Here is a 144,179-nt window from a genome sequence, read left to right as displayed (position 1 = left end):
TCCTTTTAAAAATTGAGAAGATTGAAAACGTATGATAAGGTATAAAAGGAGAGAAAACACAAACCACAGCTTCGTGAAGCAGCCTTTGTTGTAAATCTTGTTTCAAAACAGAAAGATGAAGGATGACTTGGCGGGAGGCACTGTTTGGGGAAGAAGTCGATTTACCATGACTTTGTTTTCGCTTCCTGCTGCCAAGAAGGCTGGTGTGAATCCTGGGATTCACACGGCAGTGTCTGCAGGAACCTTCGGATCACATGTAACAAAGCCCCATCTGTCTTGCCCTCTCTGAATTAGCACTGAAGCTTGGTTCTCTTGTAAATGTTCTCAGAGCTTCATTCCCGCCTTCTGCCTTTATTATCTGCAAATCACAGCCTGCAAAATCCTCTTGAGCTATTTTCCATCCTTCTTAGTAGTGAGCAGGGAAGAAATAAACAAGATTTAAAATGCACTAATGCAAACATATATGCACAAGGATGTTTACTGTAACTGCGGAGATTGGAAACAAATGTTTACTAACTGAAGATAGCTCAGGCCAGAATGCTAATTTATTAATTTCTAAGAGAAGTGAAATACAGATGTATGTGTGTGTGTGTGTGTGTGTGTGTGTGTGAGCCGGGAGTGGCGGGGGGAGAACATCGAGACAGAGATCTGATATGCAGGGTTGTATATGGAGAAAAAAAGGTTCTAGAACTGAGGGCTCATACCTGTATCCCTGGCACTGGGGAGGCTGAGTTAACAGCATTGCTTTTGGTTGGGGGCTAGCCTGAACTCACAATGAGTTTGGGGCTAGCCTGTGGCCACCCGGTCAAAACCACAGAAGTTAAAGCAGGCAGATCTCTGTGAATTCCAGACCAATCTATTCTACATAATTAGTTTGGGGACAGCCAGGACTACATAATGAGACCCTGTCTCAAACCCAAACCCAACACACACACACATACACACACACACACACACACACACACACACACACACACACACACACCCCAATAAACAACTAACAGCCAGACTAACAGCCAGGCTAGAGGGCAGTTCACTGGGTGAAAGAGTCTGAGTCTGGGGACTTGAGTTTGATTCCTGGGATACACATGGTAGAAGGAGGTTATCGAGTCTCCAAATTGTCTTCTGACCTCCAAGCATGTGCTGTGGCTTCTATTCACCCCAAGCCCCTTACCTGAGCCCTCATATCAGTTAATAAATGTAATAAAACATTAAAACAACAAGCGCACACCAGGAAAAACTAGTGGGGAAAGCAGTGAACAGTCTGATCTCCAGGGAATGACGGCGTATGTTTAAAAGTTTATCTCTGTGCAAGGACAACTGTGGTCACCTAGGCATGCATACGGGGCAGGGGGCAGTGGGCTGGCAAGTCACAACTTTTTCTCTAGTGTTGTGAGTCCACAATGTATTATTTTGTCATTAAAAGTCTACTCTTCCCATAATTTTATGCAGCCTGTGTCAAGATGGCACCACAAAAGACATAAAGCCTGTCCTGGTTAGTGCTTTTGTTACATTAACACAATCTACAGTCATTTGGGACAAGGACCTTTCATTTGAGAAAATGCTTAAAATTTGCCTATACAGGCTGAAGAAACGTCTCAGACATTAAGAAAGAACCTTGCTACTCTTTCTGAGGACCTGGGTTTAGTCCACACTGGGTCTATCAAAACCACCTGTGATTTCTCTTCTAGCTTGTGAGCACTACATAATGTAGTACACGTACACTCTCTCTCTCTCTCTCTCACACACACACATACACAAATACATACATAAATCAATCACACACACATACATTCACTCAGGCACACACACACATACATACACTCAATCACACACACATACACACACTCACACACACACAAATACATACATACGCTCAATCACACACACATACATTCACTCAGGCACACACATACATACACACAAATGCATACATACACTCTCACACACACACAAATACATATACTCAGGCACACACACTCACACACATACATACATATACACACAGACACACAATACACGCACATACATACATACACTCAGGCACACACACATACACACACACAAATACATACACTCAGACACACACACTCACATGCACATACATACATATACTGAGGCATACACATACATATACATGTACATGCATACATATACTGAGGCACACATACATACATACACACACAAATACACTAAGGCGCACACACACTCACATGCACATACATATACACACTCAGGCACACACACAAATACATACACTTAGGCACATACACTCACATATATACATACACTCAGACACACACATACATATGCACATACATACATATACTCAGGCATACACACACACACACACTCAAAATTTACTTGTAGGCAAGGCTATAGTGCATTGTCTTGACCAATGGTTGCTGTGGGAGGGCCCGGCCCACTAGGGTTGGTGCCGATGATGGACTGAGCATCCCAGGTGCTTAATCAAAGCAGACTGAGCACGCCATGAGGAGCAGGCCAGTAAGCAGCCCTCCTCATGGCCTCTCCAGCTTCTGCCCTTCTTCCGTCACTCATGGATGTGATTTTAAGTGAAAATCATCGGTCCTCAGCTCCGGAAAAAAAAAAAAAAAGAAAGAAAATCAACTCCCTCCTCATGCTGTTTTAGCCAATGTTTTTACCAGCAATGGAAACCCTGACTATGACAGATCCTCCAAGGTCAACCTGAGAGTGGAATTTGGACCTTACTTAGCCAGTAGAGGGTAGAATTCTTTAAAAGAGCAATGCAAAAAGTTAATTACATATACACTTATTTATGTGTGATGGTGTGCACGTGCGTGTCCCACAGCACGTGTGATCAGTAGATAAGAGACTAACCTTCAGAAGTTGGTCTCTCCTTTCACCCGGGGAGCCTTCTTACCAGCCCCAAAGGCAGGACTTCTGATTTGCAGGCGTCTTCTCTGGTGGTTACCTAGGGCTGACTTCCTTCCTAGTTTTGAGTTTTTCTTTCCTATTTAAGGACAGGGACGATTTCTCTCAGTTTCTATGGGGAAGGTTAGTGGGAAACCTGGGAATCTTGGGAATGCTGTTTGCATCAAACCCTTCGAAAATGAATGGAACAAAACCACAGCTGTCTCTGAGAGGTGCTGGAAACATCGTTCCCCAGGCGAGGCTTTGTAACTGGCTTCACATTGCTGCCTCTGAGTTGGCTTCCCGTGATATGGCCTTGCTTTCTAAAACACAAAGTGTGCCTGAGAAAGGACCATCTAGAAATGAACTTTTAGTTATTAGTGAATAAAAATCATTTTACCCTCTTTTAAAATGGAAGCAGAAGTCAGGGACAGTGGCCCACATCTTCAATCCCAGTTCCAGAGGAGGTGAGGTAGGCAGGTCTCTTTTTTTTTTTTTTTTCCCTCGGAGCTGGGGACCGAACCCAGGGCCTTGCGCTTCCTAGGCAAGGGCTCTACCACTGAGCTAAATCCCCAACCCCGCAGTAGGCAGGTCTCTCAGCAAGTTCAAGGGCAGACATTGTCTCAAGTAAATAAATATGTCAGGTCCCAAACCAAACAAAAAAAAGATCCTAAATTACCAAACATGGATGATATACACTAGCAAAAGACACAGATGAAGGGTCACAAGCCACTCTTTTAGATGGGATTTGCTGTAACCCAAACTGATTGGAATTGCCGCTGTAGCCTAGGGTGGCCTTGAACTCCTGATCCTCTGTCTTTACCCCAGAATGCTAGGAATACAGAGGGGACAACAGCTTTGTGCAGTGCAGAGGATTAAATGGAGGGCCTCCTGGGTGCTAGACACACAGTCTCCCAAATGATCCACACATCCCTGTCCTGATTTATTATTTTGATATGCGCCTCAGCTGGCTTTGAACTCAAAATAATCCTCCTGCCTCTGTCTCTCCAGTGCAAATATTACAGCATATTTATTCATGTCACTATGTACTATCCTCACAAGGAAACCGAATGTTTTTATTTCTGAGATACTAACCTCAGGCTAGTTGACAGATGTCCAGGTTTTGGTGATGGCCATCCCCACCCCCAAACTACATACAGTACAGAAGAACCCTCTTGTGCCCCTAATTCAGTCCGTCTTGAGTGTATTTTGGACCACTTCAATGTAAAGAATCTCATTCGGAGGCTTTTGTTTGTTTGCTTTTTTCAGGATAGGGTTTCTCCGTTTAGCCCTGGCTGTCCTGGGACGAGGTTTGTAGACCAGGCTGGCCCAGAACTCACAGAAATTCACCTGCCTCCCGAGTGCTGCGACTAAAGGTGTGTGTCAGCACATGTGCCAAGTTTTCATGTGCAGTTCTTCAGAATTAGTTAAATCCTTTGTGTTTGAACTTTAACTCTGTGCTTCTGGCCTCCGTGTTATCCTTGGCCGCTGAGGGAACTGCAGATACGTGGGTGACTGCACCTAGAACAGAGGCTTGGGGATGTGACCAGATAGAAGCTGAGGAAGGCCAGCTCCTCACCTTCTCATGCCTGGCTCTGCAGCTAAATTCCCAGACACACACACCCCAGTCCCCGCAGCGCTCTCTCTCTCTCTCTCTCCCCCCTCCCCCTCCCCCTCCCTCTCTCTCCTTTCTTCCACTTACTTGTTTTTTGAGACAGGTGTCACCCAGGCTTGGCAGTTAACTTCTGATTCTCTTGTCTCGGAGCATAGATGGAAGAGTTCATCCCGGCTTCCTTTTGAGGTATTAAGAGAAAGCGTGCTTGTGCCAAGTTTGCGTGAAGGCTCTACTTTCCCCAGCTACCTGGCAGCCTCTATATCTGTATGACCTGAGATGCCTATAGAGGGCTGATGCGACCTTCACCAACTATAGAAAGGCTTAGGACTACATTTGAGACCCGAAGCTACCCAGTGTCACGGTGCTATAATAGCATTGCTCAGTAGCCCAGTTGGTCTAGAGGCACAGGCACATGCCTGCTAGTCACATCTTAAGAAAAAGCCCAGCGTGTGAGATGGCTCAGTGGCCATCTCAGATGGCACTGTGCTTGCACACTTGGGTTTTGAACCCACAGACAGTTCACAATGCAGTTACCTCTGGATCCAAGTTTTTCTGACATATATATATATATATATATCCTACACAAGCACAAACACACACACACATATACACACCACACACACACACATACACACACACCACACACCCACATACACACACACCACACATATACACACACACACCACACACACATACACACTACACACACACCACACACACACACACATACCACACACACACATACACACACCATACACACATACCACACACACACACCACACACACACACCACACATATACACACATACACACACACACCACATACACACACACACCACATACACACACATACACACATACACACACATACACACACACCACACACCCACACCCACACCCACACACACCACACATACACACACACACCACACACACATACACACTACACACACACCACACACACACATACACCACACACACATACACACTACACACACACCACACACACACACACATACCACACACACATACACACACCACACATACACATACACACTACACACACACCACACACACACACCACACATACACACACCACACACACACACCACACATACACACACATAAACAACCACACACACAAGCACACACACCACATACACACACACACAAACACACACGTACACACATACTTACACACAAATACACAACTTAAACATAAAAATAAATCTTAGGGGTTGGGGATTTAGCTCAGTGGTAGAGCGCTTGCCTAGGAAGCGCAAGGCCCTGGGTTTGGTCCCAAGCTCCGAAAAAAAGAACCAAAAAAAAAAAAAAAAAAAAAAAATCTTAAAGCTGAGCAGTGGTGGAGCACACCTTTAATCCTAGTACACAGGAGAGGCAGGTGAATCTCTGTGAGTTCAAGGCCAGCCTGGTCTACAGAGCGGAGTTCCAGTACACCCAGGGCTACACAGAGAAACCCTGTCTTGTCAAAACAACAAAACAAAACAAAACAAAACAAGATCTTATAAAGAAAGAAGAAAAAATTTACTGGCAAAGTGGTGAGCATTAAGTATCTGCTGCAGCCTTGTCCCGATTGTGTGTATGTAGTAACCGTAGTAACCATATTAAAGTATCAGCTTTGACTACTGTTGTTTGAAATGGGGTCCCATGAAGCCTAGAGTGGCCTCCTAATTTCTGAACCTCCAGTTCCTACTTCCCGAATGCTGGGGCTGCATGCATGATGTGCCATGCCTATCCTCTGTCTGTCAGTGCCACCAGACAGACCTTTCTTCTGGCATTCGTCCACCTAGGGGCCCATCTAAAAGTTTGTTTTCTCCTTGGTCCCAGACTCTCCTCCTGGTGAGTGAGATGAGTAGTTCATTTCCTTCCCTTTTCTGCCTGTGATGCTAGGCATCAAACCTAGGACCTTGCACAGGCCAGGTCTCCCACTCACCTACATCATCAGCCCAACGAGCTTCATTTCTGGGTCACACCTGGTAAGCGCTCAGCAACATGGCCCAGGGCACTGATTTCATCACAGAATCACGTGCCTGGCTGCAGGGGTGGAGTCTGCTATATTCTTGATGAGGAAGGAGCATATGTGCTATTATTATATTTGCTCAGATGCTTAATTAGGCTTTTACTGCTGCGAGCAGACCCCATGACCAAGACAATTCTTGTAAGGACAACTCTTGTAAGGAGAAGTTTAGTATGTGGCCTAGAGACCATTCTTGTGATATTTTGGTGAAGAATGTGGCTGTTTTTTACTCTTCTCTGAAAAGTCTACCTGAGGCTATGGTAAAGAGAGTTATATTAATTGCATTGACAAAGGAAGCCTCCAAAAAGCCCAATAGATTTTGTTTTCTGGTTTTGCCTCATGAAGAGCATTTTGATAAAATATAGCAGGCCTCAAAAGCAAAGGTATAAAATGTATGATTTAAGTAATAAAGGGGCAATAGAAAGGAGCTGAATCTTGTGTTCAAGGAGATGAATAGGTTAAGAGAGTGGTGACCTTGGGGAAAGATCAATATGCATATTGTATATGCTTTTGCAGTTGAACAAGAAATAGTTATGACATGATAGGTATTATTACCTGGTCATTGTTTTCATTTGGATTTTTAATCTGGAATGAGCTAAAATCCATAAATGGAGGATACAGGCTTTTGATCCAGATCTTGAGGAAGAGTGGCCGTGAAAGCTTAGGTCTGGGCATGGTAGTGCATGCCTTTAATTTCAGGAGACAGGCAAACAGATCTCTGGGTTCAAGGTAGTCTACAGACAAGTTCCAGGACAGCCAAGCTTAGGCAGTGAAGGAGTTGGAAACAGAAAGCTGGTGATAATGTCATAGCAGCTTCAGTCATGTGGCTCTGGCTTTAGAATCAAGGCTAGAAGGCACCACTGGGACAATTGATGATCTTAGTTAGCTGGAGCTAAGAAATTAGTGGTGATTAAGAAGAGATCAGCATCACTGAGGCGAAATCTTCTGGTAAGTGTTTTCTGAAAGCACAAAGGAGCTGTGTCCCAAGGTTGTACCTCATGCTGCAGTTGGGCTTGGTAATGTGTAAGAGTCACCTAAGTGGTACTGGTTTTGAAGGCATGAAGGGGTCATGAAGAGCAGCTAGCACTGTGAGAGGCCATGGGGGGCCATTGATGAAGGTGCAGCTTCAGTTGCAGTTGATGGTCCAGGACTGAAGGGCTCATGCAAAGAAGTTGAGTCTGGGCATCATGAAGCGAGCCTGTGAGAGACTATAGGTGAAGCCTAGTTGCAACAAAATTCTCCACTAAATTGGAGATGCCAGTATCACGAGATGACCATCAAGGACAACAGTGGAGTAGAGTCAACCAGAGCCTAGAATACTACAGAGATCAGAGCTGGAGAAGTTATGCCAGCCCTTTGGAGGAGCCCAGAAGATCATGTGTGGATCCTAGACATTGGAACAAGAAGGTGTTAAAGTTGAAGTTGCCTTAGATACCCTACTCCTGGTACCAACTTCTGTCTTAAGGTTTCCAATACTGTGACACCATGACCAAGGCAACTCTTATAAAGGACAACATCTAACTGGGTTGGCTTACAGATTCAGAGGTTTAGTCTATTATCGTCATGGCAGGGAGTATGGCAGTGTCCAGGCAGGCATGGTGCAGGAGGACCTGAGAGTTCTACATCTTGATCTGAAGGTTGCTAGTGGAAGACTGCTCCCAGGCAGCTAGGAGTAGGGTCTCAAAGTCCTCCCCCACAGTGACACACTTTCTCCAACAAGGCCACACCTACTCCAACAAGATCACCCTTCCAAACAGTGCCACTCACTCCCTGGGCCAAGCATATTCAAACCTCTACAGATGCTCAGCTCCAGGTGATTGTGGAAGTGAAAATATCATAAAGGGAGACTCTCAAGCTGCCCAGCGTGTTTGGCCAAAGCTCTGTCAGTTACTGTATTGTGGGATGTGTGATAGCCCCATGGTTGTCCCTGGCCTTGTTTTTTAGCAGAGGGTCATGTTTTGAGGTAGAAGCTGCATTGGAGGGGCTGAGCATGGAGCCCAGTTATGAAAACCCTCACCTAGCATGCATGAGCTCTGTGTTTCCCATCATAAACCAGGAGTGGTGGGGGCACCCCTGTAACTCAGCACTTAGAGGTGTAGGCGTAGGATCAGGTTCAGGCCTGAGGCTATCTTCAGCTGTTTAGTGATTTAAGGGCCAGTCTGGGCTACAAAACAAAAATAAACACCAAAATATACAAAAAGAAAAGTTGCTGGGAGGGGTGGTGCATGCCTTTAATCTCAGAAATTTCCGTTGCTAATTTCTCATCCCGAGTCCCCCAAATGCTGACTGTTTGCTTGCTCCTCCTGCTTTGCCCTCACTTTCCTCTTGAAAATGCCAATTCTTTCTTCACAGCTCCATGTGGAGCACAGCTTACACTTAAATCTGTCTCCCTGGTGGCAGGAATCTGTGTAAAATCTGCTTTGCCTCCTTCAGTGGCAAGCTCTCCATCTCTTTGACATTAACACACACGTAGCTATTAACTCACTCGGGACAGGCAATGTGGTGACGTGCTCTCAAGTCCTGGCACTTAGGACGTGGAAATAGGAGGGTTGGGTCTGCAAGGTCATCCTTGGCTACATAGCCAGTTTGGGGCCATCCTGAGCTATACGAGATCTGGTCTCTAGGAACTGAAGCCAAGGCTGGAGATAAAGAGTTTTGAGCCCGTCATTTACAAAGCCCTGGATTGAATTCCAATATCACAGAAAACAAAGCAAAGCAAAAAATCTAAACAAAACCAAATGACAAGAAAACCCCCACTGTTTCAGACATTGGGAAGTCCAGGGCACACTTGGCTGGACTTGCAGTTCCATGGCTCTCAGCATAAAGCCTGGGGCTGCAGTGCCTGAACTTGACGGGGATGGCAGTCAGCTACCCAGTGGCTCACCTGCCGTGCGAGGGGCAGGACGTGTCTGGCATGGGTCTCACCGTGGAGTCAGAGTGGAGGCAAAATGAGGAGAGAGACACAGTTTCCAGGGCCACTGCTGTGGGCCTCGCATGGCAGGAGTGGGACACCGTGGGACACTGAGGGAGGTGTCACTGGGACCCATGTGGAAGGGCTGGCTGCAAAGCCTTTGGTGGTAATTTGTGAGAAGCCCTCTGGCGGGCGAGAAGCTCCCAGGGTTGGAAGGATAGGTCAGCCTGCACTCACGGGCTGAGGCCAGTAAGAGAGTTAATTGGCTCACAAAAGCACTGCCACAGGATAACTCATCTGCCAGGCTCTGGCCCAAGTCCTAGAATGGGGCGGCTTTCTTTCTGTGGGGGGGTGTTTACCACAGCTGTCTGGGCCTCCCATCATTTCTCCTCTCACTTCACAGGAGGTCTAGGATGGGAGAGGACGTGGACAGGTGGCTCCCATAGAGGCCGGCTGGGACCAGTTCTCATACAAAGGAACCAAGGACTTGGAAAGGAAGATGTGAGTGAGGGAGCTGGCAGGAGGCCCTCCCTGAGGGGGAGCCCTGCACCTGATTAACAATTCTGCTCAAGATGGAGTAAGCTGCTGGAGCCTCTCTCCATTTAGCAGTGCCAGCTCTCTCCTGCTCTTCGTACCCTGCTCCAGTTCACCTACCCTCACCCCCAGATTGCTCTTGGGGCAACTTTGAGTCCACGATACATTGGGCTTCCCCCTGGAAGGGCAGAAGAGGCTGACTCCCTTCAAGATCAGAGCTGGGAGAGACAAGGGCCATGATTATGAGAGAAACTCAATTTTAGAAGCCTCCCTGGGGAGCTGGGAATACAGCTCAGCCCTGAGCTAGAGTGCTGGGCTAGCATTCCAAGACCCTAAGTTCAATCCCCAACACGGCATAAACCAGACATGGTGTCAGACAGCTTATTCTCAGCACTTGGGAGCTGGAGGGAAAGGAACAGAAGTTCGAAGCCATCCTCAGCTACGTATTGAGTTTGAGGCCAGCTTGGGCTACATGAAATCTTGTCTCAACAAAACGAAACAAATGAATAAACCAACAGAAGCCTTATGGGCCCTTGACTCTTGAGCGTCTCTTGTCTTCCTCAGTAAATTTCATTCTGAGCAAATTTTCTTTCAGGAGACAATCCTCATTTCTGTTTAACCTTCACCAGAAGAAGAGACTAGTCAATGCGCCAACAAACCAGAGGTAGCCCAAGGCTGCTGCTGTTAAGACACAATTGCCAAAGCCCAGAGCCTGCCAACCCCTGGGAAAGGTTGCTTCCTCTCTTGAGTTCTGCCCTCCTTTTCTTACTCTGGCTTTTCCAATGCCAGCAAACCCTTGGATCAACTCTAGTTATCGCTGTTGCTTAGATAGAACCCAAGTTTCTTTTCTATTTCTTGCCTTCTGGTAAGAGCAAGGCTTTAAATTCACATTTATTATTATTTTTTAAAGATTTGTTTTTATTTTATGTGTATGTGTGTTCTGTCTTTATGAGTATAGGTACACTTGTGTCTGTACCGTGCCCACTGAAGCCAGAAGACGCCACATCCCCTACAATGGAGTTAAGGGCAGTTGTAGGCTGACATGTAGCTACTGGGAAGTGAGCCAAAGTTTTCTTCTGCAAGAGCAGCAAGTGCTCTGAGCTACTGGACCACCTCTCCAGCCACACTTACTGTTATTTTAGTGTGTGTGTGTGTGTGTGTGTGTGTGTGTGTGTTTGTGTGTGTGTGTCTGCATTGTGGAGGGCATGAGCCACAACGTGCACATGGAGGTCAGAAGACAGCTCTGTGGAGTTAAGGTCTCTCCTTCAACCTAACTAAGGTTTCAGGAACTGGGCTTGGTCTTGCAAGTTTTCACAGAGAACGGCCTTACTCGCTGAGCCACTGCCATGGCGCCAGAACAGACTTAAAACCATTGGTTGGTTATCCGAAAAACTGCTTTCTTGTTTGGCAGCTGTCCAAATGAGCCTTCAGCCAAACTGGTTCATTCCAGTACTGGAGGCGCAATGGTCGATGCGAGTCCTGTTCACCTGTCCTTCCGATACTGCCCCACCACTTCCGCCCACTCTGCTCTTGGCTCAGCCTGTGCTTCCTGTCCCTCAAGCCTCCCGCTTTCCTCTGCCTGCTTCCAAGTTGTTCTCTATTCAGCTGAGATCCAAGGATCTCCCTCAGAGAACACAGATCACGGTGGGCTTCTCTGACTTAGCTGCCAAGGCCTCCGCGGCAGCCTAGGCCCCAGCACAATGGGCCTTTATGCCTCTCTCTGGCACTCCCTCCTGGCCCCAGCTGCCCCCATGCGCTGGTTTTCCTTGGTTTTCAGGATTTTTTTCCCCAGTTGACTTAGCCATTACAGTACAGGGAATAGGAGGAAGGGCTCTGGAGATGAGGAGCAAAGACTTTGCTGCCTGGCCCCGGTATGACATCACCAGGGGTCACCAGTCACAAAGGGCAGAGACTTTGCCTTCCTGATCAGGGACAGAGATAGTCTGTCTGTCTGTCTGTCTGTCCGTCTGTCCGTCTGTCTGTCATCTCCCAGTCCCTTCACATCCACCTTCCGCCCTTGCAACCTCACATGTAAGTGTTCACTGTGAGTCGCTGGTCGGGTTCGAGGCCTCTGGCTTCTGCTTCAATCCTGGATCCTCACCAGGACTCCTCTTATCCTGCTGTTGCTCTGTGTTTGGATTTGCAGGTCCGGCCCCTTCGCGCCTCCAGCAGTTCACAGAGGTAGATATTGGGGGTGTCAAAGCTTTGGATCGCGGCCTGGGTATTCTAGCTGTGTTGGTCAGCCCACAAGGTGTCCATGCTCTTCTGCGCCCATGCCACCAGGGCGAACTCTCCAGCACTGCCCTGGCTGCTCGAGGGTTTCAGCAGGTAAGGGGCGGGGCCAGCTCTCCTACCCGCTCTTGGATCTCTCAGGGAAGTGGGAGTGGAGTGGAGTGGAGTGGAGGGAAAGGGGGACTTGTAGGGCAGCTCTCCCATGCTCATGCCCTCAGGGCAGGTTCATCCATGTCCCCTACCACCAGGGCCAGTTCTACTGTGCTGCCCAGGTGAGGTGTGGAGGCTGCAACTCTTGATACCTAATCAGCCTAGAACAGGTTTTTATTTTCCTCTTCTCCTCCCTTCTTCTCCCCTCCCCTCTCCTTTCCTCTCCCTTCCTCCCCCCTCCCTTCTTTCGCTATGTAGCACAGGCTGGCCTCCAACTAATGCCTCAGCCTTCTGAGTCTTGGGGTTACAGGGAAGAGCTACTAAACCCACTTCCCACCAGCTTAGGACATTTCTAAAATTCCCGGAAGTGGGGAGTGGACAAGGTCACAGGTCAACTCCAGCTTAGGCCTGAAGCAGAAGTGGACATCACTCACTCCGGAGAACAACTGCACCCCTGTCGGGGTAGCAAGGGTTTCTGAGAGCTGCTAGGAGATACATGCTATGAGATGCATCCGTGTGACTGGACTTCATGCTGAGGCCTCCTATCTCCTGGAGAAGATGCAGAAGTCAGCAGGAACAAGGGCTCGCTGCCACCTGGTTCCCCTCCACGCACTCACCTGTTTGAAGGTGCATGGCTCTGCATGGCTGCAGGTGGTGGAGGCCGTGTGGGGATGGGTGCAGGAGGCTTGGATCCACTGCTGCTGACAGCCTGTGGAGCAAGGCAGAGGGAATCCATGTTCAGGTTCAAGGGATGCTGATCATGAACATGGAGAATATGGATATGACTAAAAACTATCACCACCCCCACACGTGGGTTCTTTGCCTCTTTTTTTTTTTTAAGATTTATTCATTTATTATATATAAGTACACTGTAGCTGTCTTCAGATACACCAGAAGAGAGCATCTGATCTCTTTACAGATGGTTGTGAGCCACCATGTGGTTGCTGGGAATCGAACTCAGGACCTCCGGAAGAGTAGTCGGGTTCTTTGCCTCTTTTTTAAAAGTTAGTTTTTACTTTAGTTTTTAATTTGATGTGCTTTGGTGTTTTGTATCTGTGTGAGGGTGTCATGTCTGGAACTGGAGTTGTGAGCAGCCACGTGGGTGCTGGGAATTGAGCCAGGGTCCTTTGGAAGAGTAGCCAGTGCTCTTAGCTACTGAGCTGTCTCTTAGGCCCCACCCATGGGTTCTAATCCAGGTCTGGGAGCCGGCATTGCTGGGCCCCGGACTGCTGTAGGGCATCATGCTGTACACGCGGCACTGGGAAGGTTTAGGATGAAAGGATCACCTCAGATTCCGGGTCAGCCCTGGCCCTGCCACAAACAAGCGAACAGCCAAGAGAGTCAGGAGTTCAAAGCCATCTTCATTTACATGGTGAATCGGGGACAAGCCTGGGCTGAGGCCCTGCCTTTTAAAAAGCAAAAATGTATGCTGGGACACAAGCCTTTAAGCCCAGAACCCAGGAGTCAGAGGCAGGTGGGTTTCTGTGAGTTCAATGCCAACCTGGTCTAGACAGTAAGTTCTCGGGCAGCTGGGGATACACAGTGAGACTCTGTAAAGGAGAGAGAGAGAGAGAGAGAGAGAGAGAGAGAGAGAGAGAGAGAGAGAACTCCTCATCGTGGTAACCCCAGGAAGCTGAGGCAGGAGGATCGCTGTGAGTGTGAGACCAGCCTAATTACAGTGAGCTCCAGTGTACTCACTGTACAGAGGACCACTTGTCCTTCTGACATTTGGGTTTCTGGGGATAAACTTTGTCAGACTTGATGGCAAGTCTGTCTTTTGGTTCTTCTTTTTTTTTTTCCCCCGGAGCTGGGGACCGAACCCAGGGCCTTGCGCTTCCTAGGCAAGCGCTCTACCACTGAGCTAAATCCCCAGCCCCTTTAAATGAGGGGAAAGTTTTTTTTTTGTTTTTTTTTTTTGTTTTTTTCCAGAGCTGAGGACAGAACCCAGGGCCTTGTGTTTGCTAGGCAAGCGCTCTACCACTGAGCTAAATCCCCAACGGCAAGTCTGTCTTGAAGCGCACGTTTAAACACAGCCGTCCTAGCACTGACCAGAAGCTTCTGGACCTCCCTTAATCGTCCAGATATGTGAGTTTGCTTCCTCCCTGGTGTCACTTGTTACCCGTTGCAGTTGGGGTCACAACCCGTTCCTCTGCTCACTTGTGTCTGCCGTCACCTTTTAAAGCATGATCCCAGGTAGGCCGGTGGCCACACTGTGTGGTGGCAGACATGTTTGCACGGAGCACTGTGTAACAGCGGCTAACAGTCTGATTCGAAGGCCGAGAGTGAGCGCTGGTCAGGCTCCTAGACTGACTAATTGAACTAATTAACCACCACGGGCTGTCCTGCTGGGAAAGTTCTCGAAACTGAAGTCACACGGAACTTCCCCAGTTCCCACTAGTGCCACACACATGCCTTCCTTTCGGAAAGCAGCAAATTCACTTCAAAATAATTCAGAAAAGATTGATGGGGTTTTGGAATTGTACTGAAAAATATGACCTCATTAGTGAGTCATGAGTCGGGGCTGTTAGACGTGTAATTAGAAGTCAGGGCAGGGAGAGCTAATAACGGCAGGGATTAAAAAATTAAAATACTTTCCCTTTATACTTTCTGGGCTTCGCTGACAATCTCCTTTTGCAAAAAATCCAGAAACAGATCTCTTTCAGAAAGGCCTTATCAACAGACGGAGTAAGGGGCACAGAACAGGCGCCCACGAGCTGCTCCTGCTTTGTTTTGTATGAGAGTGGAGCAAACACTTGTCAGATTTACAGTGCACAGGGGATGTGCATAGTGGGCCATTTTTTTTTTAAGGCATTTACCACCTTGTAGTAGTGCACAGAAAAAAGAATGTGCACATGTATTTTAATCCATTCAGTTTCACAATGATTGTTACAATTATTGTTATTTGAGACAGCACACAGTAGCCCAGGCTGGCCTCAAACCTGTGGCAGTCCTGAACAAAGGAACCTAGCAACATCTGGGTCGGGGGACCTGGCTCACTGGGCGACAGTGCTTCTGCTGGAAGCTGGACAGCCCAGGTTTGATCCTTTAAGCCCATGTCGCCTGTTGCTCACACTGCAACCCAGAAGTCCTCCAGCAAGGAGGGAGATGGAGACAGGACTTACCGGAAGCTCATGGGCCAAGCAGCCTAGGGCAGTAGAACAGCAGAAACAATGAGAAAGACTCCACCTCGAAACAAGTTGGAGGATCTGGAGCGGGGGCTCAGCCGTTAAGAGCAATTGTTCTTTTGGAAAAGAAGGTTCAGTTGTCAGTACCCACACAGCAGCCCCCGACCACTCCTAACTCCCAGGACAGGACTCATCTGCTGTACATTCACACACATAAAATAAATCTATGCCCCCCAGCCCCATGTGTCCTGAAAGTCTAACTGCACAGGTTTTTAAAGATTTATTTATTTTATGTATGTGAGTATATCTCTCTCTCTCTCTCTCTCTCTCTCTCTCTGTTACCTGAGACAGGGTCCTCCTATGTGGCCTAGGCTGTCCTCAGACTCCCATCCTGCCTTTTCGTGAGTGCTGTGATCACAACCATGTCCTCCAGGCCTTGCTTAGTCTTTTTCAAATAACTTAATTGTTGGCTTTATTCACTTTCTCGATTTCATTTTTCTTTCTGTTTGAGTGGCTCACGATTTCCTTCTGCTCCACTCTGAGTTTCCGATCCTCCTGTTGTACTTTGAGGCAGATGCTCGAGCCGTGAGCTTCACCCTCTAACGCAGTACCTACAGTTGGGTAACCCCAAATGCTGCAGCTGCATCTCACCCTTTATATGGGATAAAGGGAACCTTCGCATCCCGTTTTTGGGGTCCTGTGGGAACACACCCACACATGCGCACGCACACATGCACACATGGATACGACATTGGTTAATTGTACTTTGAACTCGCGCTGTGCACAGCAACTCTTTACTTTCTGGGTAAGCACATGAAATGTGCTAAGTTTCAGCAAAAGAGAGAGAAGGGTCAGAAGGCGTTCTTACATGCTGCAGCAGGAGAGGCGGGCATGGCGCTGGCGAAACAGCCGCCTGCCTAGTTTAGCCTTCCATTTTTCCTTCCTTCTTCCCCACACCTTCCTCTCCCCTCCCTGCCTTGAGCTGGTGTCTCATGATGTCCAGATTATGTTCAAGGATGACCTTGAACTTACAATCCTCCTGCCTCCACATCCCTAGGGCTTGTGTGTCCTTGATCGCATGTGTGGTCGGGCCACGGCTGCACCAGTGACAGTTGTGAAGACAGAAGAGACCGACATCCATCCCCGGAGCATGGCCCAGCACTGAGCCCAGTCGCCTGTGGAAAGCCCTTGGAATCAATGCACATCGTCACAGGACCGTGCCTCTCTTCTTTCTTGTTTTCTTTCCTCACTCCTCTTCAACCTCCTTCCCTCCCTGCATCCTAAATTTTTATTTAACTCATATAGTTTAAGACAGGGTCTCACTGTCCAGCCCTGGTTGGCTCAGAAATTGGTACGTAGACCAGGATGGTCTTGAATTCCCAGAGATCTGCCTGCCTCTGCCTCCCAAGTGCTGGGATTAAAAGTGTGCACTACCAAGCCTAGTTGGCCTGATTCCCTTTTTTGATACAAGGTCTTGTCTAGTTTAAGTTGGTCTGGAAGTCACTGTGCAGTTCAAGGTAGCTTCTGCTTCAATATCCTCTGGCTTCTGCTTCCCCAGAGCATGTGCTTCCACACCTAGGGCTGGGAACCACAAGGGGATTCTGGGTGAGCCATCGCACTGCTGGCACTGGTGGGGCCTTTCCTGTGTGGAGGTGGGAACCTTCGTCGCTTTTCTTCTTGTGACACATGGGGTGGAAGGAACCTGTGTGTTCGGGCTGAACACTCTGTAATTGCCCAAATGGCTCGTTAAGCCTTTGGCATTCCTTGCTGCATTTGTAATCTGCCTGACATTTTTTTGGAGACAGTCTATTGATTGAGTTTTGGGGATTCAGAAACAAAGGCAACCAGGTATTTGCTTTATTAGTGCACTGGGTACTTCGTAGAACCATCCCCAGTGTTTCTGCATCTAAAAAATGACAGTTAGGGAGTTGAAATTTTATCTTCCACAGCTTTAAGCTTGCTTTTCCCTTCCTCCCGTTTTCTTCCGGTCTGGGTCTGTGTGGTGTGAATGGAACCTGGCACTAGGTGTCTCCTCCCACCCCTCTCCACTGTACTGAGGCAGAGTCTCTCCAGAAGCCCAGAGCTCTCAACAGCCAGTTTGCCTTTGGATCTTATCTTTGCCCCCTGAGGGTTGCTGGGATTAAAGGTGGCTGTCCTGCCTGCCTAGCTTTTATGTGGGTTCTGCAAATCTGAACTTTAGTCTTTATACCTGCACGGTAAGTAATTTGCCCACTGAGCCCGAATTTTAGCAGGCAGGGGAGATGTGTCACTGCACACTCAGAGGCTAGCACATCAAGAGCTCAAGGCTAGCCTCAGCTACACGTGAACTTGAGATTAGCCTGGGGTAGGTGAGTCTTGCCCCAAAATAAGTAAACGAATTCCTCCCACTCCAAAAGCCCCTACTTTTAGACTGTGCTACTGTCTAACCTGGAAGGCGTGGCTAATTATTATCTGGATTATTTATCTCTGAGGGCTCTCTCAGCAGGGAACTGCCTGTAACTCCTGCACTAAGGAGTCAGAGACAGGGGTGGGGGGTGAAGGGGTGGGGGTGGGGAGGCAGGATTGACTGCAAGTTTGATGCCTGGTTTGTCTCTATACCAAGAAACTTGGCCATTAACAAAAAAAAAAAAAAAAAAAAAAAAAAAAAAGGAAAAGGAAACTCTCTTTACAGAATTTAACAATAGGTGGGGGAAGTCTTTCTGAACACCAAGATGGGGGAGCGTGGGAGTGGGGTGCAGGAGTGCTGTGGGTCTTAAGCCATGTCACGTGACCTCCTTTATTTGGAGGAGGCTATGAGGTAAGTAAAGGTAGGGCATCTCTGGCCTTTTGAAGACCACAACCGCACTCCAGCAATCACACCAGAGAGCATGCTGGGTTTACTAGAAAAAAGCTGGATTTTGTCAAGGCAGCAAAAAACGATCTCTCGCCCTCCCTGGGGGGTAGTCAATTGTGGAAGGTAGGAGACCAGGGGCAGAGAGCTTTCTCTGGGAGGGCCCCTCCCTAAAGGCTTCCAGGAAACTGGGAGAGGAAAATCCCTGGATACTCGAATTGTTAGTGGTTACACACAAGTTAAAAATTTCTCAGACATTTGACCTTTTTTGTTTGCTGAGCTAACAATATAAAACTTATATTTGTAATGGAATTGTTACTGTTTGTTTAATTTTGGTGTGTGTGTGTGTGTGTGTGTGTGTGTGTGTGCGCGTGTGTGTCCCACAGCATGGCATGTGTGTAGAAGCCAGAGGACAACATGTGACTATTGGTTCTCTCCTTGTACTCTGTGGGTACAGGAGCCTGGACATAAGTCATGGGGCTTGACAGCAAGTGCCTTTAACAGCTGAGCCATCTCACTAGACTTTATCTTGCCTTCACTCCACACGGGCCTGGAATCAGTCTCGGACTGGCCCCAAAGTCGTGGCAACCCTGCCTCAGCCTCCCGAGTGCGGGATCATTTTACCCCTACAGTCTCAGAGTTAGCATTGCCTCTGGTAGCTGCTCTGTCAGCACCACAGCCGCAGGCACAGCCCGGTAGGTGAGTGTGAAGAACAGGTGGGGACGTCCTTTAGGACTTTAGGTGGCGGCCTGAGCTGAGCACCCTCTTCTCTGTGGTACTTCTGTGACTTTCTTCTAGGGCTGAGACCTGCCTCAGGAGAGGGCTTGCATAGATGAGGGAGCCCCAGGTCCAATCCCATTATCCCAAGGTATCGGCTTGATTGGAAAGTAAAGCGGGCTGGCTCTGGTGCACACACCCTTAACCCTGGCTCCCAGCTGGTCCAGGCAGCAGATCTCTAAGAGTTCAGTCTTGGGGTTGGGGATTTAGCTCAGTGGTAGAGCACTTGCCTAGAAAGCGCAAGGCCCTGGGTTCGGTCCCCAGCTCCGAAAAAAAAAAAGAGTTCAGTCTTATCTACACAGTAAAGCTCTGGGCCAGCCAGAGCTACACAGTGAGAATTTGCCACCCTGCCCCTAAGAAAAAACAAAGTCAGAAATAATAAAGTAAGTATAACATTCCTTATCTCAACTTATTTAGAGGGTAAGGAGTAGCTGGGCGGTGGTGGCAGAGGTAGGTAGATCTATGAGTCTGAGGCCAGCCCAGGCTACAGAGTGAGTTCCAGGAGGGCCAGCCTAGGCAAGGGTGTAGCTCAAGGCTAGTCTTTGCTACAGGACACAGTTGGCCTCCATGACACCCTGTCTCTAAAAACTAAAACCAATTTCTCTAGTGTGAATTTCTAGAACATAAAGTAGCCTTTATTAAAAGGTTCTTCCTTCAGGGGCTGGGGAGGTGGCTCATTCAAGGACACTTTTGGGGCACAGTCCCCCTTGCACAAAGACCTAGAAGAGGATGTCTACTCCAAACTACGTTTCCTAAGCCATCACCGCACAGCTCATCTTCTGACTACCTCCAGCCTGTGGAAGCCACTCACCCACAGGACAGATGCTCGTGGGGTACCTTCTAGGATTTGCCACATGCCTTAACAAAGGGCTCACCCCACCGCGAGGGGCGCGGCGGTACAGAGCAGAGACTTGTGGGTGGGGTGGGAGTTGGAGCACGGAGCTGTCTCTCTGTGTGCCACACAGAGCTCAGGCTCCACCCGCTTGTCCCATCTCCAAGACCTGGACTCAGAGGGCAAGAGATAACAAGTTTTTTTGTTTTTTTGTTTTCCTTTTGGCATTTTCTCCAGGCAGGCTCTCACTGTACAGCCAGGTTGACCTCAAGCCTGAGGTGCCCTCCTGTCTCGGCCTCCCTAACGCTGGGCCGTACCTGATGCAGGTGGGAGATACCACAGTCAGCTCAGCACCATCCCGAGAATGCTCTCAGTCAGTAGACACTCCGATGCGTGCCTTCAGCACCTGGAAGGTGGAGGCAGCGGCCCCTGCACTCATGTTCATCCTCAGCTAAATTCTCAGCCAGCACGGGCCGTATACAAACAAAGAAACAAAGTTTGAGGACTCTCTCAGTGGTGAGCCTTTTAGGCTAGATTTAGAAAAGTCAGTGGACACAGTTAACTCTTGGGTCTCTAGCTTTAGTTATACATGTTATTTCCAAGCGACTACGATCCTTGTCCCCAATCTGCTGGAAGAAAATGGCCAACACACACTAACGGGATGAAGTGGGAATCTGGGGATTGGAAAGGGAGGGACCCTGAAATCATGGCACAGTGCAAACTGAAGGCTGAGAGCCCTTGGCTTGTGGGCTGGGAGACGCGGCAGGGCCACGCCATTGTGGGCCTCTGTTAACTGCTTACCTTTAGAGAATGTTTCTGATTAGTTGGGAAAGGTTTCTGGGTTTGCATGCTCTAGTTTACCAGTGGGAGACCTGCCCCAGAGGGCCTGGGGCTGGGCCATACTGATGAATGTGGTTAGTACAATTTTCATTTTATGCCACTCCCTAGAGGACAGGTCTAGGAAGGAGGGCTGTTTGTTTTCTTCCCTGATGACATTTTTATGTTAGATTCTTAGATCAAAATGAAGAAGACATAACTTGTAATCCCAGTATTTAAGAGACTGCAGGAAGATTTTGTGTCTGAGTCAGCCTGTGCTACATAGTGAAACTCTGCTAAAAACAACAAGGAAAGAATAAGGAAGGGGTGGGGGATACGGGAGAGTAGGGGACACACTTGGTGTCAGTGTGTGAGGAAGGGCATTGAGTTGAGCTTTGTAATACCAGAGGGATTACAGGTATTGCTCTGCGCAAAGTGCTTCCTGGGGCTGGGGTTGGGGCTGGGGCTGGGGTGAGCCTCAGTGTAGCACGTGAATTCTCCAGGTCTGACTTTGGGCACCACCTCCTTGAGGAGGGCCCATTGTGTGAGTGTGACCACATGACCACCATTGAACCCTGACAATCACGGCCAGCCCTGAATCCAGGCTGGGTTACCCTGTAACGTAACCCCACTGAGAAGTCACAATGGAGAGGTTCAGCTGGGATTTCATATCTTGACTTAGTTATCTGGATCTGTGCCTTAACCATGGATTGCACTGTTAACCACCTACGTTCACACAAAATGAGATTACTTTCAACTAATTAATTTTTTACTATTTCTGCAAATAAATCACCTGGCTTGCTAATCTATGGCCTTTTAAAATTATTTTTCAGGCTGATAGAAAATCATTTTATTTCAACAGTGGCAGCCAGAGAGATCTTTGAAATCACAAGGAAACCCGCTGTGCCCAGAGGAGAGTCCAGGGTCAGGGTGACTCCAAGTCACATCAGTGTTCTTCTTCTTGGACACCCCAACAGTTCCCAGGGAGCAGGCTAGGCTTGCAGAAGAACGGAGGGCTGGCAGTTGGCCAGGCAGCCAGAGAGCTGGGAATATTCCCATATACTCAATCTGGAGGATGGAAGGAAGCCTTCCGTCCTGGTGTCCTGCTTCTGTAGCAGCAGCCATTCCCCAGCCTCCACGCCCAGTCCCACCCCCACCCCTACCACCCAGCTTAACCAGGCCTCTTATATTAGGATAGGATCATCTGTAACTGTCATACTTTGTAATAAAACTACAGTCTGTTCTCCTCCTCAGAGAGTCCATACTCCCTATATATAGTCAGTCCTGAGGAAGACCGGCCCCTCCCCCTCCCCTAAGGTGATCCATTCTACTTGAGGCACTGCTTCTCAGCAAAGCCTTTGTGTGACACTAACCTCAAAGTGACAGTGATAAAGTTTGGATAAAACAGCACCGCTCAAGTTCTTCCTTAGTCTTTGTCTGAATTTTTGAATAGCGTCTCTTGTGGCCTAGGCTGGCCCTAGACTCACTCTGTAGCTCAGGCCAGCCCTGGCCTCACCAAGCAGCTATGGCACTCTGACTCCCAGGTGCTGGGATCACAGCCATGTACCGCCAAGCCCAACTTCTTCCAGTCTTGTCAGACTTGACAAACCAAGATTGACTTAGCCAGGTCTCATATTGGATGTATGTAATCGAAGACCCCAGGGAGACTGACCCAGAAGGATTTGTGATTTCAAGACCTGCCTGCACCACAGAGTGAGTTCAAGACCAGCCTAGGCAACTTCATGACACTGTCTCAAAATACACTTTAAAAGGGGGGGCTGAACCAAATGCCTGGGGTGGGGCGTTGAGATGCCTTGGAGGTCAAGGCTTGATAAGCAAAAGTAACCACCTGAGTTTGACCCGACTCCAGGCAGAAGAACTTACCAGACCCTGAACTAGTGACCACACGCAAACATTCAAAACCACAGAAATCAAACATTTAAGAGGGCTCACAACCAGCTCAGTAGTTGAGAACTTGCCTGTGTGTGCAGAGCTCTGGTTCATTCGAAGAATTAGGGGAGGAAAGGAAAAAAGAACAACATTTTGCTGTTTGTTTAAGATAAGATCTTGGAGCTATCTAGATAGCTTGGTAGGTAAAGGCATTTGCCATGGAGCCCGCTGGCCCAGCCTGAGGGATTCCTGGAACTGGAACAGGGAGGAGATAACCAGTTCCTGAGCACTGACCTCTGACCTTTGCACGGGACCTGTAATGTGTGCCTCCTACCAAAATAACCTTAAAAAAGAAGAAAACGGGCTTTACTCAGGCCAGCCTAGGAAACGCCCTCTGAGGCCGAGGGAGGCCTTCAGTCTCTGATCCTTCTGTCTCTACTTCCCAAGGGCAGGGACTGTGCTGTGCAGCACCGAGCCTGGTTCGGACCATGCTGGGATTGAACCCCCGGCCTTGAGCATAGTAGCCAGGCAGAGAGCAAACGAGCTACATCTCCAGCCCACTACTCTGGAGCTTTGAGAGCGAGACGGGGACGTGATTTTATACACGCAAAGGTCACTTTGACAATATAGGCTGCCTTGTAACTAGTGGCTGTCTCCTTGTGGTGGGGAAATGAGAGTTTTAAATTTTTCTTTTAGTCTACTTATGTTTCTCTCTAAATCCAACATAAGAATTTAGTGACAGGAGAATGTCATTTGTAAACAGAAATGTGTAAGCAGAACACTTTGGGATGAAGAACCTACTGGGACTAAGAGGAAAAACAGTCCTGGTCTCTTGGTACCTTAAGGTCCACAGGGGTGGGCAGGGCTTGGGAACGCTGTGATTATAGCTTACACTTATCGTTACAGCAGAATTCCCAACATGCTGCAATGTTTTCTGTGAGGAAGGCTGTTGCTGAGGGAATTGTAAGGAGAAATGGCTTTTTGTTTTTTCTTAAGTTTGTGCTTGAAAGTCTGAGACCCAAGTGTGGACTGTCTGGAAAGGAATTGGGGTACACTGTGATTTTGCTTGTGCCCAGTCTATCGAAAGGGCCAAGAAGTTTGAAGCTTAACAACCTCCATGTCTACTCCCTCTATGGGGACAGACGGGTCCTCAGGCAAATTGTACTTTGTAAGGAGATGTGGTTGGCCTGGGCTGCCAGACAAAGGGGTCTGGTGCACTGGTAGCTCAGCTTAGACACCAGGAGAGGGCTGATGGCAGTTCTCTGGAACAGCCTGAGGCAGAAGAACACACACACACACACACACACACACACACACACACACACACACACACACACTGTGCTATTCTAAAGATCTCCCAGTGCACTGGCTGGCCTGAGTGTGAGAGACTTGCTTAACTCTTCTCTTGGCCCAAGGCTCCTCTTTTACCCAGTCTGGGTCTCTGGACCGTGGCATTGAGATTGTGCCTGTACACTAGCATTAATCCCAGCAGTCAGAAAAAAACTGTCTTGAAAAACCAAAAACAGAGAAAAGAGTGTGTGTGTGTGTGTGTGTGTGTGTGTGTGTGTGTGTGTGTGTGTGTACATGTGAAAGTCCAAATATAATAACTTCTTTTTGAGACATGGTCTCCTAGAGCACAGTCTGGTGTAGAACTTGATATGCAGCAAAGGCTTCAGCCACTTAAGTACAGTAACCTGGTGTTATTGTGTGGTACATCTTTGATCTTAGCACTTGGGAGGCAGAGGCAAGTGGATCTCTGTGAGTGGGATGTGTGAGTGAATTCTAGGCTGGCAGAGTTACACAGTGAGACTCTCTCTCTCTCTCTTACACACACACACACACACACACACACACACACACACCGGAAGGAGAAGAAGGTGGGGAGAGATTAACCAGGGCTGGAGAGGTGGCCCAGCAGTTGAGAACACTTGTTGCTTTTCCAGAGGATCCAAATTTGGTTCTTAGCACCCTTGGCAGGAGGGCTCACAACCAACCATCTATCCATCTATAACCTGGTTCCAGGGGGATCTGACACCTCTGACTTCTAAGGGCAACCACACTAGTACACACACACACACACACACACACACACACACACACACACACACACACAAATCTTAAGTCAGCTAACTGATCAAGCTTTCAAAGGACTAATTATCCCTTCCATCTCTTTATCGTGGTCTAAGGTGAACTCCCTTCCTGTGGGTGGTCCCACTTTCCTGACAGCTCAGCTGGAATGTTCCATCTCCATTCAGAGGTTCCGTTCTCTTGATCAGAAGGATCTGCTCAATGGGCCTTGCTGGATGCTCTCACACTAGCAATGCTCTGGCACAAGAGTCAGATGTCTTAGCAGATGATCCTACTGACAGCTGTTTCCCACTAGGACTGACCACCCGCTGGCCAGGAGACCAGCATCTCTGGCTTGAGCTTCTGCATCAACAGTGGTCTCTTCCCCACTCTGGCATCTTCCCTCTACTCTTCTCCCTCTCTGTCACTTCCTGAGCCCCTGTCCACTCCATTCACATTTATTTTAACTACCTGTACAAATGCCAGATTTAAGGCCGAGCAGAAGATGAAGGCACTTCATCACCTGAGCAGGCGAGAGGCTGCCTCTCGTCAGACAGATAAAAGAGTTCTGGGGTGCGCGTTCCACAGTTCCGTCACAGGGACTAAGGAGCCCACCATGGGATGTATGTCTGAGGAAGTGAAAACCTAACTGGGGACCAGCAGCAACAGGTGAATTCTGACGGCATTGTTCACAGAGTTTGTTAATGGGGACTGAAGCCAGTTCATGCATGAGAAACATGTTCCTTGCCACTGGTCCCAAGGGCATCGTATCCAATGACCAGGCTGGGAAGACTGAACAGGTGGATGTTTGCCGCAGAAGCCTGATGACCCAAGTTCGGATCCCTCACACCATGGAAATGCTCCGTGTAGTAGTGTACATTTTACTCCCAGGATCCTACTGGAAAGTGGGAGGTAGAGTCAGGAGAATTACATGGGTGCTCTGAGGCCAGCAAGTTTGTATACAGCACAGTGACAAACAAGAGAAACTCTTCTTCAGATGAAGCTGAAAGAGAGGCAGGGCACCTGAGGTCAGATCCCCAGAACTGGAGTTACAGACGAGTGAGTCATGATGTGGGTGCTGGGGGCTGAACCCAGATCCTATGTGAGAGCAACTGGTACTCTTAATCATAGAAATTATCACGCCTTTAATTCCAGCGCTCGGGAGGCAGAGGCAGGCAGAACTCTGTGAGAGTTTGGTCTACGTAGAGAGTTGCAGGACAGCCAGGGCTACATAGAGAAAACCTGTCTCAAAACAAACAAACAACCCCCGCCCCCCGCAACATACAAATGAGAAATGCATTGGAGAAAATTAATACTAGATAGAGATTATGCTGTAGATGTTAAAGATATAAGATTCCTTGTGTGATACACACCTGCCTGCGTTATTTATTGGTTCTGTTAGATGTCTCTGCCAGGAGCCTGCTGGAGGCTGCTGCCCATCAGCCCCGTCAGCCACCCCTGAATCTACAGCCTTAAGCATTGCGGGTGCCAAGGCTCCTGGCTGGAGAGCCTTCCGTGAGCTCCCACCCCACGCCGTTTTCGTAGACGGAGGTCTGACGCTGTCCATGTCTTCTTGCTCAGTTCTCAGTGCTGCTGTTCTGGGGTGATGTGGTCTTTGGTAAAATGGTTCAGGTGATGTGCATCTGTGAGGATTAATACACCGTTTAAGGAGGGACACAATGATTTCAGGCTAAGTGAAATGAAAATATAGATACAAATATCAGCCTAGGCTTCAACGTGTGAGACAGTATTCTAAAAAGCAAGCGCCCCCACAGGTGAAAGGTCCATCGGAAGGGGAGGTCTGGATTTCCTGGAGGGCAGCGTGAGCGCCAGTGGCTGTAAGTTTTAAGTATTTACCTTGTGCACACAAGCGTCTGATACTCGGAGCTGGAATTATAGATGGTAACAAGCCTCTGGGTGTGGATGCTGGGACCCAAACTCTGGCCCTCTGCAGGACCAGCGAGTCCTCTCAACCACTGAGCCTCCTTTGCAGCTCCAACTCTCTCCCATGTACCACTTTAGACACTGATTTATGAGACAAGGTCCACGTCACCATGTCTGGTCTCCAGCTCACTGTGTAGCCTCCACCTCCTGGGTGTGGTGAGGATTTCTAAGTCAGGTGCAGTGATGAACACTTGCAATCTCAGCACTGGAGAAGGTGAGGCAGGGTTCCCATGGTTTAGTCTTAGCTAGCGTTTAGGCTCTATCTTTAAACATCAACGACGTGAATGTCTTAGGACTGGGAACCTCAGTGTGATGTGCTCTTGCAGCCGTCAATCAATAGAGACAGGGAGTGTATCTGTCACGTAGGACTGGGTGGCTGAGACTTGGGGAGTACTGTGAGTTTGTGAATGTGAGGCCTTACAGCCAAGCAGGGTGGACCAAGTTCAGTTCCCATCACCCCTCGTCCAGTGGCTCACTCGGCCTGTAACTCTCTGGCCTCTCCTCTAAGGGCACCTGCATTCAAGTGCACAGGCACTGTTTTAGTCATTGTTCTGCTGCTGTGAATATTTGGTGTGGCCAAGACAACTCTTATAAAGGAACACATTTCATTAGGGCTGGCTTACAGGTTCAGAGATTCAGTCCATCATCATCATGGTGGGAACATGGCAGTGTGCACAGCCAGCAGACATGGTGCAGGAGGAGGAGCTGAGAAGGATCTATACCCTGATCTGGAGAGAGAGAGAGAGAGAGAGAGAGAGAGAGAGAGAGAGAGAGAGAGAGAGTGATTGAAGCCCCAGTGGGGGTGAAGCCTCAAAGCCCAACCACAGTGACAGTGACAGTCTTCTACCAACAAGACTGCATATCCTCCAACAAGGTCACACCTCCTGATCCTCCTAATCCTTTTAAACGGTTCCACTTCCTGATGATTAAACATCCATGAGCCTGTGGGGACCATTCTTATTCAAAGTACCACAGGCACAGACATATACCTACATATACATACATGAACTAGTTAGTTAGCTAGTTCATGTATTTATTTTTTATTCCCTCAGAATCTTCAATTTCCTATATAGCTGAAGCTGGCCTTGAACTCTTGATCTTGCCACATCTCCTATCTGAAACTATCAATGTGTCGGGGAGTTGTATGTGTATGCATGTGTGGAGGCCAGCAGTTGACCTCTGGATCACGCCCTAGGCACTGCCCACCTTGTTGTTTTGAGATAGGGGCTCTCACTGGCCTGCGACTCAAGGATTGATTAGATTGGCTGAGCAGCAAATGCCAGCATCTGCCTGCCTCTGCTTCCTGGGCCAGAATTACACCCCATGCCGCCTGCCTGGCTTTTGCACACAGTTCTGGGGTTAAACCCGGGACCCTATACTTACACAGCAAGCAGCTTTTTTATTTTTATCTTATTTCTTTTGGCCAGTAGCTCACAGTGTAGCTGGACTGCCTGTGACTTTAAAACCATGTCCCTGCCTTAGCTTCCCCACTGGTGAGATTAAAAGAGCGAACAGTCATGTTTGGCTTTCGACTTTTTACAGAGAAAATTAATTTTATTCTTCTTATTAGTGGGTGTGTGTGCATGTGTGTCACTCACACACCAAGGCACTTGTGTGGAGGTGGGGCGCGACTGCAACTGTTACTGGTCACACAGGCCCCTTCCTCCACCGTGGTCACTGTGGTTCATGGCAAGCACCTTCACCAGTCGCCAGCCCGTGCCTGGGCTTTTGAGATTTGGATTTTATTCCTTGTTGGTCTGTATGGCGGTTTGAATATGGCTGCTCAGGGAGTGTGTGGCCTTGTAGGGCAGTAGGTGTACCACTGTGGGGTGGGCTTGGAGAGCTGCCTCCTAGCAGCCTGAGGATGGAGATGTGGACTCCCAGCTCCTCCTGAGCCAGGCCTGCCCGGTCACTATTATTCTCCTGCCTCGATGATGATGGACTGAACCTCTGAACCTGTAAGCCAGCCCCAATTATAAGAGTTGCCTTGGTCATGGTGTCTGTTCACAGCAGTAAAACCCTAACTAAGACAGTCTGGAAGATATTGGACTAGATTAAAAGATACTATACAAATTTCAGCTTGTGTTGCGTATCATAGTTTGAATAAAAATGTCCTCCGCAGACTCCTGTATTGGAGGGCAGGACGCCATCTGCTGGGCTGTTCAGATGTGTTGGATTGCGCTGGCTCTGATTTCATGAAGGGGTTAATCCACTGATGGACTCATGGCCTTATTGATTGGAGGAAGCAGGGGTCACTGGAGTGTGCCTTGTCCCATGTCACACAATCCCCACCATAGTGTCCTTCCTTCCCTCCACCTAGGAGCCCAACTCTGTTCTTCCTTTAAGTTGTTTTGTCACAGGAATGAAAAGTCTGACATGGTGGAAAAGAGAATTCTGAAGACAGTGACCTTAAAGGAGCTTTGCAGAATACAGGGCAAAGGCCGTGAGGGAGGCCAGACTGAAGCACGAGTCCTGCTGAGACCTGGGATGTGAACTCTGGTTACTTCTACCCTTTGACCTAACGCCCCTGGAGAGACTGACAAAGATATTGTGTCCAGAGGCTCAGGACACACATCACAAGGTCTCCGAGTCCTCTGGTTAATGGACCTCTCTGCTCTGTTTGTCATGTAGTCACATCTTGTGAACCCTGTTCCTCCTCAGCTTCCAGCCCACATCAGCTCCTGCTTCCCTGCCTGCCTCAGAGCCATGGGACCCTCTCTCCACACGGCAACTCCCAAGACCGTGTAAGGTCCTCTTACGGTTTGCAGGCTCTGACTCAGGACTGGTCAGCAGCACTTAGAAGGATTTCTGGCTGCTGTGTGGTAAGGAGTGAGGACTCAGGAACCATCATGACAGCCTTTACAAGGGCTGGGAGGCTGGAGGGAGATGGGGAAAGGCAGATTGACCTGGAATAAAGAAGTCTTAAGAACTGTTCTGATTGGACCTAAAGATGGTCTGAAATCAGAGAGGAGTGGAGAATCATGGGTAACTCTGGTAAGAACAGGTTGTCAGGGAGGTGGGCAATCAAGAGTTCTGCTCGGCATCTGGGAGGGAGATCAAGACGAAATGGCAAATCTGGAGCATCAGGGAGGGACCAGACAGAGATGTGGCCCTCAGGCCTCCCGTGGGGCTGTACGGAGGATGCAGGGGCTCTCTGGTGGTAAAGGCAGACTGAGGGATGGGACTTCCTGGGGGAGTGGGCTTCTGTAGGAAGGTATGTCACATCTGAAAGGAAGGAAGGAGAGCTGGGCATTTGGTGCACACTGGGAGGGGAAGGCAGGAGACTCAGGTTCAAGACCATTTTTAGCAACATAGTGAGTGCCTGGTGCCTTAGGGTTCCATTGCTGTGAGGAGACACATGACCAAGGCAACTCTTATAAAGGAAAATGTTTAGTTGGGGCTGGCTTACAGCTTCAGGGGTTTAGTCCATTATCATCATGGTGGGAGCATGGCAGTGTGCAGACAGACATGGTGCTGGATACGTTCTACACCTTGATCCATAGGCAGCAAGCTAAAGCCACACTGGGTATAGCTTTAGCATAGGAGATCTCAAAGTTCCACCTCCACAGTGACACATTTCCTCCAGCAAGGCCACACCTAATAGTGCGACTCCCTACAGACCGTGAGTCAGTGGGGGCCAAAACTATTCAAACCATTACACCTGGTTAGCATTTTGTCATTTGACACAAGTTAGAGTCACTGGAGAAAAGGGAACTCCACTTGAGAAAAATGTCTTTACCAGATAGACCTACAGGCGAGCCTCTAGAAAATTTGTAAATTCTTAATTAGTGATTGATGTGGGAAGGCCCAGCACATTGTGGGCAGTGTCACCCTTGGGTAGGTGGTCCCAGGTGGGATAAGATAGCAGACAGAGCAAGCTAGTAAGCAGTGTTCCTCCATGGCCTCTGCCTCACTCAGTTCCTGCCTCCAGGTTCCTGCTTGAACTCTTACCCTGACTTCCTGCAGAAGTCAGCAATGTGTAAGATAAAATAAACCCTTTCCTCCTCAGCTTGACTTGGTCATGGTGTTTGATCACAGCAACAGGAACCCTGACGGCAGTGGGCTTGAGCCCCGTCTGAGCTACATGATATTCTATTTCAAAAGAAAACTGAAGTCGGGGGTGGGGTGCTGGAGAAGCTGGTCAGTGGTCAGGATCACTGCTCTCGGTGTGGTGGTGAGCACCTTTAATCTCAGTACTTGGGAGGTAGAGGCAGGTGGATTTCTGTGAGTTCATGACCAGCCTGTAAGGCATAGGGAATTCCAAGACAGCTGGAGGTACACAGAGACCTTGTCTCCAAAGTAAACAAACAACAAAAAAAACAACAGCCCCAAACAGCACTGGTTGCTCTTGGGGTTTGGGTCCAGCACCCACTTGGTGGCTCACAAACTGTTGCTCCAGTTCCAGAGGATCTGACGCCCTCTTCTGCCTCCTCAGGTACCAGGCACTCATGTGTTGCACTTACATACATGCAGGAAAACTTATTCATAGGAATAAAATAAAAATAAGTGGAAAAAAATTTAAGGAAAGAAAAGGAAGAGAGAAAAAGAAAAGGAAGGAAGGAAGGAGGAATTAAGGAGGGAGGGAAGGAAGGAAGGAGGAAGGAAGGAAGGAAGGAGGGAAGGAAGGAAGAGGGGGTCAGAGGGAAGATAGCTTAGTCATCAAAGTGCTTACTGTGCAGGGAAGAGGCCTACGTCCAATCCCCAGCAGTTTGTTTCTGAAAGGCTAGGAATGGCAGTGTGTAACTATAATTCCAGTGCTGGGGAGGTAGAGGCAGGGGGGGTCCCTGGAGCTTGGTGGTCAAATAAAAGAACTCAAGGCTGAGTGGGAGACCCTGTCTCAGAAAATAGGTGCATGGTTTGGTGAGATGACTCAGCAGGTCCAGGCTCCACCACCGAGCCTGCTCTAGGTTCGCCTTGGGACGCCTGTGGGGGTGAGGAGAGAACTGACTCCCGCAGCGTTCCTCACAAAGCACTCCTTTGCTACACCACACACAAAATAAGTAAATACGTTTAATAAAATTGTAATTTTTATTCAATAATCATTAATATAGTTTTGTGTCAGAACACAGTCCAAGAATGGAGTCATGGTAGGGGAGACTCTGAGAGCTTGTGAGAAAACCAAAAAGCCAAGAGTTCTTGGACCCCAGTTTCTTGAAGAACACAGGACTGTTCTTGGAATGTCCTCTTGTGCCCGTCAGGTGTAGTGGGGCGGGAGTTCCTTTACTCATTACAACTGGCTATTGCTATCTGTTATGTTTCTATGGAAAACGGGTTTTTGCCACCTGCAGCTCGTCCCTGTGATTGTACGCTTTACTCGGGGGACTCTTCTTGACCTCTGAGTATAAACTGTCCAATGCTCTGAATAAAGCTGGCTGTTGCGTGAGGCTTTATTTAGACTGCCTCACTGTTAGGCCTGGCCCTTCCAGGCTGGCCCTTCCAGGCCCATGCCACCAGCTAGAGCAGTAAACACTTGCTACTTTAAAATAAAGTGTAGAACAATGAGGTGGAGAAGCGATAAAGAGGGCGGCACTGACTCTGGCTTCCACATGCACGTGGACAGACGTGTACATGAATAAATAAATAGAGAAAAGTTTTAGAAAACAAAGAGGTTTCTGTGGTGCTTTGTTTAATATTTTGAGGCAGGGTCTCATTTTGTGCCCTGGGCTGGCCTGGAATTTACAGAGATCTGACAAGCTATAGGTTTTGAAGAGAGTACAGATATGGCTGACCGAGAAGGAGAAGGGAAACATGGTCCTCCTTCACCAACAAGACACACGACTCGTCTACCCCTGTGTCTTCTGGTCCTCTGCCTCTGCCCAAAGTGCCAGTCCCAACAACCTGGGTGGGGGGCATTATTATGCCTTTCTATCTCACAGGACTGTCAATATTTAACTTTTTTTTTTTTTTTTTTTTTTTGGTTCTATTTTTCGGAGCTGGGGACCGAACCCAGGGCCTTGCGCTTCCTAGGCAAGCGCTCTACCACTGAGCTAAATCCCCAACCCCAATATTTAACTTTTAACTTTTTATTGTCTTAGTTGTTAAAATTGTTCTAAACTTTATTTTTATTGTCTGTGTTGGTAAAATGCTCTGACAAGAGCAACGTAAGGGAAGAAGATCCACTCAGCTCTCAGTTGCTGGCTGCCCTTCCCCATGGCAGAGGAGTCATGGCAGCAGGGGCCTGAGGCAGTTGGTCCTGTCACGACTACAGTCAGAAGAGCACAAATGAGATAAGCAGCCTCCTGTTCTACTCACTGTCCTCACGCTCACACACGCTCACACACGCACGCACAGCCCAGGATCCCACCCAGGGACGGAGCCACCTAGCACGAGGGGCTTCTCACTCCAGTGTGATAACAATACCTCAGAGACTCCAGAGGCCCTTCTCAAGGGGTTACACAGTGGACACACACACACACAGTGGACACACACACACACAGTGGACACACACACAGTGGACACACACACACAGTGGACACACACACAGTAGACACACACACACAGTGGACACACACACAGTGGACACACACACACACAGAGTGGACACACACACAGTGGACACACACACACAGTGGACACACACACACAGTGGACACACACACAGTGGACACACACACAGTGGACACACACACAGTGGACACACACACAGAGTGGACACACACAGTGGACACACACAGTGGACACGCACACACACAGTGGACACACACACAGTGGACACACACACAGTGGACACACACACAGTGGACACACACACACAGTGGACACACACACACAGTAGACACACACACAGTGGACACACACACACAGTGGACACACACAGTGGACACACACACACAGTGGACACACACACAGTGGACACACACAGTGGACACGCACACACACAGTGGACACACACACAGTGGACACACACACACAGTGGACACACACACAGTGGACACACACACACAGTGGACACACACACAGTGGACACACACACAGTGGACACACACACACACAGTGGACACACACACACAGTGGACACACACACACAGTGGACACACACACACAGTAGACACACACACACAGTGGACACACACACACAGTAGACACACACACACAGTGGACACACACACACAGTGGACACACACAGTGGACACGCACACACACAGTGGACACACACACAGTGGACACACACACAGTGGACACACACACAGTGGACACACACACACAGTAGACACACACACAGTGGACACACACACAGTGGACACACACACGCAGTGGACACACACACAGTGGACACACACACAGTGGACACACACACGCAGTGGACACACACACAGTGGACACACACAGTGGACACACACACAGTGGACACACACACAGTGGACACACACAGTGGACACACACACAGTGGACACACACAGTGGACACACACACAGTGGACACACACACAGTGGACACACACACAGTGGACACACACACAGTGGACACACACACACAGTGGACACACACACACACACACACACACACACACAGTGGACATACACCCATCCTCAAGAGCTTATGGTACCTAGAGAAGCAAAAAGAGGCACAAACAAACAAAAAACCCCCATCATTCCACACGTGGACAGCTAAGAAGGGGAATCTTGCCAGAGACAAGCATGCAGATTACATCCAAAAGAATGAAGACCAGAGGGACTTACCAATGGGTGGCCTATGAGAAGACCGTGTGTGTGTGTGTGTGTGTGGGGGGGGGGGTGCAGGTAGATCTCACTATGTAGCTCTGGCTGGCTTAGAACCCACTATGTGGAGCAGATTGGCCTTCAGTGCACACAGACTCGCCTACCTCTGCCTCCCATTTGCGGGGACTGACGGTGTGTGCCACCATGCCGGGTTTGAAAATATTCTCGACGTGAGGTGCTTTTGGTTTCCCTCTTCCACTCATTGCTGGGAGTAAATGGCAGAAGTCCTTGGCTCTCCCGCGGCTAAGAGACTTGGCGATTTACAGCTCCCGTCGGCAAGAATGAATTCAAGGCATTCTCCAATGAGAGAAAGAAGCCGATCTTGGAAGATTAATTGTTCCAGAGAATGAATGTGTGCTAAGAAATTAGCAAGAGTGTTTTCCCCCCAGATAACTCCTGCTTGTGAATTGTTTTGAAACTGGCCGCTGGTTGGGCGTGCTGATTTGTGCCCATAGTCCTTGCACTTGGAGACTGAGGCAGGAGGTGACAGAGTTGACTGCCTGGGTTACAGAGAAGCAAACACACACCTCACTGGGGTCAGGGATGGCTCGGAGGGTAAAGATGCTTTGCTGCCAAGCCTCAGACCCTGAATTCAAACCCTAGAACCACACGACAGAGAAAATGAGCCCCCCAATCTGTCCTCTGACCTGCCACACACACATACACACAAAATAATAATAAAAAACAAAAGTAAAAACCTATGTTTAAAAAGTCCCCAACTGCCACCAATATGATAACAGCAGCAAACTCCAAACGATGTCAAGGTGCAACCTGCGAGCCCAGGAGAACCAAAGCACAACACACATCCCCTTACTCAACACAGCTTTGGCCCTTGCTCTGTGGACCTGGTCCCCAGCTGCAGCCCGGGCCCCCAATACAAGTCTTTCCTAACTGCTCACTGCACAGTGGGCAAATGTGCCAGCGCACAGCCTTCCAGAATGCCAGCTTTTCCACAGAGCCACACTTGCTTGCTCTGAGAGGCCACTCGGGCTGTGGTGGCCCTGGCTGGGTTAGGGGCAGCCAGGAGAGTTCTATTCCCTGCCAATTCTAGAGGCAAATTTGGCTTATGCTCCTTCCCAGGGCTTCTGGGAAATGTGCCTCTCTGTCTGGCAACTCTGCCCTTTGTCTGAGGTCAAGAACTCTCTGAACAAAGTGTGTGCTGCTCACACAGAGCGAGGAGGAGGACAGCCTCCTGTCTGGGGAGCACTTCCTGTCTGTTTCTTGCCAGGTGTGACTTTCTTTCTGCTTCTTCCAGATCAGGTCCAGAGATTTAACAAAGCAAGCAGTCCACCCACTTCTTAAGCCTGGAGGAGTCACAGGTCATAAGGGGACAGAATGCCCTTGCTTTGCCTGGATGACACTAGAAGCCTAAACCTTCAGTGAACAATAGGAGGTGGAGGTGGTGACTACAACGCCATGCCTTGTGTTTCAAAGCTTGGGGCAAACAAGAAGCCATCAAAGCAGGAAGCCATGCCTATCTTTCTACTGCTGGGGCTGGAGCAAGGCCCACCTCCTGTCTCCTTAAAGACAGCATGATGAGAGAGAGAGAGAGAGAGAGAGAGAGAGAGAGAGAGAGAGAGAGAGAGAGAGAGAGAGAGAGAGATCAAATCTGCCTACTGATTTCTAAGATAACAAGCTGGGATACACTGAAGACCACCCCGGCTGGGCTAGCTACATGCTCACGGTTGGCACAAATGACCAGGCCGCCTTCCCCTGCAGAAAGAAAGGAGTCTAGTCTGGTAGTACCACTGCAATCTCATCTTTAAGGTTCATCTACTAATGTTTGTTTTAGGAGATGGGTCTCGTAGTCCGGGCTGATCTTGAGTTCCAGGTCCCCTGCCTCTACACCCCAGGGGCTGGGATCACAGGGGTGTGGTACTGTGGGGCTGGGATCACAGGGGTGTGCTACTGTGGCTGGTTTATGTGATGCTGGCTGTGATCCCATGACTCTGGATGCTGGGCATGTGCTTGACCAGCTGGCGACAGCTCAGTTACAAAGCTGTGCTTCGGCTGTGATGGGTTTCCCATCCCCACTCCCACTCCTGTACTCAGGCTCACTGTTCACACACTTGGTTTATACATGCTGCTGAGGTCAAGCCACGGACCCTCTTAATTCCTAAGGCCACCAACTGATCAGCAGATATTGCTCCGGGGCCACTGTGTGCCAAACAGAGATGGACAATGAACAAAGCGGAGGTGGTCACAGCCCCCCACCCCCAGGTACTCAAACCGTGTAAGGGGGAGACAGGCATAAGCACTCAAACAGGGCAGGAGTAGAAGAACTCCAGGTGTGGACACAGCTGGGAGACGTCCAAGAGACAAGAACATCCACCTTGAAGGTTCAAGCTAAGAACAATTTATGACGGGAGAAACAGCAATCCACAGGTCCTGCGGCTTGGCAGTGCCCACCATGACTGAGGGATGGAAAGATTACCATGGCTGGAGCTTGGTGTGTGTTAGGGTAAACCAAGTCTGGAAGGCTGTGAGGACAGGGCACACGGCTCTTTGGACTGTTTTTCTCAGTACTTTTATCTACACCCAATTGGATTGGGTGGGGAGTGGTGGGGAGCATGGGGGGTTCTCCCATTCACTCCTTTGCTTCCTTTTAGGAGCCCATGCAAAACTTCTTCAAGGTCATGCTTGGACCCCTGTGCCCTCTCCCTGTAACTCTCCATGCAGGAATGAAGAAAGTCAAAGGAGACATTTGTGCCCCTCCGTTAGCTACTGGACTACTGAAACAATGGAACCCAAAGAGCTGGAATTTCCTCAGGAACCTTATGTTGTGGGAAGAAAAGACACAGAGCCTAGTGTCAGCTAGAGGGGACCGTGTTTCCTAAGAGGAGTTCACATAGTTCTCATAGTGGCAGACTCAAGCTGAGGCATTTACGAGTCACTGATGGGCAGGTCCACACCACCTGGACAGCTCAGTTATACAAACCTTTCACCCTCTATTGAGATCTAAATCTTTTTTTTTCTTTTCTTTCCTTCTGTCTTTCTTCTTGTTTTGTTTATGTTTTTTGTTTGTTTTTGAGACAAAGTTTCTCTGTGTAACCCTGGCTGTCCCAGAACTTGCTCTGTATGTTGGGGTTTAAATCTTGGCTCCTCTCCAGACAGACCACACCAAACCAACATGGTTCCACTTGGAAAGGTTTAATGAGAGAAAAAAGGAAGAAGAGGAGAGTAAAGGCCGGCCATGAGCATGTGGAGGGAAGGGGGGAGGGGAATGGGGAGAGAAGGGACAAAGGGGAAGAGGGGAAGAGTGAGAGCAAGAGAAGAAAGAGAAGAGCATGAGGAGGGGGCAAGCAGCCCCCTTTATAGGCACAGCTGGCTGTGGCCAGGTAACTGTGGGGGTGCAGCTTAGAATAGCAACACTGTAGACCAAGCAGGCCTCGAACTCACAGAGGTCTGCTTGCTTCTGCCTCCTGAGTGCTGGGATTAAAGGCTTGCCTACCACCATCCAGCTGAAAGCTAAATTTTACATCCTTATGTCAAGATGCAGACAATGGGCTTGGGGCTTGCTTGTTACTAGGCCCCTTTGTCTGCTCCTCATCCCAGTGGGACCACAGGAACGGACACTGTGCTTTCCACTTTTCCTCATCTCCTGAATCGGCTTTGGGAGGCCAGGTGGCTATGCCTCGCTTGTTAGAGCTGTCAGGTCGCAGACTCTGGCCCTAACTCCAACACCCTAACTGGTCTCCTGGCTGTGTGTCTGGTTCATAGATGTGGCAGAGCTTCTTAGGTTGTCTGCGCCACAGCACCCCCTTGTCTCTGCCCTGCCAAGAGTCAATGGCTGTCACCAACCACTGAGTTCAATAGTCTTGGTGGTAGTGGTAGTGTGCTTGTAATCCTAGCCCTTGGAAGGCAGAGGGGAGTGGAATCTCTGTAACTCAACCACCCACACCCAGGGCAGAGACAGAGAGAGACAAAGGAGACAGCAGAGGGGGAAAGAGAGGGGTGGGAGGAGGAGGAGGAGGAGGAGGAGGAGGAAGAAGAGGAGGAGGAGGAGGAGGAAGAGGAGGAGGAGGAAGAAGAAGAGGAAGAAGAAGAAGAAGAAGAAGAAGAAGAAGAAGAAGAAGAAGAAGAAGAAGAAGAAGAAGAAGAAGAAGGAGAAGAAGAAGAAGAAGAAGGGGGCTGGGGATTTAGCTCAGTGGTAGAGCGCTTACCTAGGAAGCGCAAGGCCCTGGGTTCGGTCCCCAGCTCCGAAAAAAAGAACCAAAAAAAAAAAAAAAAAAAAAAAAAAGAAAGAAGAAGAAGAAGAAGAAGAAGAGAGGAAGAGAGGAAGATGGGGAGAGGGATAGGGGAAGAGGGAGACAGAGAGCAGAGAGGGAGAGGGACTGAGAAAAAAGAGAAAGGAGAGAGAGAGGGGGGGGGGGATGTTTTACCAAAGGTATACTGGCAAATGCCTTTAATCTCAGCACTTGAAGGCTATGAATTCAAAGCCAGTTTGAGATACAGAATGTCTCTGCCTCAAAAACAAAACAAAACGGGCTGGAGAGATGGCTCAGCGGTTAAGAGCACCCGACTGCTCTTCCAGAGGTCATGAGTTCAATTCCCAGCAACCACATGGTGGCTCACAACCATCTGTAAAGAGATCTGATGCCCCCTTCTGGTGTATCTGGAGACAGCTACAGTGTACTTATATATAATAAATAAAATAAATCTTTAAAAAAACAAACAAACAAAACAAAACAAAAACAAAAAACAAAAAAAGGAACGTAAGAAGGCAACTTATTGGGGTTAGAGCCAGATGTGTAACCCTGATGACCTGGGCTCAATCCTGGGAACCATGTGGGAAGATGGCACATGACTGTGACCTCAGCAGTGATGGGAGGCAGAGACGGGAGCCCTGGCAGGGAGCCTCCTGGGTGAGGTAGCTGGAGTATAGTCCACAGAGACTGAATGCAAGAGCTGCTGTTGCCTTGCCTGGCCTCAGCAAGGCAGACTGTGAGAACTGACTCCCGAGAGTGTCTTCTGACCTCCGCATTTGTTCCATGCTCAACTACTGTCATGCTCGTCTACAGGCAAGGAGTCACCCACCCAGACCCCGGGGTCAGGGCTTCTCCACTCTCCTGCCTGAGGTGCAGACTAGTTTAAGTCGGTTGAACACAGCTAGAGTCTTCAAAGAAGAGAATTAAGGAAAAGTCTCCATAAGACTAAGACTGGACTGTAGGCAAGCCTAGCAGGCATTTTCCTAATTAGTAATCAAAGAGGCAGGGCCCAGCCCATTGTGGGTGGTGCTACCCCCTGGGCCAGAGAGTCTGGGTTCTATAAGAAAGCAGAATCCTACCTCCAGGTTCCTGCCCTGTTTAAGTTTCTGCCCCAGCTCCCTTCAGTGAAGATCTAATGATGTGGAAGTGTAAGCCAAATAAACCCTTCCGCCCAGAATCTCCTTGGTCATGTTGTCTCATTATAGCAATAGTAATCCTAACTAGGACACCAGCCATGTAACTCTAGGCCTGTCCATCTCTGGCCTATATTTCTTCCACTTGTTTAAAAGGGAGGTTTAAAAAGGCATGAGCTCATGCCGCCAATCCTACCTCTCCAGAGGCTGAAGCAGGAGGATGGCTATGAATTTGAAACCTGCTGGGCTATATAGTGAGCTATGCAGCCTGGGCTGCATGACCAGATCTAACTCAAACAACACAAAGACCTCAGGAGAGCCATCGTGGGTTGGAGGACGGCCTGCCCTAGAGCGAGGCCTATCTCACTGAGTAAACGAAGAAATGAAGGAGTAGAAGCTGCGAGCGGCCCCTGAAAGATTAAAATCATGTAAGAGTTGGTGAGTCACAGTCGCCCAAGGATGAATGACACCCAGCCTCCTCGCCCCTGATTGTCCCCACACATTTGCCCTCACGGATTTCAGAGCAGGCTTTTTTTTTGGCACCAGGGTCTCACCTGATGAATGCCAGGGTGTCTTGAGACAACTGGGCAAACTTATCTCTCCTCCTTAGACAAGCCCCCTTCGCAACCTCAGACAGCCCAACAATGCTCAATTTTGACAGCAGCAGTCTCAAACAGGCTTCCCAGCAGCTCCAGCGCCATTCCCACTCTGACAAGAAAGAAGCAGAGAAAAAAAGACACGGACTTATGCTTGGCTGGCACTTACTCGGCAGAGTGATTAATCAATTAATTATTCCATCGCCGTGCCAGTCAAGAGCACTTGCGTGGTTACCATATGCCTCCTTTTATTGTTGGGCGGCTGAGAAGCAAGGGTAGGAGTCATGTAAGGAAACAGGATCCGGGGAGCCGACAGAGATGCATTCCCAAGTGGGCCAGGTGCCAGCCTTGGGCCCGAGGACCCAGCTGGGCATCCCACCTTTCACCCTCGAACAGTGCTGCAGGACCCTGGCCTGACCTGGAATATGAAGTTTGTTTGCCATGGGAACCACTGTCCTCATTTCCCCAAGCTGTTCCTGGGTGCAGTTCCTTCGTCGGCAGCCTTCTCTCCTGGGACGAAGTTTCCGTGGTTCCCACTGTTGTGACATACCCACCAGAGAAGACCACCTGGGTGCAGGGCCAAGGCAATGGAAGGTCTTTATTCTCCCGCCAGTGACAACATTGGATGTCTGGGACCCAAGTACAGTCCTGAGCGTTTCCCAGGGAGAGCTTTTTTTTTTTTTTAAATAAATAAAAATAAAGATTTATTTAATTAACATGAGTGCTCTATCTGCATGTACACCTGCGTTCCCCAGAAGAGGGCATCAGATCCCATTACAGATGGTTGTGGTTGCTGGGAATTGAACTCAGGGCTTTTGGAAGAGCAGCCAGTGCTCTTAACCACTGAGCCATCTCTCTAGTCCTCGTATCCTGGATTGACACACCTTGTTTAGCAAGAATGGTTAGCCAGAAGCAGAACTACCAAAGCCAAGAAAGCAAGGTTAGTACACTCAGGAGCTTCCCCAGAACTGTGGGCTTTGATGGATTGGGTCTTTGTTCTTGGTTTGGCAGGTGGTGCTGTCTGCATACTTGGTCCCAAGGCCTGAATGGCACCTCCACCATGGGGTTGGTTACTCGAAGGTCTGGGATCCGTTACACCATAGGTCGTTTTTGCAAATGAAGAGAGAAGTGCCTCCTTCACAGCTCAATTCCATTCTCTGGTCCCCATGTCCCGAACCCAAGTACAATGTCTTCTCTTTCCACCTATACTCCATGTTGGATATTAAGAGCTGACTCTCCCTATGTACTCATAGCAATCCTCCTGCCCCATGAAAGCTGGCATTACAGGCATACTCCATCAGGCTTTGATATCCTCCAACTTCTTTGAAACCAGCCTGGGAACTGGTGAGATAGGCCAGTGGGAGAGGCCTTGACACCAAGCCTAATGAGTTTAGTTCAATCCCTAGGACCTACACGGTGTGGGAGAGAACAGACTGCATGCATCTCACACAGTTCTCCCCCAACCCCAAGTAAATAAATAAAAACACAAAAATTTAAACTCCAACTTCACGTCTGGATTTCTGTTGTGTCTGTTACGTTAAATATCACAAATGGCTGTTCTTTGCCTGGCTGGGGTCAGGGAGGGCGGTAATTCTACTGTGCGGACAGATCAGTGTATTTTCACACGACCCTGCCCTTGGCATTAGCGGGGCAATGGTTACAACACACAGGGTAGAAAGCAAGTTCTAAAACAATCAATCGGTCTGAGAGGCTTGTGCTAGAGAAAGCAGGAGATTACTAGTATTAAGTGTTAATTTTATGTGGAAGACACTCCAGTCAAAAAAACAAGATAAGGACTTGTGCTGTAGCTTAGTGGAGTGTTTGCCTAGTATGCGTGAAGTCCTGGGTTCGATGCCCAGCACTGCTGGGACCACAAGCCTGTAGCCTCAGTACGTGGGAGGTAAGAAGGAGACGTCCCAGGTTGTTAGAGGGCAGCCTGGGACACTTGAGACCCTGTTTCAAAAACAAAGCAAAACAACACAAACAAGATTCAGTCGGCCCACTTCTCCCTGGCTAATGTAAACCATCAGCTACTTCCCAGCTTGGCAGCCAAACGGTCCCCTGAGCTCGGCCCCTGGGCCTCATCCTGCATCTCTGTCAGCCACAAGCCTCCGACAATCAATCCCCTGAGACAGTTCTAACTGTGGCCTCCAAGAACTTGTTCAAACAAAGTTGTGCAGACTCTTGACCCCCATCCTCTGTTTTAGGGACGATGGTGCTCTGTGGGTTCGTGGGGCTCAGCACTTGCTGCTCTTGCAGAGGAACAAAGCTTGGTTCTTGACAACTGTCATGGTTGCATATGCTCCACCCAGGGAGGCAGGATTAGAGGCTGTGGCCTGCTGGAGTAGGTGTTTCACTGTGGGTGTGGGTTATAAGTCTCTCATCCTCGCTGCCTGGAAGTCAGTCTTCTCCTGTTTGCCTTTGGATCAAGACCTCTCAGCTCCTCCTGCACGATGCCTGCCTGGATGCTGCCATGCTCCCGCCTTGATGATACTGGACTGAACCTCTGAACTTGTGAGCCAGCCCCAATTCAATGTCCTTGTAAGAGTTGCCTTGGTGATGGTGTCTGTTCACTGCAGTAAACCCTAACGACGACAGTACCGATGTCAAGTAGCTCACAGCTACTTGTAACTCTAGCTCCAGGGCTGCCCTTTTCCAGTCTCCAGAGGCACCCGCACACGCCCTCTCACACATGTATAAATGAAAAAGGTTTCAAAAGAAATTAACTCATTTACTCCCTAAGTTCCTTCATGACTTTTTTCCTGTTTATTTTTTATTTTTAAAATTATATTTACATATTTCTGTGTAGTAACAATTTTAGAGTTTTGGTTTCTTTGAAAAATACAGAAATATTATGAGAATGTTTTTGTTTTAATCCCAGGTGTAGGGAAATGGGGGCAGCTTCAGACTGTCCACAGCAGCTGACTATACTTGCCTCGTGCTCTAGCGGGGTGTGATTTGTCACTGTAATTGTGTGACATTTGGGATCCTGGGGACTTTCAGAGGGGTCTACAGACGCTAGGGCCCGAGAGGTGTGGGCTGCTGGTCACAGTTTGTTAAGTAATCGTGTGCAAAGAAGAAATTAGATATCCTGACAGCAAAGATCCTCTGAGGAACTTGATGGCCCCAATCAGAAGGAGTAGTCTAACCATAACGTTGTCTCCTTTCCCCTCTATCCCTCCTCTTCTCCTGTCTAGGTGTTATGGGGCAAAAAGGGTTGAGAAGGTGGAAGAAAGAAAAACCCAAATGACAGCTGTGTGTGTGTGTGTGTGTGTGTGTGTGTGTGTGTGTGCCATAGTGTCTTAGTTTGGGTTTTATTGCTGTGGAGAGACACCATGACCACAGCAACTCTCATAAGTGGAACGATTTCACTGGGGCTGGCCTGCTGTTTCAGAGGTTCAGTTCATTATGTTTGTGTCCAGAAGCATGGGGCATGCAGGCAGGAAGGATACTGCAGGAGCTGAGAGTCCTACATCTTGATCCTCAGGCAGGAGTTCCTCCAATGAGGCCACACCTTCTAATAGTGCCACTTCTTATGGGCCAAGCACTCAAACGCATGAGTCTAGGGGCCATTCTTATTCAAACCACCCCACATGTATACATGAGGAGCTCAGGGGACATCGTGCAAGAGTCTCTTCTTCTGCCATGTGGGTTCTGGGGTTCTTGGGAGCCTCTACCCACTGAGCCACCTCAGCAGCCTGTGGGTTCCTATTCTACCTCCTTTGCTTTGATGAGGCAACTCTGTTTCACTGCACATCTACTGAGGCGAGGCTATACCCCAGTGTCTTGGGTTCAACCTCCCTAAATGCACTGAATTTCCATGCAGATTTTGTTTGAGAGGGGTTGTGCTTATCTAACGATGGACAAGCATATGTGTCTCTGTTTGACTAATTGTCCCCCCCCCCCCCCACTCCCATCTCCACAGAATGTGATGGGCTTGCGGCCTGCATCCTGGGCTGTAGTCAGCACACCTACGATTTCCCATGTTGTAGTGTTACTTAACTTGACTTTTTAAGTTCCCGATTCCAAATCAATATACCATACATCCTGCTAACATCCAGTCGCCCTTACTGCCTTTCCACAGAAACCACCTTGTCTTATCTGCACGGAGTTTTCCCTTTTCCTGGACCTCTCCTACCCCCCATTTGCCCTGCAGGCTCTATTGTCCGGCTGGAACGTGTCCTGCTCTGTTGCACAGCAGCACTGATAGCACTTGTGCTTGCTTTGATCCTGCTCTTGGGGAAGGAATTCCTGAGGTACGTCTGATGTTAACTTGTGCACAGCACATGTTTAAGATGGTTTGTGTACCCCAGGCTGGCCCTGGGTTCATGATCCTCCTGCATCTGTGTCTTAGGGGGTGTGCTCCAACACCCCACTTCTATGGCTCACTGCCTATGGCTCACACAAAGCAAAAATAACAAAATGCAGCTCCTTGGGTTGGAGAGATGGCTCAGTGGTTAAGAGCACTGACCGTTCTGTCAAAGGTCCTGAGTTCAATTCCCAGCAACCACACGGTGGCTCACAACCATCTGTAATGGAATCTGATGCACTAAGTGTGTGTCTAAAGACAGCTGTAGTGTACTTATAAATAAAAATAAATTAAAAAAAAAAGATACTGCTCCTCTCTTCTCTGTGAAATTCTGTGTCATTTTCTGGTAAAAGTGAATAGACTGGAGGGTTGAGTTTGACAAAGAGAGAGTCATCATCTGAAGATTACCAGCTTGAAGTGAGAATGTGCTCTATGCCGGGACTGTGAAGTGGACAAAGTGTCTTTGGCTTGCTCTCAAAGGCAGAGACAGGTGAGTGGACCATTGTCATATTGCCCTGTGCTACTTGGAGAGGGTTTTAGAGTCACAGGGAGGCTGGAGACACAGTGCTGTTGGCAGAGGACAGTGGCTCCCTCATTCAGGAGACAGAGATGGAGTGTACAGCTGAAGTCATTTTGGCTGCACAGGGAGTTTGGGGTCAGCCTGAGCTAGAGAACCTGTTTCCACAAAGCCTGAGGCTCACGTTCCCGGAAGTCATGCTGTCCCAGGCCAGGTGGGGCACAGTCCTCCACCTGCACTCTTACACCATCTGGGCTCTCACGGCGTCTCACGCAGGTCCACACTCCAGGTTCCCTCAGTTTCTGGGAGTGGGGCTGGCTCTCTGCTGGCTGAAGGGTTGTCATGAGTGCATTCTGTGGTATGGCAAGTGACTGTTCAGTGGACAAACGGGGATGTGTGGGTACAGGGCTATAGAATCACCTTTTTCTACTGAAATCAAAGACTGGATTTACGTTACAGTCTGGTTTTTTTTGTTTTTTTTTTTTTTTTAATCATATTGAGTTGTGTGGGGAGGGAACATGTGCCTTAGAGCATGTGGGGAGGTTGGGGGACAATCTGCAGGAATCCATCCTCTACTTCTCCATGTGCTCCAGGAACTGAACTCAGATGGCCAGGCTTGGCAGCAAGTGCCCTTTCCTGCTGAGCCCTCTTGCCAGCCCACAGTCTGTTCTATTAATGGCTGAGATCACATATACATTCTATTAATCTTCATGGCTACTTCTTCAGATTTAAAGGTAGTATATTCTCTTTTAATCCAGTGTTTAAGAAATACTGCATTATGGAAGAAGGTTATTGGTATATGATGCATTTCATATTGTCTATGAATCAGTCAACCGATGCAGCCATCCGTGTGTATACATTTTCTGTGTGGGATAAACTAAGCAAGCTACTGAAATGATGTCTAAGATACATGCATGTCCCTAAGGGTGCGATGCTGTTACTTTTGCTAGGGTAGGGTGTGTTGAGGGAAAACACTTTGAATAGTCTTTGTTAGCCATTGCTGGAGGAACTGCTAATCAATTAATTAATTAATTAGCAATGAGCAAATGGCAACCAGTGGGGAAGTGTGGTTTAGCTTCCAAATGCTAATTATTGGTCCCTTTATGGAGCCGAGACATGTAGGGTAGACTGTGGCAGGATCCCAGATGAGCTGGCACCCAGACGCGGAGAGAAGGCTGTGGCCCTCATTTGTACCAGCGTGAATGCCAGCTTTTATCTAGTGAGATTAATTAGAACTTTGAGAAGTACAAGTTCAAGCCATAAAATATTAACATTCATGTCACTGGTAGTGCGTAAGCGGCCTGAAATAGCTCGGGGCCATTTTAGGGTATGGCTGCCTTGACTGGTAGGGAAAGGTTTGTTTTTCTGCTCTTTCAAGGGAATGCTCTCCTGTGGCCTGCTCGGTGGCTCTGCAGATGCACCAGTTGCTGCTGCCTTATCCCTTACCAGTGGCTGATGCACTTCAGTGATGGGTGTGCAACCACAGCCACAGCTCTGCTGAGGCCTCTGCCGAGATGCTGCTGGTTGGTCCTCCTTTCAGGTCACTGGACTTCTGCTGTACTCTCCATTCACCGAAGCTGCAAGCTGAGTGCTTCCTGGGCTGGCCCACTGCCTCATGATTCTGCACGTGCTTTTCCCAGCATTCCTATCAAGTAACTGCTGGTGCTCCTGGACCACAAGCTCCAAAAGGGAGCCATGGGCTCATTGGTTAGGAGTGTTTGCTAGGACAAACAGTTATGAGGACCAGGGTTTGGATCCCAGTATCGATGCCAACCATCTAGCCAATGGCGTTAAAGGCTGCTGGGGATGTGGCTGTCTAGCTTAGCTTGAGGAAACCCAAGTCCTCAAAGGACAGGTAGAGAGTGATGGAAGAGGACACCTCATGTCTGCTTCTAGGCTCCACACATGCACACACACATACGCACACATTGAAAAAATGGGGCTGGTGAGATGGCCCAGTCTCTAAGAGTTCTTATCCAGCCACATTATCTGAGCTAAACCTCTGCATTCCACACAGCAGAGGACTGACCTCTGTAAGTGGTCCACTGACTTCCACATAGACACTGTGCCATGCAGGTTACACACACACACACACACACACACACACACACACACACACACACATGCACACTCACACACATGCATACAAGCACATACACACATGCACACACACGCACACTCACACACATGCACACAAGCACACACAAACACACATGCACACAAGCACACACACACTCACACACACACATGCACACAAGCACATACACACACATGCACACAGACACGCACACTCACACACATGCACACAAGCACACACAAACACACATGCACACAAGCACACACACACTCACACACACACATGCACACAAGCACATACACACATGCACACAAGCACACACACACACTCACATGCACACAAGCACATACACACACATGCACACAAGCACACACACACATACACACACAGAAACCCAGACCCAGTGAAGGATACACGGAAGAGCTATACCCATAGGATAGAACAGGAATAAGAAGCTCAGACTCACTTTTAAACACATGGGCGGGGCAGGGAAGTCACAGAATTTTTAAGGCACCAGGGAGTTTGGGGGTTTTGTTTGTTTTTGTCTGCTTGTTTTTTGTTTTTTGCAGAGGGGAGAAGGGGAGTTGTTTTCAGACAGGGTTTCTCTGTGTAGCCCTGGCTGTCCTGAAACTAACTCTGTAGACCAGGTTGAACTCGGAGATCTGTCTGTCTCTGTCTCTGTCTGTCTCTCTGCCTCTCTCTGTCTCTGTCTCTCTCTCTTGAGGCAGGGTTTACTGTAACATGAACATTCTGTATAGTCAAGGCCAGTTTTGAAATCGTGATCTTCTAGCCTCTACCTCCAATGTTCTGGATTGCAGGTGTGGGTCATCATAGCCTGTACTGCCTACTCTAGGTGTGACTACGAGTCCAGCTCACAGTTGCGGGTCTCTGCAGCTTTGACTCCTGGCCAAGCACTGCCTTAGGACTGTGATATGGAGACAAGAATCTTGTGACCTGGAATGAGGCCACATGGGGAGATCTGAATGGCTTGAGGATTGCTGAATTCCTCCAACCTTCTGAACACCCCGACCAGTGGGGGCCCCATGTTCTCTGCCTGACACACCTTGAAAACCCTGTAACAGATTCACAAGAGTTGGCCACATGCAGAAGGAAGCTCACTGTCCTTAGGTTGAGGGGCAGCCCTCTTCTGGCTTCTCTGATGATGCGGCCCTGGCACACAGACCTTGCGGCATCATCTCCCCTTTCCGTTACGTTCCTGTTTTGGATTAGTGGCTTAGAAGAACCCACTGTGACAAGAAGTAAATCACTCAAAGGGACAGAAATGGCTGCGAGGCTCTTGGTATAGTTTGTGCCCGAATACCACTGTGGACATTCACGTCTGTCTATTATCCCTTCCATCCTTAGCTAGACGTGAGAGCTCTCTTAAAGAAAGAATTTGGTGTGTATGTAGTGGGGTGTATATGTCATGGCCCATATACAGAGATCAGAGGACAAGTTGTGGGAGTCTGTTCCCTTTTTCTGTCACGTGATTCTGGGAATTGAACTCAGGCCATCAGCTTGGCAGTGAGGGCTGTCACCCACCGAGCTGCCTCAATGGCCCAGCAAGTTGTTTATTTGTGTGGTGTATATGGCTCTGTGTGTATGTGTCTGTGTGGTATGTGCACATGTGTGTTGTATGCCTGCATGCATATACACCTGTGATGGTGTATGTGGAAACCAGAGGCTCACACTGAACATCATGCTCAACCATGTGTTTGAGACAGGGCCTTTCACTGGCTCTGAAGCACGACGTTTCGGTTGTGCTGCCTGGCCAACTATTTTCTTGTCTCTGACCACTAGGTACTGAGTTTACAAGCCTAGGAGTCATGTACTGGTTGGGATTTGAACTTAGCCATCTTCCCAGACCATGAATAATAATTTAATAATTTTGCTGTTGAGACAGAGTCCTACTCTGAAGTCCAGGTTATCTTAGAATTCCCCGTGTAATCCAGGCTAGCTTTAAATTTGTAGCAATTCTCCTGCTTCAGCTTTCCACACACTGAGATTATAGGTGTGAATATCTTGCCTTGCACCCCCCCCAAAATGGCACTTCCTATCAATTTAATTTGCATTTCTGGATCTTCAATTTGGCTGAGAGATTCTTTAAAAAAGTGTGGGTGTGTGTGCGCACCAGTGTATGGTGATTGTGTGTGTGTGTGTGCACACACCAGTGTATGGTGATTGTGTGTGTGTGTGCACACCAGTGTATGGTGATTGCAGGTGTATGTAGGTGCATGTGTCTGCACGCTTGCACAGAGGCAAGAAGAGAATGTTGAGTGTCCTCCTCTACCATTCTCTGCTAACTCGAGGTAGGGCCTCCCCCCGAGCCTGGGGCTAGCCTTTCCTTGGGCAGTCTGGGAGCGGGAAAGACCTAGCTCTACTCAGAGCTGGGATCTGAATCTCTGGTCTTTATGGTTGCACAGTAAGTACTCTGAACCACTATTTTAAAAAGATTGCTTAAGCCATCCGTATACTTCCTGGTAATTTCCCTTTTACGTTTTTATTTCTCATTCCTTACTAAGTGTGTGATATGAACACAGGAGGAGGCGTGCATGAGCCAGTCTGTGGTTCTCGCCCCGCCATGGGCTCTTGGGGCTGCACTGTTACCTGCTGAGCCCTTTCACAGTTCCTTGGTTCCTGGATTTTTTTTTTTTTTTTTTTCCTGTTGACTCCTGGCTGTCCTGGAACTTGCTATGTAGACCAGGCTGGCCTTGAACTCACAGACATCTGCCTCTGCATCCCAAGTCCTGGGACTAAAGGTGTGTGCTACCATGCCCGCTTCCCCACTATCCCTCCGTCCCTCCCTCCCTACTTCCTTCCTTTCTTTTTTTCATTGTATAGTCCTGGCTGTTCTGGAAACTCACTCTGTAGAACATTGTACCCTCAAACTCAGAGGTCTGCCTGCTTTGATCTCCTCAGTGCTGGAATAAAGGGCATGCATGACCATACCTGGCTTTCTCCTGTGTGTGAACATGTGTGCAGGTGCCCTTGGAAGTCTAAAGAGGGATCAGATCTGCTGGAGTTACAGGTATGAATGCCGGGAAGTGAACTTGGGCTCCCGGCCAGACCAGCAACTGCTCTTAACTGCTGCTGTTGGGCCATCGCTTTAGCACACCCCCCCCACCCCCACGTTCTGTCAATCCTCCTGTCTCAGCCTCCTGAGTGGTGTGAGCCACTACATCTGGCTGTGCTTTCCTTGGGTACTTGCGTGACTTCCTCTTCCGGGCACTGCGCTTTATACGGTCCCCAGAGTCGCCTGCCCCACTGCCGCGGCTCCACCCTCGCCTCCCACCTCCTCCTGGCATTTGCTAGTCTCATGTTATATAACTATTTAATTACGTATCTCACCTGTGCGCACTGCCTCCATGTCCACTTGCTGAGGGCTCCTGTGACTGAACACAGTACCTGGCCTTATTAACTTGGCCCCAAGGTCAGTACTAGCTGAGTGACTGGAGAGTTTCGAGGCTACTTTTATGCCATCGTTGTGTAAATGCCTATCCCTTGCTAAGATGGAGAAGATGCTCTCCTGTGAACTCCAAACGTGGGCCGCTGTGCAGTGACCCGGAGGAGGGAGGAGGCGGCAGACCTTCCAGGAGCAGAGATGGGCGAGGCCAGGGTGGGAATGAGCAACATCGTGGACTGAGCCTTTAAGCGCTCATCAGGATGACGCTGGAGAAATGCACTTAGCCTCTAGAAATGCACTGGCTGGAGAAATGCACTTAGCCTCTAGAAATGCACTGGAGAAATGCACTTAGCCTCTAGAAATGCACTGGCTCCCACCTTGGTCTCCTCATATTTAACTGATGTCTTTTAGTGCAATTCCAAAAATCAAACCCGAATCAATGCAGTTGGTAGAAAGACAGAACGAAGGGAACTGTCAGACTGGAGGGTACAGAAATGAAGAAATGACCTCAGGACAGTGAAGGACAGGGGCAAAGGTGAAGATGCCAGAAGCCGGACCAGCTCCTGCTGTAAGGGTCCAGATTCGAGGAAGAACCACACCCACCAGACTCACACAGTATGTAAACACAGAGTGTTTTATTCTGCAGAAGTCCAGCACGTTGGGGGTCTCCTGCTACCAAGAGATAGAGACCCTAAAGTGAGCTTGCAGCCCCAATTTAAAGCACCTTGGGGGAATCCTGGGGTAGGTGGGTTTTGTCTTACTCTATCTCTAAGAACATTCTATTACTGGGCGTGGGGGCTAGCTAGAAACCGCTGACCCCCTGTCCTTGTTTCAAGCCAGGAGGTGGGGCAGGCAGTGTCCGACTAGCTGCCTAAAGCCTGGATCTTTAGGCCTAGTCTCCTTAACTGTTCATTTGAAGCCTGCCATGGAATCAGTCTAGCCTTCTCGCCTGTTTGCTGCAGATGCAGGGGCAGCCCAGTCCTGGGTCAGGTTAGCAGACCTTTCTGGAGAGGCAGAAGCTCACAGCTGCTGGGAATGAGGTCAAATGACCTCACAAGCATGTGCCAAATGTTTATGCTAAATAGTTTTTATTTGTTTATTTCAGATGGGGTGTCACACAGCTCAGGATGGCTCCGAATTTGCTACTTATCCCCAGACTAGCAGCCTGAACCCCCTCTTCTATCTCCTGAGTTCTGGGCAGAGGAAGATTAACATCTTACATAGATTATCTTCCAGCAGTTGATTATCAACTAGGGTGCTTGGAATGACTCCATTAGCCCAAAAGGGCTGCTATTAGTTCTGAGCAGTAAGTGGGCTGCTCAACACTGGGGTCCCTGGGTCCAGCCCTTCCCGTGAGCCAACCCAGCTAACAGGAGTCTGTGTGGGGTCTGAAACTGGAACTTCCTTTAGGACTAAGAATGTCTGAGGACTCGAATATCAAGTTTCGGCCCATGTTTCTGAGCATGTGCAGAGACCCTACATGGAAAAAAACAAAAGCAAACTTGTGCTATAGTCTCGGAGGTAAGCAGGTGGGAACAGCAGTAAGGAAAAGTGCCCAAGCTTTGCTCAGTCCCTGAGTGGAGCTCAGCGTGGTCAGAGCTTTCTCAGCAAATGGGTTCCCTTTCTTCCTATACTAATCTGGATGGGCTCTTAACTCTGAGGGTCCTGCTGATGGTCAGAGAACATGCTTAGCAAGCCGACTCACTCACGAAGAATGAGAGGATGACTCAATGCAGTATCACAGACAAAGCCTGGGCTGGGAGCTCAGTGCGGCCAGTCAGTCTGCAGTCCCACTGCTAAGACAGCCAGGGTCCACAACAGCCTGGCTGTGCAGGATGCCACATTCCTTCCAGCTCTTCCTGGAGATCAGATACCAGAGAAGGAGCAGCCCAGCGGAGGGAGGGCTTATTTTGTCTCATGGTCACGGGATACAGCCCCCTGTGGTGGACAGGACAAAGGGAATAGTGGCCTCCAGCTGCTGCCCCAGAGTGAGGCAGCAGGTCACATGGCTTCGGTAGGCAGGAGGGGCAAAAACTTCTGCTTTTTTGTGTTTAGCCTGAGACCCCAGCCCAGCAGCACACACACTTTGGAGGTGGGTCTTCTTTATTAACCCTCTCTGGAAACACTCACTCTCCCAGAATTGTGCCTCCTACAGGACTCCAAACCCACTCAAGGCTGACAGCGAAGGTGAGCCACTGTCTTTCCTGGTTCTCATCTAAGGAATTCCTTAGGCACGTTGTTTAAAAAGATGGGAAGTATGGGGCTGGGGACTTAGCTCAGTGGTAGAGCGCTTACCTAGGAAGCGCAAGGCCCTGGGTTCGGTCCCCAGCTCCGAAAAAAAAGAACCAAAAAAAAAAAAAAAAAAAAAAAAAGATGGGAAGTAAATGGACCGCTGCCCCGGAAACGTGAGGGACTCGGGGGAAACACTTCCCTAGTTGCTTGGCTGCCCAAAAGCTCCACATGGGTGGGTGTGGGGCCCTTGCGGGTGCATCTAAGAGGTCTGGACCGTTAGCTGGCTCCCTCGGCCCCCCCCTCCCCCCAGTGCTATAATGAAGTGGCCTGGCCCTAGAGGCACAGGTAGAACAGTCAATTACTGGCCTTTATTTCATTCTGTCGTTACAGATTAGCTGTGGGATAATGCATCTCTGGGGTGGGATCGAGAGTCCCACGCGAGGAGACTGATGGGGAACAGAAAACACTAGTCAACACCTAGGTCTGGCGCAGATGGAAACTTGAAGACTTACTGTGTGCTCGGCGTCTTGGAGGATTCAGGTGCATGCTTCTTTCTAATCCCACGATTTGGGCTGTGGAGGCAAGAAGATCAAGGGCACCCTTCCCTACACAATGGACTTGAGACCAGCCTGGGCTACAGGAAAACTTGTCACAAAGGTAAACAAACACGAGGCCAAGGTGTGGCTCAGTGGTTAAGAGCACTTGTTGCTCTTGCAGAGGAGACTCAGGCACCACGTGCATGTGGAAAACATTCAGACTCCATACACGAGATAGATAATATAAACTAGGTATGATGACACACGTGTAAGCCCAGCTCTTGAAAAACAGGATGTGAGGCTGGAGAGATGGCTCAGTGGTTAAGAGCACTGGGTGTTCTTCTAGAGCACTGGATTCCAACTCCCAGCAGCCACAGAGCAGCTCAGAATTGTCTCTAACGTTAGCACCCGGAGTTCTAACACCCTCTCACACACAGACATACACATAAAACACCAATGCATATAAAATAAATAAATCATTTTTAAAAAAGTTCAAGGTTAATGTTGACTATATAACGACCTGCTGGCTACCCTGGGCTACTTGAGACCTTGCTTTAAAAACTAACTAACTAACTAACTAACTAACTAACTAACTAACTAACTAAAAGTGTTCTTTCTTCTCCCATAATATTTTCATAGGAGTCTCAGAGGTAAGGCAGGAGCAGGGAAGCAATGGGGGCCATTGGCAGAAGTGAGTGGAGAAAGCTCATTTCAGAGACAAAGACAGCCTTGTGCCCTTGAGACGGGAAGCTCACCAAAGAGGGTCTGTGTCTGCAGGCAACTACTATACCCACAAACCCCAGCCTTGGATCCTAAATGCTCAGAGAATGAGCTCAGCCTGTAATTCAGCTACGAGGAAGGCAGAGGCAGGAGGATCCATGCTGAGGTTGTCTGATCTGCATAGTGAGTTCCAGACCAGCTAGCCAGGAGCAAACGCCAACCAAGCAAAAAAAAAAAAAAAGTCAACCCAGAACAAGAAACCTGTGCTTTTATGTATAGACTGCCCTCTTCTTATTTTCCCTAAACAAGGCAGCATAGCAACTACTTATGTGTTTTCCACATAAAGTTGAGCATTGTCCTTTCATAGTTTGTAAAGAATTGTGTTCTTTGAATCTGTAGACTGCCTTTGATAGGATGGCAATTTTTACTGTGCTAATCCTACTGATACATGAGCATTGGAGGTCTTTCCATCTTCTGAGATCTTCAACTTCTTTTTTCAGAGACTTGAAGTTTTTATTGTACAAGTTCTTCAGTTGCTTGGTTAAAGTTAGTTACCCCAAAATATTTGAGGCTATTGTGAGAGGTGCTTTTTTCCTGATAATCCTTTTCTGCCATTTGTCATTTGTGTCTAGGAGGGCTACTGATTTTCTTGTATCCAAACCCTTCACTAAAGGTGTTTATCAGCTGTAGGAGTCCTCAGGAGGTATTTTTGGGATCACTTATGTGATCATCTCATATCACATCATCTGCAAATAATGCTACATTGCCTTCTTCCTTTCCAATCTGTAGTCCATGCTCTCCTTTGGTTGTATTATTGCTGTAGCTAGGACCTCAAGTATTGACTAGACACAGAGAGCGTGGGCAGCCTGTCTGTTCCTGATTTTAGCGGGATCACTTTGAGTTTCTTTCCATTTAATCTGATGTTGGCTATAGCTTGCTGCAATTTGCCTCCTACTGTGAATCACCATGTCCAGCCTTGCAGGCTGTGGGGGTCAGTGCCAGTCGTAATGAATCTTGTAATAATATGGATGGAATGAGTGGTTATCTCTGGGAAGCCTGCTCTTCCTGTTTGCTTGTTTTTGAAGGGTAGAGGAGTTGATCTTAGGGAAGAGGAGAGGGGCTGGGAGGAGCAGAAGGAGTGGAAACTGAAGTTAGGATGTGATATATAAGAGAAGAATAAAAGTTAAAAAATTTACTTAGCTGGGTGGTGGCGGCACGTGTGTTTAAGCCCAGCACTCAGGAGGCAGAGGCAGGCAAACAAACAAAATTATTTATGTAGTGTTTATATTCTGTTAATCATTTTATGTATTCTAGAGATGATTTAAAATATCCAGGAGCAGGGCTGTAAGGTGGGAGGTGCTTGCCTCTAAGCCTGGCGTCCCAAGTTCAATCCCCAGTCCCACATGGCGGAAGGTGAGAAGTAACCCCTAAAAGCTGTCCACGTGTACTGCGTGTTTTGTGCCCCTCCTCTCACATAAATAAAGGAACATAATACATTAAGTATACAGGAAGACATACATGAGTGATTGCTGTAATGAGGGACTTGAGATCCCAGGGCGGGGGTGTCCTAGAAGAACAAGAGTCACAGTCTCTTTAAGCTACCGTGGGGTTGAGAATGTGCTGTAACACCAAGGAACTGCAGTCACCCTAGCAGGGCCAAGTGACCAAGGCTCTTTGTAAAACTATCACCCAGGCTCCAGACCTTCAAAGATCACTAGGGTGGGTAACAAGGGAAAGTGGCAGGGAGGAGAGGTCCACACTGAAGGTGCAGGACCTCTCCAGCCCCGACCATTCAGCTTCAGAGAAGCAGCTCTTTGGAGCCACTCATTCCAGACACATCTCACAGGGCTTGGTGTGGGGCTGTGGACACTTGTTTAGTTAGTTAGTTAGTTAGTTAGTTAGTTAGTTTGGTTTGGTTTCTATTAAACAGGGTCTTACTATGTATGTGGCCCAGGCTGTCCTAAAATTCACTTGGTACATCAGGCTGGCCTAAAACTCAGAGCTCCACCTACTTCTGCCTCCTGAGTGCTGGGATTAAAAGTGTGCAGCTCCTGGCTTGCTTGTTTGTTTGTTTGTTTGTTTGTTTGTTTTTGGAGCTGGGGACCGAACCCAGGGCCTTGCGCTTCCTAGGTAAGCGCTCTACCACTGAGCTAAATCCCCAGCCCCTGTTTGTTTGTTTTTTGAGACAGGGTCCCACTGTATAGCTGAGGCTGGCCCACAGTGCTTTAAGGCCTCAAACCTGGGATCCTCCTGTCTCAGTTTCCTGAGTGCGGGGATTGCCTGTACCATGCCCAGTAATCATGGTTATGTTCAGAGGTTCTTAGGGAATTGCTCCATTGATCTAATAGAACAGAAAGGGGGGGCATTTATTTTGCCTTTCCAAACACGAAGTGTAGATAATTATTTACAGGAGAATCATGGCCAATGAACCAGAACCAGATACCACAGCTCCAAGCAAAGCAAGCACTCTCGCCATGACTATTGTTAGCTGCTCAAACCACGTGGGGAAATGCCAGAGGGGACAGAGCAGACACACCAGGATCAGTGCTAACATCACGAAGTCGGGCCCTGAGACATTTTGTGCCTCCAAAGAGGTCAAAGCAGCTCGCAGCACAGGAGCAATGGCTCCCAGAACAGAGCCTCAGCAGGTTCTGGAGAGGAGCTTCAGACTGTCCCCTGCTGTGGCTGCTTTGTTTACTGCCTCCAAGACTGGTGGTGGAAGCCACTGAAGGCCACTGGGAAGATAGGCTCAAGGGTGGTGGCTGGATTAAAGTTATCAGTGAGAGACTTCCATGAATGAATCCCAGTGGCTTTATAGAAACCAGAGAGTACACATACATACAAAATACACATACACACAAATACATGTGCATATACAACATATACACACTCACACACACAACCTCGAATGCCCCAGGTCTGTCCTGCTGGGGTTGAGTCTTAGGACTGACTACTTCTGTCTGCTTTACTTTTCTCTCTGCGTCAAGAATGCCTGTCCTATCTCAGTCCCACTGCACTGTGGAGGAAGAGAACTTGGTTTCAGTTTTGTGGGGAGTTCAGGTGGGAAGAATCTATTTTGGTGCTCAGAGGACACTTTGAACTTGGGATTTGAGTGATGTGGAATGAGTTGGAACTTGGTGACCACCGAATGCTGGTTGTTCGATGAGTTGAGTGTGAGCCTTAGGGGAGGAAGGGGCTGTGATTTCATTTTGTCTCCGAAGAGTTCAAGTTTGGGGAACTTGGTCCTCAGCGTGGGGAATTGGGAGAGGGTGGGACCTTTTAAGAGGTGGGGCCCAGTGGGATGCTTTCAGGGTGTTGGGAGGTTGTCCCTGGAATGATTAAGTAGGTCCCTTGCAATCTGTAACGTAAGAGCAGATTAATAGTTCTTATGAGAGTTGTCCTAGGAAGAGCAAGACTGGCCCGGCCCTTCTTCACAGTAGCTTTCTGTCTGGCCGTAGGATCACTTCCTTTTGTATGTGCTTTCCTGTAATGCCATCTCCATGAAGTGACACAGCTAGGGGTCTTTGTCAAAGTCAGTGTTTTTTAACAAGTCGCCCAGAGTCAGGCCCTTCTGTGTGGTGACAGTTCGTTTTACACAGAATGGGGATGGAGAAAGACACAAAGGAAGACCATGAGGCCAGACTTCCACAGAACGACCACCTTGTCACACAGACTAAAACCAGCAGGAGCTTGGTTAGATCCTGATTCAAACCAACAAAAACGAGTGTAATGTAGGCACTGTGGTTACACTTTCAAAACCATTGAACCATATGCACTGAAAAGGTCTAGTAAAATAGTACTGTCTGGGATTTACTTGAACATTTTCAAGGCAGAGGTGTGTGAGATGGGTCTGAGGTAGGAGAGGTTGTTTTCTGATCTCCATCTCACCACACACACCACACATGTGCTGTGGCATGTACAGCCCTCACACATGCCAAATAAATAAAAACATATATGCTGGAGATCTGTAAGGCTCATCAGGCAAGTACTTGCCAAGTCTGTGTGACCACTGGTGTTCAATTCCCCAGAACCCACATAAATGCCAGGTTGGCACGGCAGCCTGCCTGTGCCTCCATCACTCAGAAGATGGAAATGGGGTCCTAGGAGCGAGCCGGCTGGTAGAGTAGGTATGCCATTGAGTTCAGGGTTCAAGCGAGACGCTGCCCCCACCAGTTACATGAAGAGAAACTGAGGGAAACTGGATGTTAGCTTGAGGCCTTCACATGTGTTCCCACACACTCACAAACACACACACTACACGGGAGACGTAAAAATGTTTCACTAAAACAACAAAACCACAAAACTACAACAGATATGTTGGAGTGGTGGTCCAGTATTTACAAGGTCCTGGGTTCACTCTTCGGCTCTGGGTGGGGGAGACAGGGCTGAGTAAACAGCTCAGTACCTAAGATTGAGGACCTGAGTTCAGATCCCCAACATTCATATAAAGCCAGGCATGGGGCTGGGTTTGGTGGTGAACTCTTTTAACCCAGTGCTGTGGAGGCAGAGGCAGGGGGATCTCTGTGAGTTCAAGGCCTACATAGTTCCAGGCCAGCCAGGGACACAGTGAGAGACCTTGTCACAAACAAACAAACAAACCAACCAACAAACAAAACAACAAACCAAAACCTAGCCAGGCAGTGGTAGCACACACCTATAATCCCAGCACTTGGGAGGCAGAGGCAGGGGGATCTCTGTGAGTTCACAGGACAGTCTGGTCTACAGAGTGAGTTCCAGGACAGCCAGAGTTACACAGAGAAACCCTGTCTCAAAAATCAAAAATAAAACAAAACCTGAACAACGAGGCCTAGAAGTAAGTGCTGTAACCCTAGCACACAGGCAGAAACAGGCATGGCAGGGACTCACTGGCCAGCCTGCTTCAGGCTCATTAGGAGACCCTGTCTCAAAAAAGAAAAAAAGAAGATGGAGAGGGTCGGACAAAAGACATGGCTTGTACCTGCACAGCACCCATACAAACACACATGCCTCCCCCCTCACACACACACATGCCTCCTCTCTCTCTCACTCACACACACACATGCCTCCTCTCTCTCTCTGTCTCTCTATCTCTCTCTCTCTCACACACACACCTCCTCTATCTCTCTCTCTCACACACACACCTCCTCTCTCTCTCTCACTTACACACACATTCCTCCTCTCTCTGTCTCTGTCTCTGTCTGTCTCTCTGTCTCTGTCTCTCTCTCTCACACACACACACACCTCCTCTCTCTCTGTCTCTGTCTGTCTGTCTGTCTGTCTGTCTGTCTGTCTGTCTCTCTCTCTCTCTCTCTCTCACACACACACACACACACACACACACAGGATTAAGAAAAGACAGGAGATGGGAGGAACAGAACATAGAGAATGAGATAACTCATTGTAACTATTGTAGTTATTTGAAGTTTTAAGAATCTCGGTCTGTTGTGTAACTTTCTCTAATCCTGCTTTGGTTTTCTGTGAAGCGTTCCCTACCTTGTAGGAATTCTGTTAGGTCAAGTCTAGGTGGAACCCGGGAGGCTGGGGGTTAACATCCTATCCCTGGTGGCAGCCTTCCCGCAGCTGCCAGCAATTAGGCTAGCTGGCAGCCCCCTAGGAAAATCCTGCTGCCTGATTAGGACTAATTGCTAGCCAGCATCTAAGTCCCCAATCGATAGAAATGGAAACCCATTAGGGAAAGCCTGGGCAGGCAGAGAGGCTGCCTCCTGAGAGTGTGTGTGGAGGATTCATGCACCAGTTAACTAGGCTCTGATACAGGGCCCGATTCCAACTGCACCCACTCTGCCAGCCTCGCAGGAAACCAAACTGTGAAGCACTCTCAAGGCTCCCCTTTCATCACTGGACTATGGTTTCAATAAAGAAGCTAGCCACAGTGAACTTTCTCACCTAGCCCCTTCATTTAACATTTTATGTGTATATTTTATGTGTGTATTTGGTGTTGTGTCTCCAGATGTATCTGTGCAGAGGCCAAAAGAGAGCATCGGATACCCTGGGACTGGAGTGACAGACAGTTGTGAGCTGCACATGGGTCTGGAAATGACCTGGGTCTTCTGCAAGAGCAGTCAGTGCTCTTAACTGCTGAGCCATCTCTCCTGTTCCTTTATACAGAGTCTTGCTATAGCTCAGCTCGACCCTGAATGTGCAGTAATCCTTTTACCTCATCTCCTCAGTGCTGGAGTGTGGCCTGGAGAAGGATGGCCCCATAGTACCATACCCATCCCCCTTCTGAGACAGGGGCTTGTGGAGCTGAGGCTGGCCTTTAACTCTTGACCTTCCTGTCCCAGCCTATATTCTAGAAGCACAGGTGTGCATTTTTGTTAAAATGTTCTAATGTGCATTTTCCCCAAGTTAGTACTGTCCAATTTGGACTTGTAGTGCCTTAAAAGTGTTGCAGGGGCCTCCGGGACTCCCTGGCTGTGTCTGGAAAGTGCTTGAGAGGAGTTCCTACCACAGTTCTTCCTTCTGGCTCAGCTGGACTAAGGATGTGCAAAAGAGTGGAAACATCAAGACCCAAGAATTAGCGACCGATCTCAGGAAGCCTTCAGGAGAAAAACTTGCCAGTGACTCAATCTCTTCCTTCCTCCCTCCCTCCCTCCCTCTCTTCCTTCCTTCCTTCTAGCTGTGGTTTGAATATGAAAGGTCCCCCGTGGACCAGTGTGTTTGAAATGCCTGCTTCCAGCCTGTGGCACTACTGTACTACTGTGTGTGCATGTGTGCGTGTGTGTGCGTGTGTGTGCGTGTGTGTGCGTGTGTGTGCGTGTGTGTGTGTGTGTGTGTGTGTGTGTGTGTGTGTGTGCGCGCGTGCGCGCGCTCTAGACCTTTTAGAAGGTAGAGCCTCACTGAGTGGATGACTAAGTGCTGGCCAGGAGGTTTATGGGCTCCTGCACCATGCCTTCCTCATTGTGGTGGATTGGGTACCCTTTAACCATGAGCCACAGTAAGCTTTCCTCTTGTCAGTTGCTTCTTCAAGCCACCGGCCAAGTCTAGAAACCAGCACTGTTCTTTTCACCCTGCCACTTTCTCTTCGAATTTGTTTCCAACGTTGTTAATTTCCTACAAATCGGGTGTAACTTCTTTCATTTGCCCTGCTGGTACCCAAGGTCTGGTGGAACAGCGACAGTGGTGCCCAGTACCTGAAAGGTAAATGTTCCAGCTTTTGTGCTGTGGCGATAAACAGTGACTCAAAGCAACGTGGGGAGGAAAGGGTTTAGGGGGCAGACAGTTTATACTCCACAGAGGCCCTAGAGGAAGACTGCTTCCTTTCCATGGCTTGCTCGGCCTGCTTTCATACACAAACCAAGACCACCAGCCCAGGGGTGGGCCCACACACACTGGGGACCCTCCACAGAAATCGTGAAAATGCCACACACACTTGCTCACGGGCCAATGTGATGGAGGCACTCTCTCCACTGAGGTTCCCTTTTCCCAGGTGACCCCAACGTGTGTCAAGCTGACAGACAACTATCCAGGAGAGCTAGAGGCGGAGACCAAGGAGGCGGAGACCACGGAGGCGGAGGCCACGGAGGCGGAGACCACGAAGGGACTCTGCTTACTGGCTTGCTCTCCAGCTTGCTCTGCTACTTTTCTTTACAGAGTGGGCCCACCAACCCAGGGATGCCCTTGCCCCACAGACACACCCTCGGGCTTGATGGAGGTGAGGCCTTGCCAGGCTCTCCCTTCCCAGGAGTGCCCGGGCTTGTAGTTGAGGAATGCAGCGCCGGCAATTTCCTTAGTAACGAGTCCTGGCCAGCCAGTAGAACTGTTAGACTTGATATGTCTGCTCTTAGGCTTCGGTTTTACGCAGTTAATGTGGATGAATTCTAACACCCAGAACCTCGGAGTTCAGAAACAAAGTACTTCACTTTATAAGAAATCCCAGCCAGCATCTCAGAGCTCCGGCAGTGAGGCAGGGTAACTCAGGGGACTCTGAAGGGACAGCCGATTCCTAAATGGCTCCCAGCCTTTCACTGTCCTTGGTGGAGCACAGCTCCCGGACTGTGTTTTGCTCAGTACTGATTCCAGTGATGTCTCAAGTCTTGTAGTTTTATCTAATGAACCCAGAGTCTTCTTAAAAAGCCATGGTTTCTGGCTAGACTGATGGTTTGGTGGTTAAGAACACTTGCTGCGGCAGAGGGCCAAAGTTTTATTGTGAGCATCCACATGGCGGCTCACAACCATCCTTAACTCCAGTTCCAGGGGATCTGACCACCTCTTCTCTCACCAGGCCAAGATGGCACATATATGCATAGACACACATGCAGGCAAAACACTCATGCACATACAAAAAGAATTAAAGCAATGACCAAAAAGCCATGTTTTCTTTGCAGTGAATGGGGTTTTAGGTTTTAAAATGTTCAACCTAGGGGCTGGGGATTTAGCTCAGTGGTAGAGCGCTTACCTAGGAAGCGCAAGGCCCTGGGTTTGGTCCCCAGCTCCGAAAAAAAAAAAAAAAACCCAAAAAAAAAAAAAAATGTTCAACCTACCCTATGAGGACAAGTTACCCCAGACTGAAGAACTGACGAAAACAATATTACAAGAGGGATCAGCAGGGGATAGTTCAGTGAATAAAAACACTTGCTGTGCAAGTGTGGGGACCTGAGTTCTAGCCTCCAGAGCCCACATCAAAGATGGTGGCAAGAGCATCTGCAATCCCAGTGCTGCGGTGGGGAGATGGGAGGCTGGAGAAGGAGAGTCCTCTAAAGATCCAAGACCAGCCAGAAAACAACCTGTCTTAAACAAGATGGGAAGTTGTCCTTGGATCTGCACACAAGTGCTATGGCATATATATCACCACATTCACACAGGAATGAACACACACACACACACACACACACACACACACACCATGTACACATGCTCCTCTCTCACCATGTATGCACACATACACACACCATTTACATACATATACGCACATACACACAATGTACACACATGCACAGATTCTTGAGAGGCTGAGGCAGGATGGTTGCCACAAATTTAAGGCAAGACTGGGCCATGAAGTAAGTTTCAGGCCAGCCTGGACTACAGTGTGATACCTTGTAGAAAAAATTGGTTGGAGCCAAAGATGTAGAGGACCTGAATTCAGATCCTAGAACGCATATTAAAAGCTGGCACGGGAGTGTGTGATTATGATTCCAGCACCGAGGCAGAGATAGGAGGACGGACCTCTGGCCAGGCAGCCAGACAAAATAGTGAACCCAAATGAGAGACCCTGCTTTTCAATTAGGGAAAACACACACACACACACACACACACACACACACACACACACACACAGAGAGTGACAGATAGAGAGACAGGACAGTTAGAGAGAGGCAGAGAGACGGAGAGAGGGAGAGGTGAGAGGTCCTGGATATGCCTAGAGGACTCCATTCTTCCTGGAGGGCAACTTCAAAATTCAAAAATTTAAATCCTGGTACAGGATTCCTCTATGTTTTACTGAAGCCAAGTGTTACAAAAATGCCTTCCCAGGTCCCCCCACCCAGTGAGTAAACTGGGCTTCCTAATGAAGCATAGGTGAAGGGTTACTTCCGGGTGTCTGTATGTGACATCACACACTGCACACGCCCCACAGGCGTAGACAGAGGCCCCTGTGCTGGTCTTCCCTGCCCTTCCTGGGGTCAATCTGTGTTTTCTTTATTGAGACAGGGTCTTGCCATGTAGTGCATATTGGCTTGGAACTAACTCTTGGAGCAGGCTTGCCTCAGGCTCAGAGATCTGCCCGCCTCTGTCTCTGGAATGCCTCGCCTTGTACTGTGGGTTTTCGGTACCTGAGAGAACACCGTCTACTCCTCGTGGCCACATGCTCTGCGTGACATCGTGCACTCAGGTTTAGCTTTCACACGTAGGATCTGAATTACCCTCACGTCTGCAAACTTAAGACAGGAGAGTGTTTCTTGCTGTAGAAATGCAGTGAGGTCTTCTGTAGCTCCTGGGGATCCTTGCCTGTGAAGTGATGTTCAACTAGTTGCTCTTTTCTTTTTCTTTTTTTTTTTTTGGTTCTTTTTTTCGGAGCTGGGGACCGAACCCAGGGCCTTGCGCTTCCTAGGCAAGCGCTCTACCACTGAGCTAAATCCCCAACCCCTTTATTTTTAATTATGGATGTGCATGTGTGCATGTGTGCATGTGTGCGGGTGCTGGTGGAGGCCAGAAGAGGGCACTGGGGCTCCTGGAACTGGAGTTACAGGTGGTCATGAGCCTTCCATGAGTACGAGGAGCCAACCTTGGGTCCTCTGCAAGAGCAGTGTTGCTTTGACTCTTCAGCAGAGTCTACCGCCACTAGTTTGACTCATTTCAAATGAGGTGAATTTGTTTCTGCAGAGAATCCAAGAATCCCTTTCCTAATAGTTATCTGCTTATCCATCACAAATACTTGATTATTCTAAGGGTCAGTGGCTGAGTCCTATTTTGTAGTAAAATAACAGGGCTCCACAGGCCGGAGAAGGCACAGCAGCCCTGTGGGCTAACATAGAAAGAAACAGAGGCATCGCTAGCATAGATCACAGAGCAGCCTCAGAGTCTGGGGCCATCAGACTAATTCCAGAGCACCATGCAGAAGCCTGGCAGGAAGGCAGAGTCCCGGGTCCTGGGTGTGAACCTAAGTCATGTACATGTGAGCAGGGACTCCTGCTCATCTGTGAGAGCTCAGTGGTACTGCTGCAGAGTCTCAAGAGCTGTCTCCCAAGGGCCCGAGAGTCCTTTGTCCTAAGGAGTACTGGGACCAGGATTCATGGTAGGACAAAGCAGTCCCTTGCAGCCCATGTTAGCTCACAGCCGACTCTAACAACTCAGTCAAGGGCCATTTACAACACACGTGCTATGCATACAGAGATGTGTGTTTCACCCTTACTCTCTGTGACTGGGAGACGAGCTGCTCTGCAGGGAGGAAATGGTCCCAGATACTGTGTTGGACTTGTTCCTCAGTGCTGAAGTTACGTGATGTGTTGCCATGCCCACCATGCCAGCTTCCCCTGAGTGCGAGGATGGAACCCAGGCCCCCAGCACACCAGGCAAGGGCTCCAGCACTGAGTCACAGCCCTGGCCCCTAATACTTTAATTTAATAGACCTTATTAGATTTTAGCATGAAGAATAGGACATGTTGCTTTAATAAGCCTCTCACTCACCCAAATGTAAAATGCATGTTCTCATTCGAACCCAGGTTTGCTCTCCCTCCGCACACCCTGCTCTTCATTAGAGGCGTCCAATTTAAATAGCACATTGAGCATTTAGGAATAGTTCCAGAAGCGCTCTGCTAAACGAATCCAGCTACAAAGTTGAACATAATGTCAAGCATCAGGAGAACAATAATAATGGGTGTGGACAGATGAAACCGCGGCTTGGAGGACCCACTCGGAGGACAAGCGAATGGTATCACTGGCCAGGAAATTCAACCATTCCCACCCACACTATAGTTGTTTTTTTCTACCTTCACTGGCCAGGAACAACCTGCCTCCGGTTCTCCAACCAACAGCCATTGATTACTGGGTACCTCCTATGCAGTAAAGCAGCAAACTCAGTGGAAGCCATAGAAGAATAGGATTGGAACCCAGTCCTATGGGGACTAATGGGAGGTTAGCCAAGAGAGCACACGAGTCTCAAATGGAGTCACGAGTCTGCAGCACTTAGCTCTGGCCACAGAGGACCGGAGAGGCCTCGAAGGACATGCAGGATTTGACCAGGACATTTATAAACTCGGATTACTGAGTAGGGTCTCAAGTGGCGGAGGCTGGCCTTAAACTGGCTATGTGCCTGAGCACGGCCCCGAGTACCAGGTCCTCATGTTTCCATCTCTCAAGTGCGGGGCGGGACTCAGCACCAAGTTAAATAAAATCACAGAATCAATGTCGGTCCTGAGGGAGATCCTCTCCCTCAAGGTAGCGCTCATGGGAGTTCCCTTAAAGAAATGTTTTCTTCTGAAGCTTCGGGTGTCTGGGATTTGGGTCTGAGGTCGAGGTCTGTCACTGTTCTACTCAGGTATGAGCCCCCATGTAGAGAAAGCCATCATGTTGGATGCTAGGATGATGACAGCATAGGAGCTCTCTCTGCTTACCTGGCGAGATGCTAGTGGATTAGCTTCATTCCCTCACCCTTGGGATCTTCCCTTGCTGCTCTGGCCAGGAAGAATGCTAGTTGAAAATGACCATTCCCCATGGAGTCCTGGTTCACTGTGCTCGCTGGGGAATGCTCTTCCCACAGAGGGAGGGCCTAGGAAACGGTGCTGGCAGACAGGTTATCTACAACTATCAAGCTTAGTTCTCTGCCCCATACTTGTCTAGGCTGCCAACAGAAGAAATGGTCACTAGTGAAAGAGGAAAAATACAGAAGTAGAGATTTGGGGACAGCTAGCTTAGGCACAGTTGTAATAGTAGCAATGTCATGTGCCTCTTAACAGCACACTGACTGGGAAGCAAAAGTCCAAATGAGGGTAAAGGAATAATTTTGTAGGTTTTTTCCTATTTGTTTGAGACAGGGCCTCATTATGAAGCCTTGGCTGTCTTGGAACGCCCTATATAGACCATGGCTGCCCTCAAACTCATAGGGATCTGGCTTCCTCGGCCTCCTGAGTGTTGGGATTAAAAGCATGTGTCACCATGCCCAGCTAATTATTTGTTTTCAATTTTATGTGTATGAGTGTTTTGCCTGCATGTGTGTCTGTCATCATATGAATGCAGTGCCCAGAGGCCACAGAGAGTTTTGGATCCCTAGAACTAGAGTTACAGGCTACAGACCATCTGTGGTTTTAGGAATTGAATCCAGGTCCTTTGCAAGAGCAAGGACTAGTAAACACTAAGCCAACTCTCCCTCTCCAACCTGTGAACATATTTAAAGATTTTTTTTATATTATACATTTAGTGTGTGTGTGTGTGTGTGTGAGACCACCATATATGTATGGTGGTCAGAGGGCACCCTGAGGGAGTTGGATGAGGATCAGACTCGGGGAATCAGAGTTGGCTGTTCAACCACCTTGCAGGCCTGACATTTAATACAAGAAAACATGCATGCAAAGCCAACAGTTCACATGGGGACACAGGAAAGATGACTGGCTCAGGTTTGGGTTAGGGAAGCCAGCAGCAGCTCTTGGGAGAGAGGGACATGCCAGTGGAGTCTAAGGTCTGTGTATAGGCTTGACTAGAAAATGCCCGTAAGAGAAGGACTGCAAGGGCTGGGGATTTAGCTCAGTGGTAGAGCGCTTGCCTAGGAAGCGCAAGGCCCTGGGTTCGGTCCCCAGCTCCGAAAAAAAGAACCAAAAAAAAAAAAAAAAAAAAAAAGAGAGAAGGACTGCGAATAGATGAAGGACTGACGTCAGATATTTTTATCAAAATGATTCCATTTAGGTAGAAAAATGTATTCTAAATTATACGATGTAGCAGACTGAGGTGCTTCATTTGTTTGTTTGTTTTTTATTTTTTTACTTAAGGCAGGGACTCACATACCTCAGATTGGCCTGATTTTTACTCCTCTTGCTTCCACCTCCGAGTGGAGGGCTGCAGGTGTGTACTGTTGTGCTTGCTTCATGCTGTGTTGGAGATCGAACGCAAGGCCTGGGGCAAGCGAGGTATGAATTCTACCAACTCGGCCACATCACCAGCCTTGACTTAGTCAGGGTTTTATTGCTGTGAAGAGACACCATGACCAAGGTAACTCTTATAGAGGACAACACTTAATTGTGGCTGGCTTACAGTTTCAGAGGTTCAGTCCAGTATCATCGTGGTGAGAAGCATGGCAGCGTCTAGGCAGCATGGTGCTGGAGATGGAGCTGAGAGCTCTATATCCTGATCTGCAAATATCAGGAAGGGAGGAACTAGACACTGGGACTGGCTTGAGATCTGAGACCTCAAAGTTCACCTCAAAGGACACACTTCCTCCATAAGGCCACACCCACTTCAACAAGGTCATACCTCCTAATAATGCCACTCACTACAAGTTTATAGGGGCCATTTTCTTTCAAGCCATATAATATTTTGGAAATTACTTATTATCATATGTGGTGTGTGTGTGTGTGTGTGTGTGTGTGTGTCCCCGTGTGTATTTTCAGTCTGTCTCCATATTTAATACTGACATTAATTCCAGGCTAGTACAAAGTTCCCTGCAACATTAAGTAAATTAGCACAGAAGTGAGCATTCCTACACCAAACAGCTAATGTCCTGATAGAATATGACACAAATGGACTTGACCCATTGTTTTGTCCTCTTATGGGAAATTCTGGAAACAGCTAGTGAAATAATTGTTTTTAATGAGTCTAAAAGAGTTATTTTTAATTATGAGGCTGTGTGTGGGTTGGTGTGCATGTGTGGGGGTGCCTGTGGAGGGCAGAGGCATCAAAACCCCTAGGGCTGGAGCACCAGGCAGTTGTGGGCTATCTGTGTGGGTGCTGAGGACTTGGGTGTCTGAGAGCACAGTGCCCTGTCTCCAACACTCCCCAAACGTTTACCTTTATAATGCTTAAGAAAACCTGAAAGAAGAGGTAAGGATAGAGTTAAATCATTTACATTTTTCTTTGCTTTGTAAAATGGATGCAGTTAACATACATTGTCGGAATATAGTATATGCTTATTTACAAGTTGGAAAAACATGGTCTTTGTTCATTTAAGCCAGGGTCTTGCGTGTAGCCCAGTCAAGACTGGGATTTGTGTCACCTTCTTACCTGTCCCAAGTGTTGTGATCACAGGCATGTGACACTGTGCCTGGCTAATATGAGCTTAAGCAGCAGCGACAGTTCTGGGAATTTAATCTAAGGAGTTAAACATAGTTGTATGAAAAAATGTCTACATAGGAATTGTCCTGACCTGTGTCATCTGGGAAAACAACACAAGACACTTCCATGAGCAATGTGTGGAATGGGAAGTAGAGGTACAAGAGAGAAGTTGGACAGCTCCCATGAGCACGCTCATCTAGGTGCAACCACTTCAGCAGGAGAAGGCACAGCAGCCCCAGCATATCTGGCCGAGCCTCGAAGGCTTTCTAGAAGTTTGGTACAAGCCTCCATGCCTCCATTAACCCGCAAAACCAGCACTGTGGGGACGAGGCTACCGGGTCTTGTTGCCAGCTTCAGATGTGTTCTAACTCCCATCCACCATGGTTAGAAAGGCCTTTGTGTGCTTTGGTGGCTGAACCTGGGGACACATCCAGAAGTAGATGCCTTCAAGCAGGGAACTCCTGCAGCGGTATTTGTAGCTGGATCTCCCCCTCCCTCCCTGTTTGGATGAAGGTGAATTTTTATAAGTGGGGTCATGGGGCCATGGGGTCATAGTTTGGGGACTCTCCTATGGTTCCAGTGCTGGCTTGCCTCTGCCTCTGCCACTCTCCTTTTCTGCCGTACTGCACTGCAGGCTTCCCCTGTCTTCCTTCCACCTGCTGCTCTTTGTAGACCCGGAAGGTAAAGCAGGAGCACTACAGCTTCCTTACCTTGCTGTCTTGGGATTCCTGCACCAAACACATTGATCCCTTCCTTCTGAATGTGGCCTTACCCCAGTACGCATGGCAACACCTACGGTCTGTAGTCCAGTTCCTAGTGGGGCTTACATTCTCCTCCGCTGCCTCCCGAGCAGGGAATTCACTGTCTTCGTTCCTCTAGGCATCCTCAGCAGAACAGCCTGTTAAGCTACACAGATAGGACTCTATTTCCCAGCCCGTGGTAAGAATCTTTCAAAATGGCCCTGAAAACCAGCTCTAGAGACCACATTCAGGCAGTCACACCACACCAGTGCCCTCATTTCTCTGCCCAATGTGTAGGCCTTACTTTCTCACCTCTGTGACCAAATTACCCCCCACCCCCAAAACAGCACAGGAAGAGAGTTTTATTTGGACTTACGGATTGAGTCAGTCAGGGGCTGGGAAGAAATGGATGCTTCTGTACCCAGGCCTCTTCCTGTTTTTGGTTTTGCCACCAAGCTATTTCTCCCCTCAACCCCTTTTATTGCATTTTTAAAAATTTATATTTCAAATGTTATCCCCTTTCCCCAACCTATCCATCCACCCCTTCTGGCCTCCCTGCCCTTGCATTCCCCTACACTGGGGGCGTCAAGCCTTGGCAGGACCAAAGACTTCTCCCATTGATGCCTAACAAGGCCATCCTCTGCTACATACGCAGCTAGAGCCATAGGTCTGTCCATGTGTACTCTCTGGATGGTGGTTTAGTCCCTGGGAGCTCTGGTTGGTTGGTATTGTTATTCCTATGGGGTTGCAAACCCCTTCAGCTCCTTCAATCCTTTCTCTAACTCCTCCAGTGTGAACCCCATTCTCAGTTCAATGGTTGGCTGTGAGCATTCGCCTCTATCAAAGCCTCTCAAGAGACAACTATATCAGGCTCCTGTCAGCATACACTTCTTGGCATCTGCAATATTGTCTGGGTTTGGTGGCTGTATATATATATGGGCTGGATCCCTAGTTGGGTTAGTCTCTGGGTAGCCTTTTCTTCAGTCTCTGCTCCAAACTTTGTCTCCATATCTACTCCTATGACTATTTTTGTTCCCCCTTCTAAGAAGGACTGAAGCATCTGCATTTTGGTCACCCGTCTTCTTGAGCTTCATGTGTTCTGTGGATTGTATTTTGGATATTCCGAGTTTTTGGGCTAATATCCACTTATCAGTGAGTGCATACAATGTGTGTTCCTTTATGATTGGATTACCTCACGATGATATTTTCTAGTTCCATCCATTTGCCTATGGATGTCATTTATAAGATGATTTCAGGAAGTCATTTGTAGGATGACATCATTATACAGATGTAGACAAGTACAAGATAGAATGAGGCCCGTCATTGGACGAGAAGGAAGAATGGGTGGGAGAAGTTTTAGAGAGGAGGAAGAGACTGGAGAGGAGAGGAGAAGCAGCCGAGAGAACATGGAGGCGGATGTTAAGGTTCCTCTCAGCACATTTACAGGTTGTTATGAGTATTCTTAAGGGATGGATGTGTACAGGGCTTTCTATGTCTAGGTGGGCAATTTTATGTTATCAATTAGATCAGAGGTTATTGTGTTGTGTGTTCTTGTTTTTGTTTTTGTTTTTGTTTTTTCTTTTTTCATTTTTTCGGAGCTGGGGACCGAACCCAGGGCCTTACCCTTGCTAGGCAAGCACTCTACCACTGAGCTAAATCCCCAACCCCTTGTGTGTTCTTTCATGTGGTGATTTAATTGAATTCAAGAGAGTATGTAGTGGCTGGAGATACCAGGCTGTCATGGAATTGGAATGTATATGTCTGGCATGGTGGCAACCTGCCTTGGGGATTGGATGGGTAGAGAGATTGTTGCCAGGCTCAGAGACTAGCCATTGGCAGTGTGATATGGGATGGAGCAAAGCAGGTAAGATGCTTTGCTGACTGAGATGAAGATTATCTACCAGATACCTTGGGGCACTGTGGTGCCGGATCTAGTGTGGGATAAAAGAAAGTCATTTATTTTAATTCTACAGCAACAGCCATTGTTTTTAATAGCTGAGAAGTACTCCATTGTGTAGATGTACCACATTTTCTGTATTCATTACTCTGTTGAGGGGCATCTGGGTTCTTTCCAGCTTCTGGCTATTATAAATAAGGCTGTTATGAACATAGTGGAGCATGTGTCTTTTTTATATGTTGGGGCATCTTTTGGGTATATGCCCAAGAGAGGTATAGCTGGGTCCTCAGGTAGTGCAATGCCCAATTTTCTGAGGAACCTCCAGACTGATTTCCAGAGTGGTTATAGCAGCTTGCAATTCCACCAACAATAGAGGAGTGTTGCTCTTTCTCCATATCCATGACAGCATCTGCTGTACCCTGAGTTTTTGATCTTAGTTGTTCTGACTGGTGTGAGGTGGAATCTCAGGGTTCTTTTGATTTGCATTTCCCTGATGACTAAGAATGCTGAACATTTCTTTAGGTGCTTTAGGACTGGTAAAGATTTTTTCCTAATCTGTTGCTTGACATTTTGTCCTATTGATAGTGTCCCTTGCCTTACAGAAACTTTGCAATTTTATGAGGTCCCTTTTGTTAATTCTTAATCTTACAGCATAAGCCATTGGTGTTCTGTATAGGAAATTTTCTCCAGTGCCCATGTGTTTGAGATTCTTCCCCACTATTTCTTCTATAGTTTGAGTGTGTCTGGTTTTATGTGGAGGTCCTTGATTCACTTGGACTTGAGCTTTGTACAGGGAGATGATAAGAATAGACCGATTTGCATTCTTCTACATGTTGACCTCCAGTTGAACCAGCACCATTTGTTGAAAATGCTATCTTTTTTTTCACTGGATGGTTTTAGCTCATTTGTCAAACAAAATCAAGTGACCATAGGTGTGTGGGTTCATTTATGGGTCTTCAATTCTATTCCATTCATTGACCTGTCTGCCTCTGTACCAATACCATACAGGTTTTATCACTATTGCTCTGTAATAAAGTTTGAGGCCAGGGATGGTGATTCCCCCCAGAAGTTCTTTTCTTATTGAGATAGTTTTCAATATCCTGGGTTCTTTGTTATTCCAAATGGATTTGCAAATTGCTCTAACTCTATGAAGAATTGAGTCGGAATTTTGATGGGGATTGAATTGAATCTGTGGATTGCTTTTGGCAAGATGGCCATTTTTACAATATTAATCCTGCCAATCCATGAGAATGGGAGGTCTTCCCATCTCTGAGATCCTCTTCAATTTCTTTCTTCAGAGACTTGAAGTTCTTGTCATACAGATCTTTCACTTGCTTGGTTAAAGTCACACCAAGATATTTTATATTATTTGGGACGATTGAAAAGGATGTCATTTCCCTAATTCCTTTCTCAGCCTGTTTATCCTTTGAGTAGAGGAAGGCTACTGATTTGTTTGAGTTAATTTTATACCCAACCACTTTGCTGAAGTTGTTTATTAGGTTTAGGGGTTCTCTGGTGGAACTTTTGGGGTCACTTAAATATATAGCATCTGCAAATAGTGATATTTTGACTTCTTCCTTTCCAATCTGTATCCCTTTGACCTCCTTTTGTTGTCTGATTGTTCTAGCTAGGACTTCGAGTACTATATTGAATAAGTAGGGAGTGAGTGGGCAGCCTTGTCTAGTCCCTGATTTTAGTGGGATTGCTTCAAATTTTTCTCCATTTAGTTTGATGTTGGCTACTGATTCGCTGTGTATTGCTTTTACCATGTTGATATATGGGCCTTGAGTTCCTGACCTTTCCAAGACTTTTAACTTGAATGGGTGTTGAATTTTGTCAAATTCTTTCTCAGCATCTAATGAGATGATCATGTGGTCCTTTTTTCTTTGCATTTGTTTATATAGTGGATTACATTGATGGATTTATGTATATTTAACCATCCCTGCATTCCTGGGATGAAGCCTACTTGATCATGATGGATAACTACTTTGATGTGTTCTTGGATTCGGTTTGTGAGAATTTTTGGGTATTTTTGCATTGATATTCATAAGAGAAATTGGTCTGAAGTTCTCTTTCTTTGTTGGATCTTCGTGTGGTTTAGGTATAAGCATAAGTGTGTTCTTTATGTTTCTATTTTGTGGAATAGTTTGGACAGTATTAGTATTAGGCCTTCTATGAAAGTCTGAAAGAATTCTGCACTAAACCCATTTGGTCCTGGGTGTTTTTGGTTGGGAGACTTTTAATGACTGCTTCTATTTCTTTAGGAGTTATGGGACTGTTTAGATGGTTTATCTGATCCTGATTTTCCAGTTTTGTTGCGCTTCTGTAGTAGGATTTGATGATTTGTTGAATTTCCTCATTTTCTGTTATGTCTCCCTTTTCATTTCTGATTTTGTTAATTTGGATACACTCTCTGTGCCCTCTGGTTAGTCTGGCTTATCTATCTTGTTGATTTTCTCAAAGAACCAACTTTTGGTTCTGTTGATTCTTTCTATGGTCCTTTTTGTTTCTACTTGGTTGATTTCAGCTCTGAATTTGATTATTTCCTGCCTTCTACTCCTCCTGGGTGTATTTGCTTCTTTTTGCTCTAGAGCTTTTATTTGTGCTGTCAAGCTGCTGACATGTGCTCTTTCCTGTTTCTGTTTGGATGCACTCAGAGCTATGAGTTTTCCTCTTAGCACAGCTTTCATTGTGTCCTTTAAGTTTGGGTATGTTGTGCCTTCATTTTCAGTAAATTCTAAATGTCTTTAATTTCTTTCTAAATTTCTTCCTTGACCAGGTTAACAATGAGTAAAGCGTTGTTCAACTTCCATGTATATGTGGGCTTTCTATTGTTTTTGTTGTTATTGAAGACAAGCCTTAGTCTGTGGTGATCTGATAGGATGCATGGGATTATTTCAGTCTTGTTTTGGTTGAGGCCTGTTTTGTGACCAATTATATGGTCAGTTTTGGAGACAATACCATGAGGTGCTGAGAAGAAGGTATATATTCTTTTGTTTCAGGATGAAATGTTCTATAGATATCGGTTAAATCCATTAGGTTCCTAACTTCTGTTTCTTTCACTGTGTCTCTGTTTAATTTCTGTTTCCATGATCTGTCCATTGATGAGAGTGGGGTGTTGAAGTCTCCACTATTATTGTGTGAGGTGCACTGTGTGCTTTGAGCTTTAGTAAGGTTTTGTTTATGAATGTAGCTGCCCTTGCATTTGGAGCATAGATATTAAGGATTGAGAGTTCATCTTCGTGGATTTTTTTTTTTTTGATGAATATGAAGTGTCCTTCCTTATCTTTTTTGATGACTTTTGGTTGAAAGTCAACTTTATTCGATATTAGAATGGCTACTCCAGCTTGTTTCTTGGGACCATTTGCTTGGAAAATTGTTTTCCAGTATTTTACTCTGAGGTAGTTTCTGGCTTTGTCACTGAGTTGTGTCTCCTGTATGCAGCAAAATGCTGGGTCCTCTTTACCTATCCAGTCTGTTAGTCTATGTCTATTCATTTATTAGGGAATAGAGCCCATTGATGTCGAGAGATATTAGGGACCAACGATTGTTGTTTTCTGTTATTTTTGTTGTTAGAGGAGGAATTATGTTTGTGTAGCTCTCTTATTTTGGTTCTGCTGCAAGGAGATTACTTTCTTGCTTTTTCTAGGGTGTACTTTCTCTCCTTGTGTTGGAGTTTTCCATGTATTATCCTTTATAGGGCTGCATTTCTAAAAAGATATTGTGTAAATTGGTTTTGTCATGGAATATCTTGGTTTCTCCATGTATGTTAATTGAGAGTTTTGCTGGATATAGAAGACTGGGCTGGCGTTTGTGTTCTTAGTGTCAGTATGACACCTACCCAGGATCGTCTAGCTTTCATAGTCTCTGTTGAGAAGTCTGGTGTAATTCTAATAGGTCTGCCTTTATATGTTACTTGACCTTTTTCCTGCTTTTAATATTCTTTGTTTTGTGCATTTTCTGTTTTGACTATTATGTTGTGGAAGGAATTTCTTTTCTGGTCCAATCTATTTGGAGTTCTGTAGACTTCTTGTATGTTTATGGGCATCTCTTTCTTTAGGTTTGGGAAGTTTTCTTCTATAATTTTGTCGAAGATATTTACTGGCCCTTTAGGTTGGGAATCTTCGCTTTCCTCTATACCTATTATCCTTAGGTCTGATCTTCTCATTGTGTCCTGAATTTCCTGGATGTTTTGTGTTAGAAGCTTTTTGCATTTTGTATTTTCTTTAATGGTTGTGTCAATATTTTCTATGGTATCTTCTGCCCCTTCTATTTCTTGTATTCTGTTGGTAACGCTTGTGTCTATTACTCCTGATCTCTTTCCTAGGTTTCCTATCTCCAGGGTTGTCTCCCTTTGTGATTTCTTTATTGTTTCTATTCCATTTTTAGATGCTGGATGGTCTTGTTTAATTCCTGCACCTGTTTGGTTGTGTTTTCCTGTAATTCTTTAAGGAATTTTTGTTTTTCCTTTTTAGGAACTTCTACCTGTTTACCTGTGTTGTATTTCTTTAAGGGAGTTATTTATGTCTGTCTTAAAGTCCTCTAACTTCACCATGAAATGTGATTTTTAAATCAGAATCTTGTTTTTCTGGTGTGTTGGGGTATCCTGGGCTTGATGTGGTGGGGGAATTGGGATCTGATGATGCCAAGTGGCCTTCGTTTCTGTTGCTTAGATTCTTGCCCTTGCCTCTCACCATCTGCTTCTCTCCAGTGTTAGCTGGTCTTGCTGTCTCTGACAGTGGCTTGACCCTCCTGTAAGCCTGTGTGTCAGCACTCCTGGAGACCTGCTTTCTCCCAGCATTATCTGGGTACAGAGAGCTGTGTAACAGAGTCAGCTCTGGGTGCAGGCAAAAACTGGAAGGAACTGTCTCAGACTGCTCCTCGGTTCCTGTGTCTAGAGGGCTCCAGGAAGGTTCCTCTTGGGTCAGGAATGTGAGCAGAAGTGATGATCTCACCTGTTCTCACCAGCATCGTCTACACTTCTGAGAATCCAGCTCTCTCCCCACAGGATCTGTGCTCTCAGGTGTGTCAGCGCTTCTGAAGACCACCCCCCCTTCTAAATAAATACAGTATGGCATATCAGTCCATGTGCTACCCATATGGGGCGGGGGAGTTCACCCCTCTCTCTGGAAACATCCTGATAGATATATCCAAGGTATAGCTCTGAGGTGATTCTAAACTCTTCCAAATTCTAGGATTCCAAATCATACCAAGTTAGCAATCAAACCAACCAGCATATTTGGTTCATCAAGAACTTAAATATTTTGGTTGCTCTCAACAGTAGCGATGTAAGCCTAACATTTCTTGTATTTGAGACAGGGTTTCATGGAACCTACGTTGGACCTAAACTTGTTATGGAGCCAGGATGACACTGAACTCCTTATGTCCCTGTGACCTACCTCCAGTTTCCTGGGATTACACGAGTGTGACATAAGCTTCTGTAAGACTAGAACCCAAGGCTTCATGCATGCTAGACAGACACTCTACCAACAACCCCACCCCCACCCCCACTGAACCGCAGAGCTTTTTACATTAATTATTAAATACCTGTTTCAGACTTAAACTTATATGCACACATTTGTTACAAATATGTAATTTGACAAAAGCTAATAAAATATGATCAAAGAAGTAGTATAATAGATTAGATTAAAATTTCATGGGTAAGAATAGAAATGAAAACTAGAACTAATATAAAATTCTGACTGGTTAAACACAAGTTACACTTTTAAAATTTACTTTGAAAAAATTTTTTTTTCCTTTCTTTTTTTCGGAGCTGGGGACCGAACCCAGGGCCTTGCGCTTGCTAAGCAAGCGCTCTACCACTGAGCTAAATCCCCAACCCCTACTTTGAAATTTTTAATGTGGCAATATACACATATGTTTATTGTGTTAATCTTACTAAATGTGGTAAGTACATACATCATTGTGCAGACAACTGAAGAGTCATTTTATCTTGTGAGGCTGGAATGTACACCCATCAGACAGTTCCTCATTTGTTCCTCCTCCTGACTGGCCATCACCTTTTCCACTTCTGAAAGGTAGGCTTGCAGGGCATATTTCATTCTAAAATGTTAGTATGGGGGGGTGGAGGGATGGCTCTGTGGTGCTTGCTTCGTAACCATACGCCTGCAGTGTGGGTCCTAGCAACCACATCGCAAGCCTGGTCTCCCCACAGCTATAACTGCAGCTCCGAAGAGGAGAGCCAGGAGGGCCGCTGGGGCCGCTGACTCCCTGCCTGGCACAGAAAGATTCTGGGAGACCGTGCTCAAAACGCAGGTGGGGAGTGGTAGAGAAGGACAATGGTGCCTCCTGGCTTCCAGGTGCACAGGGGCACAGACACACACGCACGCACACACGCACGCACACACACACATGCCTTATTAAACTCCAGTGACTAGTGTGGCCTTATCAATACTCTTAGCTCTGGGCCTCTCGCCTGCCCTAATTTTAGTTGCTCAGTTACCTCAGCTCTTGCTAAACACCCCTGACCACCTGCTTGTAGAAGCAGCCTACATTGTCACTCCATTTCAAGATCTCACACAGCTGGTCAATTTTTCTCCATCAGAAGCATGAGGAGCTCCCCACTCCTTTCCTTGCCATCTGTCCCCTTGTCTCCAGAGACCTAGAAGTCTCGCCTATTCCTTCTGCCCAGCCATTGGGCCATGGCTTCTTTACTGACAGGTCAAGAATCAATTGGGCACCAGAACCACCCCTACAGTTGGAATATGCTTGGCCTGGAAAGTGGCACTATGAGGAGGTGTGGCCTTGTTGGAGGAAGTGTATCACTATGGAGGCGGGCTTTGAGAGAGCTTCTTTCTACCTCGCTGCCTGGAAGACAGTCTTCTCCTGTTTGCCTTTGGAACAAGATGCAGAACTCTCAGCTCCTCTAGCGCCACGCCTGCCTGAACAGTACTTCCTGCCACGATGCTAATGGATTGCTCTGAACCTATAAGCCAGCCCCAATTAAATGTTGTGCTTTATAAGAGTTGCCTTGGTGATGGTGTCTCTTCACAACAATGGAAACCCTAACTAAGACAGGGAGAAGTAAGAAATCACAATCTTAACTCAGTTTCTGTTTTACACATGGGATTTTATGATACTCATTGTATTGCATCAGCAAGAATCAAAGGGTCTTGATACCAGACCTGGTTGGCTGGTACTCTGTAATTCAGGCTGGCCCCCAACTCAAGGAAATCCTCCTGCCTTAGCCTCCCACATGCTGGGATCACAGGCAGCCATCACAGTGTCCAACTCAAGAAGTGCAGACTACTGATACCCAAGTGTTCATTCCAACCGTACCCTCCACTGCTCACAAATTCACACATGCACCTTAGTCAGTCTTCTGTTGCTGTGAAGAAACGCCGCGACCACAGCAACTCACAAAGGACAACATTTACTGAGGCTGGCTTACAGTCTTAGAGGTTAAGTTTGTGTAAGCCACAGGTAACTCTGAGTATCTTCCTACATTACTTTCCCCTTTATTTTAATCAATATTCCATCAATCAATCAATTAAATGTATGTGTACAAATGTTTTGCCTGTGTGTCACATGAATGCAGTGTCCATGGAGAGCAGAAGAGGGTTCTGGATCCCTGGAACTGGGGTTAGAGATGGTCGTGAGCTGCCATGTGAATGCTAGGAGATGAACTCTGTTCCTCTGCAGGGACAACTACTGAGCCCTCTCTCTAGCCCCTCCACTTTACTTTTGAGACAAAGTCTCTCACTAAACCTGAGCTCACCATTTTGGCTAAACAGGCTGGCCAGCAAGCCCACAGGACCTACCTGTCTCCCTTACTTCCACAGCTGGGGATACAGAAGTACACCAGCTTCTAAGTGGGTCCTGGGCACCAAACTCAGGTCCTTTGCTTGCAGGGCAAGCGCTTTACCCACTGAGCCTCCTGTTGCCCGACCCTACTTATTTGGATTTTCAATACTGCATCACAACCTTAGCAGGCATACTGTGTATACTGTAATTTATCTGTGGTATGTTAGATTTTTGTACAATGGATTCAAATAGAGCCTCACTTGATAATAACCGCTGTTCTAAGTAAGATAAGTTCTACCATCCATACGTGACACTAATAAGAACTTATAGAAGACAGGAGACTTCGGCGGTCATCTAGTCAGAAGAATGGAGAAAAATAAATCAGGGCACAGTCATGAGGGATTAGGAATTGTACTGCAGATGTTACAGACACAGACTACATAGCCATCCACCAACATTCCTTCCTCTTTCACAGTGGTCCCTTAAGAATTTCTGAAATAAATGAATGGGACCCAGCAATTTAAAACTCAAGTACTGTTATTTCTACATCATCCTGGATTACGTGTTCATTTGTTCCTCAGAAGAAAAATCACATTTTTATTTCTTATATTTTATTTATATTAGAGTGGGCACTTTGATATTAATTCAAATATCTACCCACTAAGTGCGAAAAATGTTAATGCAATATTAAAATTGAAATTTAAATGAAAGCAAGGGAATATTACATTAAGGTTTCCATGGAAACACTTATTACACTTGCCAGCTTCTGAACTGCAGTAAGGTGGTTTATTATCAAGCTCATATCAAGTATAATTTTGAAAAGGTTTGAAGATGTATAGGTTAATATGTGTCAATTTGAGACGTCAGATGAAATATGGTATAAAGCATCAGACTGGAGATCTGCAGAACATTAGCCTGTATCCTTAATTTAGATAATCCTACTCAGGTCAGAGCCCAAATGCTAAATGGTTTGCTGGCTCCACAAAACGCACAGCAGTCCCCACCACAGCTGAACCAGTCCTGTCATCTTGAAACAGTCACAGAGGTGTGGGCAAGCGGCTCGCTCGCTTCAGGGAGAATTTCAATCACAAATAACAAGTTTTGTTACAGTAGGCAAAAATATAAATTTGCCGGTTCATACAAATGAAATGTCCACAAATTGAACCCTTCAGATTCATGGATGCTTCCCAAAGTCTACCTTTATGGTGGGCCTGTTTGTCTTACAACCTTTAATTGTAGAGATTAGTGTTGAAAACGCAAAGCTGCCAACATCCTTTAGCTAAGTAAGAGCCCCAGTTTTAAATTTAAAAGATATAATTGGATTATCACGAAGCCATAAGTAGAGACTTTGGGAAAATATAAACAAATTAAGAGTCCATTAGTAGGAATCGGGTAGGCAAAACAATGAGCCTAAATGATTAGATTGATACTGGAAAAAGGGGTGTGTGGTAGTGTACACTTGTGATTCCTGCACACAGGAAGTGAGGCAGGAGGATCAGAAGTTCCAGGTCATCCTAGTGACTCAAGGATAACCTAGACTACAAGACAAAAGACAAGACAAGACAAGACAAGACACGACACCAGGGCTCAGGAGATGACTCAGGTTGCACAGAGCAGACAGTAGGATTAGTGAGTGGGTACCTGGAGCTGGGGAAAGAAGGGCTTGGGGTGGCAGCTAGCAGGTGGAGGGTTTCTTTAGGAGCGGGGTGGCTCAGTGGTTACGAGCACCCTGCTGCTCTTGCAGAGGACCTAAGCTTCACACTGCAGCTTCAGTTCTAGAGAGCACCTGACTGCCCCCCTTCTGGCCTCAGGGAGCACTGCATACATGCAAATACACACACACACACACACACACACACACACACACACACACACACACACTTTCTAAAAGAAAATACTCTAAAATGAACGCTGTATAACTTAGAACACTAAAGCCATCATAGAGTATCCTTACTTTGTTGGCAACAGCGACTGAGCCCAGGGACATGTGCACGTTAAGTGTGCCCTACCACTGTGCTACACCATGATTAGTGTACTTCGGATGCATGAACTTTATGTGGGGAAATATGTCTCAAAAAGCATTATTTTCACCAGGCATGGCAGCAGCTCCACCCCCTTGTTCTCTTATGGTTTGTTATCATTGGTTTTGGTGTCAAATAAAGATAGCTTTCATGTTTGAAAACACCTTTCTAGAAGGTAAAACTTTTGTGGAAAACTTGCCAAGTTTTGTTCAAATATCAATTTATATTAACAAATTCCAAGTTACATTTTTTCTAGTATTTTCTTTTTTAAAATTAAAAATTCTTTTTGTTGTTTTTCGAGACAAGGTTTCTCCTCTGTGTAGCCCTGGCTATCCGGGAACGTGCTCTGTAGACCAGGCTGGCCTTGGGCTCAGAGATCCACCAGCCCCTGCGTTCTGAGTGCTGGGATTAAAGGCACATGCCCCTACTGCCCAACTGTATTTCCTTCTTTAAAAAGGAAACTATTTTTTTCAGATTATAATTACATCTTTTCCCCATTTCCCCTTTGCCCTTCCAACCCTCCGTATACTCCCCCTTGCTCTTTCAAATTCATGACCTCTTTTTCCATCAATTGTTGTTCCACACACGTATGTACATACATACATACTCCTAATAAATAAAGCCTGCTCGGTATGTACAATGTATGTATGTTTTGGGAATGAGCATTTGGTATTGGGTAAACCAATGGTGAACCACATGGTTCTCCATGCCACCAGCCACCAATCGGGGTCCTTATTCCTGTCATCAGTGTATGTGATGACATCTTACTGAGATCTTGATAGATCTTAGCTTTTTATTTATCTTGTATGGGAAGGGGGCAGTGAGCACACCACAGTGAATGTGTGGAAGTCAAGGATAACTTGCTAAAACTGGTTTTCTCCTTCCTCCCTGTGGGTCCTGGAGATGGAACAGGTTGATGGTTAGTGCTTTCTAACTGCTGGGCTGTATTCTGAACTCGTAATTTTTAATTACTGATGACATTGATCCTTATTTTCCTATTTTTTAAAAATATTTTTATTTTGTGTATGAGTATTTGCCTGCATGTACATGTGTGTACATACATGTCTGGTGCCCACAGAGGCCAGAGGAGGCCTGGGAATTGGAGTTACAGATGGTTGTGTGCTGCCATGTGGGAGCTGGGGTCAAACCTGGCAAGAGCGGCTGAAGCTCTTAATCACGAGCTATGTCGCTAGCCTCACCAATTACAAACATTCAATGTCACTCTTTTAGCTAGCAAGTTTGTTAAATTCCAATTCTATTCGTCTCTGGACAGGTAATTTTGGGTTTCCATGTACATAATCATACAATCTTTAAGTAACGACTTATTTCTTCAGAGATGAGGTTGAACACACATTACATACACTAGACCAACTGTTCTTTGAGCTAAACCTCTCAGCCCAATAATGACCATTTGTCCCTACCTTGTGCCTTGTAAAATGCATTTTTAGCATATATATTAATTATAATTATTTTTTATAAATCTTTTAGTGATTATTTTTATTTTATGTGCTTTGTTTTGCTTGCATGACTGTTTGTGTGAGGGAGTTGGATTCCCCTGGAACTAGAGCTGCAGACAGCTGAGAGCTGCTGTGTGGGTGCTGGGAATTGAATCTGGGTCCTCTGGAAGAGCAGCTAGAGCTCTTAACCACTGAGCCATCTCTCCAGTCCAATTACACATAATTAATGACATTTGCTGCAGGGAGTAAAGTCCTTAGTGAATGTGCACTGTTGACATGAGAATGGTCATGTTGAGCAGAAATGACAGCGCTTTCCTCGGGAATGACCTCCTTCCAAGACAACTAGCCCCTCCCTCCCAAGATACAGCCGCTTGTGCTGCATCTAGTAAGAACGATGCTGAGTTTGCTTTGTTCACAATAGCTGTCCTTTCTTCATTCCCGGGCCATCCACAGTCAGGGTTCCAGGATTCAAGCTGCATACACATATGGTGGCAATTTCCAATCACGTATGCAATGTGATTTGACCACATCCACCACCATCACCTTCCCTTAGCCCCTCCCACATCTCATACTGTTCTTCCCTACTGTTTCCCCAAACCACCTTTACTCGTTTTCAAGATTAACTGAACAACCCGTCTCTTCTCTTAGCTGTGCCCGGTGACGATCTGACAGCGAGTTCTGGACACAGTGGGATGTTGGAGGCATTATTTCCAAATGGTTTAGTCCATACCATATCAACCCAGATGTCAGAATCTGTTTTTGTGGTCTTGCCCTCTGAATTTGTTCCAACAGGACTGATATTTGGGCTGTGCATGTAGACCCAAGTTATTGTGGCTGACCTTGACAAGCTGGAAACTCAAGTCAGCACACACTGTGCACAGCACAAGGTGAATTTCACATTATTAAACAGGCACCAATTTCCAAGTAACCCACAGCTGATGGGGAGTATCTGCCATGTTAAAAGTCTACTTTTCAGTGGGTATGGTACCACACACCTGTAATCCCAGTCCTCAGGAGACTGATGCAGGGAAACTATAAATTCTAAGCAAGCATGGGCCAGTCTCAGCCACATAATGAGGCTCTGTTTTAAAATAACAAAATCAGGGTAGGTACTCTTGTCAAGGACTGGAGTTCAGTTCCCAGCTTCCACATCAGGCAGGTCCCAGCTACATGCAACCTCAGTTGCAGGGGATCCGACAACTTCTTCTGGACCCTGCAGGCACCCACACTCACATGGGCACCACCACCACCACCACCACCACACACACACACACACACACACAATTTAAAATAAAAATGTTTTTAAAAAGCAACAAAACTTATGTTTCCTACTCAGGAGATTAATTTGGACTTCAGGGACAGTATTAAATTGGGCCAATTTTATTTGCTTTTGGTTTTTGAAACAGGCTCTCTCTACGTAGCCCTGGTTGTCCTGGAATTTACTATGTAGACCAGGCTTGCCTAAAAATCAGAGATCCACCTGCTCCTGCCTCTCAAGTGCTGGATTTAAGGTGTGCACCAATATGCCTGGCATCAAACTGAGGCAATTTTAAAAGGGACATGTCCAACAACATTTCACTCTTAATGTTTTTATTGTAGGTTTTTTTTGTATATATGTTTGATCAGTTCTAGAAATTGTCTTCAATTTCATGGCAAGTTATCATTTCCTGTCAGTGAGCTAAGAACTACAACTAAACCACCTGAGATGTCAGATTTCCTGTCGGTGAGCTAAGAACTACAACTAAACCACCTGAGATGTCAGCAGTGCTTTGTCACTCCTGTTTCATCTGCCTGTCCCAAACTTTAAAAAGAAAAGAAATAATAATCCTCAAGATTTGTGACTCTCCCAGCCAGCAGATGCCAGCTAGAACAGTGTCAGTTTATCCTTGACCTCTAGGGGCCCCACAATTCAGGGTTTGAAGACTGTAGGTTATAGCACTTTCCCAAATTGGAGTGACCACACTCATCAGAGGGACATCAGACACTGCCCTCTCCCAGAATGCAGTGAGCCACTAGCTTCACAGCTCTCTGACACTTTGTGTCCCAATTTTACCCCCTCTCTGTTTTAGTGAGGTTATCAAAAATTATGTAGTTTGTCAAAGCTGGACACGGTGGCACATCCTGTCCTCGAGTATTTGCATAGCATGCACAAGGCCCTCTGTTCCATTAAAAAACCCTACATATTCTCTGGGCATGGGCATGGTGGCCCACACCTTTAATCCTAACACTTGAAGGTAGAGGCAGGTGGATCTTTATGAGTTTAAGGCCAGCCTGATCTACAAGGCCAGGACTCTGTCTCAAAAAAGACAAAACCAACCAATCAACCAAATAAATCCATAGTACATATTCAGCTATTACTGGAAATGCATTTCTCCCTAAACACACATGGGCAAGAGTTTAAATATGCAACATAAGCCTTAATAGCATTAATGGCTGTCAGTGAGTATTCTGGGATAACAGTAGCTGTTTTATCATTAATTTCTTAGTAACAACATGCTTTTCATCAGCTTTACTCATTCAACACCTCAGGGTTTCTCCAGTATTTACGTGCACATCTGTGCAGGGAGGGACATGAGCATGTGATTAGAGGTCAGAGGTCAACCTCAGATCATCCCTCGGCTGCTGTCACTTGTGTTTTGAGACAGGTCTTTCTCATGGGTCCCAGGCTCAGCCTGTCTCCACCTTCCCAGTGCTGGGGTTGCAAGTGTGTACCACCATGCCTGTCTTTTACGTGGGTTCTAGGGAAAGTACTCAGGCCCTCAGGGCCACACAGTACCCAGCACACCAAGGCACCAACCCTTCCTTGCCTTCTGGAATAATTTTTCTCCCTCCACCAAAGCTTGCCTAGCAATCGATGTGTGTGAGCGAGGGCTGAAACCAAGATATACAGAAGGAAGAGAAAGAGTAAAGTCGCTACTGTGAGAGCCAGCCTGGGCTACATGTCACCTGCCTCCACAAACAGGTGACATGCTATCTCAGCTCTGTATCTTCCAAAAGGAATGTCTGGACCAAACATGCATGTTTATAACTAGATTCTGACCATGGCCCTAAGGACTCCCCAGCCCCTAATAAATAAGATCAATTTTTTTTCCTTTTTTTTTTTTTTTTTTTCCCGGAGCTGGGGACCGAACCCAGGGCCTGTGCTTCCTAGGCAAGCGCTCTACCACTGAGCTAAATCCCCAACCCCAGATCAATATTTTAAGGTCTGTAACCACTCACCTTTTCTTTTGGTCCTATCTATCACCCTGCATCTGCTACCTATATAATTTATAACACACTTCTTCCTTCTTTTAAGTCCCCTTTCCCCCACAGGCACTGGAATTTCCACGGTGCTCATGGAGTCCCATTAGCATAACTTTTAGTTTAATAGAAAAAAAAATTTCATCAACCAGTATTGTTAATTTCATCCATTAGGCCAGACAGCATCTTTTTAAGTTATCTAAGTCTTTGATCTGGCACATTAATATACAGTTGATAATTTAGGTTATGACAGAAGCTTGTTATTTTTCCAATCATGTTCCTGAATAATCCAGTTCATTAAAGGAAAAGGAAATCCAATCCCATCAAGGGTAGAGCTCTGCTAAGCCTTGTCACACACTTTACGAGATTGCAGGTCTGAGAGAGAAGAGACTGGGCTTGCTTGTCCTCTATGAGCCAACAGCACTGTAAAAGTGATAGATTCTACAGGTCATGTGACCTGACCACAGGGAAGTTACGAATATTAATAACATGTAGAGGTGCACATGTGCAGTGCTGACAGGCTGAGTTTGACCCCTGCACCCCACAAGATGGCAGAGAGAACCAATCCCGAGAGCCGTCCTCTGAACTCCACACACTTGCTGGCACACACAAGAACTTTTTTTATTAAAAAAAAATTGGAAATATGAAATACAGAAATGTTTAAAATTGTATTAATAAACCACTTTATTAAAGCAGCATAATTCCTCTGTGCATTGTAAATATACAAAGTATAGTTCTCATCCCTCAACAAAGAAACATCTCTTTGCAACAGAAGCCATTACAGAAAACTACAGGAGTCAAGATGAAGAGAACAAGTGGGCATGCGATGTCCTGCCCGTCATCCATCTACAACACCCCCTGCACCAAGGCTCGCGGGGCATCTCAGAAGAAGGGGACAGGCTGTAAGCATCAGAGAACGGGATGTATGCTGCCAGATTGTGCCAGAAGAAAGCTCAACAACATGGCTGCCTAAAGGACCTGAACCAACAGACATGCTGACGTGGAAGGGGAGATCTCATGGGGCCCCAGTCCGAGACAAAAATCTATGGGCAACTAAGGACTGCTAAGAGCAGGGGCAACAGTCTTCCCCAGGGAAAGTTCTCCAACTGGTTATTCAATAGCAGTCAGCCCTAAGAACATACATACAAGTAACATTATAAGGACTGAGAAGACTGTATGTTTAGGAATTGTCTGTGTATTTATATACAATTAAAATATCTGTATATTTATATACAATTAGAAAAACAAGCCCAGAAACATGAGTGAATTTGAGAGGAAGGTGGGTGATGCACATGGTAGTGATTAGGGGTAGGAAAGGGAATATGGAAATTATATAATTGCATTTTAGTTTCAAACTATTTTTAAATCATATTAATGAGGCAGGCACACCAGTACACATCTTTAATACCTGCAATCAGGAGGGCAGCTAGAGCTATACAGTGAGCCTGGGTTTAAAAAAAGCCTTCTCGCTCATGAGGACACAGCCGTAGTCTATGAGAAGAATTAACTGAGGAGCATGATACACTGAGGAAAGCATTACTCAAATAAGTGCTATCCACCTTGCAGTGGCTGAGAAGTCAGCTCCTACCCTCTCTGCTTCAGGACTGTCCAGCCCAGCAGGCTCAAGACACAGAAGACAGCCTCAGAAGGCCAGGGTGAGTGCGGGCAGGCTCAGGGACACAGGCAGGGCAGGGTAGACAGCAAGTTATATGGCTATGTCCAAGGAATTTATTCTCAGCTTCTCTACAGGATGCTTTTTAACTCATAAACCTCTGGTAATATGAATGAACAAAGCCACAAGAACAAAGGTGAACAAGATATTTTGTGACATAAGGCATTAACAGGTTTGAGAATAGCAGTTATTCTGAACATCATACGTGGGCCTTCCCCTGGATCAGAACACGTAAAGGGATTTTCTAAAGCCTTCTTCCTACACATACTCCATGCTGGCTAGTTTTATGTCAAGTTGATACAAGCTACAGTCACCAGAGAGGAGGGAGCTTCAGTTGAGAAAATGTCACCAAAAGATCAGGCTGTAGGCAAGCCTGCAGGGCATTTTCTTAGTGATTAATGGGGGAGGGCCCAGCCCATCCCGGGCGGGGCCACCCCAGGCTGATGGTCCTAGGTTATACAACAAAGCAGACTGAGCAAACTAGGAGGCAGCACCCTCCATGAACTTTGCATTGGCTCCTGCCTCAAAGTTTCTGCCCTTCGTAAGTTCCTATCCTGACCTCCTTCAAATAGAGAAGTATAAACCAATAAACCCTTTCAAGGCTCTTCCACATTCTTTTGGTCACAGTGTTTCATCGTGGCACTAGCAATCTTGACTAGGACACCTCTTAGCAGTGCAAACTCTTTCTGAGTCTCCCTCCCTCAGCGCACAGCTGGAAAGGAAAGCCTGGTCCAAGGAGTCTCTGGCTGTTCTAGACAAGGAAGAGAACACTACTGATATATACTGCAACAGTTTCAGAATCGCTCAATTAATGACATGAGCATTCCAAAATAAACTCAGACCTCTAAAATGAATACATCATTTCCCTGTGTTTGAAAAATTACACAGAACCCCGAAACAATGGAAACTCATCTTGAATTCAAGTGTAACTCCTCAAAATGTGCTGGCTACAAGGAGCAACAACTGTTTACCGGAGGCAGAGGCAGAAACGTCATGAAGTCCAGCTTGAACTACATGACATCCTTGGGGGAAGCAGGAGAGGAGAGGAAATGGGGGAGAGGAAGGAGGAAGACGCGAACACTCCAGTCTCACCTTGCTAGCTAGCTCTCTGTTTATCGAGTGGATTTTGGAGACAGGATCTCATTATGCAGCTCTGGTTATCCTGGAATTCACTATATAGACCAGGCAAACTTTGAACTCACAGAGATCCACCTGCCTCCTCCAGACCAGCTCATTCCAGTTTCTTGAGGGAGGCAGATGGGCAGGTTTTCCTGTGCTGCTTCCTTCAGCTGGAATATCAGCGCTGCACACTCCAGTCACAGCCCCGGGGGCCAGGGGCCAGCAGTGAACTCTTCCTAAAGTGCTCTGAGAGTGACCCGGTCTGACACGTGTATCATGCACTGAGCCTCAAAACAAGCTCAGTGGAGTTCAGCTCTGATTGACCTTCTCCACCCTGGAGGGGGCAGAACAGCTTCGAGTTTTCCTGTACTGTTTATATTAATTTCCCCAGAATCAAACCACTTTAGCCTATAAAAGACTTTAAAGACTTGCCTTAGTGCACCAAAAGCCTTTCTGATGATACAGATCAACAAAACTCCACCCCACTTTCTCTAATCATAAAAACGTGTTTTTTTAAACTGTTACTTTTTAAATGTCGTGAAACTAGTGCGAACCGGCTGCTCTTGGCCTCATCCTCTCTGGAGAAGACGACTCTGTGCTTCACAACCCTCTGCCAGGCCTTGCAGAGATAGGCTCTGTAGTCCATGTCTCCATCGCACGGGTGCTTGGAGGAGGAAGGCCCTTCTGCTGAGTCTGAGCCTTTCTGCAACAGACTCTGTGTTGTTGCGAACAGCAGCAAGCGGTACTCGGTGACGAGCCTCTCCAGGAGCTGAGAGCACTTCTGCAGTGTTGACTCCTGCAGGCTCACACTCTCTCCTCCACTGACCCGGTCTATCCAGTAGAAAGATGACATGCTATCCACAATGAGCAGGCAGAGAGAGGGGTGACTGCACAGCAGGGCTTCCAGCGAGTACAGCGTGAGCAGCAGCTGCATGCTGCTACTGCAGTACGCCAGGAACAGCCTGCCCAGGCACAGCTTGATGGCTTCCTCCGAGCTCTGCGAGAGTCTGTGCTCAAGAACTGTCACAAGCCGTAGCATGTCAAAGTGGTAATCTGTATCAATAAATAAGACTTCTATTTGCAGTCCACCCTCTGATTTTGGAAGTATACATCGGGCTGTTAAATGATAAAGCATTTCTGTTTTCCCCGTTCCTTCTGGACCATGAAATTCAAGAATATCACCTGTGTAAAATTCAAAAATGTCAGTCAAGATCCAGCAATGCAACAGTGGGCCACAGAACAGCCTCAGAGAGCTTTACAGAGAGGTTTGTTGAATACAATCTAAAAATCTAAATCCATTTGTTAAAGAGGATCTATATAGGCAAATGCAAATGAATAAGAAATTCATACGGCATCTTTGGGAAAGGACCAAGTTTTCTGTTGTTGTTTGTTTTGGTCGGTGCTGAGAATGAAATCCAGGTCCTCAGCTGCGGTAGGAAACAGCTCTACCATTGACTCCACCCCCACCCAGTAGAAAAAGGTTGAAGTGGTTCAAGGGAGACTCCCTGAGATGGGCCCACATGCCTCTGGGGCATCAGAACTGTGTTGTTAGTGACTGAACCTGAGTTCAGATCCCAGATTCCACATAATGCTGATGCAGTAGCACTGTGGTGAAATAGGGGTGCAGACAGGAAAACCCCACTAGCCTGTTATACATCCACGATTGTCCTGACTGTGTGTGCTGTGGTGTTAGTGCACACATACACAGATTAATATAAAACTGCTTTAAGGACATAGTTAATCACACAGAAGCCTAAGATGAACCTGTCAGCAGGCTTCTTTAGTCTCTCAGGCATCTAACACTGGTAGGAAAAGCCACTTTAGCAGCTATGTAGCTGATGGCTCATCTTGAACATCAGTGACTGGATTACAAAGTGCTTGGACAGCCATGTCTGGGAGATCTGCTGTGGTGACGGGTTAACCCCCTGATGACCTCACTAGCTGGAGGAAGCAAGTCACTGGAGTTGGGCCTCTGGAGTGTATCTTGCTCTGGCTGCTTCCTGACCTGAAGTGAAGAACAGTCTTTCCGAATGTTCGTACCATAATGGCAGTGCTGAAGCCAAGAGTCCAGGGATAGAACCCTCAGAAACCATGAACCAAAGTGAATACTTCTCTTTAGGTTGTTGTGTCCTAGTGATGTGAAAGTCACTAATACATGACATTTCCTTTTGCCTTCTTGAAGATTGGTACCGAGTAATCTAACCCCAGGACTTCGAGACTTCCTAACACACTTCAGCAGATTGCCACGTGTCTCCCTGCAGATAACAGATCATAGTCATCCTTCAGCATGACTCACAGTCAGCACCGGAAAGTACTTCTATAAAAGTGGTTCACAAGGTTCCCCGAGACCACACATTACAAATGCCCAGGGCGGGGGATGGAGTGAGGCTCAGTAGTTAAGAGCACTTGCTGTACTGGAAGAGGACTCAGGTTTGATTCCCAGCACCCACATGGACACTCATAACTGTAATTCCAGTCCTAGGGGATCCAACATGTGCTTCTGACCTCCAGGAGTATCGAGCATACATAAAACAGACATTCATGAGGCAAAATACCATACACATAAAAAAATGGGGAAAAAAAGGTAACAGAAAAGAGAACTGCAGCTGGGTGTGATAGTGCATGCCTTTATTTCCAGTATTCCATAGGCAGAGGCAAGCAGATCTCTGTGAGTTCAAGGCCACCCTAGTTTCTAGTCCAAGGCAGGCAGGGCTATACAACCCTGTGTCAAAAGACTAGTAACACATAATAAGTATAAAGAAAGGCTCTTGCTTTGGCATGAGTTAAACTGAATTTTTTTTAAAGCTTAAAGTCAAATCCTTAATTGAGAGATCAAGTTCATGGTTAATATCACTTCTCTGTTACAGACTGACAGTGAAGTAGGTAGGCACAGAGCAGCCGTTCCTAACAAAAATCACATCTGAGTGCTGTCACTAAGGTCTTCTAACTAAAGTCCCTGCTGATATGTTTCAAGATGAATTCAGATCAGTTTTACTGATCTTATAAACATGTACTATTTGTTCCTTAATATAAAAAAAAATGTTCAAATAGTATCCTTTTAAGTGGGATAGTTCTTATAAGTTTATATGAAGTTATGATCTCATGTTTGTGAGCTGTTACCCAAAAAGCTAGCACCCTTGTCCAGCCAAAGTGCTGACATGGCAATTTGGAGTTTAAAAAAGAGAGGAGAAGAGAGGAGAGAAGAGAAGAGGAAAAAGAAGAGAGAAAAAAAATTCTAGAGTTTGGCATTGAAAAGCTTAGACTGACTTGGCTGGGGAAATCTGGATGGTTTGGCCCTGACAGCTCCTCCCAGATGCTGGGAGGTGTTGGAGCTCAGAGACTGAGGCAGGAGCCTTTAGAATACATAAGAAAAAAAAGCCAAAGCAATCACCTTGGTACCAGCCTAACTGTGTAGCAAATGCATTGAATTTGCAGATCACAATTTCTAGTTCTAAGGACTTAGAAACTGGGCACTGCAGTAAGCAGCCTCCATCTGCAAATGCATTAAAAATGCTTCCAAAGCCCAGAGCCCAAGGATCTTACTGCAACTTAAACTTTCTATAATAGATGCTGGAAGGGTTACTATCATAGAAACCCCAGTCTTGGGTCTGCCAACCGAGTTCTTGTTTCATTTTACAGTAAATGTAAATAAATATAAGCACATGTTTTGGGCATTTTACAGTAAATGTAAATAAATATAAGCACATGTTTTGGGTAGTGACTAAACATGATGGTGTTTCTCAAAGTTTCTATAATATTTGAACACACACACACACACACACACAAACTACTATACACCGTTCCTTAATATACAGTCAGTTTCCTAAGGCCCAGCTCATCAACACAAACACAAATAAAATGACACGCTTTCTTGTAAAGTTCAGGGAAGCTGACCTGCTGTACCAGCAAGCCCAGAGGACGCCAGGCTGAGGGAGACGACAGGAGTTGACGACAAAGGCACACGACCGAAGCTGCACAGGAAATGTCAGTACGCGGGCAGCAGGAAGGGTAGCAGCATGTCCCTCTGGTAACTGCCGAGCAGCTGTGCCCACTGGAGCTGCTCAGCATCGGCCGATGCAGCTCGCATGAGGACACTAGGGGCCACGGAGACAATCGAACAACAAATTAGCTGTCTCCTTGCCTCAGCCATCAAACTATTTTTCCCATTCGCCAGCACAGTTTTGGACACTGAGACTCCTGACATAAAGTCCCCTTTCAGAGCAGGCAGTGGTGCACGCCTTTAGCCCCAGCACTCCGGAGGCAGGGGCAGGAGGATCTCTAAGTTTGAGGCCAGCCTAGTATACAGAGTAAGTTCAGGAACAGCTAGGACTACATAGAGAAACTTCCCCCGCCTCCCCCAAAAATAATAGTCAAGTCCCCTTTAGAAATAAATATCCACTCAAAAATGAAGGCAACAAACACCCTCAAGCTGGGTGTGGTGACAGACACTTGTCATCGCAGCACTCCTGAGGGTCAGCCTCAGCTACACAGGGAATGGGAGGCCCTCACTCAGACAGATTCACACTCACACAGACAGATTCACACTCACACAGCCCTAACACCCGTATCACTATTTCCAATCAGTTATCAATAAGCGGAGTTTCAGTGAGCACACAGTGCATAGCTGTAATGGGAAAGGTACAAGGGCGAAGATCAACTGGACCGCAGCAGCAGTGAGGGCTTAGCAAACCACTGAAGCAAAGTGACGTCAGTCAGAACTAGACAGCTATAATTAAGATATTCATTAATGACAAGAAAGAATAGTCTAAAAAATATAAAGAGAATGGGAAGAGAATTAAAATGGTATAGCAGAGGGGCTGGAGAGATGGCTCACCACTTAAGAGCACTGCCTACCCTTGCAGAGGACCCAGGACCCAGATGGTGGCTCACAACCACCTGAAACTACAGCCCAGGGGAGTCAATGCTCACTTCTGGCCTTCATGGGCAGTCAAAACATATTCATACATATAAAATAAATCTTAGGGGAAAAAGTTTGCCAGGGCATAATCTATTTGAAACAACAACCAGAAAAGCAGAACCAGAGAAACAGAAGGTAAAAGTCACAAAACAGGGTGAAAATGGTCAAAACTCAGGATCTAACTGAGGCAGCCTACCACAGACACGCTTTATAAACCAAGGGAAAACACTGAGTATAGAGCAGCCAAGCAGTTTCTATTTGTGTTTTTTTTTCCTTCATCATCATTCATCATCGTCATCATCATCGTTGTTATTAATATTATTGGCTTCTTGAGACAGCATCAGCTAGCCAGGGTGGTTTTGAACATTCTATGAAGCTAAGGCTAGCCTTGAACTCCTGATCTTCCAGCTTCAGTCTTCCAAGAGTTGCGATTAGGGATGTGTATCACAAGAAGATTATAATAGTATCACATACAATGAACTTTTAAAATAAAAGTTATTATTTTAGATAGTATGTATATATGTGTAGGCTAAAAAATGTATGAAATAAACTTGATGTGTTGGCTACTTATAATCTCAGAATGCTGACTGCCAAGGCAGGAGGACTGCCACAAATCAAGGTCTGCCCCTGGGCTGCACAGTGAATCCCAGACCTTGCACAGCTGCTGCTGCTCTTCCCCACTTAAATGCCTTAAACAACCCAGGTAAGGAGAGCCATATGGTTTGGCTTAGGCCACCTAACATACCATTCTCAAGGTCTTTTCAAAAATATTTTATGTGCCGGAGAAATGGCTTAGCAGTTAAGGGCACTGAATGCTCTTCCACAGGACCTGGGTTCAAATCCCAGCAACCAAACAGCAGCTCACGACTGTCTGTAACTCCAGTTCCAGGGCATCTGACACCCTCACACAGACATACATGCAGGCAAAACACGAATTTACATAAAATAAAAATAAAAATTGTTAAAATACCCCTTATTTCTAATCAATATGTACGAGTAGAAATGTACATTTGAGGCAAATGCCTGAAAAGTTGGAAGTGTAAAGCTCCACTAGAGCTGAGGTGGTGATGAACTGTCTGCTATGGGTTCTGGGAACCACACTCTGCCCCCCCCCCCCCAGCAGTCCAAACTCTTGACGGCTGAGCTATCTCCCCAGTCAAGTTTTATCCACATTGACAGGATTCCTTTCTTTATAAGGTAGAAAAATATTTCATTGTGTTATATACCGTGTGTGTGTGTGTGTGTGTGTGTGTGAGAGACTTTGTAGCCAGGCTAGTCTCATACCTTGGGTGACCTTCTCAACTCTCAATGTTGAGATTACAGGTAACAGCCATTGCACTTTGCTTACCCCTCCAGTCATTGATGGACATTTGTTCGCTTCCACCTCACAGCTGTTCACATTGTATGGTAAGTTCTAGTTCCACTAACCTGTGGAAGCTCTCAACAATGACTGCACCATTTTCTTTGTCTTATCAGAGGTACGTGATAGTTTTGGTTTCTTTACAGCTTTGTCAACACTTAGGATATCGCTTTTGTTTTAAATAGTGACATCCTGATGAGTATGAGGGAAAAGAACATGTTATAATGATAAATGGTCAGCCAGCAAGAAGACATAACAATAATAAACTTTTATATGCATAATGTTCAAAGCCCTAAACACAGGAAGCCAGATAGACAGAACTGAAGGGAGAAATAGAAACATCCAGAAACATCAGTAGCTTACTCACTCTAGAAAATGGGATAACAGCTAGAACAGTCAGGTACCCATGAGTGCAGCAAGGAAGCAGAAGTTACACCAACTGTCAGCCAGAAGCAAGAGTCATCAAGAGAGTACTTGGCCCAAGTACAGGAGAATATAGTCTTCTACAGTGCAAATGGTGTACTCTGGCTTAATAAACCACCTCTCAGGCCACAGCACAAGTCTTAGTAAATTTAAAAGACCTGAAATCAAAGCAACATGCATTTCTAAGCAAAAAGAACAGGGGAAAAACGACAATCTATACATCTTTTGTTTATTTTTGAGACAGGATCTTGCTACATACAACAAGCTGGCCTTAAAATTTGACCTTCCTGCTTCAGTCTCCTGAATGCTGGGCTACCAGGATGTACCAGCATGTGTGGCTGTAACTTTTCCTGACCTTCAGTTAGGGAATATGAGTTTCGTATATGATAGTAATTATGAGTAAAGAACAGACATTAGGACCTCAACAAAGTTAACAACCCTTTGATTCAGAGGGATCAACACAGCCCTGACAACAGTGTGGACAGGCACACTGCAGCTTCATCTACTGGGAAAACATCGTTTATCAAAAGCACGTAAAGCCACTGTGACGCAATAAAGGGAAGTTGGTTAAAGTTAGCGAATCTGACATTTCTTCTAAATATACAAACTGTGGGTGAGCTCAGGTAGAGTACGACCATCATCAGCCACCAGGGAAAGACAAAACAGAGCCACAAACGGGTGTCACTCCAAACAGAGCAGGATGCCACTAGCACAAAGACACACTGATAACTAGTCCTGGGGTGTGGACTGATACTTCACTGATGGCCAAGAGTAAAACGTGAAGCACCTTTAGAAGTCACTTTGGCTGTCTCCAATGAAGAGCACAGAGCTGCATATAACCTACAATCTCCCTTGTGGGTGTCACCCAAGGAACCCAAACCCCATCTATCCACAGAAGGACTTGTACTAAAACCATGGCAACACTGCTCACAGCTCCTGAGTCATGGTGACCTCACACAGTGAGACTATTCCCCACCACAGAATCAGTTCCTGGGCTGGAGCGACGACTCAGTACTTAAGAGTACCTGCTGCTCTTTCAAAGGATCTGGGTTCTATTCCTAGCACCCACATCACAGCTCACAGCCACTTATAACTCTAGTTCCAAGAGTGTCAATGCCTTTTTCTGGCCATGGCAGGCACCAGGCACCCACATGATTCATAGACATAGACACTGGCAAACAATCATATGCATAAATACGTAAATCTTAAGGGAGAGGTGTGATCCTGACACATCTACAAAGACTGATATAAAAGCCGTCCTTAGTCACCTAAGACCTCTAGAAAGGGTAAGTCTACAGAGAAAGCTGGCTATGGCTGCCTAGGGCTGACTACTAGTACAGAAGGGCTTCTTCTTGAGGTGACAGTTACACATCTGTGTGACTATTCTAAAACTCAATTATAGACCTTAAGTTCTATATATTACACTGAAACTAAGCTTCAATAGTCAACCTTCCCTGTAAGTTTACCTAGTATAACACAAGTTAATACCTATTTTCCTGCCGGAGAAATATTAACAGAACAATTGGGAACCTGAGGACTTTCTTGCAGCTCTGCAAGCTTCTAAGGAAAAAGAATGAAAAATAATCCAAGCAGAATTCCCACAAACACTGTGCCCTGGGACAGAGGCCAGCATATGTGTGAAGATGATGTCACCTGGCAGACTAGGAAGGCTTGGAGTTCCCTGTGCTAGTGTGTCTCACACTTAGCCTATACGGCCTCCTCCTAGGAGTGGACATGGCTATGCAGAAGCACAAGTGCCTGCTCAAGGAGACGGTCTCACAGAACTCTTCTCAGGGGCTCCTGGGTTAAGCACTGTGTTTTACCGTGCACTGGTGAATCTTCATCAGCAAACAGGCTGGGCTCTAGTTCTTTCAAGGAGCTTCTGCCTTCAAGTCGGGCAAGGAGCTTACAAAAGAGAGAGAGGGAAAATATTATGTAAATAAATACAACGTTCTAAAATTATTTATGTAAATTTCAAAAATCTTTAAGACCATAATTTTGAAGATTTAGAGATAAATATTGAAAAAGGAAATACAACTTAGGAGAAATATTATGCTTATGTTTAAAAGGTTTTATTATTTATGTGTATCGGTGTTTACGTCATGTGTACAGAGGTGCCCGAGGCCAGCGGAGGGTGTTGGATATCCTAGATCTGGAGTTACAGTGATGTGAGCACCAGTGCGGGTGCTGGGGGCCTAGAGGGTCCCCTGCAGGAGCAGTACACACTTTAACTGCTGAGCCACCTCTCCAGCCCTTGTGCCTCCTCTCCCGCCTCTCCTTTTTAAAGACAGGACTTCTACTGTTACACAGAGTAATATCCTGTCTTGAAAAACAAACAACAAACAACAAACAACAAAGATAGGGTCTTCCTATGTAGTCTTGGCTGGCCTGGGGCTCACTATATACATCAGGCTGACCTCAAAAAACTTACAGAACCTACCTGCCCTCTGCTTCCCAGGTGCTGGCATTAAAGGCACCTGACGCCATGCCCATCCCTGTTTGTTTTCACAATATTTAACTTTTAATTTATATATCAGACCTACTGAAGTGAGTTGGAACCTTTAAAGGTTGGGGATTTAGCTCAGCGGTAGAGCACTTGCCTAGCAAGCACAAGGCCCTGGGTTCGGTCCCCAGCTCCGAAAAAAAAAAAAAATAAAAATAAAAATAAAGGAATGGATAGCAACTGTAGGGTATACAGACATATTTCTAATGGCAAACTACCGTTGCTGTATTTTACAATAATATTTTTTGTACTTAGGCCAGTTACACAATGGTCTGATTTAATTTGCCCCATTTTCTTTAGCTGGGAAAGTGTCCCAGGGCAAAGGAGAGAAAAGGCTCCCTGAGGAACTCCAGGCCTAGTTGTATTTTTAAAGTAGGAGTCCAAGTATGGGGGCCACAGGCAGGTGCAGCAGGCATAGGAGATGGGCGCAGTCGACCACACGGAGAGCGGTGTGCAGGCAAAGCATAAGCTGGTTCGAGCAGCAAGAGCTTGTTACATGAAACAGGCAGGGGACCTGACTGGGATCATAACCACTAAGGTTACACCCCTCGGGGGGTGCGTCTGAGTGCTCACAGAGGTTTAACTGAAGAGGAAAGGACCTCCATCAATGTGTGAGATGCCAAACCGGGGCCAGGGTACCACACTGAACAGGAGAGCAAGCTCAGCTAGCCTAGTTTCCTTTCTGTGGCTAGGACTCAACACTCTGACTAAAAGCAACTTAGAGGAGAGGGTTTAACTGGCTTACGCTTCCAGGCCACAGTTCACCACTGACAGAAATCAGGGCTGGAAAGGCAGAAGCCAGGGAGGAACATGCTTGTTGGCTTGCTCTGCCTCATGTTTAGCTAGCTTTCCTAAAACAGCCCATGACCAGAACCTAGGAATGGTGCCATCTTAGTGGGCTGGGCCGCCCTACAGGATCAATTAATAAACAAGACAGTCCTTCACGGATATGCCCCCAGGTCAGTCTGACTCAGGCAATTCCTCAAAAGAAGGTCAGGTGATTCTAGGGTGTGTCACATGACAATTAAAGCCCACTAAAGCAAATTCCTTAAGTCTTCATTTCCTAACTGAGGATGCAGTGTGACCAATCATCCCAAATTCTGCTGTCCTGAGTACCCTGCTGCTATGGACTTAAGACAAAATAAACTCTCCCTTAAGTTCCCTTGTCTAGCATCTGCTCACAGAAGTGAGAAAAGTAATACGGAAGACGGAGTCTCAGGTCTCTGGAACTGATGGCGGGAGGAAGGTGGAGGAATTTAGAGCTGTGGCAGAAGAGCTCTAGAAAGCTGTATGCAGAACTAATGGGTCATCCTGCTGGGGGTTGGGAAGGCAAGAATGCCGAGAGAAATGGAGACCTTGAAGGCCCAGTTCCTATTGACCGTTCAGGTTAGAGTCTAGCAAAGAATCTGGCTGCGTTCTGAACTTGGGTAAGGCTGAATTAGAAAGTAATGAATTTATCCGTTTGGTGGCAGAAATCTCAAGACAGGACCACATCAGGCCAGGAGTGGGAGGGTCATGGAGTTTATGCCATAGTTCCAGAAAACCGCTGAGACCATAATGTGTGGCAGGTTTGGAGGAGAGCTCAGAAGAGGCCAGGGCCATCAGACATCCTGTGGGGAAATCTGTAGCAGGGAGTAGCTCCAGAGAGAAGCTATGTGTGCTGCAGGCCAGAGCTAAAATGGAGGGTAATCCCTACGTCCTTTGGAGCTGTGGGGACATGACAACCAGCCCTAACCCGATGGCACTCTGTTTTTGCCTGTCCAGAAATGATTTCACTCATTTGAGTGCTCAGACCTGAGTAATAACTCACAGAGATTCCTTGTGATGACTAAAGAAACTCGCTACGGAGCCAGGCGTTCCTTCAGGGCTGCTGAGCTTTTACTCTGCAATGCCTTGGAGCTCCTAGAGGCCTGTAGGTGAGGTAAGAATAGGATAACCGCTGGACTCGGTGATGCACATCTTTAATCCCAGCACTCAGGAGGGAGAGGCAGGTGGATCTCTGAGTTAGAGGCCAGCCTGATCTACAGAGCCAGTATAACCAGGGCTACACAGAGAAACCCTGAGACAAGAACAGGATAACAGGCTGTGAGGTATTAACAGCTGCCCTTGCTCCTGTAAAACCTGCTTTTGCTATGGGTAAAGATGAAGCAGTCTTTTTTATTCTAGCCTCCATACATCTAGGCCTAGAATGTTTTCAGCTTTTGAGACTTACTGCAGGATAAGCTAGCTCACTGCTTCTTTTTCTTTCTGATCTCAGGCTGGCTGGTTCAATTCAGCTATCCTGGCTCAGATTCCTCTCCAAGCTGACTGATTCAGTCTGGCTTCTCTCTGCTGCTCCAGAATTGCTCTGCTTGACCTCAAACTAACTCTAGTAATCTGCTCTAATCTTCTGACTCCTTCTCATTCTTCATCTATGTATAGCTTGTTTTCTCTCCATTACCTGTCTGTGTAACTGTCCTGGTAAAACTGCCTCCTTTCTCCTTTCTCCTCTCTCTGCACTGTCCCTTAAGTAGATTTCCTTTCCCCTCTCTTCTCTTGAGAGTTGGGCATATCCTATTCTGTCAAATCTTTCTCTGATTCATCACTTTGTCACTCAATTAGACTTCTAAACATGGGTGTGTCTTTCTACAAACTAACTTTACCATCAATGTTTGGGATTAAATGTGTGTGCTAAGGCTGAGCCACACAATTAGAAACAGTTTTTTTTCCTCAGTAAGTAGCACACTCTTGGGGTTCACAAGTGTGACCAAATATCATGCAACTGAAGGCAGGCAGCTGGAGTAGACAGTGGGTAAGAGTAAGAATCAGTTGCCCTGATGTGGATATGGTCAATGTGGAAGTTTGGCTTTATCCACAAATATTTGCTAAGATCAGAGGATGTGCTGGCTAGTTTTCATGTCACTTTGACACAGGCTAGAATCATCTGGGAAAGGGAACCTTGATTAAGAAAATGTTGCCACCAGACTGGCCTGGAAACAAGCCTGTGGGGACATTTTCTTAATTAGTAGTTGATATGGGAGAGCCCAGGCTTTTGTAGGGGGTGCCATTCCTGGGCCGGTGGTCCTGGGTGGTATAAGGAAGGAGACTGAACAAGCCGTGGGAAGGTAGCAATCCAGTAAGCAGCTCCCTCTGTGATCTCTGCTTGTCTGGCCCTGACTTCCCTGTATGATGGGCTATGCGATGAAATAGGAGCTAGATGAGGTATGAGATGGAACAAAGCTTCCTCCCTAAGCTGCTTTTGGTCAGAGCGTTTTATCACAGTACAGACTAGAGCTAGCTAGGCTTGGTGGCCCACGTCTTCAGTTTCTGGTGCTTGGGAGGTTTAGGTTGGGATTTTACATTCCCAGTGTTGCTTGGACAATACAGTGAAATTCCATCTCAAAAATTTAAAATAATACTGTAATAAAACCAGAAGACTAATTCTTTCCACATGTGAAATTAGACTCCTCAGCCACTTCCAAAATTCAACTGCCCTTCAGGGCATAGACCCAGGCTTGGATCTTGAACAAAAAAATTGTTTATATAACACAGAAAGACAACTGTCACTCCAATATGATACAACTAAATCCCAGAGTTCTAAATTTATTCCCAGAACTGCTGCTTTATAATTACCTTTTTAAAAGCAACTATTCATAAGGCTAAAAGATAAACACATAAAAGTCAAGTGAAACTATAAGATACACCTATTTCAACTTCAGTTACTCTTTCATTGGGTATATGATAAAGTTTTAATTGGGAAGAGTGCTTCAGCGATGGCTCAGTAGGTAAAGTCCTTGCTGTGCAAGCATGAAGCCTTCAATTCAGACCCCCAGACCTATGCAAAGCCAGGCAGGTACAGTGTTAGCAATCAGGTGTCTCTACCACCTGCCCCAGGCACCAGCAACAGTGAACACTCAGTTCTATGAGACACAGACCACCATGTCAGAAAAGGGAGGCTGATCGCATGGCATCCTCAGTCAGAAAGCAGAGAGAGCACTGCACACTTGTGCTCAATTCACTTTCTCCTTTTATTCTGTATAGGAGGATCCCAGCCCATGGGATGGGCAGAGCCTGTATTTAGGATGAGTCTTCCCACCTCAATTAACCCAACCTAGAAAATCCTTTACACCCACAACCAGGGATTTGTTTGCATGGTGATTTTTAAGTCCCATCAAACTGACAACTAAGCTAACCCATCATGATCTTCCAACTTTCCATAAAGAAGAAAGCCATTTGTGTATGCTCCCCACTCATACGGTTTCTCCTAAGACACGGTTACTATAAGCCCAAGGTGTCCTGGAGCGCACTCTGTAGCATAGGTTGGCCTCCCATGCTGGGATTTCAGACATGTAGCCTAGCCTGGATCGACAAATTCTAATGGGCATTTTAAGAGCAGAAATTCTCTTCTGTGCTCAGCAGTTATGGTGGATTCCATGACTGGAGCTAAGGAAGCAGGGGCAAAGGTCACACACCACTCTAACAAGCAAAGAAATGGAGAGAGAGGGTGGGGTGCCACAGGGTAACATCTTGGTTTTGCTTTTATCTTGTTTTAAGTTGTGATTCTGGTGGAAAAGACTAGTAGAAATAAATGCAGAAACCAACCATGGTGGTTTTTCCTCCCTAGTACTGAGGAGGCAGAGGCATCATGAGTTCAAGGCCAGCCTAGACTATATGAGACTCTGCCTCAATGAAACAAAAACAACAAAAAAGTGCAAAAAGAAATGACCATAGGAGTAATATAGCAAAATCCTTTCCTCTTCATTTAAGAAAAGTGTTTTCAGGGGTTGGGGATTTAGCTCAGTGGTAGAGCGCTTGCCTAGGAAGTGCAAGGCCCTGGGTTCAGTCCCCAGCTCCGAAAAAAAGAAAAAAAAAAAAAAAAAGAAAAGTGTTTTCAGCCAGGCAGTGGTGGTGCACACCTTTACTCCCAGTACTTATGAAGCAGAGGCAGAGGATCTCTGAGGTCAGCCTGGTCTACAGAATGAGTTCCAAGACAGCCGGGGTATTTAAAAAAAAAATCTTGAAGGGAAAAACAACAACAACAACAATGTATTTCAGGGGCTGGAGCAATGGCTCTTGCAGAGGGCCAAAGGTCAAATCTTCCTACTAACATGGCAACTGGCAACTGTAACTTGTTTCCAGGGAATCTGATGATCATCTGGATTCTATGGACCCAGGCGTGTATTAGGTACACACATATGCATGAGGCAAAATTTATATAAGTAAAAAAGCATGTAAGTCTGTGATTACACAAAACTAGTTATTTATTTATTTATTTATTTATTTATTTATTTATTTTTGGTTCTTTTTTTCGGAGCTGGGGACTGAACCCAGGGCCTTGCGCTTCCTAGGTAAGCGCTCTACCACTGAGCTAAATCCCCAGCCCCAAAACTAGTTATTTTTAAGTAAATGCTATTTTGTCTTACTTAATAAATATTTGTCTCTGACAAAGGGGCAACTCTGTAGCTTTTTTCCATTGTTATTGAAAACCAGACACTGTTATCAATATTTATAGTGTGTTATGAGGTTGCCATGTTCAGTGCACTTAGAGAAAAGCCTGGTGGGGGATCTGGGAGGGAAGTGAAAAACAGTGTTGTGGTGTGTGTGTACCCATGTGAGTGCATCTGTCCATCCATCCTCTTTTACACTGAGAGATGTGTGATCCACCTATTTCTTAAAACTCACTTCCCAATATTCTCTTTGTTCCAACTTTCCAGAACTACCGGCTGTTCTCCTAAATCACTGGCTCTCTACCTTCTTAATGCTTCAACCCTTTAGCTTTAGGACAGCTCCTCATGTTGCAGTGACTCCCAACCATAAAATTATTTTCATTGCTACTCCATAACTGTTAATTCTGCAAATGTTATGAATCCTAATGTAAATATTTTTTTGAGATAGAGGTTTGAAAAAGGGTCGGTGACCCACAGTTTGAGAACTGCTATCCTACATGTTGCCCTTGCTAAACGCAGACCCTACCTGAGCTGCTCCTTCCTCCTCAACAAACCACTGCAGAGATAGTCCTTAAAATGCCAGTTCAGGGGCTGGGAATTGTGGTGCAGGTGGCTAAGCCTGTGCTTAGTAATCATGAGACCCTGGAGTTCACGCTTGGCAGTGGATAGCAGGGCATGGTAGCACACACGTGTAAGCCTAGCATTCAGGGAGGCAGGTTAGTCAGAAGTTGAAGGTGGGAGCTAAAGATGTGGATCTCAGTTAAGAATTGGTATTGTTCTTACAGAGAACATGAGTCTGGTCCAGGTGACTCTCGATTGCTAGTAACTCCAGCTCCTGATCATCTGACACCTTTTCCTCTGGCCTCCAAATTCATCTGCACACATGGGTATATACCAATCCACAAACACATATTCATTTACATAACTTACATAATTAAATTGGTCAAGGTTATCCTCAGCTGCACAGCAAGTTCAAGGCCAGCCTGAGCTACCTAGATCCCCTCTGAAGAACATGTAAGTCATCTCCTCCTACAGTCTGTTTTACCCTCTTTTGGAGAGGCATGCTTTTACCATACACTGTACATTTTACGCCAGCTTCAATGATTACATTTTGTCTGTTTGGGAGAGGGCCTCACTATGCAGTCCTGACTGGCCTAGAACTCCCCATATAAACCAGGCTAACTTCACCTCCCTATATAAACCAGGTGCCTCCACCTCTTTAGTGCTAGGATTAAAGGCGTGCACCACCAAGTCTGTTGAGTTTTCTGTTGTTTCTTACTCCCAACTCTTGGCTGACATAGTACTAGAACCAGTAACACACGTTAACGGCTAACGGTTCCTGAATGAAATGGCTAGCGTGGCTCTGGAGACAGACCATAGAGTCATTCTGGGATACAGGGGGATGGGTGCCACAAGCAGGTTAGTTACAGAGGTGAAGCAAGCTACCCAAATTCAGGAAACGTCTACAGATGCCTCAACTGGTGGGCCTCCCTTCCCCAGCTCCGGTCGCACAGCTCGCCATTGCTGACAGGTTCACTGGCGGCTGCCCGGCAGCCTCACGGTGGCCCTGGGCGCCACACCGCGACCTCCCACTGTGGTGCGCGCCCTCCCGCTGCTCCATGGGTCTCACCTCGGTCCCGGATTCTGCCCTGCGAAAGTCGCTGCACATCGCCCCGCCAACTCCTCGGGTTCAACCTACCCGCCAGCAACGCCATTTAGCAAGAGCGTGAGACGCACAGCCAGTCAGCGCACCGGCCCCATGTGCGCGTGCGCACTGTGCGGGCTCCGGGCCAGAGAGGCCTGGAGCATGCGCAGTAACGCTGCGGCGCCCTCCGGTGACGCCAGTCTCCTGCGCCTCCTTTAGTCCGTTCGTTCTCTTCTGTTACTCATCTCAACTTGTCTTTATCAGGCAAAATTAACTTGATTTTGAATTTTATTTTATTTTTTTAGAGATGATTTCCTATTTTGTCCTGGCTGTTCTGGAACTCACTATGTAGAGATGGATTTCCTATATTGTCCTGGCTGTTGTGGAACTCACTATGTAGAGATGGATTTCCTATATTGTCCTGGCTGTTCTGGAACTCACTATGTAGACCAGACTGGCTTCGAACTTTGCCTGCCCCTGCTTCCTGATGCTAGGATCAAAGGCGATCACCACCTCTCCCAGTGCTCAGTTGTTCTAAAGAAACAAAGTAAATCTTCCTGCCAAGGTTGTGTATGCCTGTGATTCTAGCACTCAGGAGGCTGAGGCAGGGGAAATCACCAAGAGTCAGATCAGGCAATAGCCTGCGCTATGGCGTGAGATGGTGTCTTAAAAATGCTAGGACAAAAGTTTACAGATTTGGGCTTTTGATGTGTCAGTTGGTCCTAACAACTCCTGAGGCTGAAGCCAGATGATTGATTGAGTCCAGGAGACTACCCTGGGCAGAACAGCGGAACCGGAATAAAAGGAAACGAGCAAGCACGTTCTTTTGTCCTTCTTGAAGCAAAAGCTCTGATTGGCTGTGTTATTTATCGATAACTGGAGTGGGAAGGGAGAAGTGTATATTGAATTGAAAAGAACTGTGGAAATACACTGAGCTTGTGAAATTTTCAAACTCTTAGTTTGTTTAGGTTGTTTGTTTGCCTTTGTGTGTGTGTGTGTGTGTGTGTGTGTGTGTGTGTTATTTGTATTTCATAAGTTCTAGAAATACAGGCCAGCAGCAGTCCTCTATGTAATTCTAGGCATCAACACTTCAGTGCATGCTAGTTAAGCACTCTTGCAGATGAACTATATTCCCTGACCCTTTTTGTTTAGATCTTGGGTGAAGGAAGAAGTAGAGAGTAGAATAATTTTATTACTATTGCCTGTCAAATGTCCATTGGTTAAATACAGATAGAATATTTATACTTTGTATAACTGTGAGTACAAATATTATGTACATAGTACACATGGATGTCTGTACAAGACATACTACCACACATCGGATTTGAACTTTTCTAGGAATATGTCACAGGAGACATGCCTGGAGTTTACAACTTATTAGGTCAGTTACTGGAACTCCTGAAAATTCACTTTCCAACATATATGTAGGCTGTTTCCTTGTGAAGAGGTATGAGGTTGTCTCTTGTCATATTCTTGAAGCTGTGTAGTTAATTATCTGTAGTGACTAGTTTATGTCATCTTGACACAAACTAGAATTATCTGAAAGTGAGGTGCCTCAATTGAGGAAATGCCTCCATAAGGTCTGGCTGTAGGGACTCTCTCTCTCTCTCTCTCTCTCTCTCTCTCTCTCTCTCTCTCTCTCTCCCTCCCTCCCTCCCTCCCTCCCTCCCTCCTTCCCTCCCTCCCTCCCTCCTTTTGTTTTCTTTAAGACAGGGTTTTTCTGTGTAAGCCCGCTGTCCTGAAACTTGATTTGTAGACCAAATTCAAACTTAGAGATCCACCTGTATCTACCTCCCAACTCGATGGGATTAAAGACATGCACCACCATCACCACCAGATAGGGTATTTCTTAGTGATTGATAGGGGAGGGCTCAGCCCATTGTGGGTGGGGCCGTCCTTGGGCTGGTGGTTCTGAGTTCTATAAGGAAACAGGCCAAGCAAGCCATGTGGAGCAAGCCAGTAGGCAACATCCCTCCATGGCCTCTGCATAAGCTCATGCCCCCAGGGTCCTGTCCTGTGTGAGTTCTGCCTTCACTGCTTTTGATGATGAATTGTTACCTGAACTGTGAGTGAAATATACACCCTCCCTCCCTAAGTTGCTTTTGGTTGTGGTGTTTCGTCACAGCAGTCATATCCCTAAGATGTGAGAGTGCTTTGTAAATACCAGGTGCTGTTCTCAGTGCCTTGTATACACTGATCTACCGACTCCTCGGCCCTGCTGTAATTGTGCACGTTCAGAGGGTAACAAGAATGGACACCATCTAAGCTCTGGTTACTTTACAGGGACAGTGTAATGGGTGGATAGAATAATGCAAAATTGCAAGTAAATACCACATATACAAATAAGAGCTTTAAAAAGCCTTGATGTGAAAGGAGATATTTTTTAATATATATAAGATCTGGGGAGGTGTGTGTATATGTGTGTTTACATATTGAAAGAGTAATAGCTGGGCATGGTGACACACATATGTAAAACCAGCATTTGGAAGTTTGAGGAAAAGAGTAAACAAACGAAAGCCAAACAAAAGATCCTGGGTGATATCACCAGACACTTGCTATAATTTTAATAGGGGCAAAGGGATGGTTCAGGGTAATGGGACTTGCTGCTGAGGTTAATGACCTGAGTTCAATCCCAGGACTCACTTGGTAAAAGGAGAAAAACCAATGTCTACACACATATGCACACAAGTAGATGTAAAAGAATAATTTTAGAAGGAGGGAGGAAAGGAAGGAGAGGAAAGAAAAAAACTTTTTAAAAAATATATTAAATTTCCTTTGTATGAGAGTTTGCTTCCACATACCTTTCTGCACCACATGCATCCTTGGTGTTTGCAGGGGCACAGAGGGCACTGGATCCCTGGAGCTAGATCTAGAGATGGCTTACAGTGGACCATCACGTGGGTGCTGGGAGTCGAACCCCAGTGCCCTGGAAGAACAATGTTCAGTCTTAACCACTGAGTCATCTTTCCAGACCTGAAAGAACATTCTTGATCCTTAGTAGTATGCAGAGAAGGGAGTTAAGAACCTAAAGAGTTAGGCGAATGTAGTGTGTGGCAGAAGTTATCTCACCAGGAGGACTTCCCACCGGACTTGTCATAATATCATTTTATACACATCAACTATCCCATCCACCATACATACTCTCTGCTCTCTAAGAATGCGTCAGGACACTGGCACTTATGCCACCGTCTCACACACTCCTCAGACTGTGTCCAGAGCTCAGTGATGTATGACTGTAGTAACTCTGGCCATCAACGTCAAGGTGACAAACCACCTCTCGGTTAGAAAAGCCCAGACTCGTGTGTGCCATCCTTCTGTCCTGCAGGTTCATTAGAGGCCTATAGAGTAGCATTGCCTTGTGGGTTTCATATTTAGTGCTAACAATGCTCTATAAATGAGTCGCAGTGGGCTTGGTGGCAAGTTACACAAGGCACTGCTTTTGTTTATTTTAACAATAAAAGGGCTGGAGAGATGGCTCAGCAGAGAACCTGGGTTTCATTTCCGGCACCACCTGGAGGCTCACACCTGTAATTCCAGTTCCAGCCTCTTCTGGGCTCCGTGAGCACCATGCAGGAAAGAAAAACACCCAAGCATATAAAAATAATTTTTAAAATCTGAAACAATGGGCCTTGCTGAGTCGCATGCTGAAGTCCAGAATATGGCCAGCTAAGAGTTAGTTAATGAGAAGCTCAGTTAGACAAACAGGGTACATAGCAAGATCCTGATGCAGAAAACAAAACCAGGCAAAATGGGAATATCACAGAATGTAGACTCATGAAAGGCCTGTGACTCTTTGAAGCATCGGGAAGCAAGTCAACCTGTGAGGAGGCCAAGGGAAGTTCTGATTGAGACAGGGTCTCATACTGTAGCCCAGGATGGCCTGAGACTCATGATGAGCCTGCTGCCATTGCCTCCTGAGGACAGAAACAGAGACTTTATGACCACACCCAGCTGGGCCTGAGTTCTCTCTTATAGTCACAAAATGAGGATTTTTACAAACCATAAAAACAAGCCATTGAGGTGGTTTAGAATAAAAACATGTACAGTGCAAGCCCAGGGACCTGAGTTCAATCTGTGGAAACCGCATAAAGAGAAGGCGAGAACCATCTCCAAAAAGTTTTGCTGTCCGAAGTATGACAGTGCCCACACATCATACGTGGGAGTGGAAATTATGAAGACCCACAGAGAGGACGGAGACAGATGGCAAAGGATCTGGCATGGGGTTCACTTTCAAAAATGGTGGCTGTCATCTAGTCTAATGGCCTTACTTCACAAAGGAGAAAATAAAGGCTGTGTCAGTTGCTTTTCTATTGCTGTGATAAAACACTGTGGCCGAGGAAACTCATAGAAGAAAGAGTTTACTTGTGCTCCTGATTCTAGAGGGCTGTAGCCCATGATGCTGTAACAAAGGCATGGCAGGAGCAGGAAGCTGAGAGCCCACATCTTGAATATAAGCGAGCAGCAGACAGAGGAAGCGGGCAATGATGAAACTCTTTTTAGATTTACTTATTTTACTTTGTATGTGTAAATGTTTTACCTCTGTGCTTGTTTGTCCCGTGCATGTGTACCTATTGGATTCCTGAAACTGGGGTTACAGATGTTTGTAAGTCACCATGGGTGTTGAGAATCATACCTGGGTCCTCCACATTAGCAACAAGTGCTCTTAAGATGTGATCTTTTTAAATGTAAATGCACACCCCCTGTGATGTGTTTTCTCAGCCGAGGCTACTACATCTGCTGGAATTCCCCCAAACAGTGCTACCAAACTGGGAACCAAGTGTTCAAGCACTAGAGCCTATGGGAGATAGTTCATCAAATTACCACAAGGGCATTAGGGTCCCAGAAATTTGACATCTGGTCCAGGCCCACAGAGGGAGAGCTGACCTGATAGCAGGTGTTGTGTCTCTCCCTCATTCCAAGACCTGCTCTCCTACAGCACCACTCTTCTTGATCTGACACCAACAAATCTCACAGATGCAAAGCCCAACCTCAATAGCCATTGAAGTAAAGCCTTAAATAGAACTTTCATTTCTTTCTGATAAATTTAAGTAAATTCATTTGGAATCATTTCATACTAATGCAAATATCCTTAGGGGGAAAAAATCTCTCAAGGTGTCAGTATATATTTCCTGAGCTAAATACTTACTCTCGGTTTTTCCTTTTTCTTTTCTTTCTCTTTTTCTCTTTTCTTTTTTCTCTTTCTTTCTTTCTTTCTTTCTTTCTTTTTTTTTTTTTTTTGAGACAGGGTTTCTCTGTGTAGACCTCTGCCCTGGAACTTAATCTGTAGACTGGGCTGGCCTGAATTCTTCTGCCTCCCAAGTGCTAGGATCAAAGGGCTACACCAGCACATTTGGCTTTCCTCTCATAAAATTTAGAAAACACTTGCAAAATATTTACATTTTGCACCTCGGTCTATTGAACTTAAGCCCTATGTCTTCCTCCCAGCCTCATGCTCCCAGAAATAAGATTCAGACTCAAAATGTATTTACAAATGCCTTGGCCTTATAGCTAGCCTCTTCTCTGACTAGATATAAGTTTAAAAAGAATCTGACCTATTCTAGCCTACATTCTGCCAAGTGACTGGCTACCTGTGCTCAGGTACCGTGTATCTCTCTCCTCACACCTTTCCAGCAATCTCCCACTTGGCTCTATCCCAGAATTCTTTCTCCTCACAGACATCCTACATCTGATAAGTCATAGGCCATAGTCTTTTTTTTTTTTTTGTTGTTCTTTTTTTCGGAGCTGGGGACCGAACCCAGGGCCTTGCGCTTCCTAGGCAAGCGCTCTACCACTGAGCTAAATCCCCAACCCTGGCCATAGTCTTTTTAATTGACAGGTATTGCATCCATACAATCACATGATATTCTCTGTATAATTCCCACTTTTAGTCCAATAAAAGGTTCTTTTTCTTTCAACTATAAGTTGAATATAGCAATTATGAAAATTAGAAGGTTTGGTATACATTTATAATGTTCAGTCCGTAGTATTTGGGAACTTAGGTAAAGTATTCTCTCAATCTATTCTATCTTGGTGAGTTTAGAGTTCTGCATCTAAATAATTGTCTATCCTAACTCATGTTATTAACTTTAAAACATTTTCTTAGACCTAGAACTATTTCTTAAATCCTAAACAATATAAACTTGTACTAAGACTACAACTATCCTTAACCTCGTCAGAGACCTGAGAAGGAATAAGTATTGCCTGAGATTGCAGGAAGTACAGGGACTTCAGAAATTATAGAAATGACAGAGACATCTTACTGGTTGGACAGTCCCCAATATTGTCTCTGTAATATTGGAGCATCTATCTTTCCCCCAGGATATTTGACAGACCTTATGTGAAGCAGGAATTATTAAGGTTTGTTTACCCTGTCTTGGCAGAGCTTGGCAATTGACTTCCTTGTGTCTGTTTGTCCTTTCTGGACATATTTCTCTGTAGTCGAAGCATGGACACTTCTTTTTGCTCAGTGGCTAGCCTGCCACAAGTAAAGCAACTCCATATGGAGTTATTGATGTTCATTGTCATCTTTGAAGTGGAATGAGGGTGACCTGTCTCATAGTCAAAAGATCTTTTAATAATAAAATGATTGTAAATGCCATATCCTATGGATCTCTGAGGTTTTTGTAGACCAACTATTGTATATTTGAATTTTCAAACATTAAATATTCTTAGCTATCTACTATGTGAATAACTTTGAAAACATTTTGTAATTAACAAAAACTAGTACCATGTGGTGGTTTGAATATGCTTGACCCACAGGGAGTGGTACTGTTAGGCTGCGCAGTCTTGTTGGAGGAAGTGGTCACTGTGAGGGTGGACTTTGAAGCTCTGCCCAGTACAGAAGTGTCAGGTTTTTTTCCTGGCTGCAGTCAGGTCAAGATGCAGAGTTCTTAGCTCCTCCTGCACCATGCCAGCCTGGATGCTGCCATGCTCCTGCCTTGATGATAATGGACTGAACCTCTGAACCTGTGAGCCAGCCCCAATTAAATGTCCTTAATAAGAGTTGCCTTGGTCACAATATTTCTTCACAGGAATAGAAACCCTAATTAAGACATATCTAATATGAACATGAGTTTGATTATCTAATTAGTAATTTGTATTTCTTAAACATCCCCAATAGTTTGTAATAACTGCTTTCAAAAGGACTAGAACTTTATATTGCATCTTTAAGAATTATATAAGTAAAATACCTCAAATATACATTATGTGCATGAAAAATAATCTTAAATTTGTATCAATATACAAAATTCTCTACCAATGTAAGATTATGGCTATAAAATGGTTTTTGGTTTAAGAGTAGATTCAATAATCTACCCCTATTTGTCTAATTTCATATATATATATATATACACACACACATATATATATATATATATATATATATATATCTCCCCTCTTTTACTTTTCATCTCTCTTTCCCTTACCTAAGAAAGAAAACGGGGTAGAGAAGAGGAAAGGAAAGACAAGAATCCCTGAGTCTAAATTCCCTATTCAGTTTCCTCCCTGTCCAAGGCCATATTTAATGGTAATCATCCCCTAAAATGACAACATATTTATCATCTATAAAATGACCAAAACCATTCACCCCAATTTAAGGGATTGTGACAACAATCTTCTTATAATTGCTTCTTGCTAAATTGGGGCAAAGAATTCCTGTTAGGGGGCCCAAGAAAATTAGAAAAATGGTTAGTCTTAAGAAAGCTAGTTGTAACATTTATTTTCCACTCTCCTTGTGTTGAGAAAGTTTAGGGCTTAATTGAAGTCCTGACTGGAAGAGTCTGAAAGGCTGGATGAACAGAGGTCATCCAGATTAGCATCTTGGATTAGCAGTTCTTTCTGAAGCGAGTTTCTGGAAACACCATCCGTGTGAGGCAGAATCAATTAGGGAGCTAGAACAGCAAGGCTCAACATCTCAGCATTCTCAAGGGCAAATTCTGTCAGGGCCGCCCTCCTGGTTTTTACTCTGTAACATACAAACCTTACAAGGAATACACAGTTCTACAAAGACGTTTGTATGGATGTGCGAGGTGAACAGATAAATTAAGGATGATTTATTTCTTCCTCCTCGTTTGTGTAGACTAAAGACAACTGTCTCTCAGAAGTTAGTCTGATCATGTAAACAAACTGCAATATAAATTTCCGTTCATGCCATGTAAAAGGATAGTATACAGTAACAAGTCATGAGAATTTTGTAGCCAACAAGAAGATTTATTGGCTATGTAAGCTGACATTTTGGCTGGAGAGATATCTATATCTTTATCTATATCTATATCTATATCTATATCTATATCTATATCTATATCTATATCTTTATCTATATCTATATCTATATCTTTATCTATATCTATATCTATATCTTTATCTATATCTATATCTATATCTTTATCTATATCTATATGTATATCTATATGTGTACATACCAGTCAGGTTCAGAGTTGTTTTAATAGAGGAATTAATAATATATATTACTAGTGCATTCGGTCCTTTTGATTTTCTCCTGTCTGCAGCTGAGATCTTAAGAAGGTCTCCCTCTATCAAATCTGATTCTTATAACTTTAGGGAGGCCTTTTCCTTTTTCCTATTAACACAAACCTAGAATATTTCTCCAAATATTGACATCCAAAATCATCAGAAGTATAGATTGACTCAATCTAACAGCCTCCTTTTTATCTAGGTCTGTTCTATTTTGACCTCTCTCATAGAGGATTTGTAATACCATCCTCACCATAGAACGTATAACAATCTTGATTTTGATAATCAAAGCAATTTAAAACTAATTAAATTTTATTAAAATGTATTAAATTAAATAAAATTTAATATACTAAATGTAATAAAAGTTATTAAATTATTAAAATCAATAAATAAATAATTATTTATTGAGACAGAATTTCTCTGTGTAGCCCAGGCTGATTTGGATTTGTTCTGTAGATTATCTGGCCTTGAATTCACAAGGAACCTATCTGTTCCTGCCTTTGTCTCCTAAGTATTGAGATCCAAGGCTTGGATTTAATTATTTATTATCTATCTGCCTTTGAAATAATTTATGTCAATTTCCATTTCTTTCTCCTGTCTTTGGATATTAATATGTACATGGATAAATATACCTATATTCCTTTTCCTCTTTATATAAATCTACATGTGTGTATACCCATGTGCATGCATGTGCATGTTATACTTATGAGTGTATGCTATAGCCCATGTATCCTTGCCTTCCACTTTGAGACAGGGCTCTATGTTACCCACTGCTGTGTATACCCAGCTAAATGGTCCACAGCATCCAGAGATTCTTCTAGTCCCAACCCTACCTCACTGTAGGAGAATCACAACTATGTCAGGCTTTTACCCACCAAGCATCTCTCTAGCCTCACTAGCCCAGAGTCAGATTGAGGATCCTGCATTTTCCCTAGGTGTCACACCTCTTTAGTCAGCCACCTTCCATTGACAGGGTCTTTCACCATCACTGGTGAGTGGTATTTCAGGACATACCTCCTTTCTGGTTAGCCTGACAGTATCCTAGTGCGGAGACAAGACAGGACAACCAAGCAACTCTTATACAAGGAAGCATAGACTAGGGGCTGCCTCACATGGCATTATCACCATGGCAGGCAGAATGGTGGCTCGCTGGCAGACATGGCTCTGGAGAAGTAGCTGAGAGTTCTATGTCCAGATCTGCAGGCAGCAGGAAGAGAGATGAACATGGGCTTTTGAAATCTCAAAGCCCACCCTGAGTGGCACATTTCCTCCAACAAGGCCACACCCATTGTCCTTCTCAAGTAGTGCCACTCACTGATGACTGAGCATTTGAATATGCATCCAAGGGTCCATTTTTAGTCAGCCTCCACAGTGACAGATTTAGTGATGGGAGGGAAGCCATGTGGGAATGATTTTTTTTCTGCTTCTGACGCTGGCTTGGATTACTCTAAGGTAATTAATATTTTTCCACCTATGACCCAATCACTTAGCATCTGTGGGTGATGGCTTTCCCAAAGTATTACCCTGGGATGCCCAAATAGTTGTTCTGCTGCAGCATTCTTTCAACATTTACAGCTAGAATTTTCCTGTAAACCACATCTGCTTCCTTACTTTACTTATCTTCAGACAAGGTCCTACTATGCAGCCCGTGCTGACTAGGACTTTAAATTTCTTCTGTCCCTTTTGTCCAGCTTTGTAACCCAATCTTGTGCTTGTTCAAAACAGGGCTTCACCAAACAGCTCACATTGCCTGTAGTCTGTCATGGAGCTGAGACTGATCTCAAATTCATGGCAAACCTCCTGTCTCAGCCCCAAAGTAGTGGAATTCCAGGTGTGTACTACTAATGATAGCACACACTTCTCTTTAATAAGACTTAATAACACACTTAAGTTTCATGACAAACTTGTGCACAGATGTATGTATGCAAGGATAGACTATGCAATAAAACATGTATCAAAACTACGACCTCATTTTTATACTTTGTAAATAAAAAAAATTCATATTAACAAAAGGAAGAAAGGCCAGCAGAAAATAAATAACCCTTTCAGATGATCCCATGAGCTTGAAAGCTGTGCGTGTAGTGCATATTTATTGTAAATTCCTCCAAAGGGGCAGGGCAGGTCATAAGGACTGGGAGGCTCTGAAGGAGATGGGCACTGGATGGTTTTGAAGCCTTGGGAGTGAGAGGCTCTAAAACGGGGAGAAAGAGGCAGCTCTCAGGCTAGTCCACAGGTTCTGGTGTGGAAAGGCAGAAGCAACCCTGTCATGGCCATCCTGTTCATCAGGGTCTGAGTGACCTACCTTGCTGCTCAATGGATATGGCCAAGTCCATAACCTGGGCCCTTAACAAAGTGAACTTTGAACATGTGGCTTTGGGACCTGTGATCTTGCAAAGGGCACTGAGAATCAGGGATACAGCATTCTTATGGATGAATTAAACACACACACACAAACACACATACACACACATGCACGATATGTATTAGACCTTTTATGTGACAAAAACAGGTTAAAAATAAATACAAAGTATGACAAGATGGCTCAGCTGGTAAAGGTACCTGCAGCCCAGGCACCCAAAGGCCCAAGTTTAATCCATTGATCCCACATGGTGGAGGGAGAGAAGGAGGCCTCTGACCTTTACATGCTCACTGCAGTGTGCGCATACTAACAGACAAACAAGCGATGAATGAATGAATGAATGAATGAATGAGTAAATAAAGTTAAAAGACTTAAATCTGAATACCCATGAACTGTTGATTGGCTGGCTTACTTATGTGGTGATGGAGTGACACTGGATACAGCTACCATTGCACTCACTGTAGAAGGAAGATCAGTGGAGCTGAGGAAGAAAAGCAGCAGTGCTCCCTAAAACAAATACGCATCAGAGCATGGTGCAGCCAGAGGACAGAGAGCTGCAGCTGTGAGCACAGTCTTAGGACAGACACCTCAGTTTTAGGGTTTTGCCAGAGGAGTCTGGCGTCTGAGGCAGAGGTCAGCACCACAGAGGCCCAGAGGCAATCTGGCAACCTGTGAAACGGATGGACAGACTCAGCCATGCCTGAACCTCAGCAATCAACAAGCAGCGAGTGTAAGCCAAAATTAGAGGAGAAATTTAGGCGAGGTTCGGTAGTGCATGGCTTGGGAGGTAAAGGCAGGAGGGTACAGGAGTTCATCCTTGGCTGGACACTGTGTTTGAAGAGCCTGTCTATAAAGAACAAAACACAAAAATCCACAACCAAACAATACATGGCTTATTGGGAGGGCCCTTGCTCCCAAAGAACCAAATTTGATCTCTGAAGCTCACCCTCACGTACACGCATTTACATAGGCCCACAAACACACATACATAAACAAATCAATAGATGCATAAAATTTAAAAATATGTAATACATACACACATACATGTTTTGTTTTTAATTTATAGATAATGACTCTGCACGTTACAGGGCATAGCGCAATGTACCAATAGATTGTACAATATGAAAAGGTTCAGGCTGGGTACTCATGAAGCAGAGGCAGGTGGGTCTCTGTGAGTGCCAGCTCAGCCAGGGCTACTTCATAAGATCTTGTCTCAAAAACAAAACGAAACCCTCGATACACACGCACACATGCCATATGGTCATTCTCCTTGTCTACCTGCCTGCATATGCTGTAACTGGGCCTGAAGGCCAATGGAGGGCCCAGCTTCCCCTGAGCTAAAGACTCATTTCCTCTTTAACAATTCATTGGCAGGCCTCAGAACGGTGATTCAGGAAGTTTTTTTTTGTTTTTGTTTATATCATGATGTATGTATATGACAAAGATGAAGTCAGTCTTTGTGATTTACAGACTATGCCAGGAAATATACAAATGGATCTTCTGGTGATAAGATGCAATGAAGTGCTTAAAACGACACAACAACCAAAGCCTCACATGGATGGAGGTATAGTGTCAGCACACAGGAGTCACCTGACATGGCCCCAAGTGCCAGAGCCTGCTTGATTGATCAGCATGAGCGCGCTAGATTATAGATCAAAGGGTAAAATAAATATACCTGATATCATACTGATCCGTGGAAATGAATGAATAAATGAATAATCGGGGGCGATAGACAAATCTTCACACTGAAGGCTTTCAGACAGTTCATCTAGATTCTCACCATGGAGAGTAGCTACTCGGGTACACATCATGACTTCCAGAAAATTCAGTGCAGAATGAATGAAGAAGAAAGAAACATTACAGAGGAAACCTGGTGTGCTAGTTACCATTCTGATGCTAAAAACAAAACGAACCCCCACGTTGACCAAAGGCATTTTATAGAAGACAGAGACTGACTTAAGGTAATAGACAGAGTGTGTGTCCTGCTGGGGAGACATTACGTGGCAGGTGGAGGCTGGATGATCCCATTTTCATCCATACAGGAAGCATCCATTCATAGAGGGCGCAGGAAGTGGGTGGAACAAGGCCAGATCCTTCAAAGCCTGTTTTTTTGGCTTCCTCTAGCAAAGCACTGCATGAACTAAAGGTTTCATCATGTCCTTAAACAGCACCACCAATGGGGACAGAGCCCTTGCGGGACATGTCTCACTTAAACCACCATGCCTAAAAAGCTTATCACCGGGTTTACACAAGGTGTCACAACAGTAAGCCACGCTGACGTGCAGAGTCTGGATCAGATGGTCTGGAGTTTTGGCCTAACCTCTCTGGGCTTGCTTTTCCATACCCGTGACCCCAATCTAATCATGAGAAAACAAAACAAAACAAAACAAAAAACCTTCAGGCAAATCCCAGGCAAGGGCCATCCTACAAACTGCCTGACACGGTCGTGAAATCTCTCTGTAAAGGGAAATCTAACCAGGAATAGAGTACTCCTTAACCCCAGGATTCTCCACTTGACTCTTGAGCCCACTCTAGCTACAATGCAAATAGCAGCTCAGTTTGAACAAAACCTACCTCAAAACAAACAAAACCAAAACAATCGGGGAAGGTCTTTGCATAAGTCACAGCGAGAGAAGACGGAGGAGTGTAACACAACTGAGCATGAGCTCCTGACTAGATCCTGTAACAGACGTGGAGACATTAGGAGAAAAACCAAAGGAGTCAGAATAAAGACCAGACTCTCAGAACAGATGAGTAGGTGTGGCAGTGCACACAGTGGGCTGAGGCAGGAGCCTCGTCAGCTTGGTCTACTTAGTAAGACTTGGTCCAAGGAAAAAGTATTAATATTTGCATATTAAATGCAACAAACAGACCATACAAAGATGTTAATATATGAAACTGGGTGCCTGATACCCGGCAGTGCTTTGAGCTGTTTTCTACGTTTTTCTTTGAATATAATTTGCTTTTAATATTTATTTATTTTTAATTTTTAATCTTTATTTTCATTTTACATGTATGGGCATTTTACCTTTATGTATGTATGTGTATCCTGAAGCCAGAAGAGGACAGTGAATCCCCTGAGACTGCAGTTACAGATGGTTGTGACCTCCATGCAGGTGCTAGGAATAGAACCCGGGTCTTCTGCAACATAAACGTTTGGGTTTGATTGAGGTCCTAGCTCAGTAAATAAGGTAGAAGACCACCGAAGGGTTGCTCTCATCAACAGCCTCGGGCCCACATGTACACTTGCCCCCCCATGTGTGTCACACACATGTGAGCATCACACACATGAACAATCAAGTCTGTTAGGATGTGTACACATGAGGAACATGAATTCCAGCCTAGGGATGCAGAGGTAAGAGGAGGAGGCTACCCACAGCTAAAGACAGGGAGGCCAGCCTTTGTTATAGTGCCCTGCCTTGAAAAGCCAAGAATACATGTAGAGCACCTGCATCACGCTCACCTAGAATCCTGGAATTTGAGCATGCTGATGAGACACCAGGGGAAACCAGTAACTCAAGGTTATTCCTGGATGCATAGTGATTTCATGGCCAGCCTGAGCGATGGAAAGGAAAAACTGGAGGATGACTCAGTGCTTAACATTGAATATTGCTTTTGCAGAGGACCTGAGTTCAGTTCCCAGCACCCACATGGGAGACGCTCATAACTGCCTGTAACTCCAGCCTATTTTTTTTTTTAGAATAAGAAAATAAATGAAGCTTTAAAAGCACCCAGCGAAACAAAAATAGTAACCTGTCCAATAGAGTGTATCCAATACAGGGAGTTTAAGGATATAAAGGTGCTGTGTGGAGTAGTAATGCAGTGCTTTTCATCCTCTGTACTCGACAGGAGTTGGCACACATGTGAGAGACCACAGTACGTTTACAGCTGTGTTGGAGACTCCAGACGATGCTCCTGATAAATGACTAGAGTGTTCCATATAAATTATAAAATCCCGATACATTATACATTTCTAACCACTGGTGGCAAAGGACTCATTTTTACCCATTTAACTCACTTTAGGCTTGGAAGTTCAGTTGCTGCTGGTCTCCTCTGACCTCTTGTCAAGTTGAAATAGGTAACTTCCCCCATTTGATCTTAGCATTTGAGATTGATAAATAATTGATCAACATAGAAATTGTGGCAATATATTTAGCTTCTGCTCAGCACTGTACTATTTTTAAATGTCCTCAGGCATCAACCCAGAATGTTCCTCCAAAGGCTGTCGTCAGCTGCAAACTGAGAAGGAAATGACAGGCCTGCATTGGAATTGTGGGACTGGAAACACCAGGAGAGCAGTGACAGTCGTCAGTCTCACTACTGCTTAAAGCAGTGCTCTGTACCTTTAATTTCTTCAAACGCTTATTTGTAATGATGGTTCTTAATTGCTTTAACCTCCCTTTTAACACACCACCCACCAGAGACAGTTGGAAAGAAAGGATATACGGGAGAAATAGGCCTGTTTAGAAAGGTTCTTTGGCGTAACTCCCATCTGTGTTGTCTGGAAATCAGCAGTTCAGCTCACAGGTCAGCAGTGGCAGTTCGATCCACTCGCAAACACCTCATGGATACACCGCAGTCCAGTTTGGTAGAGTCGGGACAGCAAACAGGAATCAGCAGTGGTGGCGCTACCTAGCAGAGACAGCCAGGCCTCAGCCTCAGCTTGAGTCAGTAGGAGAGAGCAGGGAGGAAAAGTTCTCAACTGTGCCTCTCTCACGGAAACAAAGATCAGTGAAGACCCCAAACATCTCTCTCCAGACATCATATGCAGTCCACGGATCTCAGCTGACAGCACTTTGCCAATCAGTCTGAGTCTGAGGAAGCCGCAAGGAAGTACAACAAGCCCCAGTGTACCATAAGAACCATTAGAAGTGTTTGGTGCATTTCTCTCTTAGGAGTCCCAACAAGTGCAGTTCAACTGCACGATGTAAGGTGGACCAGTACATGGATGTGTTAGCAAAGAATCCTTCATCAGGTGTCCTTTCACCTGCTTTCTTTTAACAGAACATCCTTTCTCCTGTATTTGCTTCAGCAAAATGTTCCTTCATGAGTCTGCCCTAGTCTTTCACCTGTGTCCACTTCAGGAAAACACTCCTACATGTATTTTCCCAGTAGCTACAGCCCTTCAGTATCTTGGCATGTATGTGGAGAGACACGGGTCTAAGGACAGTTATCACATATTAATGCATTCAGGGTCAGGCACTGAGGATGCATTTTGCTCAGAGAAGACTGAAAACCCTGAGGTACACACACAGCATCCTGCTCCACATCTGTCTCAGCACTCCCCTCCCTCACAGTCACTGTCTCACCTTGAGTCACGTGCCCTGTGAAACCGTTCTGTAATTTGAAGGATTCTATAGCTATTGTATTTGTTCTAACTGGTCTCGACCTCTGCACTGAACCAGTCAGACTGCAAATGACTGATTGACCCACACTGGGCTACTCTGTCACTGTGTGGGAGACAAACCCATTCAGGCATGGAGAGAGGAAGTGGCCTTAAGCCTGGAAAAGAGAAACACAGGTCATACCATACCTGTGGAGGCCCAACAACCATTTTCCTGATGCTGCTTTTATTCCTTTCTATTGCTTAGATAGATGGTTAGAGAGTCCCTTGGTCCATGCCACCGTCTTCATGAGTTCCTCTTAGCAGGCACTTAATTAAAAATCTGACTTCTGGCACCTGAAATCAGATACTCAGCATGTATTATTAAGCAGTCACTCAGTACGCCAGGCTCTGGGGTGCACTGTTTGTCTTGCATGCATCCAAACCTTCATTCTGAGACACGGAAGCCTTCCGCAATTCGAGAGCATCTTCTTTACTGTCCGGAGTATTACGGACAGTTCCGTGAGTATTACGGAAAGTTCCGTGCTGATTAGAAATTTCTCTCAACTGTCACTGCTTGGAAACAGTTGCTGTGCTAGTTTGAATGAGAAATGTCCCCCACATATTTGAACTCACTATTTGGACCTTGGTTGGCAGCACAGTTTGAAGAGGCGTCCTTGCTAGAGGAAGTACGTCACTGGGGGGGGGGGGCGAGGCATGTTTGAGAGTTTGTTGTGTTACCCTCTCAGTTTCGCCCCACCACTTCTCTGCCTTGTGTTTGGAGTTGAAGATGTGATCTCTCTGCTTCCCACTTCAGAAGTCTGCTGCTACACCTCCTCTGCCATTGCGGGTTCCCATTACAGGAACTAAAAGCCAAAATAAATGATTTCTTCCATAAGTCGCTTTTGGTCATGTTGTTTTACCAGAGCAACAAAAGAGTAACTAATATACTAATATTGTTGTCAGAAGCATACGAGCAATCTTATTAGCATTTAAAAGAAAACCACAGGGCAGGCAAGCAGTAAAATCCCAGCTCCTGAGCTGAGGGAGACAAGGGAGTAGAGAAAGGAGAAAGCCATGCCTTTTAAATTGGTGTGGAGGTCAGCCACATGACAAGCACGGGGAGCTCTAGAGAGAAAAGTAAGGAAGCCTGAAAAGTAAGGGTGTGTGTGTGTGTGTGTGTGTGTGTGTGTGTGTGTGTGTGTGTGTGTTGGCATGCATGCACCTGCATGCACAAAGTGTTAAAGAACTTGTCGGGGTGAAATGTGAATAGCAGATGAAAGTTGATTGTCACAACGCAGGCTTTGGAGTGTGGGTCTTTACAAGGTGACCGGCTAGTTGGGAGGGATCAGTGCCTCCCTGCTGGGCTGCATCATGTGCTGAGAGGGAGGGTAAAGTGAGGTCATTTTACCTGTGAGTGAACCTTGTCTGTCATGTTGGAGGATGTCTGCTTGGCCTTCAACTTTTCCACTATGGATGGAGCAGTACTCACTCTTGCCAAAGCGGCTGTCCTGTCTTGGGAGTCCAACATCTAGAACCAGGAACCAAATGGGCTTCTTTCCTTTATGAATGATCTAGGATCTGGTATTCTTAAGGTCAGAGATCACGGTTTAGTCACTGTGCTAGTTTGATGGTCCCCAGCTGTTGGGGCTGTTGGGGGTGGGTTGTTAGAAGGTTTGGTTGGCTTTGCTGGAGAAAGTGGGTCACTGGAGGTGGAATGGACAGTTTCTAGGCTCACCCTACTTCCGGTCCACTCTCTGCTTTGTGCTTGAGATGCGTTCTTTCAGCTTCTGCTCCTTTCACCATGCCTGACACTTGCTGACATGCTTTCTCACTGCGATGGACCTTTTTGTGTGTGTGTGTGTGTGTGTGTGTGTGTGTGTGTATTCTCTTCTATATTATATCCCAACAGCAGCTTCCCATCTCTCCCCTACCCCTCCCTCCCCACTTCCCATTTACTCTTCCTTCTCAATTTCCCTTTCGAAAAGGGCACTCCCCCCTCCCAGGGGTATCGACCAAACATGGCACAGAAAGGTGCAATAAGACTAAGAACGCCCCTCATATTAAGGCTGGCTGCGGCAATCCAGTAGGAGGAAACAGATCCCCAAAGCACACAAAAGCGTTTGCAACAGCCCCCACTTCCTCTGTAAGGACTCCTACAGAAACGCCAAGCTACACAACTCTATCACATACACAGGTCACATAGGTCAGACCCATACGGGCTTCCCGACTGTCAATTCAGCCTCTGTGAGCCCCTATGAGCCTAGGTTTGTTGCGTCCATGGGTTTTCTTTTGCTGTCCTTTACCTCGCTGGCTCCCGCGGTCCTTCCTCCCCCTCTTCCACAGGATTCACTAATGTTTGGCTGTGGGTCTCCACATGTGATGGACTCTTATCTCTCTGGAACTATAAGCCAATATAAATTCTTCATTCCAGCTTGCTTTTGAAAGAAGTGGAAGACTTTAGAACTGTGGAAAAACCAGAAAAATGGCTGAGTAGTGTAAGTAACCCTTAAAGAGCTGTTCTGGTTAGAGCCTGGAAGACAGTCGGGCTGAGGAATGCAGATGGTAGAAGCCCAGTTTCTGAGGTTTCAGAGGGGAACAAAGATTATATTAGCAACTGGGCTAAAGGCCATTTGCGTGATTTCAGCAAATGATCTGGCTGTGCTTTCCTGCCACTGTGCCAAATGAATGGGCAAAACCATTGCTTATGGCCTCCCTTGCTATCCCACAGGGCAATGGTTTCCTACCCTCATATTACATCAGCAATTTTCCAGTCCTTCATGGCTAGAGAGAAAACAGCACGTTATTGGAGATGTATTCCCGGGGCCTTTGAATGGTGCCTTCCATTCCCACCACCTTGGGGGGCTCTCTAGGGAAACTCTTCAGCAATGCAGGCTTGTCACACAATCATGGTGCAAATGACAGAAACTGAGTACTGTTACTGAGCTTTCTAAGCCAAGTGCTACAACCCTCTGGGCCCTTTTTTTCCTGAATTCCCTGCCTAACAGTGCCTATCATGTAATGACTGCACCTGGGAGATGGCTCAGGTGGTTGTCAAGTAAGTCTGGCAACCAGAGTTCGATCCCTGGAACCTACACAAAGAAAGAAGGAGAGAACAGACTCCACAAAGTTGTCCTTTGACCTTTGCAGGTGAGCGGTGGTGTGTGCAAGCTCCACTGTGCACATAATAATAAATAAATTAAATATTGGTTGAATGCCCATGTAAAAGCTTGGAATTTTCAGGGTTCCTTTCATTGTGGAGCCACTCACTAGGCTCTCTACTCATCTTTTCAACCTTTGGGGTACCTCAGTAGGAATTACAAGACACTCTGGGAAAATGGTGACCCTAAAGTCAGACATTTTTATGCTTTCTACCCCAGACTTAAGTGCTACAATTCTGTGTGCATATGCTTATGCAGGCAGAGGTCAGCCACCAGTGTCCCTGGGTCACTATACACCATGTTGTTTTTTAAAACAGGATTTCTCACTTGGCTTGGAACTCTCTGATTAAGCTGGGCTAGCTCGCCAGTGAGCCCCAGGGATGGCACTCCTGCCCATTTCTCCAGTATTGGGGTTACCATGATCAGTAACTTTTCAAGGGTTCTTGGGGGTCAGGTCCTCTTTCTTGGGTGTCAGGCACTTTACCCATTGAGCCATTTCTGCAGCTTAGCCTTGTAAGTTTTTACTGTTTATAATTCCCTCCAAAGAAAATTTTCTTACATTTTGTTGTTTTTCCAATTGTTCCCACTTGTAGGGTCATTTTTCCACTTTCAGAGATGAGTGACTCAGGGCCTATTAAAATTTCATCCCTGTAAGATAAGCATGGTAAACAAGATGTAGGCTTTTAGGAAGAGTAATGTCATTTTCTGTTTATTTTTTATTTATTGGCAAAGATGTTGTTAAAGTACTTTCTAAATGACTGGGGAGCAAGGCAGATGGCCAGTGAGGATAAAGGGAAAGAATGGGAGAGCCACAAGCTGCAGAGTCAGTCCTCAACAATGGAGATGAAAGAAACACTCACCAGATTAGTTGAATGTCACGGCAATCCCATTTTCAGCATTTATGTGTCCTTTGTTCCCTGAAGCAAAATTCTCTTTATACAAGAATAAAGTAATCAGGTGCCTCATCAGGCGGGATGGAGCAAGTCTTTCACTTTCTCCAGATCCTGGAGTTGCATGACCATATGTCGCAGCAGAAGTGCAGACAGGACCATGCTGAAAGTGGAAACAAGGTAGGGGACCCAGAGGACACCTAGAGTAGTGGTTCTCAACCTGTGGGTTGGGACCCTTTTAGGTGGACAGACCCTTTCTCTGGGATTGCCCAAGACCATTGGAAAGCAGACAATTACAGTTTTGAAGTAGCACTACACATGTGGAACTATACTAAAGGGTCACAGCATTAGGAAGGCTGAAAACCACTGGTAAGATATAATGAACATAGTTAAAAAATGCATTTTAGAGGTGTAAAGAATAGCTTAGTCGGGATCCTTATTACACCAAGGTTGTACCTTAGCCAGAACTCTGTGACATCTCTTACTAAAGATAACTAGACACCGACCCAGAATCCCATGATGCCCACTTATTCAAGACAACCAGACACAGTCCAAGAACCCCATGATGCCCACTAGACAGTATGTAAGCAGAGACCAAGAGCAATGTTGTACTCTGCACTTCTGGAGAGAAACCACCTTGATCTGCCCTGTGGCTAGAGAGATCCCCCCAGGATCCTGACCCTCAGCTTTCATTCAAAAGCTCGCATAGGCCAGCATTCTATACTCAACATGCTCACTGGGAAGCTATTGGGAATATAGCTTGTATACAAAATAGGGGATGGAGCTTGGTATAGCTATTGTGCAGGACAGAGAGAGGCTAATGCCCATTTTGCACCAGTTTTGAGAGTCATAGTCGCCAATGATCAAGAAGATGCTGAAAACTCCAAGTCTAAGGAAACAATTTCACTGAAATGCCATTTAACACGGATTCGGAGAAATATCACAGTAGTACTAGCTGCTTTCACTGGAGAGATCTATCTCCTAAATCATCCTTTTACCTTACAGTGAAGGAGAAAATAGAATACGGGCTGCTGCCAGACACGGAAGACTCCATGTCTAACTGTGAAGTAGCAGTAAACACAAGATTCCTCTCAGCATTCTTCGCCCCATACATAAGGTAGATGAGTCCTGTGTTTGACCACAAATACAGTAGAACTCCTGGGATTAAGAATGAAAATGTAGGGCTGGAGAGAGGGCTCAGCGGTTAAGAGCACTGGCTGCTCTTCCAAAGGTCCCAAGTTCAAATCCCAGCAACCACATGGTGGCTCACGACCATCTGTAATGGGATCTGACACCCTCTTCTGGTGTGTCTGAAGACAGCTACAGTGTACTCACATACATAAGATAAATAAATCTTAAAATAAATGAACATGTATACAATTACCCGTATGGGACTAGAATGAGGAGCCTGGTTACTCAACTGAGGAGACACCAACGTCAACCACAACAAACTCTTGTGAACTCAAACCCATGGTTTGGTAGAACTCTGCTTTGATCCAGACACTGATAGGAGAACACCATGGGAACAGCATTTTCTCTCTTGGAATACAACACCATTACCATGTGGATTCAAATGCCCAAATTTACTATTTGGACTATGCCTACAACTCAATGGGCCAAATGTGATCATATTGTGTGTGACTAAATTCCCCAACCTACCCTACTATGATAAAATGGTCAGATATAGTAACCACTTGATATAGAAAGCAGAAAATGAGTCATGTCCACCTGACTCGACATTGCAGCAATGGAGACACAACATCACAGAATCCCATTAATCTTGATAGACCTGCTGCCACAATCCCTTTCTGTCTTATCTATTGAAACCCCACCACCTGAGGAGAGCCCATGCAAAGAGCTGGACACTCCACTCTGTGCCTGCATGGTATTCTACAGAACTCAGACTGTGCTACAGTACAACCTGCCGTATTTTGTACAGACATAGCCTATATGCCACCATAAGTTTTGTTGCCAGGGGCCTCAACATTCGTAATAGAATCTCTGGAATGGGTATGGGCTAATGTGCTGACTGATGTCATCTCTTGCATATGGGATGGCTTCTCAATTCAATCACCCAATTCACACTGGACTTGTGATGGACCTCAAAGACCATCAATGACTCCAACTTTAACAGAGTTACCACCATATGAGGTTTAATACACCACCAATAATACAACTCTAAGTGGTGGAAGAGACAATGGAGTAATGTACTGACTGACCAGTCTTTTTTTTATATATCACTGTCAAAAGATGAGTAGCCTGACAACTACATTAACTGACACATTTTAAAGGAGAATTATAAACCAAGGGAATGAGGACTCCATTAATTATCAATGATACACTGACATTTTTTTTTTTTGGTTCTTTTTTTTTCGGAGCTGGGGACCAAACCCAGGGCCTTGCGCTTCCTAGGCAAGCGCTCTACCACTGAGCTAAATCCCCAGCCCCCTACACTGACATTTTTCAAGCCAATCTGCTTGCAAAATGATGAAGAATATTTAGAGCCGTGATACCATGCATACGCTCCACAACAATGAAACAATAGACTTCCCAATTTGTGGATTGCTGTTGATACACAGGTAAGGGCAGGTGTAATAGAATACTAGAGTCTTGAAGGCAGGGCTGAGTTTCAGAGACAGGACAGCGAACAGAGAGGACAGAAGGACAGAGAAGATGGAGGAAGAAGACGATGAACCAGATCCACATGGCTTGAAATAGCCCAGGGTGGCTATGGATATCATAGAGGAGCATAAAATAATGTAGGGCAATTTGTCCAGTCTAGGTGGGCAGCTTGTATTGTTATCAGCTGAGTGTTGAATTCTTTGTGTGGGCATTCTGTGTGAGAATTTACTGTTATAAATCTGACTGATAAGTTGCAAGCCTCTAGAGTTTTGATTTATTGAGTTGTGGGGATCTGTGATAGCTAGCCCCAGGGGGCAGATGACTAGGAATGTGAGCGGTTCTGAGTTGGTCGGTGGCAGCACGGGGATCACGGGGGTGGGAAGACTGTGTTACTAGAGCATAGCCGGTGATACCGTGGGTTGTTTTTTAATTATTACATGCAACAGGAACTCCTCCAGACACGCACACCAGGAACATTACACACTTGTTTCTTCCCAGAATATGGAGCATTGGTTCCCAGTCTGTTGAAATTCCAGCCTGGACTTACTCCAGCTAACAAATTGATTACATCAACCCAAGAGTGGATGATACATAATACAACTTCCAACTAGTATCCAACTAGTATCTAGCCCTAAATTTCTGACTCCTTTGTGTCAAGGTATCACATAAAAAAAAGGCAGACTACAGAAACTTACATCACGGATATGGATCTTTCCACACTGGAACCTTGGAAACATACACACCCAGGAGTTCCCTATTATTTCTACAGTTTTCTTCAACTACCATTGTTAAATGGTAATGGGGTATTGGAGACTTTGTGGTCCATAAGCTCATACTCAATATATTACATACAGGAACTTTGCACAGAGGATGTCAGTTTGATGGGTATATGTCTTCCCCATAACTTGGAAATCCTGTGGACTCAAAAGGCCACCTGTCACCGTGCATCAATGATGGAGGAAGATGGGTTTAGAACAAATTCCTTACAGCCCACTACAAGGCAGGGTTTGTCAACTCCCTTAATTCAGTGGTTACCAAAGCACCCATGACAGTGCCTACCTGCAAACCTTAAATTACACCTAGGATCCTGACGATTTCAGTGACCTTCAATCTCAAATTGTGGCTCCCACCTGAAGAACTTTGCTCTGAGATTGAATTTAGGAGAATCCCAGTCTTCTATTCCAACACTGGTTGTTAATGCCTTATCTGATGGAGTGGCTACTAAGCACAAACTCATTACAGGCCTTCATCTGGAACTAAATTTATTAAAACAATCATCAGTTGATGAGGTTTCTTTGGAAAGTAAATTATGTCAAATGATGTTTCACTGGGGCACACAGGTGAAAGGATGTGTTGCTAAAGCTGACTCATGAAAAACTGTTTTCCTGAGGCAGACACAGGTGAAAGGACGAGTTGCTGGAGCAGACTGTGATAGAACACTTGGTGAAGGAGTAGAAATATCACCCCACAGACAGTGGGAGATGAGCACTGACCATTGGTTTGGTTTGCTCTGCCTTGTTATTCTTTGCTAACGACAAGCATATATTCGTTCACCTTACATAGCATCGTTGAGCTCAATTTGTGCTAACACTGCCATTGAGAGAAACTCACCTAAGAACTGCTCTCAAGGTTTCTATGGCAGCTTGATACTTCCACACCCTTACCTCAAGCTGATTGGTGAGCCTAACAGTTTCTTAGGGATTGAACTATACAACTCCTGGTTCATGTCTGGTGTCTGCCTGCCTAGAGGACTAGACTGAAGCTGCTGAGAAAAAGATCCAGCTTGCCCCCAAAGAACTATTGCTAACAGGTCCACTTCCCCCATATCCTGATAACTTTCCTCTTCCACTGCCTCTGCTGGGTGGTGGGCTAGAGGAAAGGTTGAGCCTTCATTAGAGGAAGGTTGCGAGAGTTTTCGCCTATGCTTGGAGCTGACCCTGTGACGCAGCTCTCTGTACCCAGATCCTGCTTGGAGAAAGCTGGTCTGCAGGTATGCTGACACACCTGAGAGCAGAGGTAAGACCACCCCTTCTGCTTCTGGAGCCCTCAGGACACAGGAATGGAGGAGCAGTCTGGGACAAGATCCTTCCAATCTCTACCTGTGCTCAGACCTGACCCTGTAACACAGCTCTCTGTACCCAGATCCTGTGGGGAATTGTAGGATGATGTCATACAGGTGAAACGGGTACAAGATGGAATGAGGCCCGTCATTGGACGAGAAGGAAGGGTGGGCGGGAGAAAAGTTTTAGAGAGGAGGAGACTGGAGCGAGGCTGGAGAAGCAGCAGAGAGAACATGGAGGCTGATGTTAAGATTCCTCTCTGCACATTTACAGGTTGTTATGAATATTCTTAAGGGATGCATGTGTACAGGGCTTTGTATGTCTAAGTGGGAATTATATCTTATCAATTGGATCAGAGGTTATTGTGTTGTGTGTTCTTTCATGTGGCGATTTAAGTTTAAGAGAGTATGTGGCAGCCAGAGACACTAGGCCGACACGGAATTGGGATGTATATTTCTGGAATGGTGGCAACCTGCCTTGGGAACTGGATGGGTAGAGAGATTGCTGCCAGGCTCAGAGAGTAGCCATCGGCAGTGTGATATGGGATGGAGCAGAGCAGGTGAGAGGCTTTGCTGACTGAGATGAAGATTATCTACCAGATACCTTGGGGCACTGTGGTGCCGGATCTAGTGCGGGATAAAAGAAAGCTTTCTTTTATAATTTTACAGCAACAGAGAGAGAGAGAGAGAGAGAGAGCTGGATTCTCAGAGGTATGGAAAATACTGAGAGCACAGGGGAGAACAGCACTTCAGCAGGGTCTGGGTACAGGGAGCTGTGTCACAGGGTCAGCTCTGGGCACAGGCAGAAACTAGAAGGATCCTGTCCCAGACTGCTCCTCGGTTCCTATGTCTAGAGGGCTCCAGGTGGGAGAAAGCCAGTCTCCAGGAGTGCTGACACACAGGCTTATACAAGGGTCAAGCCACTGTCAAAGACAGCCAGAACAGCTAGCACCAGAGATAAGCAGATGGCAAGAGGCAAGGACAAGAACCTAAGCAACAGAAATCAAGGCCACTTGGCATCATCAGAACCCAGTCCCCCCCAATACAGCAAGCCCAGGATATCCCAACACAGCAGAAGAGCAAGATTCTGATTTAAAATCACATTTCATGGTCAGGTTAGAGGACTTTAAGAAGGACATAAATAACTCCCTTAAAGAAATACAGGACCACACAGGTAAGCAGGTAGAAGAAGCCCTTAAAGAGGAAACACAAAAATTCCTTAAAGAATTATAGGAAAACACAACCAAACAGGTGCAGAAATTAAACAAAACCATCCAGGATATACAAATGGAAATAGAAACAATAAAGTAATCACAAAAGGAGACAACCTTGGAGATAGAAACCCTAGGAAAGAGATCAGGAGTCAGAGACGCAAGCATCACCAACAGAATACAAGAGGTAGAAGGGGCAGGGGCAGAAGATACCATAGAAAACATTGACACAACCATTAAAGAAAATACAAAATGCAAAAAGCTCCTAACACAAAACATCCAGGAAATTCAGGACACAATGAGAAGATCAGACCTAAGGATAATGGGTATAGAAGAAAGTGAAGACTCCCAACTTAAAGGGCCAGTAAATATCTTCGACAAAATTATAGAAGAAAACTTCCCAAACCTAAAAAAGAGATGCCCATAAACATACGAGAAGCCTACAGAACTCCAAATAGATTGGACCAGAAAAGAAATTCCTTCCACAACATAATAATCAAAACAGCAAATGCACAAAACAAAGAATATTAAAAGCAGTAAGGGAAAAAAGGTCACGTAACATATAAAGGCAGATCTATCAGACTTACACTAGATTCTCAACAGAGACTATGAAAGTCAAAAGATCCTGGGCAGATGTCGTACAGACCGTAAAAGAACCCAAATGCCAGCCTAGGCTACTATATCCAGAAAAACTCAATTGACATAGATGGAGAAACCAAGGTACTTCATGACAAAACCAAATTTACACAGTATCTTTCTACAAATCCAGCCTAAAAAGGATAATACATGGAAAACTCCAACACAAAGAGGGAAACTACACCCTAGAAAAAGCAAAAAAGTAATCTAATTTCAACTAACCCAAAAGAAGATGGCCACACAAATATAGTTCCACCTCTATCAACAAAAATAACAGGAAACAACAATCATTGGTCCCTAATGTCTCCCATCATCAATGGACTCAATTCCCCAATAAAAAGACATAGACTAACAGATTGAATATGTAAAGAGGACCCAGCATTTTGCTGCATACAGGAAACACTAACTCAGTGACAAAGACAGAGTAAAAAGCTCTAAAACAACTTTCCAAGCAAATGGTCCCAAGAAACAAGCTAGAGTAGTCATTCCAATACCCAATAAAATTGACTTTCAACCAAAAGTTATCAAAAAAGATAAAGAAGGACACTTCATATTCACAAAGGAAAAATCCACCAAGATGAACTCTCAATCCTGAATATCTATGCTCCAAACACAAGGGCACCTACATTCATAAAAGAAACCTTACTAAAGCACAAACCACACATTGCACCTCACACAATAATAGTAGGAGACTTCAACACCCTACTGCAATCAATGGACAGGTCATGGAAACAGAAACTAAACAGAGACACAGTGAAACTAATAGAATTATGCACCAAATGGATTTAACAGATATCTATAGAATAATTCATTCTAAAACAAAACAATATACTTTCTTCTTAGCAACTCATAGTACCTTCTCCAAAATTGACTGTACAATTGGTCACAAAACAGACCTTAACTGATACAAGAGGATTGAAATAATTCCATGCATCCTATCAGATCACAATGGACTAAGGCTGGTCTTCAATATCAACAAAAATGACAGAAAGCCCACATACACATGGAAGCTGAACTATGCTCTACTCAATGATAACTTGGTCAAGTAAGAAATAAAGAAAAAACATTTTAGAATTTAATAAAAATGAAGGCACAACATACCCAAACTTACGAGACACAAAGAAAGCAATGCTAAGAGGAAAACTCACAGTTCTGAGTACGTCCAAAAGGAAACTGGAGAGAGCATACACTAGCAATTGATAGCACCCCTAAATGCTCTACAAGAAACAGAAGCAAATACACCAAAGTGGAGTAGACAGCAGGAAATAATCAAACTCAGGACTGAAATCAACCAAGTAGAAACAAAAAGAACTATACAAAGAATTAACAAAACCAGAAGCTGGTTCTTTGAGAAAATCAACAAGATAGAGAAACCCTTAGCCAGACTAACCAGAAGGCATAGAAAGAGTATCCAAATTAACAAAATCAGGAAAAAAGGGAGACGTAATAACAGAAACTGAGGAAATTCAAAAATTCTTCAGATCCTACTACAAAGCCTATACTCAACAAAACTTAAAAATCTGGATGGAATGGACAATTTTCTAGACAGACACCAGGTACCAAAGTTAAATCAGGATCACATAAACCATCTAAACTGTTCCATAACTCCTAATGAAATAGAAACAGTTATTAAAATCTCTCAACCATAAAGAGCCCAGGACTAGATGGGTTTAGTGCAGAATTCTATCAGACCTTCATAGAAGACCTAATACCAATACTGTCCAAGTGTATTCCACAAAATAGAAACAGAAGGAACACTATCCAATTCCTTCTATGAAGCCACAATTATGGTTATACATAAACTACACAAAGACCCAATAAAGAAAGAACTTCAGATGAATTTCCCCTATGGATATTGATGCAAAAATACTCAAAATTCTCACAAACTGAATCCAAGAACACATCAAACGATCATTCATCATGACCAAGTAGACTTCATCCCAGGGATGCAGGGTGGTTGAATATATGGAAATCCATTACTGTAATCCACTATATAAACAAACTAAAAAAAACCACACACAATCATCTCATTAGATGCTGAGAAAGCATTTGACAAAGTTCAACACCTGTTCAAGTTAAAAGTCTTGGAAAGATCAGGAATTCAAGGCCCATATCTAAACATAGTAAAAGCAATATACAGCAAACCAGTAGCCAGCCTCAAACTAAGTAGAGAGAAACGTGAAGCAATCCCACTAAAATCAGGGACCAGACAAGGCTGCCCACTCTCTACCTGCCGATGCAATATAGTACTCAAAGTCCTAGCCAGAGCAATCACACAACAAAAGGAGGTCAAAGTATCTCTTTGGAAAGGAAAAAGTCAAAATATCATTATTTGCAGATGATATGATAGTTTACTTAGGTGACCCCAAAAGTTCCACTGAGAACTCTTACAGCTGATAAACAACTTCAGCAAAGTGGCTGGATATAAAATTTACTGAAACAAATCAGTAGCCTTCCTCTACTCAAAGGAAAGAAATTTGGGGAACAACACCCTTCACAATAGTGACAAATAATACAAAATACCTTGGTGTGACTCTAACCAAGCAAGTGAACTTCAAATCTCTGAAAAGAGAAATTGAAGAAGATCTCAGAAGATTGTAGGATGATGTCATACAGGTGAGGCAGGTACAAGATAGAATGAGGCCTGTCATTGGACGAGAAGGAAGGATGTGTGGGAGAAAAGTTTGAGGGAAGAGGAGGAGCTGGAACAGAGGAGACTGGAGGAGAGCCACAGAGAAAACATGGAAGCTGATGTTAAGAGTCCACTCTGTGTATTTACAGGTTGTTATGAATGTTCTTAAGGAGTGGATATGTACTGGGCTTTCTATGTGTAGGTGGGCAATTATATCTTATCAATTGGATCAGAGGTTATTGTGTTGTGTGTTCTTTCACGTAGTGATTTAAGTGTAAGAGAGTGTGCGGCAGCTGATCTGGGCCACCACAGAGTTGGGATGTGTGTTTCTGGCATGGTGAAGACTACCTTGGGAAAGACCAGGTGGGGATAAAAGATTTTAATATAATTTTACAACAACAAAATGGAAAGCTCTCCCATGCTCATGGATTAACAGGATTAATATTGTAAACATGGTCAGATCGCCAAAAGCAATCTACAGATTCAATGCAATCCCCATCAAAATTCCAACTCAATTCTTCATAGAGTTAAAAAAACAATTTGCAAATTCATTTGTAATAACAAAAAAGCCAGAACTGAAAACTATCTTCAACAATAAAAGACCTTCGGGGGAATCACCATCCCTGACCTCAAGCTGTATTACAGATCAATAGTGATAAAAAACTGTATGGTATTTGTACTGAGATAGGCAGGTAGATAAATGGAATAGAATTAAAATTCAGAAATGCACCAACATACCTATGTCAAAGGTATGACAAAGGAGCTAAAACCATCCAGTGGCGGGGGTGGGGGGAGGAAGATAGCATTTTGTTCAAATGGTGCTGGTTCAACTGGAGGTCAGCATGCAGAAGAATGCAAATTGATCCATTCTTGTCTCCCTGTACAAAGCCCAAGTCCAGGTGTATCAAGGACCTCCACATAAAATCACATACACTCAAACTAATAGAAAAAAAAGTGGGGGAAGAGCCTCGAACACATGGGCACTGGGGGAAATTTTCTGAACAAAACACCAGTGGCTTATGCTCTAAGGTCAAGAATCAACAAATGGGACTTCATAAAATTGCAAAGCTTCCATAAGGCAAAGGACACGGTCATTAGGACAAAACGGCAACCAACAGATTGGGAGAAGATCTTTAGCAATCCTACATCCAATAGAGGGTTAGTATGCACTATATACAAAGCACTCAAGATGTTTGACTCCAGAAAATCAAATAAACCTATTGAAAAATGGGGTACAACCTTCAGCAAAGTGGTTGGGTACAAAATTAGCTCATATAAATCAGTAGCCTTCCTCTACACAAAAGAGAAACAAGCTGAGAAAGAAATTAGGGAAACGACACCCTTCATAATAGTCCCAAATAATATAAACTACCTCGATGTGACTTTAATCAAGCAAGTGAAAGATCTGTATGATAAGAACTTCAAGCCTCTGAAGAAAGAAATTGAAGAAGATCTCAGAAGATGGAAAGATTTCCCATGCTCGTGGAATGGTCATCTTACCAAAAGCTATCTACAGATTCAATGCAATCCCCATCAAAATTCAAATCCAATTCTTCATAGAGTTAGTCAGAATAATTTGCAAATTCATCTGGAATAACAAAAAACCCAGGATAGCTAAAAACTATCCTCAACAATAAAAGGACTTCTGGAGGAATCACTATCCCTGAACTCAAGCAGTATTACAGAGCAATAGTGATAAAACTGTATGATATGGTACAGAGACAGACAGATAGACCAGTGGAATAGAATTGAAGACCCAGAAATGAACCCATACACCTATGGTCACTTGAATTTTGACAAAGGAGCCAAAACCATCCAATGGAAAAAAGATAGCATTTTCAGCAAATGGTGCTGGTTCAACTGGAGGTCAACATGTAGAAGAATGCAGATCTATTCATTCTTATCACCCTGTACAAAGCTTAAGTCCAAGTGGATCAAGGACCTCCACATCAAACCAGACACACTCAAACTAATAGAAGAAAAAGTGGGGAAGAATCTCCAACATATGGGCACTGAAGAAAATTTCCTGAACAAAACATCAATGGCTTATGCTGTAAGATCAAGAATCAACAAATGGGATCTCATAAAACTGCAAAGCTTCTGTAAGGCAAAGGACACTGGTTAGGACAAATCGGCAACCAACAGATTGGGAAAAGATCTTTACCAATCCTACAACAGATAGAGGCCTTATATCCAAAATATACAAAGAACTCACGAAGTTAGACTGCAGGGAGACAAATAACCCTATTAAAAAATGGGGGGCTGGGGATTTAGCTCAGTGGTAGAGCGCTTACCTAGGAAGCACAAGGCCCTGGGTTCGGTCCCCAGCTCCGAAAAAAAGAACCAAAAAAAAATGGGGTTCAGAGTTAAACAAAGAATTCACAGCTGAGGAATGTCGAGTGGCTGAGAAGCACCTAAAGAAATGTTCAGGGGTTGGGGATTTAGCTCAGTGGTAGAGCGCTTGCCTAGGAAGCGCAAGGTCCTGGGTTCGGTCCCCAGCTCCGAAAAAAAGAAAAGAAAAGAAAAAAAAGAAATGTTCAACATCTTTAGTCATCAGGGAAATGCAAATCAAAACAACCCTGAGATTCCACCTCACATCAGTTAGAATGGCTAAGATCAAAAACTCAGGTGACAGCAAATGCTGGTGAGGATGTGGAGAAAGAGGAACACTCCTCCATTGTTGGTGGGATTGCAGACTGGTAAAACCATTCTGGAAATCAGTCTGGAGGTTCCTCAGAAAATTGGACATTGCATTACCTGAGGACACAGCTATACCTCTCTTATGCATATACCCAAAAGATGCTCCAGCATACAACAAAGACACATGCTCCACTATGTTCATAGCAGCCTTATTTATAATAGCCAGAAGCTGGAAAGAACCCAGATGCCCTTCAACAGAGGAATGGATACAGAAACTGGTACATCTATACAATGGAATACTACTCAGCTATCAAAAACAATGACTTAATGAAATTCATAGGCAAATGGATGGAACTGGAAAATATCATCCTGAGTGAGGTAACCCAATCACAGAAAAACACACATGGTATGCAGTCATTGGTAAGTGGTTATTAGCCCAAATGCTCGAATTACCCTAGATGCACAGAACACATGAAAGTCAAGAAGGATGACCAAAATGTGGATGGTTCACTCCTTCTTTAAAAGGGGAACAAGAATACCCTTGGCAGGGAATAGGGAGGCAAAGTTTAGAACAGAGGCAGAAGGAACACCCATTCAGAGCCTGCCCCACATGTGGCCCATACATATACAGCCACCGAAGTGGACAAGACGGATGAAGCAAAGAAGTGAAGGCCGACAGGAGCCGGATGTAGATCTCTCCTGAGAGACACAGACAGAATACAGCAAATACAGAGGTGAATGCCAGGAGCAAACCACTGAACTGAGAATGTTGAAGGAATCAGAGAAAGGACTGAAAGAGCTGAAGGGGCTTGAGACCCCATATGAACAACAATGCCAACCAACCAGAGCTTCCAGGGACTAAGCCACTACCCAAAGACTATACATGGACTGACCGTGGGCTCCAACCTCATAGGTAGCAATGAATAGCCTAGTAAGAGCACCAGTGGAAGGGAAAGCCCTTGGCCCTGCCATGGCTGGACACCCAGTGAACAGGATTCTCTCGGGGAAGGGTAATTGGGGGAGGATGGGAAGGGGAACACCTATATAGAAGGGGAGGTGGTGGGGTTAGGGGGATGTTGGCCTGGAAATCAGGAAAGGGAATAACATTCGAAATGTAAATAAGAAATACCCAATTTAATAAAGATGGAAAAATGGGGTACAGAGCACTTACTGATAAGTGGATATTAGCCCCAAAGCTGGGATTACCTAAGATACAATCTACAGACCACATGAAGTTCAAGAAGAAGGATGACCAAATTGCAGATGCTTTAGTCCTTCTTAGAAGGGGGAACAAAAATATTCATACTAGTATATATGGAGACCAAGTTTGGAGCAGAGACTGAAGAAAAGGCCACCCAGAGACTGCCCCCACCTTGGGATCCAGCCCATACACATACAGCCACCAAACCCAGACAATATTGCAGATGCCAAGAAGTACATGCTGACAGGAGCCTGATATAGCTGTCTCATGAGAAGCTCTGCCAAAGCATGACAAATGCAGAGGCAGATACTTGTAGCCAACTACTGAACTGAGAACGTGGTCCCCACTGGAGGAGTTAGAGAAAGGATTGAAGGAGCTGAAGGGGATTGAACCCCATAAGAACAACAATACCAACCATCCAGAGCTCCCAGGGACTAAATCACCATCCAAAGTGGACAGACCCATGGCTCCAGCTGTATGTGTATTAGAGGATGGCCTTGTTGGGCACTAATGGGAGGAGCAACCCTTGGTCCTGCCAAGGCTCGACCCTCCAGTGTAAGGGAATGTCATGGGGGGAGGCCGGAAGGGGTGGTGGATACGTGATGGGAACACCCTCATAGAAGAAGGGGGATTGGGGATGGGATAGGGGGTTTATGGACAGGGAACTGGGAAAGGGATAACATTGGAATTATAAATAAAAATATCCAATTTAAAAGTGGTAGTTTGCAAAAATTTTATGCCTTAAAATAGATCCTAAGAAGTATACAGTGAAAACTTTAAGAAGGTAGCTGTAGTCAGCCACAAATCTCAAAATTATGTGCTGCGACTTATTCAGAGGAACAAAGAGGAGGATATACCCAAGGAAGACTAACTCTTCAAAGAGTAGATGCGGACCTGTCTCAGCTATTTTCTACAGGATTTGGAACAGAAATGGCAGTCTGTAAGATTCTACTGGGCCCAAGGCAAGCCGCTTCATGTGAGCATGGTGTCTTAGTGTTTTCTTGCTTTCTGTTTTCCAACTCCTTCACTATCTAAGCTTGGCTAGATCTTGTTATGTAGATTAACTTTGAAGTCCAAGATCTTGAGCCTTACTCCTGGGATTAAAGGTGTGTGCCACCACTCCTGGACTTAAGCCTTTCTTCACCTAGAATTTACTCTGTCCCAGGCTGGCCTTGAATTTAGAGATCTGTTTGCCTTTATCTCCTGGGATTAATGGTGTATACCACCATGCCTGGATCCAAATTTAGCTGGGTAGGATCTTGCCCTAAAGACCCACTCCCTTAATCTCCTAGAACACAGGATTAGGCTTCATTTCACTTCCAGGTTCCCTTTTAATACTCAGATTATGTATTTAATATTTCTCCTTTACAAGCTTTCTATGCTTGTTCAAAATGCTCTTCATGAGATTTAACAGAGAACAAAGTCTCTGCTGGGATTTTTTGAGACTTCCTTTGTCAGTGCAATTGATATAATTCTCTTTACCTTAGCCTCAGACAGACTCTTCAGGCAAGGGAAAACAGCCACATTTTCCACCAAAATACCACAAAACAGTCTCTAGACCACATATTAAAATTCTCCACTGAAACCTCTTGGGCCAAGTTCACACAATTCACATCATTGTCAGTAACAAAGTCTTCCATATTCTTTCTGGGTTAGCCCCTTAAGCCCCGTTTAAAGCATCCCACTGTTTTCCAAATCTGAAGGCCTAAAATCCACATTCTTCTATACAAAAGCATGGTCAGGCCTATCACAGCAAAACTTCACTCCTGGTACCAACTTTTGTCTTAGTGTTTCATTGCTATGAAGAGACACTGTGACAGGAAGACATTTCACTGGGGCTGGCTTTCAGGTTCAGAGGTCCAGTCCATTATCATCAAGGTAGGAGCATGGCAGCATCCAAGCAGGCATGGTGCAGGAGGAGCTGAGAGCTCTGCATCTTCATCCTCAGGTTTCTATCGAAGACTGAATTGCAGGCAGCTAGGAAGAGGGTATTAAAACCCATGCCTACACTGACACATCTACTCCAACAGGGCTATACTTGCTAATACTGCCACTCCCTGGGCCAAGCGTATACAAACATATACAAAATGTGGATTCTAAGAAATACATTTACTCTTAGCCTATACCGATAGTATAGTGTCATCTAACCTTTATCACACGCACCTTTTGCCTAAAAAACTTGAGGATGGTTTTGTCATACCCCCATGATTCTTTCCTTTGGACTTGTTGGCCTAATACAGTGGATGTCTACTACCCAGAGGAACATACCATCTCACTTAGGGTCAACACCTTTGTGGCCACCTACCTTCTATCCAACACCCTCCACTTGTCAGAACTGACCCTATTGTTCTTTGCAGCCCAACTCGCAGACATTTGCAACGGAGTCTTTATGCGTGCTCCATGAAGGCCTTCATTCTCTAACACCACCATGGACACCTTGAACTCTACTTTTTGTTCTGTGGAAGCTGGTTTTTTGGCTATATACAGTGCTACTAGAGTGACAACTCATTTCTCAGGCCAGGTAAACAGGTCAAAGGTCTTTAGCTTAACCTTTGAAGAGAATCATGTTTTAGATTCAGGTGCCCATATAACAATAAACATGAAGAAGACTTGCCCTGAAAGGCTAGGAGAGCCACTCATGACATTTCTACTGTTTTCTCCTTTCACATGCCACAAAAGTACAGTCACTGGATTATGAAATTACTAGGGATATGAAACTCTGGGAGGACAGATTGAGAGAGTCCAACATTTAGCAGTGTACTCAAAGCAGACACTATTATCTATACCCATAAAGTTAGGAAGCTTAAAGCTATCACAGCAGAAGGAACAAAACAGCGATGTGTGAATCCAGTTGATGCATCTGTGCAAACTGTGACTGGAAAAACTTCTTTAGGAGATGCCCTGTCTCCATGGTGACACCTCAGGCCAGGAATACTATATTCCAGATTCTCGGTTCTACCCCACCCAGTAGTTACCATTTTTGCCTGAGGAGATTGTGTACCTTGGTCTTAGGACCCAAGATGGCCGTCTCTGGAGCCTCCTCAGACTTCCTGATGTTTCACATTCATCATTTGCTTTTCATAATGTTAGCGTCAACAGAGCTGAGGGACAACACTGGAAGCTAATGAGGCTCCCTGGACTCTTAGTTGCTCTTTTCATTAATAAAAACATACCTGGCCCAGGACTATGCCCCGTAGGCTCCTACTTGACTCTGATTCAGTTGGGTGATGCTTCACTATGATTGGCTTAGCTCAGAGTCCTACAGCTTCAACCTGTCTACAACCCCCTTTACAACACTTTTGTTTGAAAGTCATTTCATTACCTTTTATTTCTGAGTGTACTTTTCAGCTTGGTGTATACCAAACCTGGAGAAATATAAATCTGAAAAAAAATACGTAAGTGCCATTGGGATTGGCCAATGTCCTGCAATCTACATTATTTTATTGTCTTATGTTGTATTGTCTTAGTTTATTTTTCTGCATTTATTGTTTATTTATTGGAATATTTATTGTACACGTTCTCTTTTTCCTGTTGGGGTCTGAATTTGTAAATTGCTGTGAAACTGGTTTTTTTTTCCTCCATCTTTATTAACTTGAGTATTTCTTATTTACATTTCGATTGTTATTCCCCCTCCCGGGGTTCCAGGCCAACATCCCCCTAACCCCTCCCCCTCCCCTTCTATATGAGCTTCCCCTCCCCATCCTCCCCCCATTACCACCCTCCCCACAACAATCACGTTCACTAGGTGTTCAGTCTTGGCAGGACCAAGGGCTTCCCCTTCCACTGGTGCTCTTACTAGGCTATTCATTGCTACCTGTGAGGTTGGAACCCAGGGTCAGTCCATGTATAGTCTTTGGGTAGTGGCTTAGTCCCTGGAAGCTCTGGTTGGTTGGCATGGTTGTTCATATGGGGTCTCAAGCCCCTTTAAGCTCTTCAAGTCCTTTCTCTGATTCCTTCAACGGGGGTCCCCTTCTCAGTTCAGTGGTTTGCTGCTGGCATTCGCCTATGTATTTGCTGTATTCTGTCTGTGTCTCTCAGGAGAGATCTACATCCGGTTCCTGTCAGCATGTACTTCTTTGCTTCATCCATCTTATCTAATTGGGTGGCTGTATATATATGGGCCACATGTGGGGCAGGCTCTGAATGGGTGTTCCTTCTGCCTCTGTTCTAAACTTTGCCTCCTTATTCCCTGCCAAGGGTATTCTTGTTCCTCTTTTAAAGAAGGAGTGAAGCATTCGCATTTTGGTCATCCTTCTTGAGTTTCATGTGTTCTGTGCATCTAGGGTAATTTGAGCATTTGGGCTAATATCCACATATCAATGAGTGCATACCATGTGTGTTTTTCTGTGATTGGGTTAAACTGTTAATAATTCTTGTGTGTGGTCCTTATTAGCACTTAAGGACCAGGGGCTGGAATGTAATGAGTGTTGTAAAAATGCCCTTTAGACATGAAAAAAAAAAATAAGTAGTCAGGATCTGCACTATCCCAAGACTGTGCCTGTCAACCAGAACTCAGTGACTCAGTCAATCACTCACTCAGGGTGACCAGACACAGTCCTAGAACCCCATGATGTTCACTAGACAGTATGTAAATAGAGACCAAGGACAATAGCTTTTGTTATATTAACTATGTGTATCTACCATCTTGCTCATGATATGGGCTGACTCAGTGGGTAAAATGCCTTTCTTGTAAATACCAAGACCCGAGTTTGGTCTCCAGAACTTGCTAAAAAGAAAACAAAACCCAGTCAGGCATGGTGGCATGTACAGAAAAGTCCCATTGCTTGTGAATCGATGAGTCCTTACCCTGGCTAACCAGACTGACCTAAGTGGTGAGCTCTGGGACAATGGGGGACTGTCCCAAGGGAAGTGGATCCTATTCTTCACGATGACCTTGAGGTCGTCCTCCAGCCTTCTCAGGCACACACAGATGCACCTCCATCCAAATGAACTTGCACTCACATGCAGAGAAGTATTGAGCTGAGTCAGGGGTTCAGATTGAACAGTGCTGTGTGACTGGCCCAGAGTGAGGCAGCCAGAGTGGGCACAGTAGGGTGGCCTAAAGGCCCTGAAGTTTAGCAGGTTATGGCACCCAGGCAAGGCCAGCCCACCTGGTCAGGGTAACAGCACCAAGAGGAGTCTGATGAGACATGCAACTGAGGCGTCTTGCTGCCACTTACTTCTTGTCCAGAGCTGGCAGCATTTTGGAGGTGACTAGTCCAGAAGATTCAAGGGCTGAGCAATTCACTCTGGATTCTGTGGGCAGAGAGGGAGGCAAGATTACCAACCTCCCTGTTGAGGAGATGGAGCCCAGGGGAACCAAGCCCCAGGCTCGAGTCCTACTTCTCTCCCTCGGCTGACGATTCCTTCAGGGCAGGAATAAGGCTTCTCAAAAATATCTCCCAGGGAGAAGGATGGGCAAGTATGACAAACTATGCTGAATGAAGTTCTCAGAGAAGTAATAAAAATGTTTTAAAATGGTAAAGGTATCCTCTGCCACATTGATTTGGAACTAAAAGATTTAAAAACAGAGGCAGGAGGGAAAGCGAAGGCGGACTTGCTGACTCTCCCCGCCCTGATGACAAGGCCCATTGCAGGCATCTGTGCATCCAAGTGAAGGGAACAGGTCGGAACAAATCCACTGTGCTTCCCTGCCCTCCCGTCTCTAAAGGAACAAGCCACTCACGGCAGCACCTCTGAATCTGAGAGAGTGGGGTGTCCTTGTCATGATTTCATCCTTATCCAAAGCTCGAGTTCCCTGAAAAGCGCTCCTAACCACTGGCTGGCAAGATGGTGCCCGTAACATCAGGGCATCCCTTCTACTGCACCTTATTGTGCCGTAGACCAAAGCTCCAGAGGCTGAGTCAGGAGGATGGGGAGTTCTGGACCACCATGTGTTATATAGAGAGACTTCTCAAAAAACAAAACAAAACACAAAACAAAAAATCCCAAAGAAGTCGTGGGGAGGAGGAGCGAGGGATGGAGCAGGGAA

The 144,179-nt window shown here is 45.8% G+C and overlaps 1 protein-coding gene and 1 long non-coding RNA gene across 5 annotated transcripts; one reads left to right on the top strand and one right to left on the bottom strand.

Annotated features, from left to right (window-relative positions):
• Positions 1-25,834: 25,834 nt before the first annotated feature.
• Xrcc2 (X-ray repair cross complementing 2) lies at positions 25,835-105,794 on the bottom strand. 4 transcript variants are annotated; one of them, XM_039108056.2, is made up of 4 exons: positions 104,967-105,794; positions 97,231-97,312; positions 40,267-40,420; positions 25,835-26,352 (listed from the first exon to the last, which is right to left on the bottom strand). In XM_039108056.2, the coding sequence occupies exons 1-4, from the start codon at positions 105,003-105,005 to the stop codon at positions 26,025-26,027; spliced, it is 603 nt and encodes a 200-aa protein (XP_038963984.2). In that variant the 5' UTR covers positions 105,006-105,794; the 3' UTR covers positions 25,835-26,024. The 4 variants fall into 4 exon arrangements, with proteins under 4 accessions (XP_038963984.2, XP_038963985.1, NP_001102685.1 ...); XM_039108057.2 differs by lacking the exons at positions 25,835-26,352; positions 40,267-40,420 and adding exons at positions 86,516-89,888; positions 92,601-92,800 and having other exon boundaries at positions 104,967-105,144; XM_063286460.1 differs by lacking the exons at positions 25,835-26,352; positions 40,267-40,420 and adding exons at positions 89,895-90,961; positions 92,601-92,800.
• Positions 52,589-62,453, top strand: LOC120102207 (uncharacterized). The gene is made up of 3 exons (XR_005503400.2): positions 52,589-52,801; positions 53,237-53,503; positions 61,529-62,453. It is a non-coding gene; the product is annotated as an uncharacterized LOC120102207 (long non-coding RNA).
• Positions 105,795-144,179: the final 38,385 nt, after the last annotated feature.

The sequence above is a fragment of the Rattus norvegicus genome, chromosome 4 (genome assembly GCF_036323735.1).
Source record: "Rattus norvegicus strain BN/NHsdMcwi chromosome 4, GRCr8, whole genome shotgun sequence".
In the NCBI taxonomy this organism is placed as follows: domain Eukaryota; kingdom Metazoa; phylum Chordata; class Mammalia; order Rodentia; family Muridae; genus Rattus; species Rattus norvegicus.
The sequence above is the reverse complement of the archived record's forward strand: the minus strand, read 5'-3'. Positions and strand labels throughout refer to the sequence as shown.

Bases quoted from the DNA above. Each gene is read 5' to 3' on its own strand.
- Xrcc2 (NM_001109215.2), bottom strand. From the start codon at position 105,005: ATGTGCAGCGACTTTCGCAGGGCAGAATCCGGGACCGAG. The intron at 97,313-104,966 runs GTGAGACCCATG...CTCTTTTGTAAG, and splicing joins GGGCAGAATCCGGGACCGAG to CTCCTTGCCCGACTTGAAGG. The intron at 89,889-97,230 runs GTAAAACACAGT...AATTTTACACAG, and splicing joins TGAAGATTCACCAGTGCACG to GTGATATTCTTGAATTTCAT.